The sequence below is a fragment of the Genypterus blacodes genome, unplaced genomic scaffold, assembly GCF_046128005.1.
Source record: "Genypterus blacodes isolate CSIRO-AG114 ecotype Tasmania unplaced genomic scaffold, CSIRO-AGI_Gbla_v1 ptg000037l_1, whole genome shotgun sequence".
Taxonomy (NCBI): domain Eukaryota; kingdom Metazoa; phylum Chordata; class Actinopteri; order Ophidiiformes; family Ophidiidae; genus Genypterus; species Genypterus blacodes.
The window spans coordinates 1,412,375-1,556,553 of NW_027466850.1; the positions used below are offsets into that span (position 1 = coordinate 1,412,375).

General features: G+C 42.1%; 1 protein-coding gene across 1 annotated transcript; it reads right to left on the reverse strand.

Annotated features, from left to right (window-relative positions):
* Positions 1 to 27,255: 27,255 nt before the first annotated feature.
* On the reverse strand, positions 27,256 to 69,656 carry dag1 (dystroglycan 1). The gene is made up of 5 exons (XM_076147225.1): positions 69,491 to 69,656; positions 69,056 to 69,285; positions 46,346 to 47,155; positions 32,656 to 33,117; positions 27,256 to 32,544 (listed from the first exon to the last, which is right to left on the reverse strand). Exons 3-5 carry the CDS (start codon positions 46,775 to 46,777, stop codon positions 30,718 to 30,720), a joined length of 2,721 nt encoding a protein of 906 aa, XP_076003340.1. The 5' UTR covers positions 46,778 to 47,155; positions 69,056 to 69,285; positions 69,491 to 69,656; the 3' UTR covers positions 27,256 to 30,717.
* Between the last annotated feature and the right edge of the window lie 74,523 nt (positions 69,657 to 144,179).

Below are 144,179 nucleotides of genomic sequence, written 5' to 3' on the forward strand. Positions count from 1 at the left end.
ACAATTCAAGCAAACAACCTCAAACTTGCTCTTTTGATGTCATCACTTTTCAATGCTTATGAGACTGTTTTCATGCGAGCCACCACAATCTGCACTCGGCAGCAATAAAAACGGGTTATATTTTCATGGCTGCATTGTGTTTATGTAATGCTTTCTTGCACTGACTTAACGGTTATGGAGCTCTAAATGATACACACAACAGTGTTGCAGTAGGAAACCACACACAAAAATCTTAAATATACACTAAGCCTCATCCAACCCCGTCAAGCCAATTATTGGCGTTCTTTATGGGCAGCTTTAAGAAGACAGCACGAGAGGCAGCATCATAAAGAGATAAAGGGAAACAAATACACAGAGCAGACATGGAGAGGGAGAATAAGAGGCCTGCAGAGAGATTAGGGGGAGAACAAGAGAGACAGACTGATAGAGAAAGAGAGAGAGAGAGAGAGGGGTGATCAAAAGAGCAAAGCACACAGGAAAGAGGGGATGTTCCACAGAGAAGTACACTGAACAAATGATTCATGACAAGTTAGCTCAGTGCACAGACCTCTGGGGTCACCCGGGAAGATAATGGGATGGAGAGGAGGGGGGGAGGTGAGATGACGAGATGGAGAAATGAGACGAGGCAAAATAAAAAGAATCAAAGGATTGAGGCAAGCAGAGGAAGAGAAAAGTAAAAGATAAATCAGCTGAGGTGAAATCTTGTTGCTGCAGGTTTTGTGTACAGCCTACTAGAAGACTCACATCCTAGTGATTCTTTATTTATCGATACAACCTCAGCCATAAAGATATTTCTAAGCTTATTTGATTGCATCACAGCAAATAAAACTGTTAATATCAAGCATTAATGCCTGACATCAAGTATTAGCTGCCAGTTTGTGGAGGGAAGTGAATAAAATGCATCAGTTTTGCCAAAGATCTGTTCAGAAACTCTAACAAAGCATTAAACATAGAATATTATATCCAGAGAGAGACGGAGATCTGGTAAAGAAACCTTAAGAACCAACCAGGAACATTGCAATATGTCTGTCTGTAAGCAATGGAAAACAGACCAACATACCTTGTTAGACATTACATCGCAATTAGTGAAGTGATAATTGACAGTAATGTATCATTATCCCATCTGCTGCAGTGTTAAAACCAGTTTAAGAGCCCACATCATGTGTCGAGCTACTACACATAGTTACTGTGACTTCCCAGTACTGGAAGAGCAAAGAGAGACTTTCAGAACTCGCTCACTTTCCCTGTCTACAAAGCCACCATGGTCTGCTAGGGTCTGTGATTTAAATTCTGTCACATGGTTTTGTCAATCCATGTCCGCACACCAGTCAACTGAACACACACAAGACTGTGGGATGGAAATGCATGCCGGCAGCAGAGGTGGAGAAAACAGGTTAAAACTAACTCTCTGTCAGCTGTTTCCACACTGATTAAACACTGGGACACATTTTGTTTCCTCCCTGTGCTCCAGAGGATTCGATAATGGTGGAATCTACTCCCAGTGGGACAGGAAGCGCCGCACAGGCTCCCTCAGTCTCCCTCAGTCTCCCACAGTCTAAACATATGCAGGTTTTGTCAACTGGAAAATCTGAATTATCTAAATATTTGAATGAGTTTATGTGTGTGTGTGATTCCCCTGTTATCGATGGAATAAATGTTAGGCTCCAGCTTTCAACAACCCAGAGCTATGTGGGTGCGTGTGTGGTGGGTAGGTGGGTTGCGAGGACCAGGATTGATGATCTAAGCTCTAAAAGGCGAAGCGAGAAGGCTAGAAGCTTAGGTATCATTGCTGCATCGTTCTGGTGACCCTAATGGTGCCAAGGAGGTGCTCCACGTTCAAGGTGGAAGAAATTACTCTCGCACAAAACGGCAGAGGCTAAAAGCAGACAGAGCAGGAAGGCAGAAGGCCACCTGCTGATGATGCCATTAGGAGAAAGCAATGGTGTATGTGTTAAGGTGGTGAGGAAAGGAGACAGAGAAATTACCTCTGAAGCCTGATGTATCAGTTGGTAAAAGGTACAGACTCTGCTTGGTTGACCAGCTAGCATGTGTTAATGTCACTCAGATATTCTATAAAGGGCGATGGTAAAGTTAATACAGAATGTTGCCTGTCTGTGTGCCCAATCATGCTATTAAGTACAGCTGGACACTACCTACTTCACACCTACATGAGTTTGTCTTAGCTATTTCTATTTTAACAATGTGTGGTGGTGGAGCCAGAAAGAAAACAACAAACCCCGCATGGAAACAGGAAATTGCCAACTACGGCCATTTAGAGCTTGTCTGCAGTATTTAGGTTTTACAATCTACATCTCATCTACATTTAGTCCATACACATTGTCCACTTGTTTTTTCCTCAATTATCAAATGAACAGTAAACACAATTGTATTATATTTTATTGCCCCATATAAGTCTGTCAGTCTTTATTGTTGACACAATAAAGCCAAATAGGCTTATATAATAGATTTGGCAGTTATGGGCTTAAAGATAAAACGCAATGTGGTAAACAAAGTTTTCATTGTTTCCTATTTAACCTGGCATTGGTATGAAACGCTTACAGATTTTTGTCACACACATTTCTGTGGTCTCTGTGTGAACTGCTGTAACCATGGGAGGAGATTCTTCAAAACTTATGACAGATTTGAGGATGTTTTGAAAGCGCAAGCAATTTAGCAACATTTTGGCTTTGTTGCTTTTGGAAGAAGCAGGTTGATGATGAGTGATACGCAGTCTCAAACTCATTTCCGCCATACAATGCTCACTAGTAAATCAAAGTACATCAGCTTTGATTTGTTTCTGTGCTGTTGTTAAATCGCACTGATTACATTTAAATGGTAAGAGGAAAGCGTTTCTGAGACCCAGCAGCACAGTTATGAGACTTCTACTTGTTGATGACATGCGTGTGCACACCTTTCTGCCCCACCTCCCCCTCCCCTGGCCTGTGGATGTGTTGACATTAAAATGAATCATCCACCCTGTAAAAGACTTTCCACTCCATGTCTTTGGATCAACAGGTGTGTCGACAGACACAGATGGTGTAAAGGAAGCGATGGGGCAGAACAAAAAAGAACAATACAAGGAAGGAAATCGAGGACATAAGAAATGGGAAGAAAACATTTAGTAAGAAGGAAACCATGAAGGCAAGATGGATGACAGGAAAGAAGAAACAACATGGGCATAAAGGAAAGAAAGAGGGGAAAAGCTCCTCCTTACACAGGCTGGGCTCCCTATCATACAACTGTAATGCCTTGGAAAGTGCTTGAAGTGAAGAAATGTAGTTAGAATGTACCTGCACCTCTCCATCCACTCTGGTGAAATCAGGACAGGTGTGCTTAAATTACTGAAATTCAATACTTTGAGTACCTGGACGCAAGAGCATGCACACAGGATCCACTCAGTGGAAAGTAAAGCCAGCAACGGCTAAATTAAAAATACTTCATGCAAATCTGAACGAAATTTGAAGAAGTGTGAGTGGATGCAGCACAGCAGTGACACTGAGGGCAGATGATCTGACAGGCAGGAGCAGCAGAGGCCAGCGTTTAATCAGTACCAACCCTCGCAAAAACTCATCTCTGGACTTAAGTGCAGTATTTAGTGATTTATGTAGAGATTTGGAGGGCAGTGCTTAAAGATTTACAACGCAGTATTTAAGATATAAATTTAACATTCAGGATTTTAAAATAAGCTCCAATATAAATGTACCATTCAGGAATTAAATTTACGATTTAAGATTTAATTTAACTTTTTTATGCATGAACAGAAAAAGAAGCTGGATGTCTGCTTTGAACAAAAACAGACCTGCAAGCACAAAACAACAAAAGCTATACGGTGCCTTTATTTAGTGTGTTATGATACAAATACATGTGGGTTTCTTTGGTGTCAGTTTTGTTTTCAGTCCCAGTTGTTGCCTCCTAATTCGAGACCAACTGAACAAGCGCCACTGTGAGTGTTTCAGGTTTATTACTGCAGGCCTGCAAGATGAAGCATCTGAACAAAGAAAATGAAGATATTATGTCTCCAATCTTTCATGGGCTCTCCTCTGAATCAATGCATTTAGATTCATACATTAAGTTCACTCTTCCTGTAGATCAACATTGCAGTAGCGCACCTTCCGTCGCTTGCTATAAAACATTAGTAGGGATGGTAGTAATAGTAGTTTGTGGTTATTGCTACTGTTAGTAGTATTACACAATTTCAGAGGGATGCAAGTTAAATGCTGTAAAGCTCACCGATTAGGAGTAGTTTAAGGAAGAAACAGCTGCTGTGAGTGATTACAGGGAGATAGATGCAGGATATAAGCATGGTCCAATGGTCTGCAGATACAATGAAGTAACCCTGTAAGATTTCATGCTCGCTGGTTTTACTTTGCACCGCATCATTTGACTGGAGTGCAATAACGAGAAACATGTTGAAACTTATTTTCCAAATTGCCTTTTTCACTCTTGACTACTCAAGTGAATAGGAACTCATGTAGGCCAACATATGGAGCTGAGTTTTACAGTCTCATAGTTTCTAAAACATTGGTTAAATATAAACTCAGCCTGGGAAAGAGATCCAGCTGCAAAGATGCCCTTATAAAATCCCTCACCACTCTTGGTTCACCATTAAATATCACATCAGCGGCCTGCCACACAGACACATAAACAAACTGTCTTTTGCCATCTTTGCTCTGCCAGCACACACACACACACACACACATTCCTACAGTAATTCCTTGGTACATGTACAGTAATCAGTTGGGCTAACTAGAATAGATGGCAAACCATAATTATAAGACAGTATTTAATGTGCAAGTAGTGTAATCTCTAGTTGGTCTTCCTGCAAAAAATAATTACTGCCTATAACTACATTTTATGTTGATTTAAATTCAACATTGCACCGATAAACTGAAGGCACTGCAATTAATGTAAAATAAATGATTAATTTCTCACTAAAGCACACTGGGACAATAGTTTAATTCCTTCCAGCTTTGTTGGAATGAATACTTCTTGTATTAACTCTTCACTTGTCCAGGAGCCTGAACACAGTTTTAATCACGACTGACGTCACTTTGACGTTCACGCGGGATTTCATTTCATGTAAGCCTTTTCTGTTGTGGTGATTCAAAGAAGGCCAATGAAGAAACTGACAGCCTTGTTAGCGGAAATGAGAAACTGTCTGTGTGTGTGTGAGACTAGCTGGGTATATGGGTTATCAAATGGGCACCTCCCACGACAGAGCCAGAAGGCTCAGCGGTAAATTCTGGCATCCTGTGGCCTCAGCACTGCACTTTCACTGTACCAACACTTTGACTTACTTACTTAGTGAGCTGTTGTATATTTCAAATACGGCAATACCTTATTTTAGAACAATAAGTAATCAAATTGCGCCCTTTAAAGTGAAGGAAACTGTCTTTAGATTGTTTGGTTGGTGAGCACCTTAAATATGTTCTTATTATCCTCTGTTTAGTTTGGGTATGCAGCAGTTTGTTGCCTTAACTTCTTGTATAAGTATGTGTTGTGTTTAATTCTCAGTGCAGAGCCTCATGCTGGTGAACGTTTCTGTCCAACGCCTCTACAAACACCAGACAGTCAAATCAATAAAGCAATCTGAGCACTCACACAGCCAAACTCAAACTGACCGGCTTCGTGCAATAAACACACGACAAAAGCCACAAAATTGCCTCTGCGTAAGCATGTACGAACTCGGAGCAGACCAAGTTTTCATTTCTGCTATTTCATTCTCTGCTATTTGTTGGGATCTTTACATATTTCCAGCACTTCTGCCTCAATAAAGGTATTAAATCAAGATGTAAATGAGTGCTAACTAATTTCAGGCAATATCTAGAAGTTATTTGGGCTCAATCATGGTAAGTTGTACTGCATAAGAACATCAGCTAAATGCTTTAGATGTAAGTATTTCTGACAACTTAGTGGGTTGTGGCTGCAAGAGAAGACGTTTAGAAAATAAGATGTAATCATTATTAGCAGCAGTCTCTTAGGGTGACTTTCAGTACGTTTACCAGTGTGTGTGTGTGTGAATGTCCTGTGAATGACTTTCACACGCCGGTAACAGGCAGGTGTCAGTGGGAGACTTGTGTGAGGCTCAGACAGACAGATGTACGTTAAAGCCGGTGTGAGGACCTCATGAGGCAACGCCACAAAACCCTATCAATATTTCAAAAACAGTTTGCAATACTGGCCAGAAAAAATCACAATTCCATGTTTCTCCCAAATCGTTTCCGCTCTGCTCGGGAAATATAAGTCTGCTTTTTTTTGAGGATGATCACATTTGCTAAATGTTTCTCTGATAACACAACACCATCATTTTATTTACTTTATTTCAGTGCATTATACAGTTAAAATGATTTCATGATCATTTCAAGAGTCCACTCAATCTTCTCTTCAATCTTTAATAACATTTCTAGCTGCTCATATTATCGTGTGATTTATTTCATTTATTGATTAGTTCCACCATAAATGGATTTTAATTGTCTTTTGATGTGATTTTTATTCATACGGGGAAAATATCTGTATGTCAAGGCTGTGTAGTGTAATCAGTCACTGTATCAGGCAGGCGACTGTTTGCTACAGGGATTACATTTTAATTATACAGAATATAATTATATTGTCATCAGCTGCTATGGAAAGATTAATTTACATATAAAAATAAAGAATGAACAAACCCTATTATAAATTGCAGGCACCTTTACCTGTTGAACTGGGCTTAGTCTGTGCTGTGTGATATTAATTTACTGTATGTACAGCATCACTCTTCAATGATGAAATATAACAGTCTATAACGGTTTGAATGATCTTTATTACATAAAGAAGTTGTATTTGCTTCTGCAGCTCTCTGAACCGCATGTTAAACATTTCAATTACAAATGACAACATTCAGATTATTTTGTAGTATATGAAGCATCATTTATCCCGCATTTCATTCAAATTCCAGGGATTGTTACCAAGGGCAGCAATATATGCAACTGAAGTGACAGGGAGTATAAATCAACAGTGAATATGTTGAGGGGGTTCAGAGGGACAGGCAGGATGACAGAGAGACAGACGTTGAAAGACAAAAGTCAAAGGTGTTAAGGGGCTGACCAAGCAAAAAAGATCAATCTCTCTGCTCTAGAACAGCTGTTAAACATCTGCCATGCGCCACTCACAGCTCTGAGAACACGAGTGCTATAGAGCAAACATGCAGAAAGTGGGTTAAGAGAGGGAGAGGAATGCTTGAAGTCGTCTGATGGGAATGTGAGTGGAGTAGAGAGTTGTAAGGAGATGAGAAGAAGAGAGGGAGGGATTGAGAGATTAGGAGAAGGAGGGAAGGAAGAGTGGAGAGGAAGAGGATCTGAAAGAAGTGTGACTGTGAATAAGATGAGAGAAGAGTAAAGAGACAAAAACATTTATTGAAAGAGAGAGCCACCAAGGGAGAGAGAGGACTGAGAAGAGAGATGAGAGAGAGAAGGAGGTAGAGGGATGGAGAGAGAGAGAGAGAGAGAGGGAGAGAAAAGAGACAGAGAGAGATGAGAGAGGATAAGTCTCTAGAGCAGTAAACTTAATTAAAGATTTTTTTCAACCAACTGACAACGAACACTTTGTTGGATGAGAAGAGGAGTGAAGTGAGGGGTAATGGGCAGGAGGCCCAGAAAGATAAAAAGTAAGAAAAAAAAAAGACAGAAAGAGCCCAAAAAATAACCAAACTTTAAAATGCTACCAAAAGTGTGAACAATGAAAAGCCTGAGTTACTCTGTAGATTAATAAACCAGAACAGACCAGTGATGCATGACTGGCAAAAATGATTGAAATAGGAAATCAGTGCAATAAAAGAATAAACAGTATTATTTTATTGGGGTTGCTTGAGGTTGCTATGGCAGCATTGAATACCTGAACTCATGTCCAACTTGCTTTTGCAAATTCATTCATCTTGGTTTATCCTAACCTAAACCCTTAGTTTAGACTATTTTCTTCTACACCTTGATGGTAGAACTGTGTTGTTATCCCGGATACAACAGTTTAATGTAAATGGTAACATAATGCCGTGGAACAAAATCAATGAAAACTCCTGTACAATGTTACGCAATAGGTGTCCACAGTGTTTCTATGGTATCTCAATGGGCAAGAACACCTTTGCATCATACTGTAAACAAAGTAGTGATTCCTTGTCTAATTAGCCAAGCAAAATATGTTGAACTGCCTCCGACAATGAAAGAGTAAACAGTATGTAAATAAGGGTTATGATCTCTGTGGGTGGTGCATAAAGCAATGCACAGTAACAAACCCTCTGCCACCACAAACACAACACCTCACACTGCCTGTTGATGAACAAACAGTCAGATTTGGGCTTTGTGTTTTGTAATGCATATTGAAAGTGCTAATCAGTTTAACTGCAAGAACTGTGCAGGAGTTTTACTTTTATTTGACATCTTAGCGTTACAAATGATACAAAAGCAATAGAAGGACAGTATAGGCGAGCTGGTATTAGCATTGTTTCAATTGTTTTCCTTATCTCAGGGTAGCAGCCCACATGGAGATAACAGTGAGTCCTGTTTTAGGACTAAAAAGGAGGAAATAAGAAAAAAAGAAAGAAAAGGAAAAAGAATACTTTGTGCCAGTGATAGCACTGTCACTTCCTTTGCTAACGTGCTGCAATTGTGGTGCTACTTGCATGAAATTCCTCAAAGGTGGTGGATTTACAAGAGCGCCATGACGAGAATAGTAACACACTGACCAGCACTGTAGTTATTCAGTTAAGTGTTATTCGTGTAACTAATGTTTTTATTAGATTTAGCATTCTTGATATTAAAGTTTGAAAAGAAAACGTGAAGAGCGGCATCTAATTATTTATTGAAACTGACGTAAAAACAAGAACAACATTCAAATGTACCGTACGAATGACCTGAAAAATCCATTATCACAGCAGGTGTGTCCTTTGAGTCACTTCCTCCCAGCAGGCCAGTTTTCTACGTGTGCACCACTGAAAAGAGAATAACAAAAATGCATTTATTGTACAGTGTAGGTTTTTAACATGATTGACAGATTGCCAAACAGATGCTGCTGCAACAAAGAAGATCTGCACCTTGATCCAGCTGAGCAGTGGGCAATCTAGAAGACGGTCTACACAGCTGGTTCTCAAGCTGTGTGTAACATTTAATTTACGAGCGGCAGAATGTTTTTGGTATTTCCTCCTTAAAATGAATCTCTAAGTTACTTTTATAGACATAGATTAGTAAGAACTTTGGAATCTCAGTACCATCTGGTGCGTCATCTTACTGCAATACTGAAAGATGAAATATGTGGAAATCACTCCAACCAGTACGACGTCTGAACTGAAGCTTGAACTCTTCTGTGAGTTATGTTGTGGGGAGACACCTAAACGCTGCAATGGAGCAGTGGGAGCTGTGTCATTACTGCAGCGGGTGTGCTGAGTTGAAATTATAGGAGAAAAACCTTCAAAATGTAATAACCCTAAATGAAGCCATAAATCTGAGGAAGTGTTCTGGTGACTTGTGGGAGGGGACATGGAGTTGCAAGATTGGCATATTGTTCCTTAATTGGGGCATTTCCAGATTTAATTAGCCAAAGGTTTGCTGAGTTTGCACAATGGCTTCATACCTGCGAGTCTAATTATATGAAATCTTGCTCCTGGCAGTATTTCACTTAAATACAGTTCACAAGGGGTATATTAACAAATGGAATTAAGATCACGCCATTTAAACATAATGATGTACTGTACATGGAGAAGTTGTTGGGGTAACTCGCTTTGGTCTCTTTTGTTGCCTCTCAGACTTTTCTCAGTAATCCCGTATATAAACAAAACAAACCAGAAGGCAGCAGTACCAGCACCAAACAATACACAGGCAAAGTTAATGGAAGGAATATCATGGATTGATCAGGTGAAGAGAAACTTTACAACAGCTTTCATTGATCTACAGGTGTGTTGTGTGGATAGAAGAGGATTTTTACCAGACAATACCTGTACACCTGTGTTGCATTGTTTTCTCAGCTGGGTCAGGTACATAAATAAATAGCAGTAATGATGTTGGCTTGCTTTCCACTGTTTATATATGATGAATAGCAGTGACAACATACTGCCACAAACATAGATGCTGAAATTGACAGTGTGCTGATAGATTTCCCTCCATTTCCGTGCTGTAACCAACGTGGTTTTAGTTCTGCCGTGACTTATTCAATTTGAGCTGAATTAACTGGAGCATTGAAATCCATATTTACACCTCTGCTTTCATTTCATACACGTACAGATTCTGACAGCAGAACAGACAACTGTAAAAGTAAATGTGACGAGTCATCTGGGGAAAATCGGTTTGTTTCACGATTTTGAGCTGTAGCGCGGACACGCCAGTATCCACACACACAAGACTAATCTGATCTCAAAAAGCACATCTTTAGTCGACTCGGTTTGAAATTATGCAGCTGATATGGCTTGTGTGCTACAGACTGATAACCTTTGCATTTGTAAGCAGCCTCTTTCAAAATGAATGCTGTGTGTATGACTTTCCCTGGGACATCCTGAGAGAAGATGCACACCGGCAAACTTCTCATTTCCATCAAGGTCACAAAAGGGGAGAAACTTGCAGCCAAAGGGCTGGAGGCCATTGAGAATGTTTGCAGTGACACATGCCAGCATCTCTTGTTGTCACGCCAGTATAGCTTTGCCTCAGCTGGAGCGTGTGCTTTAGCAGCCCTCCTGGTGCAGTAAGACTTAGGGTGAGATTTTCAAGTATTTCTTGAAGCTCTGATGAGCAAAATTAAGGCTAATTAGTCACCAGGCTGCCACGGTTTATTAGGAGTGACAATGGCACATCTATAGCTGCGAGCACATTCTATCCAACTCTCTGTCTCTGTGTGCTGCTGCAACTCAGCCACGACATTCCAAAATTGAAATAAATAATTAACCAACGCATCTGTTATCTATTCACAGTAAACATTTCTCTCAGCAGCATCAAGATGTGTATAACTCATCTGTCAGCACGTTTGGCAGTCATTCTGTGCCGAGTGCGCACCAGCAGCCAATCAGATGTTCATGCTTCCTGTACCTTTACAACTCCTCAAACCCTTTTAGCATGCTGTGTGTGCAGGTTGGCCTACATGCTGCTTGGCCTACATTTGGACGAGTGCAGACTGCAGACAAGAATCCCACTTTAGAACCAAGAAGAGAAAGATTCGCTGTCGCAGGATTATAGCGTCCAACTAAAGTCAAAGACAAGACTCATCATCACACTTGGTTCAACCTCACAATGGATTAAGACGACAGCAAATCGAATGCGAAACGATTTTGTCAACACAACATAATGTCTGCTCTAAATGTAGCTTCAACGCTGGATCTTTTTAGTTTGAAGGTTGAACTGCAGCAACACACTCACTTTTACATTTTACACTGAGTTACAGCAGAATTGTCTAATTAGCAGAACTACGATACTACCAGCGGTTTAACCTCCAGTTACCTTGGCAGCGAAAATTTGTGTTCTCTCCTAAAACGAAGTTAAATATGACAAAAATATATTATAAATAGCACAATGCTAAGCTGAACATGTCAGCCTTTACTCTTAAACCCTGTGTGTGTGTGCCAAAAAAGTGTCAAGAAGAATAATGAAGTGAAATAGATAATTAATGTTTCACTAAAACAAGCACACTGGGAAAGTATTAAGTCTCATTGTTATTCTGTCAACACTAGATTAATTCATCTCTTTGTTTACTTACAGTCCAGTACACCAGAATGAGTTTGAAATGATATCTGTTACACTTTGTCAAAATATTTCGTTAACTTATTTATCTGCAGTGTATCGCTCTGTATATGCACTCATCTGTTTGCTGATACACTGCACACACACACATCTCTCTACCCAATCTACTATTTATACCCATGGAGCCAACTTTTCAAATTTAAAAATGATCTGTGCCCATTGGAATATGTGCTCCCTATGTCTCTGCCCCCTGTCTGTCTGTCTGTCTCCCTGTCTGTCCCTCAGCCTCTGTTTCCTCCTTTAGGCCTTTATAAAACCCACATTAGCTGGATGAGAGCCGCAGCTTCAGCCTTTGGCGACATGTGTGAGGCTGTGGGGCCTTCATTAAGAGACCCATTTATAGTTCCTCATGCTGGAATGACAAAGCTGAAGTTCTCAGTTTTGACATAGCTCTGTCTGTCTATTTGAGTCTCTGTCTTTCTGTCTCCATATTGTTCTGGGGGGCTTGACTGACCTTATGAGCAGCAGATTTAATGAGGAGAGGAGCTGGAACTGGACCGTATGACAAACTTCAGCTAAATAAGGGAACCATTTTATTTCAAAAAAGCTCATTTGGAAACTTCTTGGAGGTTTTCAAATAGTGTGTTAAGTTTAACAAGATCTATTTGAAGGACATTTCAAATCAAAGCTTAATGCAGTAACTACAAAATACATCAATGTCGGTGGTCCATGACTGTTAAACGACTTCTTACTTCGTGCAAAACATCACCAGTGAACAGAAGCCGAGAAAATAAGATAACTTCATACTTTTTACGATGTGGAGTGAAGCCTTGGTTGGATTTTATCACTGCTATTAAGATCATTGTTTGTACTTTATTCATTCACTCTTATTACTTGATCCTTGTTGTTGCGTCATACAGCTGATCCCAGCATGCATTGTGCAAAAGGCATGATGACACCTCTGACAGGTTGTCATGTAATCACATTCAGAAAGATACATTATTATTATCCAACTGATGTATTATTTAGAGTCTGCAATCAGTCTGGCTTCCATGACTCGGGGATGCGGGGAGTTGGGACACATGGAAAGAATTGGGAATGAAAACTCCACATCTGTTCCACCGAGGCAAGAGTGTGATCACTGCAAGTTAGAAAGTACAGAGCTAAAGAAAGGAAGAGGAAGAAGAAAGTTTTATTTCTTTGCGTTCACACATTCTGTCTGAGCAGGACAAATATTAAACACATATCACATTTTGGAATGCTAAGTTAGATTGACCTGCACATTGTGAGCTTCACCAGTTCAGTTTGTCTGTCTGCATTTATCCAGGCGCGATGCCAAGACCCAGAGATGCTTGAACTCCTCCCATTCTTGAAGGGGCAATTCACCATTTTTGGGTGAGTTCCACACACCTCAGATTTGGAGGTTCTGATCCTCACCCCAGCCACTTCACACTTATTTGCAAATTGCCCCCAATGTTGGAGGTCGCAGTCTGATGAAGCAAACAGAACTCCATCTTCTGCAATAAGCAGAGATTTAATCATAAGACACTCACTATGAGATTCTGTCTATGAAAATCACAAACAGAATCCTAGAGAAGAGGGAATATGCCCATTCATGGCTTTATTTTAGTTACACAGACACTGGGACAGTTCAGCAAGATTTCAGAAATGTTAGTCATTAATTGTGAGCAAACACAGCATGAAATATAATTAGAATCTGAGAAATATTGTCCATATTTATGCAATTCATCTCACAATGTGTGGTGGTTACTGGGGTTTCAGAAGTGTATATTGATAGGATGGTCCTATAGGATAACAGTCCTTGTATGTTGTGTTAACATATACTGTATGATGGTGTGGTATATCTCTACAGTGTGTTGTTCCTCAGACACTTTTATGAATGAGTATGTCTCCCCTTATATAACCAGGAATGCCTTCCCTGCTCCTGCAATTGGCACTGACAAAACACACATGTTTTTATTACATCTTGTGTTCATATGATCTATATATTATTCAACACACCCCAGGTAGTTACATTTATATCAATAAACACCCACAGCTGTAATTCAAAGTGAGAAACAAGAAAAGGCGAGGGAGGCGTTTTATGATAACAAATTAATATGGAATTACAAATATACTTAAAGGGGACTTGCACCGAATTTCAACATCCGCATGTTTTATTCAGGAACCCCCCAGGGTGGCTCAGCTTGTTTATGTGAGTGTGCATTATTGATTCCCATAGGAGCAGAAAATGATAAGAGAAGCAGAGGCTACGGAAGCACCACAGATGGAAAATACAAATGAAGTTTAATTATTTGGCTGCCAATTCACCAGTTGGAGGAGAAACATGTTTACATTCAGTTTATCACTCTGACGGAACAACCTGGGATGATATTACATGTTTGTTTGAGAGAGTAATTAACACAAGTCCTTCATTTAAACACCATTTTGGAATAACAAAACTTGACACAATTTAAAATTCCCATCTTGTCTAGTATAGTGGTAGTGCTATAGTAGTACAGTAAGTATAAGACATGTTACAATTACGGTAACAAAACAACTACAATATAGAGTCTGAAAGAGTAAACTAATTGTGTGAGTGGATGTGTGGATGTGCGTATGTGCGTTCATGTGAGCGAGAGAGAGAGAGAGAGCCAGAAGAAAGTGTGAAGGATAGCCCATGAGCACACACGCTGGCTCCACACCTTGAGGTTTCAGACACTCATCAATAAGCCATTTTTCTCACCTTTTCAATGTCATTTGTCTGGCCAACAAAATCAATTGGACTCCACTACACTGAGCACTATCTTGATTATAATTGGACACTCGTGCTCACACTGGCCTGAAAGTGACTATTTGAACATTAAGATACAGCGTCTGCCGGCCAATACAGTTCAAGGAGAATAGGTTGTAATTGATATTTTTAATTGCTAGCAGATTCCTGCTCCCTCCACAATTCATTCTTTCCTGTACCCACCTAATTGTTTGATCATTATAGGCTAGTATGGATAAGAATGGTCACCAACAGCCACTGCAGCTTTTTGTGTTGACATTACTCAAAGCTCTCATCAATACAAAAACATATTGGAAAGGTATTACACATCAATGAAATGGGATTTTATTTTTTTATTTTTGGGGAGATAATTGGACCACAATGCAGCAATAATGAGCACAAGAGGTTTTCGCAGCTTTTGTGACAAAAATGGCAAACTGTGTGATTAAACACATGAATAGGTAGAGGTCAAAGGTTAATCATCTGACTGAGCGAGGGAGTAATACCAAGGTGCAAGAAATGTTATATAACACCTCTCCTGCCTTTCATTGTGAGGAAATGTGTCTTTTTAGTCGCCTTCACCTTGGTAACCGCAAGGCATATTTGCTGAGTCAGCTGCAGATTGAGCTGCAGTCCTAGATTCAGTGTCTTGAACCAGGGCACCTACCTACTGCTGAAATATGCAGCTTCCTGTCACACTGAAGCAACATTAAATTATAATTTCCTGTTCCAAGTCTTGTCACTCACAAGATTCCAGGAAAATCGTCTTAATTTATACATGAACCATGAATCCTCGTGCTGCATACAGAAGAAGATTACCACCTAATCATAACAGGAAGAAGAAATTGCTCTCTCCCTCTATATTTCAACATTTTGCATAGGTGGAGGGATGTTACTGCGATGGCTTCATGCAAAGTGAACGTGCTGCCAGCGAGGATTCATTAATGATACGTTTTCTCTCAGTCCGCCTGTTCACAGCATGTTAGGAACTGATGTCCTCCTCTGCCAGCACTCTGGAACCATTTGTTCAGCAGAGACCAGACTAAATATTCATATCTGGTCTGCGTCTGACCCCCATCCTATATGCTTTAATATCCTTTCATTTCCCAATATATTCTGTGAATGTTTTAGATTTATGCAGGTTTCCACAATTGAACAAGAAATACGTGGTTGGTGTAAAAGTGGTATTTATGCATCGGACGTATTTGAAAAAGCAATGAACCACATCACTGCTTTTCTCTTAACTGCTGAGAGCTTCTACTGTGATTGCGATGACGTACAGATGCAGCTTTCTTCCGGCTTTTGCAGAAGACGGTGCTGAATGACAAATACTCCACCGAGTGAGGGAGAGCAGTGCAGGACTAACAAAAGTGTTCACTGCCTAAAGGTACAGCTCAAACACCGCGCTGTAGCTGTAGCAGGGTGGTTTGAGAGAACTTAACTCAGACGTCAGACCAGGAGATGCTCCAGCACATCTTCATTTCTTCAGTCTCATAGTAAAAAAACTGAACCCGGGAATGGACTGATTTATGTCCAACGTGCTGTTCAGATCTCCTGCTGCAGCGCTTTATAACTAATGAGTCCAGTCAGGCCCAGTGGAGCCTGGGAGCTCTCTGGAGGCTTCAGTGCTGCTATATAATTTGCGCCGTACACATCCCCACATTGCTCCTGACCTTTAACTCCTCAGCTCGTCTAAATACATTAATGTCATGCAAAAACCAACAGTCCAGCATGAACAACCTTTCATATCTAATGAAATTCTGAAAAACTCTCATTTGATTTTGTCGGTGCTGAGCGCTAAGTGAGGTCTTGACTTTGTTAGGTAATACACATGTTTTCATTAAATGTATTCCTCCTTTAAGAGAGAATTAAATCGGCTGTTTTGATTTGTGACTGTGTGGGCTTGTCGGTGCATTTCTGACAATATGAAAACAATAAAAATATAACATCATAGTGAAATATGCAGTGGCTCTCAGTGCCTTAGGATTCACCCCATTTGTTTATTGGTTACGTATATATAATCGGGCTTTGTGTGTCTCTGTATGTGTGATGAGAACAGTGATAAGGAATGAGCTCATATTCCTGCTGAGCACCATAAGCTGAGCTGAACATCTGCTCCCTAAACTGTAGTGATTCTCTTACACTTGTACTTTCTACCTGCAGTGTAACCTTCTTTGTTACTTTACCTGCTGGAATAAGACAAACAAACTGTTGGATACACTGAATAGTATTTGATCTATTCCTCCACCTGCCTGAGTTTTGTGTTGTAGGTCAGATCGGACTTCTGTGGTATTAGATGTTTCAGTTTGATGCTCATTTTTTGGCTTAACTTCTTTTTAACGTCTTCAGGTGTTTTATTCTTGTAGTTTCTTTCTTTTGATTGCCGTCCCGTCCTTCTCTCCTTTCCTGCCACCTCTTCAACCCCAAAGTGGAAGGACAAATGAAAAACCTTGGCGAGGCTGAAGCTCAACTTTCTTCATTCTTGGCTGGGATCCACTCTGGGTGTTGCTTCTCCCTCTCTGCTGTGCGGTACATCTATCTTCCACCATCGTCTCCTCTCCGCTCCCTGCTTGCTTCTTCTTCCCTCTCCTGCCACATCCTCTTCCCTGCTGCCTTCTGCTCACCTCCCCCCCTCTCTCCCCCTTCCTCCTCCCCTTTCATCTGTCCTACTGCAATATGGCAAATATGTCCCCCAAAATAACTTCCCCTCTCCGCTTTCCTCCTCTCTTCCCCTTCCGCCTCCATTCCTCTTTTCCCTCTTCCTGGCTCGACCCCTCTGATCCCAAACCCGTGGGGTGCTAACACAACCTTTGATATCAGCTCCTCTCTGTTTGACACGACTCCTTGGGGGAATGAATAAACCCGGTTAGAGGGAGGGAGCGACTGAAGAAGAGAGTAGGATACTAAAGTCTGGGGTCTTTGAGACAGATGACTTCATCTCATGTTTCTCAGCGCCTGGGGGGAGAAATGTAGTGACATGATATGACACACAGGTCACATCCCTTTAAGTGGAAATATGTGTTGAGGGCAGATGAACAGAACCTAGACTGAACTTTACCATTGGAGAGCAAAGGGATGTATAATACATGGAACCATCACTTTCTAAACAAGCGGCGGATCAGAGGTTCTGTCGTCTGTGCAGTCGGGCCCAGTTGGTTCTCATCCTTGCATTTTTAAATTCAGGTCATTTAGGTTCACATACATACCAGCAGAGCAGCACTTTCAAATAGAAACCACATTTCCTTACAAGCAGCTAAGTTAAGGCGGTTTGCCTTCAAAGTGTTTCAGTTATTGCTTATTTAAACTTTTTTTTGTAGTTTCTCAGTGCTCATCATGGGGTGAAACTGCCACAGCTGCAGATTCTGACCGCAAACAAGTTATTACACCAAGAAGGAAAAAAGTGAAAGTAGATTATCAAACATAAGACATATTTGCAATTTTTAGATGGTAAACAAATAACAACCCAAACCACAACTACTGCATAAACATGAGACAGGATTTAAATGCCTGAAACATCCCACATCTGTAAACGTCAGCCTCAATGCAAACTTAATTTACCTTCAATCACCGAATTTAATTAAATTAATTCACCACATTAGGGGACAGGCTGCTCTTTGAATGAATACAGAGGATCATGAATGTGAGAGCTTTGGTCTTTAATGGATAAAAATCCAGTGATATCTACCTTTAAGATGTATTTAATATATGTGTGCTTGAATATGAAAGCTTTACATAGCTTTTATACGAACAAATAAGGTTCTTTGGTAAAGGGCTTTTGTTCAGATGACAGATTTCGGGTGCCATAGGAGTCAAAGTGAAAAGATTCCAGCATCTGTAATTTCAGCTCAGCCTCACAGGCTTTGTACTCTGTGCTGTAATTTACCTCATGCGGTGTTCATTCTCGCCAAGTGAGAGCCCATGAAGTAAAGAGCCGAAAACAAGCTTCACTCCTGGCTGCAGTTTGCTTTCAATTTGTTTTTATTGTTCCAAGATTTCCAGGCATGAGGACCTGTTAGCTGTCAGGTGTGAACCCATTTCCTTATACGCACAAAGCCACATGTCGGGGGTCGTTTGCTGCAGCCGCTTCACGCTGTGTTGTCACTGCTGACAAACTATTCAGTTCACTTGGTGAAGGATGAGCCACACAGAGCTGCAAAAGAGAAATAGGAATCCTGGGACTCGGTATAAATTGAAGCCCACCAGGATCCTGCCAGTACAGAGAAAGAGAGAGCCGGTGATTCACCAAATACTGCAAAGGTATGACAGCTACCCAGATATTAATAGACAGATCAACGTAAATCTGTATTCGTCATCAATCCTACAACGGGGGGCCCGGGATGTGCAGAGCCAACAAGAAAACAGAGTCACACACTCCGCAGTAATTAGACATCTGGTAGCATATCTGAGCTCCAAAGTGGACTCCATAATAGGCAGTGATAACATTGTTTCTTTCATTAAAGGTACTCTATGGCTCTCATGTTACAGCTCCGTGAGATCACTCCTTCACTCAGCTGGATTTAGTGGTTTTAGTGCCTACATGCACTGTAAATGAGTGTTTAGTGTGGAGTTGGCACACGTGAACACGCTGTCCCTTTACAGAACACGCCAAAGTGCTGAGGCCCAAAGGAGTGACCTGCTTACTGTACCTTGACTTCTTCTCTGGTCAAGTTAGAGTAATGTCTTCCTCCGTGATCTTGTAACTGTCATAGTGGCTGAGATAGAGGAAGAAAAATACCCAGACTTTTATGACCTACAGTCCTGGCATTGTAAAGATAATATTAAGAAAGACAATGTCTGGCAGGTTAGAGCTGGAGAGATCTGCCTTATAGCTCTGAAGCTATAAGGCAGAATGTGGGATCACACGCAATACAGTCTTCAATCCAGGGAACTCAAACTAATGGAATTTGTATCCATACTTAATATGCTGTGGATCCTGTCGACCACCTCTACAAAACGTTGGACAGTGACTAAGTTGACCCACACATGCTTTGTAGAACTATACAATGCTTTAACGTTATATAACACATTGACCCATTTGTACTGTGCAAGTGAGTGAAAACGTTTTCAAAGTTGCAAAATGTGACATTTGCATCCAGTGAAGCAAACCTATGAACCTGAAGCCCTGAAGTTTGAGTTCCTTTGTTTAACTCAATATGTACGACATGTGATTTAACACACCTACACTGCTTGGAGCTGTACTACCAAGCGAGATTAAAGGGTTAACATAATTGTCAGTTCCTGCTACGAGAAGCATTTAATGAGAGGCAGTGGTGGAATGTATTTGCCGTGTGGTGCAGCTGTAATTGCTCGGTGAGAGGAAGTGATTGCCAGTTGAAGCCAGAGACTCAGTCTGAAACTCTGAATCACAGTGAGTCTTACTTCACAGAAGAGCTACACAATGACTGCAGTGGTGTGACTGTCGTTTTCCATGTTGAGAGACGGGAAATCCATCTTGTATTTAAGTTTGAAAGAATTCAATTCATGATTTTAGTTCCTAAGTTGGTATAAGTGTGATGGTATGAAGGCTCAGGAGAGCTCAGTTGGTCAAAAGTGAAGCTGCACTCTGCTTCTATCATTCCAAAATATTCATGTTTGATGCCCAAAATGGAGTCCCAGCAGGTTTACCAGGTTCCTCTGCCCTGCTTCACCTTAGTTGTGGTTTTAAAGATTGACAAATCAAACCTTTTCTGTGTGTTCTCTGATAAGGAGGCAGTGTGTGTGCTTACTCTGCTCGGTGAAAACCTGACGTCATTCCAATGAATCACACACAGGACTCTTTTCAAAAGGTCACTGTTACCTGATAACACAATTACTTTCATGACGCAAGTGAGCAGCATGACATGTCAATGTCAAACACACAGCAGTGCCGCTATCTTTGACACGCAAGAGGGTTTACACAACAAGATGGTTTCTAACTCTCCGGAGCACAGACCAGACATTCTCATTGCTTTCAAACTGCGCAACTGTAATGAAATCAGATCACATAAAATCTGAGATGATCTGTTGTGGCAATGAAAATGTAGCGAGACGCCACCTTCATTCTATAACTGCATTACCAGGTTGTGTCAGTGATTTGATTCCAGCCGTGCATATTAGTCATTTTCAGTCAGCCATCTGGAGAGTCGATTCACGGAGGGACGTCAGTAATCCGGAGAAAACCAACCTAACATCATCCACACACCAATACAGGACAAACACACACTGTGAGGCACAATTGTTTCACTTTTTCTAAATGATTTCTTATCTCAAAGCCCTGTCAGTGTGCAGTGTACCGAATCCGTGTGGAATTGCTGCATTCTGCATTATGTAAACATATCCAGTTCTAATGGGCAGCACTGTGGTTTGATGATTTGCACTGTCACAACCAACTTCCAACCTTTGTTTTTGCATGTCCTGCGTTTCTGAGAGGTTTTCTTCCCAACTCTAAAGACGTACGGCTTAGGGGGACTGTAGGTGTGATTGGGAGCATGACTGAGTTCTTTGTTTCCGTGTGTTAGACCTGCTACAGACCGGCAACCTAGGCTGCACCGAGCCGATGACTACTGAGCCAGAATGAGACAAAGTCCTTCTGTCATAATATGGGCTGATCAGCTGAAATTTAAAGGATTTCTTTCTCAGCTCTAGAAAGTTTTAGAGGTTGGTAGGTAGAAGTGGCTGGCACACACACACACACACACACACACTCACACAGTAAGTAGGGCTGCATAGAAAGTAGGCAGAAGCTAATAGAAACCATGAACATAACACTGAGACTGGCACTCGCAGCAGTCAATGAAACTCTCAATGTCACACAAACTCGGCCAGAAACACACACACATATACATATACATGTAGAATCTGGCTGGCAGAGCACTGTGTTGCTTGGCATTCTGCAAATGTCAGGAGGATAGTGTTCGCAAATACAGCCAGGCACCTGGGAGATTACATTTTATCAACATACAAATGAGCACGGCTTCATACTACACTGGGCACTGTGACAGACTACTAACCATGGCAGGGGTGATAGGAAAATGGCTGTGACATTGAATTGTGGCGCCTATAGTGTGTGTGTGTGTGTGTGGGTGGGGGTCTTTGTGTGTGTTCTTTTGTGCACCTCTCTGTGTATGTTTGCTTACTCACTTGCCTGTCTATATACATTTTTGCGTGTGTGTGTGTGTGTGTGTGTGTGTGTGTGTGTGTGTGTGTGTGTGTGTTGGTGCACACTGTGTATGCCTGCTGTGTGTGAGTGCTACTGAACAAGCAGAGGTGGATTTCTGTCGCCTGCAGTGTCAATGAAGCTGAATATGAAAAGAGAAAAATCAAATAGGGAGACTGTGGCGCTCACTGACATTTATTTTATCTGCAGCCCAGAGACTTGAGATTATGAACAAATAGCTTGTGGGGCAGCAGATATTATTAACCTGATCTTCACACTGAAATACAATAGCCTGCAAGACTACAGTAGCTGCCCTTAACAAAGGTAATTTATTGTGTAAAACCTTTGGAATAGTTGATAAGAGTATCGATGAACAACAGAAACAACAGGGACACAGCGGCTTAGTGGTAAATGAAATGAACGCCTCAGACGGAAGGGAACTGTAATGGATCAGCATTTTCATTCACATCCACATAAAACTATAGGAAAATTACGAAATCCCTTTGTCTTTCATCTCTTTTTTTTTTATTGGTAAACAATAAAAATATGCTTAAGGCACCGTGAATGTTTTGAAAAGCGTGAATCTGCACAGAATATATTGCAATTGGAATGCAATCATGATCATAAGAATCACAATCAAACTTTATTACAAAAAGCACAAGAGCATTCTGTCTACATAAAAACAAAAGACACTGCAAAGTGGAACAAACAGGGGATGAAAGGGTAAAAAGGTAAATACTACATAGAAAATGTAATGCAAAGTCAATAATCAGTACAATGTTTCCGTAAACATGGATGGAGGAGGAGCGGTGACGTCGCAGGTTAGATGTTGTGAGGTCACGGTGCTTCTCTTCCTGTATCCTCTGTATTTCTGGATAGTTTGAAGTAATGAGGGATGTGCCTGCCAAACGCCTATAGTAGATACACCATAAATGCTGGTTTCATGTGGGTAGAAGGTCAAAGGTTGGATCATCTGGATACGCAAGAAGTGTGAGTCACATGCATTAGTGCTGATAAAATGTGTTTTGAAGGTTTTCAGCTGCAAAATAACAGAGAATCAACTTGCAGGGATAGAAAACAATACAAGAAACAAAGGGATCGATGGGGAAGTGACAAAGTACGAAGGGTGGGATGAGGTATCAGAGAAAGAATGTTATCAAATTTACTCTGGAGGCGGGTGTGTATGTTAATCAGTTACTGTCAGTGAGAAAGTGATTCACAGATGCGTTTTCTGAGAGCCAAAGCATCACGGCTGAATCCAGAGTGGCAGCTGATGATGCAGATGGGATATGGATGCTCGAGTTCTTCAGTAGATGATCAACATGCGATTAATTCTCTTATCATACACATCAATGTATCATTATGGAGTGTGAGTATGTGTGTGTGTTTGTGTGAACTGTTGGTAGCATTTTCTCGTCAATATGTGAAGCCTGTGTGCAGTCTGTGTCTGTGATGCTGTGTGTGTGTGTGTGTGTGTGTGTGTGTGTGTGTGTGTGTGTGTGTGTGTGTGTCAGAACTGTATGGTCTTCTTTAAAGCAAATTTGAATGAGAGTTGACAACCTTGAAGCAAAATAGAGAAAGGAAATGAGATGGAAAGATGACAAGACAGCATGCAAGTCTAAATCCACATAAACCGCCGACAGAATGAAGGGAACCAGTTTGGAACCAATTGCTTTGGATAAACACAATATGTTGTACGTATTTTACATTTTGACCAATTCTGGCCGCAGCAGTGGGGTGCACTCTGAGTGAAAACAGACATTGACTTCCTCCCTGTAAGCCCACTCTGATCAGATTGAATGCTGTGTTGGGCCTGAGCAGTGACACCTTTGGATGCTTCTACACAATGTTTAACTACATAGGTGTGGAGGGGATATAATTGATGGATTTATGAAAATATAAGCATCATGTTTAGTCAATCTTGAACAAATACTCTGTATTCTAGTCAAAATGCATGAAAGTAACCTAAGAGCATTATACAGTATGTCCTCTTTAATGTGTCCTGATGATTCAAAGTCCATATGGTTTGTTTCTCGTTGCCGCTTCACTTTGTGCTGTTGCAGTAGGACGGATGTTTTAAAATGCTCAGGCTGTATCTCACATCATCTCACTTCGATTCATTAAAAATGATGGGTTTGACAAAAAAGAACAGGTAGAAACTCGTCAAGCATTTAGGTGGAAAAAGCAGAAAGGAAAAGAGGCATCTCAGTAAAGCCAGACGGGAACTCGTTATGTAGTTTACAAAAGTGACAGAGAAGTGGGTGGAAAGAAGAGCAGGAAGAGGAGTTAGAGAGAGAGACAAAGAGTGATGCAGAGAGGAGAGGCACTGTGCTCACCTCGCTATTGGAAAAGACAAGGTCAAGAACACTCACTGTGACAAGATGAGTGATTTGAGGCTCAAGCTGACTCTGTTCCATTAAAATTGCTGGGAATCAGACAAGTACGCTGCCTTGGAGTTTCCCTGTCCACACCTGAAAGGAAGATGGACTGCAAGACCCCAATGTCCATCTGACTGCAGCGGTCAACTTCTATTCAAAAGTTGTCTGTCTTGTTTTTTTCGCCGCAAGCTTGGAGTAGGCAACATCGTTAAAAATCCCATCTTCAAAGATGTACCTCATCTCCAAATAACAGCCCTGGTAGATTTCATTTTAGTTTTTTTGGCAAACATGAACATTCAAATTCAATACAAGTGAGGTTTCAAGTGTTAAAGCACATTAATAAAAAATCCTGGCAGAGCTTTTATTGGCTTGTTAAACAGAAATCTGGACACTGATGAGTCACTGGTTTTGTCTTTAATGTGTTTTGGAAGGAAATCTCTGGTCAGCAGCAGTTTGAGCTACAAAGGCTGAAAGTCTCCTGCTCGAATTTCACAAAGACACAAAATCCTGGTGGACATCTGCACTCCTCTCATAATCTGGAAACATGATCCAGATACGGAGCTCCAACAGCAGGACTTGCATACACACATTGCATCAACTTGTGTCCTGGTTATCTGCTTGCTGTCTGCATGGTGGTGGGATCTCAGTCGGTGACCTCTCAGGCTGTGTAGGCTCAGCCTTTCTCATTGCTCCGAGGAAAATCATTATCCATTCATTCAATAAGAAATAACGACTGTGCTCAGGCTGTCACTGTCAGCATTCCAGCTTTACGAATGAGATGAACCGGAGCTGAGAAGAGCAGATAACTCCGGGGTGGATTTATGAACCTGGATAGATCAGAATGTGAAGCTGACCGCACACACGTGTTCAGCCAGATCTGAGAGCAAAACGACAAATACGTCATTGGCATTGACATGTGACCTCATTATCTGGAAAACATCTGGATAATGGAGAAGGATATCAATAAAAGGTGTGAATAGGATCATCGACATGTGGATGCGGCTCCACACAAATAGTATAATTTGTGCTTGAGAAGGACTTTTTTTTATGAAACAAGCTGTGACTTTAGTTTATTTCATTGACTGGGTTGATGACAAAGAGACTAAATGGTTGCTTTGTCTGATTTCATTTTTTACCTATTTAAAATCATCCACTTCGGCGTACAGATGTTCTCGTGTCAAGCCTGGCAAAGGAAGAAAGCAGAACTATCAGCCGTACAAACAGAGAAATACAGGACAAAGTGAGACTTAAGAAGTGAAATGATTTCATCAAATTGTTTTCTTTCATGTTTCCAAGGTAGTATCTTTGCACTTTCAGCTCTGCCGTGCTACTGTTATGCGATCACAGTGCTGTTTTGAAATGACCACCATGATTCAGGGTTATAGAAATGTGTCATGTTGTGTTGGTTGTGGTTTGTGCTTAAAAATCTGAAAAATATGTCTAAGCTGAATGATGCCGATCAAAAGCAAAGCATTTAGTTGAACATGTTGTTTGTTGAGCAGTAGCCATCACACTCCCCCGCCCCTCGCTTTCAAGTAAAAGCTAAGGATATCAGACGTTTGTCCATACAACACAGAGTAAAACTCGGCAGTACACAAGGCTCCTTTAGAACACTGACTCTGACACTCAGGCCTTTTATTCCAGCCTCTCACACTTAAGGTCTTTCTGATGATATCAATGGAGACTGCAGCAAATTCAATTACAGTTCAAGTTCAATTTAAAGCTGCAGTCTGTAATTTGGCAAACAGACTTTCTACCTAACAGTCAGAATACACAGGGTCCACATTTTATTGTGACACTGGTGGAAACGGTGCAGGAGTACGGCTTTAATCATCTTTCACTTTTGCAGAGCTGCAGCAAACTGTAATGTTGGATCTTTTGTGACCGGTACTTTAATATTCCATCAAACAATGCACAGCACAGTTGTCAAAAAGTTCAATCTTGTACATTTCATGAGATTGTTCAGTAACTGAAAAGAGATTCAATCGGCTGAATTTACAACTGGTAAAGTCTGTCACAGCTCCAGTCAGAACTAATCATCCATTAGAGAGCTGACTAAAGGAAATTCTGTCATTTTATCTCATTGTTGCAGCTATTCTCCATCCACCCCCCTGATTTGTGGTGTTCCCGACTGTGTGTGATGATGAATGACAGACCCGAGCTGGAGCATTTCACTTTTCCTCATTACTCCATCCAGAATTAAGTACTTTGTCAACCAGTCTTGGTTCAAATCCCCAAATTCCATGGCATCATTCAAAGTGTACAACGTAAAATCATTACATCTCTCTTTTACAGAAGTCAAGAAATTAAGCACAATATCAGATTTATTTTATTAATTCTTTTCATGAGCTAAAATCATTTCCCCTTTGCCTTTAGGCGATGGTGTCCTTTGACTCGGTGCTGCTAAGCTTCAATCATTTCTTGCACTTTGGATTTTGATAAATTACACTCGTCAGTCGGTTCAGACCTGTTGTTCTCCTCCATGTTCTCCTCTTGGTTGTGCCTCTAGAGAAAGTTGTGATTCATTTCTTTACTATGGGGTCAATTTGCTGTAAACTGGAAAGTGACTACTATACTACTCTTGCGTATCTGCAGGAACATATAGTGTGTGTTTGTGTGTGAATGCGTGTGCGTGTGTGTATGTCATGGATGTGATGTCACAGCAACGGGTATGAAACCAAGTTGATTTTAGTTTTGTCAAGATAATGACAAAATTATGTCAAGACAAAGGCTTGCGAAATTACCTAAAACAATAATACATTATATTGCTTGTCTTCTGTCGCCGACCATCTTTCATAATGCTTAGGCCTTTCAACAACAAAAAATGTTTAACAATTTGTGAGGATGGAGAATGTCTGCTGGGATGAGTTTCCATAGAAAACAACATTGCCTAGGGGCAATATTCATCCTGTATCTAAGAATAGTAGCAATGACGACTCGGTATCCAGGGAACCTGTGATGGTTTTACCTCTGAAATCATAGGTAAGAGTACCGCCGTATAGTCTGATAATTGATCCCACTCTTGGGCTTCTATTCTGAGAAGTACTTCTATTTTTAGATGTATCCAGTATGTTACTACTATTCTAAGAGGCTTTATAAAGTTCAAACCCTGGACTCTAATTTACAAATGTCCCTCTGAAACCTTCCCTTTGTAAATGATATCAGACAGCTGTCATCAATGCTTGTCTGCAATGAACATGACAGGATCGTGATCTGAGCCAAACTGCTTCTATTGAATTTACCTCAAATTCTGAAAATGAGTTGACTTCTTCGGGATGCAAGGTTCTTGCAGGACGCTGATAAAATGATGCCACAAATCATCCAAGAAACTTTGCCGTGATTGATTCAGCTTGTCTGCTACTTTGAAGCCGATTGATTAAGCCCTGCAAAATGCAAGCTCTGCACATCTATAATCTTCCAGACTGGCCTGAGCATATGTTCAGCAGTTCAGTTTTGAGATGAAAATACCAATATGCAAGCCTAAAAATCTGTCTATTGTAAGTGGTTGCTATCTAACAATACAATCTATTGATTTTCTGCTCCACAGTCGTATCATGAACACCTGTGCAAGCAAATGTGCTTCAATACAACAGCCCTGCAATAAATACATTTCTAAAACAAAGCTAGAGAGGTGTGGATTCATGCACAACATGTTATGTATCATAGGTATTGCTAGGCAGAGGTCAAAGTGTCATATTTGTGTCTATTTGTCTGAATTACACTCGTATTGTATAATTTTATCAATTAAGTTTGGATTCTGTAATCTTTTCACTCTATCGGCATGAGCACCCTCCGTACTCAAATCCCATTTCACATTAAGAGGTAGCATCGAACTGGGTCACATCCCATAACTTTGCAGTGACTTATCTCACACGGGGTCATTCAAACTCCAATCAATCCTCCATTTATCTCCGTCATCCCCATGATCCATTTATCCACTTTTGCAACTTGGGATGCCTTGGCAACACATTCATCAACCCCTCCAAATTAAACTCTGTCATGAGTTATCACATACCTCGCAAATTGTGTACATCTAATCAATATTCCAAGTAATCAATGCAAATGATCTGTATGTAATGTGTGGAAAGACAGATGGAGCTGAGAGAGAGTGTTTTTACAGCGTAGCCTTTTTAATGGGCAGAGCTTTCAAATTGAATTGTCCAACTAGTCAGTCAATAGCAGAATAATTTAGTACAAAAGGGACATCAGTATGACTGTTCCAATGAGTCTGAAGACTTGAGATGGTTGCCAGGTGGCAAAGCCTTCTAAGGAGATAAAACCTCCTGTGGACTTCAGACAGATTTGTCAATACAAGGCTAAGTGGACAGTAGAAAAGTGACAGTCACCAAAAATCTCATCCATAAAGAGCAGTCAGGTTTGGATTGGGAGGTATGAACACTCTCTCTTGAAAGGAGAGTGTCCAACAGTATGGACTCGGGCAGCGGTTCTCAATCCTGTCCTCGTGCGCCACTGTACTGCATAATTTCCGTCTTTCTCTGCGTTTAACCAATCGAGACCCGGGAGACGCCAGCTTTTGATCAAGTAAGACATCTGATGTTGCTATGGCGATCCTCAGGAGGATCAGGATTGAGAACCGCTGGACACGGAAAGTTAAATTACATAAATGAAGGAGGGTTGATTTTGTACTTTTTTTTTTATAATCGTACCAGTTGGTTTTATTATGACAATGCACACTTATAAACAAAAAAGCCTTGGCATCCTGCAAAAACCAACATTATGATAATATGAATCACACGCTCGAGCCTGTACTGAGCAGTCACCAAGGGGACTGCACCTTACATTATTATTGCAAAGGGTCACTTTCATTTGAAACTCATCAGCAAACACAAGGACATAAAAATAAAATTTGTAATTACATAAAATACGGGTCATTCCAACTTTGTATAGTGGGAGATACATTTTGATATGCAAACACACACAGTAAAATAAAACACTTAAAAATATGTGACCCATGACAAAAAAAAAAAGAATGTGTACATAATTGAATCATAATTGGATTTCTAAGCTAAGATTTTACAAATCACAGAAGACTAATCATTAATCATGTTTTATTTTAATAGTCAAACAATTTGAGGCTGTATCAAAAACTTGTAAAAATATTAGGAGATTTTTGTAGACGGTTTCAGTGTTTTCCCTCAAATGAGCTGATTACTGGAGACTGAGGGCTTTCTTCCCTCTAAGTCTCAGCCACAATTGTCTCCTCTGTTACCTCTGTAAGGTGAATATCTGTACAATCCCAGCAGGGGACTCTCCATGGCACACGCTGTTTCTCCTCCAACCGGAGAAAAGAAATGCCTCATTACTTAAAAAAATAATTATCCCAGATCTAAAATAATCTGTAGTGCTCTTCTTTCCATTTATGTACTTGTATGCGTGTTCAAAAAAGGCAGAAATGGCTTCACACTCTTACTGCAGTGTTTAAAATCTCTAGCAAAATGAAGATGTCATTTTGAGGTCCCAATTATTTAATTCAGATCCACATAAAACTATGCATCTAACACTGAAATCCAATTTTGTTCGTCGTTTATCTCTTAATATAAGCAGTAGTTAATATCCCCACTAACTGTGAGTGAGTGTGCCATTATATTTCTTTCCAAAGAAACATTATACACGCTCCTCCACAGATCTGACAACCCAGTTTCCTTCATTACACCTGGTCTGGTGCAATCAAGGTCTCTTAGATCTGATGGAGCCTTAAGAGCTTCTGGAAGGAGTGCTGGATTCTCATGGAATAGAAATGATCCAGACTTATCTGTAATCAGACCTGTTAACGTTATACAAAAAAGGAAGAAAAAGCTCCTGCAGGTTATTTTAGCGAGGCATTCCCTTTCATCCCTCTCACTTCCACAACCAACAAAAATATAAAACAATCTATCAGAACATCTTCCAGATATACAATGAATTTTTAAACCCAATGGAACAAACAAATTTATTATTCATCTCTAGATCTTTTTAGGCTAGCTGGTTATTCTCATTTTTACAAGACGTTGTGAATAAGGATAGAAACAGACAGCTAGTGTTAAAAGGCAAACCGTATTGAGTCTGGATAAACACACAGACACACACACGCACACACACACACACCTCAGCCTCCCATTCTCCTGTGTCGTCTGCAGGGGCGGTTAGAGATCCTTTTGATAGCTTTTTTGAAATCATATTCAGAGAATCTCACTCTCCTTATTAAAAACAAGAGTTGTTGTTGCCTGCAGTGGTCTGATGGCAGTTCATTGTCTTCTTGTATCATTTAAAAGCAAGACAAAATACGAGTTGTTAGGCAAATTATTTTGAATTGAACTCAGTCCAGAAAAAAAAGAGCAGTAACCTCGGAATAAAGATGCAAAAAAGAAAGAAAGCCAGTATCCAAAATAACGGAGAGAAAAAAACACAGGGCAGGGAGAGCACATCTCCAGACTGTTGCTTCTGACCAACTGGCCAATCTGAAAGCTGATGTGACGGGAAGTTGTTTGTCTTAAGCCACTGTAGAAGCTGGGCTACCACTAAAACAGTAGTCTCTCCCAGCTGATTCAACCAATCATCTTATCTCGCCACAGTTAAACCCCTCCCTCTTTACTTCCCCAAACCAAGTCCCTGTTACTTGTTTTGTAATTTAGCATCTCTTTTTTCCCCTCACTGTAAATGTCCAGACAGACACCAGAATGAAAACCCTCACAGTCCCTCAGGCATCCTATTCCTCCTCCCTTTGAGGGGAGGTTTAAATAAGTCTTAGGGTGGAACGTAGGGAGGTGGGGATCTGTAGGGTGTCATGTTCTTGGGACGGGATCCCTTGCCCTCCATGGGAGTGGTGAAGGGAGGTGGTGGCTGGTAGGGAGGTGCATTAGGGTCCTCATCTCGAAGAGCTGTGTACTCCCCTAGCATCTCCTGGTTGAGGGGAGTGGTCTCTGGTGTGGCCATATTGGGGTACTCGGGGGGTGGAAGTGGGGGTTTCTCTTCCTGAAGAATCAAGGGCATACTGGAGGATGGGGGTGGTTTAGAGTCATCCAACTCATCTGCAAAGATAATTGGCACACCTTTTTTGATGAAGGTGGCCTGGTCCTCGATGGTCAACTTGCCCTTTCGTTTTTTCCTGTAGCAGATCATCGCAATGATTCCTGCAATCAACAAGATTGCTGCCACCACCACAGCGGGAATGACTGTGTGGAGGTAGACATCATCAGTGCTCTGCCGCCCTGTTCCCAGTGCTGGTGTGACTGCTGGAGGTTCTTGTATATCAATCTCTCCTGGTGGAACGAAGGAGTACATTCTGCAGCTTGACTTTCCTTTGACCATAACATCCAGTGGTCTGAATTCTGGCTCCATAGCGTACCTGAAGGTCTGCGAGGGCCTTCCATCAGCACTGGCAAGCGTCCGACTCATAATTGCAATCTGTTCCTTTGGACATGGGTGCTGTGGGAGGCTGGTGTTTGTCCACTCCACCACAATGGAACCTTTGGTGATGTTTCTTAGACTCACTGTGCTGCTGTTGCGGTCTCCCAATGCATATGCTAACCTCTTCACTAGCAGGATCTTTTTGTGGATGTCATTGGTTACTGAACGTGGTTCACCGTCAAATCGGGCTATGAATGTCACAGGGGATTTGTCATTGATTGGCCAACGGTTCACACGGACCTCAAAAGCATCAATGGCATTTAGTCCACCTTTGTCAGTTGCCTGCATGAAGTATTCATGTTTTCCCACATGCTGGACATCAGGGAGACCATAGAGCAGTTGGCTGGTTGTGTTGAACTGCATCCAGGAGCTCTCGCCGACCACTTCATTGTGGTTCTGTCTCAAGGTTAGACGAAGCTTGTCTGTTGTACCGTCTTCTTTATCAAAGAATGTATCAGAGGGGATCTTCACCTCAAAATACGTGCCAACCAATGCATTCACCTGGTCAATGGGGTTACGCAGGGCAGGTTTCTCATTGAAGGGGTCAGGGATGATGACAGCAGACTGTGTGGTGCGCCTGGATGGCTTGACTGTGGTGGTCTTTGGCTCTTTGGGCACAGGTGTGGTTTTGGGCCTTTTAGGTTTCCTAGTAGGTCTTCTAGTAGGAGCAGGTGGGGTGGCTGTGGCTTCCACATAAATAGGCCTGGTCATGGTAGCTTGAATGGGAATGGTGCTGGTTGTCTCTATCACCCTTGTTGGTAGAGGAGGTCCCAATGTCGGGGTGTGGGAAATGGAGTCACGGATTCTTATTGTAGGCTTTCCTGGCAGGGGAACAGGGCCTCGCACAGGGGGAGCAGAGCTTTCCGTTGGTGCAGCGATGGAAGGAGAGGAAAGAGTAGGGACAATCCTTACCGGAGGAATCACTTGAGTCGTGGGAGGAAGGACGGCCAGAACAGGTGTTGGTGTGTTGTTTAATGCACGCCTCACACGTTTAGGGATGTGAGGCTTCTTGTTGGCAATATGCCAGCCAACCACAGGGTAGCCCAACTTGGCTGACATAGTGCCTTCCTTAGCAGGGCCCTGGACACTGATGATATTTGGGACTGTGGTTTGGTCCAGAGAGCAGCCAAGCTTCCAGGAGAGAAGAGCTCCATTCTCCACCACCTACACAGACAAGAGAATCCACACTGTAAACATTTATCATGAATCTATGATCAATGAACTAGCTAGCTGCATAATGTTTTAACACACTCACTCACTCACTCACTCACTCACCTTTTTAGCATTCCCTGGCCCAGCCATGAATGCAGACATGTCAAACAGCCTGTTGTTGACCACAGGGAGGATCTTCATGTGCTGGAGGTCGACACCAGAGAAGCTCCTCATGTTGTTCAAGAGATCTACTCTCTGTTCTGAGCTCATCTTGGTCAAATCCGCATCCAGGATCACTGTCAGCACTGTGACTGGTTCCTCGTTGCCACACATTAATGGCTGGATGTCACTTTCAGTGGTGGCTTGGTTGAGAGCCAGTTGGGCTGGATCTGTATCCAAATGGTCCTCAGGGTGCACCTCGATGGAAAAGACCTCTGAAGAAGAGGAGGACTTGGTGTGGTTGGAGATGGAGACAGAGATGTAATGAACACCCTTGTCCTCCTCCAAAGGCAGACCCTGTAGTGTTCTGCTGTTGGCATCCCAGTGTAGCCAGGCAGGGAGGGAATCCTTACCCATCTCTGTGATCTGTGATTTAAAAGTGACAGAAATAAAGTTTTAACATATGAAACATTCTCAAGATTATAATGTCTGAAACATGTCTTGATCCAAAAAAAATTCAGCAAAATCAATTCAAGAGATTAAAGAAAAAGACTGAAGCGTTTACTGACAAACTACAAGGTGACAGGATTTAATTAAGTAACTCTAACCATTTGTAACATTTAAAATGCGGTTCATTTGCTATTGATTTCAAGTAAGTAGAAAGGCTAAAGGACAAACAAGGGATACTTTATAGTGTATAGATAGCTTATAAATCCTTTTTAGTTTAACTGAGAATTTCATCAATCTTCAAGTTCATCCAGTCACCTCACTTCCCATTCCAGGAGTCCACAATATTTAATAAATTAGGACAAACATTCCAGAGTTGAACCCTTGCTAAATAAATACTAATCGCTACATTTATCTTTATCAAGGTAAATAGGCCAATTTATCGTATGAATGATTTTAGGTCATATCGACCGGCTCTACTGTGGTTCGCATCAATGCAAGTTTTTATCAGGGGCACAAAAGCAATGTTTAATATCTATTTACAGAGCATTATTCATTGCATTTAGTCAAATCAGCTTCATAAGCACCTTCATGTTTATAGGTCTCACTTTCATTATTAATTTGTCGTATTTGTTCCATTTACAGTTACTTGTGTTGGTTTGTACTCTTTGGCGTTGTATTGTTAAACTGCCGTGTGTGGATTTTGCATATCAGGAATTTTTGGATTAAGACTTGAAAATGAATTGAATTTTATTTCACAACATAAAAACAGAAAGTGAGAGGGAAGACAAACAAAAGCAGCGAAGTTATTCAGAGATGAGGGCATAGTTGTATGTTACAATAAACATGAGTAGTTTTTGTATCCACAACGCTTCAGGTAGGAGACATCCGCTAACCCTTACTGCTTACACACAAACACTGCTCTGAATTGTAATTGAAACACAACTAAAATTAAAATAACTTGGCCAATTATACAGCTGGGGATGTCCCCATGGCAGGAGGCTGATGAAGAGTAATGGATCACATGGGAGTGACAATGCATCCACACGAATAAATCTAAAAACAAGAACAAATGCATCCTCTGTTCCCCAGCCCCTACAAGTTAATTCTGCGGCTAATAAATCCTGGTTGATAAATTATGTAGAGGCAGTGCTCCCAAGACACATCATTAATGCTCTAACCAGCACAGAGGCAGCACCAGGGGACAACACACACATTAACACATACAGGCAATTGAGCACCATCACACACACAGTCGTGCAGACATACATAAAAATTGACATTTTAAATCCACTGTGTATCCATCTACTTTGTTTTCCTCATATATATATATATATATATATATATATATAAATATACTGTAAACTTATTATGTGACCACCAAGACAAAGCAAATATGGGTTAGTGTGTACACGTGAACCCATAAACACACATATAGCCACCTTGCCAGCAGCTGGACTTTTAACAATTATGTTCCTTGGACTGCAATTTCTTCAAAACCCTCTCTACTTCTCCTCAAGCTGCTTGTTTCCGAAAACAATCTCCTCCTCTCCCATTTTCCTCTGCTAAGTATGGGGATGTGAAATGGACCTGAATGGAAGAAGTGCCTCACAGTATTTATTGTTTTCTTATGCGAGTTTGCAAAATCAACAGTAGTTTGTAAGCTTAAGCCTTTTATTAGCTTCAAGCTGAAAGGCCATGCATCTGTGTGATGAGCAAACAAAAAGTGTGTAGTCATGTCCGTGTCACAGCCAGCAAGGTCAACACTTTGATATTATATTACAAGCCAGGTATGGAGTTGTGTTTTTATGTTAGCATGTTTCTAGTAACAAGCAAAATTCAACATTTCATGATCAAAATTTGTAAAGAGGATGTAGAGGAATTTGCGAATGATAATCTTCCTACTGACTAAATCTACTTGTGATATATTCAAGTAATTAAACTGTATTTTTTTTACCAAATAAAACAAGAAAACTTAACTTAAACTGATCATTAAAATATGACAAACTAAATTATATTATAGAAAATAGAATTTCAAAAAGAACAGATTCTTCTTTATGTGCTGCTAACTAAAATGAATAAATGGAAACTAAAAATTGGAAACATTGCAGTCAGAAGAGGTAAAAAAAATATTCACTACAGATTCTATTTTCCTTGTGGCCTAAAAGGCATGAGACATGAAAACATTTATCCCCGAAATGTCAAGCAAAATATTTCATATCTTTTCCTGGCACAAGGCTTCGATGTGAAAGAGCTTGATGTTTGGCCCTAAAGGTTATCGTGTGCTCTCACAGATCCCTCTAACCTCCATATCCGTCCACACAAAACATACCATTGGCAAGGTTATGCCTAAGCCTTTGTGTAAACGCCAAGAAAAATCCTATATTTAGAAAGATTTATTTGAGGAGCAGAGAAATCCAGGCGGCAAGTATGAAAGAGACCAAAACATTTCCGTGGAAGCTGTCAAGGTGATGGCAAAGTCAACTCCGGACCAAGACGTTTCACACAGTCTTGGTGGCACCAAATGCCTTGCTCAAGAATTTTTCAACATGGCAAATCCTTTGTTGTTCATCTCCGATCCGCCTGTTGAGGGGAGGACTCAATCTCAGAACATGCCCTAAAGAATGAGTGGCAACTATGGTCACATCTCAGAAGTGTAACTCAACCACTGAGCAATCAATAAAGGCCCCAGTATACTTCATAACAAGAAAACAAAGGCTTTTGATGTTCTTTGTACAGAGCCCTCAAGGTGAACATTTGTCTTCTCCCCTTCTGATACTTCACCCTCACTGTAATTGGTCCAACTATCTCTTGGCCGATGGTGTCACAGGTCAAACCTTGGACCCCTCGTCCATGACACAACCAGACTAGATTTTTAAATGAATCATGGCCAAAGGGAAGTATTAGAGACACAAAAGGACAGTTCTTAACAGTGATGTACAGGATGTGCTCACCAAACTGTTCTTATTTAATTCACCATACTTCTTTTGCAGTATACTGCATTTTTGAGTGACTACATTTGAAGGCTTGTGTCTTTTGTTAGACATAATTAATATTAATGTTCTTGGCATTTACGCCCAAGCTACTAAAAGATGGAAAACCTTTGGGTGCTACAGAAAGGAATGATAAAAACATTGTCAAACATTGATGCATAGCCGTCACCTCCGATGTGAGTGCAGCAGCAAGCCACATCTGTTTTGCTCCCTCAACCCCTGACTTAAAAGACTGTTAATTTAAAAAGAAATTAATGATAATCTTATCAAAGCTGGGACCTGTTTGATCTTCTCTTTCTCCCTGACACATACAGCCATGCCAGTCAAAAAGCCACCGTGACTATCGGTGCTTTAAGCTAGTGTGACCGTACTGTGGCACAACAACTAGGCTGAAACGATATTTGAAGTGTGTGTGAGCGACAGGCGAGAAAAACCATAGGACATTATCACAAATCATTGCCTTCATCCTTATTTTACTTTGTTCACTGGTCTCCCTCCATCTGCCTTCTAAGCTTTTTGTTTAGAGTTACAATCCCTGATCGCTGAGAGTAACTGCCGTTTGTAGATAGTATAACAGCTCAGACAAAAAGAGACTGTGAAACAGCCTCGGTGCTGATGGTTAATGGTACAGATTGTGAGCCCTGTATCAATGCAATATCACCGCCTCTCTGCTTCTCTCTCTTTTGTCTTGTTCCCTTGAGGTGGTGAAATAGCTTTGCAGTTGCAACCTCTCTCCTATCTCAATCTATTCTGTTTGCCTTGGCTCTCTCGATCGCTTTCTACCTCTCGGTCTCACACTCCTACCACACAGTAATATGGTCTCCATCTCCCCATCTCCTTGTGTTATAATGTTAGCTCTATCATGGACCCTCACCACCACACACAGGCACGCACACCTTTATTATCTAGTGAGAGATATACCGTGCAGATACGGTATATTACAAATATAATGTATCTTTTGACATAACAAGACGGGGCCAAAGCCAAATGAGGGGAGACAGAGAAAGAACAAAGATAGTGAGAGAGACAATGTGTCACTGGGATATTAAGAGAGACAGATAGGCAGAGGCAGAGAGAAAGTGAAACATGAAGCAAATCATGAGTAAATAGGAGGAAAGAGAGCGTGATTCCCTGAACATAGAGATATTACGAAGAGGCGTCAAGTCCCTTGGCATTAGGAGGAAGAAAGAAACTCATTGTTGCGGCAAGAGGAGAACATGTAGAAAGGAAGCCATTGTTACTGGGGACCTGCTTGACAGCTCGACAGATAAGCCTCATATTTTGGAGAAAGAGGAGGTGAAGCCTGGGCATGCCTTTGTGATGTGATGATTCTAAGTGAAATTCAGATGGGGGGGGGTGCGAAGTGGAGTGGGACAAAGAGAAACCAATGCAAGGTGAGTGAGAAAGAGCAGAGAGAGGGAGAGAGAGAGAGAAGGAAAGCCCTGCAGAGCTTAGAGGGAGTGCTGGCATAGTAGTTTCCACAATGGAAAATGTGAGGTGAAGGTGGATTGATGGATGGATGGATGGATGAACAAATGGGGGGGAGAGATGGGGGAGTAAAGAGTGATCGAATGAAGGGGTGGAGGGCCTTTGGGTGGGCAACAAGCAGGCTAATGTTTACGAGGGGAAATCCATCTCACTGCCCATTTTCTGCCGTTAAATATTCATTCGAGGCCCTGGACCACAGCAGGCACATTCAAACACTTTAACAGTGCAATCTAGGAATGGGAAATATACGGCCTGTGAGGGACGGAAACCCTGCAAGCCTAAAATGGAACTTTATTCAGACAAAACAACCTTGTTCTCAAATTGAAAAATAAATTGGAGGTTTCACAATGAGTTCCAGATGGCATTTGATTTGATTCGTATAGATGCCTTTTAAACTAAAAACATACTGAGATAATATTTATGGTTTTAGAAAGCCACTGATAGTGCGACCAGACGCTGTGGTGCCTGGATCTTGGAGGTGAACTTGTGTGTATTGGTTTTGAAGTTTTCCTTGGTTCCTTTTCCACCATTGAAGCTATCCTGCTGTTCTTTCTGGGGTCAACTTTCCTCTCTCACCCTAACGCTCGACCATAAAGCCTACAATGCCTATCAAAAATCACAGATACTTCAAATGCAGGTGAAAAACAAACCTGTCAGTGCAGCTACAGTGAAACAATGAGATTTTATTAGATAGCAACTAATAGGGACTGCATATTCCCTGGGACGCAGTGAGTTCCAGGAAGTATACCGTCTATTAATAGATCCCATTGTAGGATGTGAGAAGTTGGACATCTACAGGCCTCAGCTGCTTAAGGAAGACATCGTGGACTGGGACTGGGACAGGACCTTTGCAGGCAAATGGTTGTGCTTATACATCCATGTGTGCGCACATACTCATACTAACCACAATATGCCACTGTTATACGATTCAGTATAATGATTAGGAGAGCGCAAAGCTAATAAAATCCGCTTTTAAGTGCTCTCCTGCGCTCTCTCACGCTCAAAATGCTAAAATGGGTTGCCAAGTCCTGCAGTAAAACTCACAGCCCCCCCCCCACTCTTCATTCCATTGCTATCTCTCTCTACCCCCTCTCTCCTTTTCCCTGAAGAAACCCTGTGCGCTAGCAGTTTACAACAAGGAACTGCTGCTCGGAAACCAACAGAAGCTGCCCATTGTTTGGTTCCAGCTGTGTGGGTGAGAGGAGAGTGAGAAAGCGTCTCTGTGTGACTGTGTGAGGGCAGAGACACCGAGAGGCTGACCATGCAAGTGCAGCAGCAAGAGAGAAAGAATGTGTAGATGTGTGAAGGAAAAACACGTGGAGGCTGCATGTGTGGGAGAAGGACAATTGTGTGTGTCTGTGTGTGTGTGTGTGTGTTTAGTAATGTGAGAGACTGTAGAGAAGCCAGAGAGGAGCTAAGGACACAGAGGCTAACCTCCCTGTTCCCTGCAGGCGTTATCAGAGGAGCGGCCTTTGCTTACACAACATTGCTTTACCACTCACTGTGCTACACTGGACGCTGGGAATTAGAGAAACAGCACAATGTAAACATGCTGTGAGTGAGTATGAAAGAGAGAGAGAGAGCGAGCGAGAGTGTGAAAAGAAGAGACGTTTACAGGGCTTCGCACATACGTTCACAATGTGTTTGTTTGTGTGACCCCTGCTAGGAACAGTAGCATTGTGTGTGTGCGTGTGTGTGTGTGTGTGTGTGTGTGTGTGTGTGTGTGTGTGTGTGTGTGTGTGTGTGTGTGTGTGTGTGTGTGTGTGTGTGTGTGTGTGTGTGTGTGTGTGTGTGTGTGTGTGTTATCTCTTTCTCAGCATGCCTTGTTTTCCTCAGGCTCTCAGCTTCAGCTCTGACTAACGGTGCAGCTCCACCAAAATTACTCACTACTATCAGCAGCACAAACTCACACTCGGTACAAAGACACCAAATATCCTTATAAGCAAAAATTCTGAAATACACACTGTATCTGTAATATATTCTTGACTGGCACCCAAGCCTATACCAAGGAGAAACATCGCACACACACCCACACACACACCCACAATCCCAGCCCTTTGCTGTTTGTCGTTCTAGCATATTCACAAACACGTTCGTCTCTATGAATACAAATGGTGTGACAACTAAAATACTGAGGCTGGTCAATCTATTGTTTACCCTAATGATGATTAATGATTTGTTTCTTTGCATGCCCTGGAAAACTGGCATCTGCTAGTGATTGTTGACACTTTTGATTTGCATGTTTAATCAGAAGCGCAAATTTGTTTTTTGGAAACTTTGCAGAGGTTTGGAGGACGGACGGAGGAAAGACGGAGGAAAGACGGAGGATAGACGGAGGATAGACAGAGGATAGACGGGGGGGATAGACGGAAGATAGACGGAAGATAGACGGAGGAAAGACGGAGGACAGACAGAGGACAGACGGAGGACAGACGGAGGATAGACTAAAGATAGACGGAAGATAGACGGAAGATAGACGGAAGATAGACCGAGGAAAGACGGAGGACAGATGGAGGACAGACGGAGGACAGACGGAGGACAGACGGAGGACAGACAGAGGACACTTAAGGTACTGTATCTGCATCTGGTCTGAGCTGGCCTAAACTTGCTTCCTAGCCTTGTACTTGAAGGTTGTTCAGGATCTACTGCTTGGTCTGGATGCATTTCTATCGAATTGCTCATGAATGTATTGAACACTGCAGGTATTGAGCGTTCATTGTCCACGCAGTACTTTGAAAGCTTTATGTACATTCACCCTATACAGAGGCATAGATATTGTAAACTGTCTGTTGAACACTAAAGAAGGATCTCTGGGCTAATTCCAAACATTAAAATGCATTGTAAAGTGATGGCGCTGTAAAAAGCATCAATGGAGGAAAACAACAACAACAACAAATTTCTCATTATCTCTGCTGGAATAAACGAAACGCTCGACTGCAATTCCATTCACGTCGCTTACAACCAGACGTCTGATGACTCACTTCACCTTTTTCTATAGCTTCTTCGTCACTATAGTCTTCATCACTGAACCTGACCGGCATTCTTAAACAAACGTTTCTCCTCTGAGACGCCTGACGAGCAGCTCAGCCGAGGCCCTGCTTGTCCCTGGATCAGCAGTTATCCTTTTTCTTTCATGCGGTGTGAATAAAACATTAGCTATCTTTATCCAGCTAACGAGCCATAGGGCCGACACATACCATTAAATCTTAAACGCGTTGCTCAGGGATAATAAGAGACATGATATAGTGGTGCAGACGCAGGGTGCTACTGACTGAAGACGACGCGGATGTTGGGACAAAATCAATGCGGGAGTATCAAACTTTGAAACAACGCGTCGGGCTCGGCTGCATCGTTCCCAAAGTCTGACATTTGGCTGTGATGCTGATGCACTCTTTGGCAACACATCGCCGTGACGATCAACAAATTGCTCCGGGTATAACTACCTTAACGGGACAATATGTAATCATAGCATCCACCATCTAAATATAAGCTGCTACTGTAACAGCCAGACACCAAATATGGTTGGGCTCACTTAGCCTGGACAGCCAATGAGAGCAGCCGCTCACACTGCAACTCAGCTTCCCCCTTGGGCCAAAACCAAGCATGCTAGAGAATACAGACTGTCGGCTGGTCCAGGACTTGTCGTTGCTAGGCTACAGTAGGACACACGGTAACAACATCAGTGTCAGGCTGGCATCTAAACTGTCCTCTTTTACCCTAAACTGCAAAGCTTATCGGGCCTTTGTCTTTTTAAATATTGCGTTTTTAATTGTTTCTCTAAACGGGAGTCAAACTGTGGCTGTTTGGCAGTAATAATGTGTGCTAAAGGTCAAATGGAACATATGTCCTGAAATCCAACACTGACACGAGGGCATTAATAAGACTAACAGGGAAATAGCCTCCGTCTCTGGATAGAAGAGAGCAAAATGTGTAAGTACAGTACGTCGCATGTACAAGCCGCAGCTGAGACGAAGCCACGGAATTCTGAATGAATTAGCGGGAACCTATAATTTGGAACATATGAATCAAACACTCGCCTCTGTATGTTTAGCTAAATAGCAACATGGACACCAGCGCTTTTGGTGCCAGTGAGCCGTTCGTGGCATACAAGCTAACAGCTCTGGTGACTCATATGTTCTGGCGCGTGTGTGTTTTTATCTTTGGGTTGCGCCTCCTCCCTCTCTCCTCCCCCCCCCCCCTCCTCCTTCTCTGTAATACCAGTTTTCCACTGTGATCCCGCCAGCTAACAACTATGGAATTACAGGAGCTTTTTGGGAGTCTCTCTGTAAAAACAAATGGGAAGTTGGAAAGAGAGACGGAGGACAAAAGACAGAAGGACTATTTGATACTGATTACTCAAGTGGAAGAGGAGGGATCATCTAAAACGATAGATGCTAAAATGGAAAAGATGTCTGTGAAAGGGAGAGATGGATAGAGAAGGGAGAGAAAAACAGTGATGTGTGTGTGTGTGTGTGATCAGTCCATCATATATTATAGGCAGAGAGCAGGGAGGAAGAGAACAGTGGAAATGTGAAAATGACGCCAAGACACAGAGGAGGAACAGACAATAAAAGACAGAAAAATGGAGGAGGAGGCAATCATGAAGAAGAAAAAGAATGGAAGAGGAGAGGAGAGGAGAAAGTCAGTTTTCCCACAAAAATGCCCCCAAGAGGAACAGCAAGCTACTGTCTCCATTCATCAAGAGGGGGGAGAGTAAAACAAGCAGCCAATGTGTTCCCACAAACACACACACACACGTACACACACTTTCTCATACACGCATAACGATTTGCCGCACGGATGCATCGACTGTATGTACACACGTTTACACTAGAGAGAGAGACAGAGAGAGACAGAGAGAGTGAGAGAGAGACAGGGAGAGTGAGAGAGACATAGTTGTAGGGTGGTAATTTTGAAGTACGTGTCTCTTCTTCATCTGCTTTCAAAGGACATGCAGTATATCCACACACTCACACAGGAATACACACTAGTTAACATATGCAAACACAATCTGTTTCTGCCTACAGACACATTTGTGCTTTACAGTTTGCACACATACACACATATTCCCACACTGCTGGCCTCGGAATTCACTTTTTCCTCAAAGTAAAGTTCAAAAGAATTTTCAGCAAGCGTCAGTTATTGCCCGGAATGAAAGAGGAAAAAGAAACAAAGGGCGGGGTGGGGGTGGGGGGGGTGAGCTCGCCTGCCAGCCCCCCCGTCAGCCAATCGGCTAATTATGCTGGTAATTGTGCTAATGAGGCTATGGAGAGTACTCATCTGTTGGCCAGGAACCCCATTCTGCCGGCCACTTCCATTAATTCCAGCAGCCGACGCAGCCTCAGCGGGGCGGGCTAATCCCTGCAGCACCTGCATACAGATGCTGCAGCCACAGAGGTCCCACCTTTTCAACTGCAGTCTTTTCAAGCCACGGTGAATTATCGCTGCGCTGCTGTTGGACGTGTTTAGAAGAATCCTAATCTGCTTTGCTTTCCAGATGCTCAGCTTGGCCTTTTATTTTTGGATAAAGCTTCTGACCTTTTGGCTTAAAGCGACGCTGAGATGCTAAACTTTAAACTCAGGAAACTAAAGTCATTTCTGCTTTGGTTCTATTCATTGAGTTTGCTTTCTTTTACCACAGAGATAAGGCGCTAGAAAGACAAAAAGATTTCTGATAAGCCTGTAAAGTACTCAGTCAGGGTTTTTTAGTATTTATTTATTTATATACTTATCTTTTTAATATGTATTCATTATACTTAATTCTGAACAAACTTCCCTCTTCCATTTTTACTCAAAAGAATGGAGAACCTTGGCAGAAGTAATGTCAGTTTATTTGTCATGTTGTCTGGTAAAGGGATAAGGTTTTTTATTTATTTTTTCAGAAAGCAGCTTTAATGATGGTAAATTAAATCCAAATTAAATCAAATGATACATTGCCAAAACTACTTTAGACTCCAGAGTGTTAAAATGCTTAGACAAAGTACTGGAGCCCATATCTCATCCAATAAACTGCAGATGTACAGAACCTTGTATTTAAGAAAGCAAAACACGACATTGCGTAAACACAATATGTATTTGTCAGATTATACAGTATAATTAATGTAGTTTCATCTAATCTTTTAGTTAGGCATCTTGAACAGCCAGTGTGGAGTCCTCAGCCCTACGTGGTGTGACTCCTTATAAAGGCTGTTGTATCCATTGACAGGCAGAGAGTGCAGAGGAAAAGGTGAATGTGTGTGGAGCCACAGAGACGCCTCAAACTCTGGCAGATTTTCATAAGAAAAGGCCATCAGTGTGAGTGCAACGCCCAGCACAGGAATTGATTTGGCCTTTTGCTCTGCAACCTTGAGTACTGACCTTCCAAATATCTGTGTGTGTGTGTGTGTGTGTGTGTGTGTGTGGGGAGGGATTGGTGCAAGGCAAACAGAGTGGAGGCTGAATGCAATAAAAAAAAAGTGTTGAGATTTGTAATGGAGGGTAAGGGAGAAGGTGAAGGTAAGAGAATGTTGAGATTAGAGATGGAGGAAGAAAACAAAGTTACTTGAAGTTCACATTTGGCCGACACTCAAAAAATGAGAGACAAGGACGCGTTGACATAACGGGGCTGCTTTTATTGGGACCAATAGCCCTTCAGTTAAGTCACCTTCTATTTCTGACTAACACTGACACTGGCCACAAAGATACAGAGCTCAGAGTGTGTATGATTATGTTTATTTTGTGGCCATATTGTTTAGAATATAACAAAGCTGCATTGGGGATCATTAATAGGCAAAACCCTGCTACTGTCGAGTGACTGAAAGACTTTAATGTCCACTGATAATAAAACAAAATACTCAATTATAGCTAATGATTTTGTTTGCTTTAGCTTGATTTTGTTTGTGTGATAAAGAAGTGAATCATAGGTCAGTCATAACAAGTGTGTTTTTCTTCTGATAGGCGGTGACAGATGTTTACAGCAGCTTGGCGTGTTTAGTGCAGACTGAGATGCAAGAAATGCAAGAATTTATCAAGAGTTGCATGTCGGCCTGTACGTCTCAAGGCCAAACTTTACTGTCTTTGTCCCCGCGACTGAGAGGGTCTGCATGACATCTGGTGACATTAGTTCATATCTGCACGCAAAGCAATCAAGCCTGTCCACACAGACTGTCCTCAAATGCTGAGGACGGAACACTGAGTGAAGAGAACTGTGGAGCAAAACCTTTGTGACCAGATGAATGAATTATTGGGAGAACGTCCTGTAGCTCCTTCACTCAGCTCTGTTATCAACAATGGCCATTTCTCTCATTATAACCTGTGAAACATCTGCTCCATGTTTACTTCACGTCTTAATATTGTACGATTTCTTTTAATCACACATTGCCTAAACATGATTAGATACATCATGCAGCGTCAACTTGACATCACAGGATTGCAGATCTTCCCATGATCTTCCCTTCCTGTGCTGCTCCTGAAGTTATGATCCATCTCTTCCTGCATCTCACTGCTTCCCCCTACATTGATTCTCTTTCTCTACACAGTTTTTGCTCTTCTTTATCCCTCCTTCCCCCCGCTCTGCCCTATCTCTCCTTTACTGTCTTCATTGCTCCCTCTCTCCTCCCATTTTTTGGCTTCCTTGACCATGCTGTCAACTCCTATTGGCTCTAATAGGTGCCCCCCAGCGTACAGTGTGACAGATATAATCAGGTTTGAAAGAGCGACTGTAGCCAATGGAAGAAATATTTTAGGGCCAGAAAGGAAGAGAGAGGTGGAGACAGGTGTAGGAATGGAGTGTGTAAAATGACTAGAAAGGTTATAGAGGAGGGGAAGAGGATGGCGGACAGAATGAGAATGAGTGGAACTATATGAAGCCAAAATGGGATGGATGGAGGTGAAGAGGAGAGGAAAGAAGAAAGCTTGGGGGGGTGAAGGGTCAGAGGACGAGTGATGAATTATAGCATGAATACAGACGAGAAGGGCGAGTGACAAGAGACAAAAATGCTTCACGCACGTATACAAAGGAGGAAGTCTGCCTGGGATAATTAGAGAAGGATAGAGGGAAGACGAATAGGAGAGATGAGGCAAATGCCTCACAGGTGGACGTAAAGTAATGAAAGAGGAGATAGATTGGGTAGAGGCGAGGAAGGGAAGGCAAAAGCTGATGAATGATGAAGAAAGGGAAGGATGAATGGATGGGATTAGGCCGAGGAAAGGGCAGAAAGACAGGAACAGGAAGGAAGAGAAAGACGGGGACAATGGAATGAGAGGAAGAGAGAGAGAGGCTACCACTCAGATATGAGGATACAGACTGTATATTATATGAAATTGGCCATGGTGGAAGATGCAGTGTAATTAAACAGCTCATATTGCTGTGGATGACTCTAATGTGTGCTGCCTTGGGACAGAGTTTGAGCTACGGCAGACGCTCGCATCGTTTCAGCCACATATTTTATCGGAAGTGGCTCATTTCTGATTGTTGTTGGAGTTCACCTGAAGTCAACCCCCCTCGTTTAGGCTGCGGCACTTCTACCCTGACACCAACAGCCCCAATATTCTTTAATCTCTTCATAACTGATTCTTTATTACGCCTTTGACTGCACGTACATGTTTATAACCTTGCGCGATGCTGCCAGAGTGGAGCCATTAGTGATAGAAAATGTGGAGAGTCAATTAAACTGCTGTAAATAAAGAGGGGGAAGAAAATATGCCTTTAGAGAGAGAGATGAGGAAGTGCCCATGCTGTGACTCACCTTGACAATGTCACCAAGGTAAACGTCCTCCATCTTGTTTGGCACCTTCATCTTGAAGATTCGACCCACCACCGCCGAGGAGTCCGTGAAGGCGGCAGGTGCTGCCGCGTTCTGCTGTGTCGCTGTTACCGCCATCTCACTGGTCTCTATGGCAACAGCCTCCATCGCCCGGATACCTGCTGTCACCTCCTGGAAGTCCTGGAGGATTGAAGAGTGCATGGAGGCCTCCAGCTCTCCGCCGCCTACTCGCTCGCCTCCCTCCATTATCACCGTCTCACCCAGCGCATTGATCTCCACGTCTGCCCAGGCCGGCAAAGGGATCAAGGCTGCCATGGCCAGGAGCAAGCCCACAACCAAGGCTCTAGTCCTGGGTAGTCTTGAATCAAACCCCATGTTTGCCCCAAGGCATCCGAAACTTACTTTACTGCGCATTCTTTTCCTTTTGTCAGTCTGTCAGTGGCACAGACAAAAAAAGGCGGATGTGCAAGTGGGAGGGGGGAGTTGAGAGGGTAGCATGCACCCCCAACAGATAGAGTAAATCCCTCCTTTCAAATCTCCCTCCTGCCCGCCTTCTCCTTCTCCGCCCACTCTTCTGCCTTTCTTCCCGTCAAAAAGCTCTCCTGCTTGCCTGGCGCCCTGCAACAACCTCCCTTCTTTCTTCTCCTCCACCACCTCCTCCTCCTTTTGTCCTTTTCTCTTTGCTTCTTTCCTTTTTCCCTCCCTTTGGAATTATTCTTCCTCTTCCACTTGGTCCTTTGTGCTCGCTCCTCAGAGGTTTAGGAGTCCCATTGTGCTGAGCGCCGTTGAGATCTGCGAGGAGAAAAGACAGAGGCACGGTTAGGGAGACGGGAAAACATACACGTCCTAAACATTCAATACCAAGTCCCATCAAGAGCTAAACACTCAACTTAAACCTGCTTTGCACAGAATCAAAAGTCAATCCTCTTGAGAAGCTCAACCCCTTAAATTGATTCACACCACACAAATCTCATTTTTGATAGAAACCCATCATGAGAGGGATACAAGGGGATAACATGATCGATGCTGTGAAGTAATCTGCTTAGTTTCCACATAATTCCAACTCTTGAGCCTACTTTCATCCAAACACAGTTCTCGTTTCACACACACACACACACACACACGTCCCACATCTTTTCAGTTGGTAGGTTTTTCAATGACTCCAGGCCTGAGAAAGAGACGTGCAGAGCCAGAGAGAAACGGGGAGGCAGACAGACTGAAAGAGAGTCATTGAGAAGGAGACAAATGGAAAGCGATGTGATGGAGAGAGAGACCAAGACAGACAGACAGAGGGGAGAGACGGTGGGAGAGCGAGACAGAGTGAAGGTGATATATGGTGGGACCTTGGATTAGCCAACAATGCCAAACCAGCCAGAGCTTTATTGGAAGCATTAATGAATGCATGCCTTCTCCATTGTGAGTGGGGTCAAACTGGGTGTGTGTGTAGGTGTGTGTGTGTGAGTGTGTGTTGGGGGGGGGTGCTCAGATGTGAGCTAATGCGTGTGTGTGTGTACGTGTGTGTTTGTGTCCATTGTTGGTGTCTAGGGTTGAACTCTGGGGTTTGTTATTCATTCAGCTCTTTCATGGAGAGAGGATCCCCTCCTGAGCAAGTGTGTGTGTGCGTGGGTGTGCGTGCGTGCATGTGCGTGCGCGTCACAACACAAATGATTTCCCCTGAGACCAGAACTTCAGTTTCAGTGGAAGAGATTGAGAACGACAGAATGAGAGAGAGAGCTAGCGAGGGAGAGATTCCAGCTGAGTCTCCATTTCGGCCCATAGCTGTTGCCCAGTGAAGGAAGTGAAATCACTGCAGGAATTCCGTGGCACCAACAACCCAAAAGCCTCCCAGGTAGTTATTGACTGACAGAAAAGAGTCTTTGTTGCTGCTACGTACTAACCTTTCGACTAAACTTTACCTTTAATCACCAGCACCACCGAGTCGTTTCCCTGCTGTCAAACCTTTCATACTAAAAATCTACTTCTGTTCTACTTTTCCGCTGTACAGAAAAATAACCTTGGCTAAAAGCTTCTGAAAGTTTAGAATTTTTCCTTTCATTTCTGTGCATGTGAGGGTTTTCACTCAAAGTTTTGCAAATTCTCCTTCAAACAGTTGAGCGTGTTCCGACTTCTCAGAACAGACTAGGACGGCTCACGTAGATTTCCTTCAACTGTAGCGCTGGGAGCAACATCCCTCCCATTCCGTCTCCTTTCCTTAAAGCTTTCCGTCTTTCCTTTATTGCTTTTCATTGACTATTTGACTGTCTCTTCCTCTCCGTCCTCTGTTCCCCAGCGCTCCTGAGGCTTAATGTACGCCACACCTTCTCTCAAATCTCCCAGACCGCCAAGGCATTTTCCCTCTCCCCCAGCACACACTCACCTATCAAAAACACCGCCTGTCTATTCATGGCGTGACAATAGACCCGACGATAGCAGAGGGGGTCGCTGTGAAAAGACCCACAGAGGAGTCTATGCTGTTAGATAAAGGAGTGCTGTCAACACAGAAAGACAGCAGTGCCCAAACAGAGGGAGTCAAAAAAAACAACTTGGTGGAGTGGGACATAAAAGAAACACACCTTAGCCCCACACCCAACATTGATCACGCTAACACGCAAGGAGAGTTCACAGGAAGAGATTGAAGGAACACGTGACACAGGAGGACAGGAAAGATGGAGAGAAAGAGACGAGACTGCAGAAAGCTGTGGGCAGAGATCAGATCAGATCATGATGAAACGCTTACAAGAAAAAAAGGGAGAACAAAGACTGAAAGAGAGGAAGGAAGGCGAAGTAGAGGAAAAAGATCTCTGCCCCCCAGTCAGTCAAACGTAGCCCAAGGCGCCACAAAATGTCTCAGATAGGTTAGAAAATTCAAACAAGTACCAATAATAGACACCGGTACAGATGCTCAACATGGTTAAGATACAGAGAGGGTCATTGTCTCTCTGTGCGTGTGTGTGTGTTAGTCCACTACAGTGCCCACGGCTACGAGATTATTTAGCCTAAGGAAACTGGGGCCAATGCAGGGGGGCTTGGACTGGGTTGTGTGAGTTTGTGTGCTGGTGTGTGTGTGTGTGTCAGCTGGGCACCATGGTGACACCTTCGTTCCATGCAGGAACTTTTTTCTGATTGGTCAGAGCTTTACAACGCGCAGTTATTTAAGCTGGAGGTGCCGAGATTAATGGTTTTCAGTGAATGAATGTATGGTTTTCCCATTTGGGCTGTGTAGGGGGATGGAAATGTAAATTAACAGCTTAGGTCAATATTTGGTGTGTATGAATGTTGGATTACTGAACTGGTGTACAAACACAGCTGGATCTTTTCTTGGTAATGTGACTACAAAAAGTTTATTCTTTATGATCCTGATCGAGTTCAACCAGTGGATATTTGTTTTATCTTCTACATAATAATTTAGCCTGTCATTCTGTATCTGGAGTACATTTCCTTCAGGTCGTAGTTGAAATGCCACATTCCTGAAATTAGGTGTGTAAAAATACAATATGCAGCGAACACACACTCTAAGAATTATTGTTTATTATCCCCTGTGGTGTCCTTCTCCATCTACAGCTATCTCCTGCTACGCAACAGGCGTTAATATCAGACATGGCACTTCGGTCCAGGCTCTGCTCTCAGGTTGCGAGGACATCTTTATAAATAAACAGCTAACCGGACACTTGCAGCAGTTTCCCCTCTGGCTTCCTCTGTGGGGGATTGAATGGATTGGAGGGGGGAGATGGGGGTAGGCAGCAGAGGGGAGAGGCGATAGCTGGCAGGGCAGGAACATAAAAGGAGCAGAGGGTTTGGGAGGTTTAAAGGGTTGGGAAGCTGGAGATTTGATCATTTATGTGTCCAAGAAGGGAATGTGGAAAGTGCTCAGTAAAATGAGCAGGTTGCACTTGATATTTAGTTTAATTAACGGGGCAGACGCTTTTATCCTGTCGTCATGTTTTTCATATTCAAAGAACTATAATTGCTTTTATGCTTTAATTGTGACTTTCCAACACTCACACAGCTCACAAAATGTGATTTTTGATCATTTGCTATTCAATGATTTAGCAGAAAGTTACTAATTACAACATTTGAAGCACCGGCACAAAGTACATTTCAGAGGGGAAAGTTAATACTTCCTTAACTTTGAAATGCCACTAATATCTTTTTTCTTTGATTTCTTTTTTTTACTTATCTCCTTCTTCCCAAACAGTTTTCTTCTCTCCTTCCAATCATTCTTTCTTAAACTGAAAATCCCTAAAGGCACAAGAAAACTTTACTTAACTTGTACACTTACTGTGAATTCTGTGTGTTTCGTGAGTAAAGTGGGTATAAGACACTTCTGCAAGCTTTTACTCAAAGGGCAGACGCTCCTCATACTCTTACAGTGGCAAAATCCAACTACTTCCATCCATGTATACATCTTGATGTATGTATGATTTGTTTACATGAATCACAGCACAGACAAATAATCAGTGTTGAAAGCAAGTAAACTTAGTGTAAGGCTTGTGTAAGACGAAAAAAGGAGGCGACGGACTGAATGTAGGGCAGCAACAGACAGAGGGAGGGTTGGAACAGGAGGGTTACAGGGGATTTACGCATTGTGGTTTCTTCTCTACCGTGGGAAGCCATCCAACACTTATGCTTACATTTTCTGACTGAATCAGGTGAGATGTTGTTAGAATTATGCATTTACGGAACAGAATGCAGACACGGCAGGACGTCCAACACCCGAGACCAACAGTAAAACCTTAGCACAGTAACCAGAGAGGCAAGAGCTACTGAGGGCTGAAGATAGCCCAGGACAGAGACTGAGGAATATTACTCACAGCCACCCAGAATAACTGTGTACACGCAACAGTTTCCATACTTAAATACATCATTTAGTGCAGTGGAACAGCGCGTGTGTAGAACTACAATCTACAATTTGAGTTCTTCTATCAAAGGACGAAGCAGTATAGACAGAGACCACAGAGTGACGTCATGTCCCTAATTTGGACTGTTAACAGGTAGCTTAGATGCCAAAAAAAGGGACACATGTGGCCACAACATGAGTCATAACCTAGTGAGACCTGGAGGTCAAGTGTCGCCCTTTAGTGGGGCTGAAATGGGATACAGGAGAAGTATTCCAGCAGTGGGGCTAGTTTGAGACAGTCTACTATATTCTAATAGTGATCTTAATCAATGCAGAATCTTTCTAGTATGATGGTAAAATTGTGAATATGTTGCTTTTTAAATTGTACTTCACTTCACTTCTTTACACATTACTTTGATCCTTTGATGGAATTCCCCCAGTAGCAATTAAGGTCAGAGGAATTCTCCTCCCAAATTCCACTGCCAATTGAAGTAAAGCGAATCCCTCAGGATAGCCAATCAGAGAGATTGTCATCTTGTCAAACTGTTTGCCCACTCTTCCCCTCTTTCATTTCTCTTTCACTGAGCGTCCTCCCTCACCTTTCAATCCCCAAAGTCGGACATGATTCCGCTATTATTGGCACAGACAGGATGAGAGTGGCCTGAGAATGGGGGAGGTGGTGTGACAGGGAGAACGATAGGGAGAGAGAGAGAGAGAGGGAGAGACACAGAGAGAGAGAGTGGGAGGTAGAGAGACAGATTGAGAGAGAGAGTGGGAGGGAGAGAGACAGATTGAGAGAGAGAGAGAGGGAGAGACAGAGAGAGAGAGAGAGAGAGAGAGAGAGAGGGAGAGATTCTCTAAATTCTCTAAGGGAGACAGTCCAGTCTGAACTCCCTCACTGAAAGGTGACACTGATGCCAAACAGGACACACATCCATGACACGTGACAACATGCACAAGCTCTCCTACAACTCGCCACCTATCGGTCTTCTTGACTACGTCTCTACATTACAACACAAAAATGCTCTTTATTCTAGTCAAGCAGTCAAGATGTGATGTCTCTGGACCATTTCACTCACAGTGAGACTGCAAGTACATTGTTGCTGTTGGGCAAGATTTAGGATTGCAACGCTGTTCAGCTACACAGTAAGATTTAGAGAGTTAGGAAGGAGATTAGAGCAATTTTAGGTGTAATCATTTAAGGCTGGCATGTTAAGCTTTTTTGTTATTCTCCATCATATTTTTAGTTTAATACTATAGGGAGCATCTGATTAATATTGTCAACATTGCCAAACTTGAGGTTGATGACTGTAGAAATTCATACAGTGAGACAAACCAATAGGCTAGACTGCTCCTAAGTCTTCGGAGAGTAGATATTGATGTTTTACCAGCAAACTGAAGCATTGCAAACGTTTCAAAATAGTCTCATTATAAATTACCTGGGGATGCCTTTTGAAATCACATCAGTCAAACTCTGATCTCAGTGACAAAACAAACAAAATTACATCCAATTTTATTACAGCACATCCAGGAACATGCTGTCAATCACAATGGAAATGCTGCCTGTGGCTTGTACACTGTTACTTGTTGCTAAGGCAAGCAAACGGGCCATATGTGAGAACATAAGGCTGTATGTTATGCCAATACTCCTAACCAGCACAACTCAACCACCCAGTGAATGATGAAGCATATTCGGACGAGAGATGAGCAATCAGGACTGAAGGACAGATAAGAGCAAAATCCACTCAATACTCCGCTTTATAAATATATATATATTTGTAAACTGATAAAAATAAACTCCTCTCAAAAATCCATTCGCTGATCCAAATAGTTCTTCCCTACATCACAAATTAAAACAAATAAAATGAACTCTCCAGTCATGACACAAGGTAGAGAGGGCACATCGGAGCAACAAAACAGTGGGAGTCGGAACTCCATTAGGGGAACAACAAACATGGACGTTACACAGGAAGAGGAAAAAACAAAATTCTAAGAACTTATGAGAAAAACAACTATAAATCCAGCTGGCAGAAATAACAACTCCTAGTGGAAAGTTCCGGCCACTCCTCAATCGTATAAGCTTTGATATAGGAGTCTCTCAACCTGTGTGTGACAGACAGTTGGAAGCAGATGTGAACCTGCCTCATAAAACACAGAGACTTCTGGGAAAGCCACTGAGGCAGAAAAGCAGACAGAAGGACAAGAAAACACCAAACATCAGCTCACACAGCTTCAAAGGTGGAGCTGCTCCCATGTAAATACAATCTCGCCTGAAACTAATACTGCACATCAGGGTAGAACAATTTAGGAGCAGATGTCCATTTAAGGGGCCGTTTTGGGACACAGATGTATATGCATATGTATAGGAAAGCAGATCCTATAAATGGGATGGTGAGGCAATTCATAGGGCGTAATTGAATTAAAGACCCAACGCTTGATTACTTTAATACTCCATTAAAGGCGCAGTTGCCGCTTTCTCAAATGTAAATTTGAGCTAAATTAACTGACGACTGAGAATGTTGTTTTCCAAAAATGATTAATGTAGCTTCAGAAACTATCTACATCTCCATGATCTTACTCTAAATGAGGGCTCTATTTCAGAGTCTTTGCAATGCTCTAATATGGAAAGAAATGTTCCACATTAGCTCTCCCTTGTTGCAGTACTGCTGTGCACATGGAGTGTAAACAGCCAATATTAGCTACTGCCTTTTAAGTCCAGTTGTGTCGGGCCTTAAGTGGCAACACCCACAGACTGACACACCAATAGTAGCAAGATATCTGCAGGTTAGCCTCAGACTCATGGGTGTGTGTGTGTGTGTGTGTGTGTGTGTGTGTGTGTGTGTGTGTGTGTGTGTGTGTGTGTGTGTCCAGATGTTTAGGACAAATCAAAACTTACACATCAACAATTGCCACTAATATATTACACCTGAAAAATGAAGCATCATACTTTAATTACTCATTTAGTGCCAATCAGTTTGAGAGCTTAAACAGGGTTCCTGTGAGGGGAGATGCCTGATAATATTTGTCAAAAATATATAATTGTATATCCGTCAAAATCGTAGTGGAGTTAGAGAAATTGAAGATCATAAATTCCTTTAGGAGCCAGATGCTGTGCACGGTGCAGGTGTGGCAGCTGTTTGTGCTCCAGATGTACAAAGACACAACAGAGAAAGTGTGACCTGACATAAGGGTGCGGTGGCTTTTCCGGACCCCCCATTTTTCCAAAAACACTATGGGAGGCTTTCTATTCTGGACGGCAGATAGAGTTACACAGGCAACCTGCGGCGACTGGGGCGGCATTTATTATCTCCACAAACATGATCCTTATCTGCAAAATAATCCTTTCTTCAAAAACAAGATCATGTTACCACAAAGGCTGATCCACCACCGAGCAAGTGTGACACCCAACGAGTACAAACTGAGCTGTGATATTAAAAAAGAGGCAACAATCCCAAATGTGAATTTTACTGTATTAAGATGAAAGAAACGGACCAACACCCAGACGTTTGAAAATATTGTTCACATTGGTGTGTATGTTTTAGTTTCCTACACTGTCAAACTGTGTGTTCTTTTAGCGCGATACATTAGCGAAGCCATTTCAAGGCCCCGCAGGACTCTGTGTGATTTAACGTCCTGAAAATGAGGATTTAATTTAAGGAGAGGCGAGTATGAAAATGAACGCAGCGGGGCAGAATCATGGGAGATGTGGTTCTTTTGCGAACGCAGCCAAACACACGTCCACTTTGATTAGAGTTGTGTTTTGGAGGCAGACGCATCAGCGCTTTCCCTCACACACAATAAGGCTCCTAGGCTTTCAAGAGAGAGAGAGAGAGAGAGAGGAGTGTGAGTGTGTGTGTGTGTGTGTGTGTGTGTGCGTAGACTAACAGCTCGTGAGGGAAAGTGCCACGATGCTTTGCACATCTCGGCTGGCTAATTATAACACTGCAACCACTGCAGAAATGAAACATGAAATAATCGACAGTGAGAGAGGGCGAGAGAGAGAGAGAGAGAGAGAGAGAGAGATGAGAGCGAATACAATTATTGTTGAATGTGTAGGTAGCAGGAGTAATTACATTTTACTCCAATTAGATGGTAAAGTGTATCCTCTTCCTTTCTCAGCCTATCTTGTTGGGTCAACAATTTTCTTCTTATGTGAAGTGTGTGTGCAAGCGCGGGTGTGTGTGTGTGTGACCCTCGTCCTACTGGGACCACCAGCTAATACTTGAGACACACTGACAGCTGGGGGCAGTTGGTAAATGCTGTGTGTGTGTGTTGTGGGTGAGAGAGGGAGGGAGAGAGAGACAGAGAGAGCCTGGGACAGTTGCTGACAAAAAATGACAGCTGGGCAATACAAACCCCTTCTATGTGTGCTCAAGACACACACACACACACACACACACACACACACACACACACACACACACACACACACACACACACACACACACACACACACACACACACACACACCCCTCATCAACCCTTTCAGACAGCATTGCAGACTGGTGGTTCTGTGCCCTTTAATCTGAAGGTCTGCTTCAATCTGTGAACTTCCCCTCCCAGGTGAAATCGAATTCCCTCCAAACGTGCCCTGCTTTCCTCCCCTCTGACAGCTCTGATCGGGTGAATAACTTAATGGCACCTATTTTTAGAGAGTGACTTAAATACAGTGGCCGGTTAAAGTGATGGATGGTGACATACGACATCTCCCCCCTCTTCATCAACATTCACCCTGGTTTTCTTATTAAAATGTCAAATTCAGTTGAGAATGGTCATTTCTAAATAACAGCAAAGCCAAATCCTCAAAAGAAGTCAATACAATAGAGTGTGAAGGTAGCAGACATTCACTCGATGTTGTGAACCTTTTTAAGACAACAACAGCAACATTGGTGCATCGACAGTGAAGGAACGAAACCTCAACACCAAAATTCAAGCTTTTCTTGCCAATTTCCTGAGTTTGTCCATTCCATATGTCCACCCATCCATCCATTCCCTATACCCACTAATCCTGTGCAGGGTCGCATGGGGTTGGAGCCTTTCCCAGCATTCCCTGGCGGAGAGTAAGGGCACACCCTGGAGAGGCTGCCAGTCTGTTGTTCACTCTCAGCTGTGCCATAGTGCTGATGAAGCTCCATCAGCTTCCACCTGTATTCCAAAAGCAGCTTGCTAGATCAGTCAAACTAACATGTCACAGCCCTCACACCTGTCACTCTTTCCCTTACAATCCTGCTAATTTTCACAAACTGCTCACTTGGGGTGATAAATTGAAAATGTGTTGATTTGACATGTTGGGTTCACAGATTTGTGCTGAGTTGTGACGACCGGGGCTGAAGTTAGACAAAAATAAGCAAAGGATTATTCATAAAGTTTGAAACCACACACACCAAAGCACTATTGAAATGTATTCCATGGGCTTTCAGGTGTTGTGGGTTTGATTAACGTGCCTGCTGGCCTTGGCAGGCTCCATTTAGTCCAGCAATGCAAACACGTCTCGTCCCCTCCTCCAAGATAAACAGGAGGAATGTGGCTGGGCTGTATGCAGGTACAGTTACGATAACGTGGCTCACTTCTACATGTTCTGCAGTGACCTAGATACTACAATGACCTGAAAAGCAGCGTTCATATTGCAGCCTTCCATGGGTTTCAATTTGTGTTAGGTGTGTCAGCATTTATGTAATATGTAATGGTATATGTGTGTATGTGTGTGTACGTTTGTGTGATGAGTTTGCACCGATAGCCATCTCCTACCATAACCTGGTGATACAAGTCATCAAGTCTCATCTCTCTCTCTATTTCCCATCTGGCCTAAATCTCACTGTCAGGTAGAGTCATGAAGAAGAGGAAGAGAGAGATGAAGAACTAAACACACAACCCTGATAGAAGTGTTTGTTGCCACATGCTTTTAGTTCCATTTGATTGAGTTTGATTAAGTGACAGCATCATCAAAGCAACTGGGAAATGTGGGAAATTTTAATTTGTCATCGTCTCTTAATTACCACTTTTGGCCGCAGTTCAGTAAGTTACATTAGCTTATTTTAAGAGGGACATTCTACTTGCAGGTCTATTTTGAAATGGATCATTCAGTCAATGAGCATATAAGCCACTTGTTTACCGTGAAAGTACATTATTCAGTCTAGCAGTTAGTCAGTCAGCGCCTTCATCTCTCCCCACATCCATCCTGTCCCTACACGGTTACTGCAGATGTCTCAGCTCTGAGGCTCCATTCTTTATCTCTATGATAATAGAGAGCAATGGCTGATAGCCTAACGGACTGAGCAATGTGACCTCCAACTCACTGGCAGGATTTTAAAGGTACCGCCGCTCGGATGTTTCACCGGGCTAAAGATAACCCACCTGCTAAATTTATCACAGTCAAATAGACAGAGACAGTAACGGCGGGGCTGCATTCAGCAGCAGCTTACGTGAGCTGATATTTATCAGCAGATTTTATTTGTTCACCTCTATGCTGTTTATGTTCTTTTATGTTCCACTGGGAAGGTATTTAGGGAAATGCCACAAGATATCAAACAACAAATTCCTCTAAACTGAAACACAAACAACACAAAAGCGAACCTTTCTTGCGGCTTCTCTGTCAACCGTTTTTCCTTTGGTATAAACACAAATGCACCATCAGCAATGACATGACAACACTCCAGCTCTGATCTTATTGCTTAAGAGGATCAATCCACCAGGTCAGAGGAAAGACAAACACACTATGAGTGTTACTGCATTACTGACTCTAAACTTAACTTATATATAAGAGAAGGTTCGTACTACAAAAGAGACCATCAGGGTAAAAGAGATCCAGTGTGGACACTGTGTTTCCTTTGCAATCACATCACAGCAAATCAAAAGCTGGTTATTTCATTTGTATAGCTGAAAATAACAAAGGGAGCGAGGACTCAAGGGTTCTTACTTCTACCACCTTGAGACTTGGACTACAAACAATGTTTTACATATAAAAGTTTTCATTGCAAAATCTGTTCTTGAAATGAGATTCGTCATAATTCAGACTTTTCTACTATTGGACTGCAATTTGGCTTTAACTTAAAAATGACTTAGAACTTCAGCAGGTCCGACTTGATCAAACCTTCAGAACCAAGTCAAAATGAAACTGAAACTATGTCGCAGCATGTGAGGGAGTCACCCAAAGCTAAATTCTTTTATTCTCTGCTCGTGCATTATCTGTATTTATGTTTGATACTTTCTCGTACTTGGTCGATTAAAACATGATATTCTTTGCAGACACACAATGTGCCCTGATTTCTGCTTGCACTGCCAATCAGAAGGTAGAGGGTTAAGTCAAGGCAACGCTGTAATTGCTGTTATCTAAAAATGCACATATGTGCATGCACAAACATGCACAGCAGCTGATAACCTGAAAATAAGAAGGCAAGCAAGGAGGGAGAAAGAGAGGGAGTCAGTGTTTGAAAGGTTGGACGCTTGAGCCTGACTGTCTGGCATTGCAGATGTTCATCAGGAACAGAGCGATGCAGAGAGAGAGAGAGGGAGAGAGAGAGACGGAGTGAGAGAGAGGATGTGTGAGGGCAGAGAGACAGAGTGAGAGAGGAATGTACCAGGCATGGAAGTTGCTGACAGCCTGTCTATCTTTCAGCCAACACCACTATTGGATGGGCAGATAAAGTCATGGATAGGCGAGAGGAGGGGAGCAGGGAGACGTGGCAGAGAGATGCCAGTGATAAAGGACGGACGGCAAAAACAGAATCAAGGCAGATGAAAAGGAGAGGAGGAGGAAAAAGGGAGGAGAGTTTGATTTGGGGCCAGGAACCTACCAGACGATAAGACAGGTGGGGTTTGGTCATGAGCTGAGATGGACCTCAACAACACCAACATTCAGATCCCAGAGTAGAGAAACATCCAATCTCTCTCTCTCTCTACTGCTGCTGTCCATGTGAAAGACTTTATCAGCTCTTGTTGGGGTCAGGCAGTTAAACGGGCAGTCATCACAAAAAACAATTAACAGAACCCACGCACACACACCTTAGAAGGATCAGGAGCCCATCTCCAAAAGATGAAAGATATTTTGACAGGATATTTAACCGTGAGGTTGTGAGGGTTGGATCTTTGCCCCGAACGTTCAAACAGAATTCACCTCATTCCAGACGAGCTGGGCTGATTACAGGGCCAGGAGCTGCACCGGCTGAACACCTGGTTTGAGGTTAACTTCAAGCGAGGCTTAGGGTTCTGCGGCAAATCCACCTGATGTCTCCAGACTTAGACACAGAGCAGATGATGGCACGGCGCCTTCGGGTGTTTTAGTAAACCTGTTATTCTCGCACAAGAGTCGAGTCATTTTGCTGCATAATACTACGCAAAAAAACCTTTCCTAGTTGAACTTTAGTAGTGAGCGTAGTGTGATTAATAGTTTGATATGCGGCTCATACAGCTGCAGACGGTGAGATACGAGACTTGGACGGGCCTGTGTGCTGCTGGATTGTGAACAGCAGGGATGTGGGTGCGCTCGGTCTGCATCACAGTCCATTTGCCCTTGAAGATTATTGCCTTATTAAATTGTAATGCTCTTTGAAGCGGCAACAATGTAAACAATGCCCCCCCCCACTATGGTCCAGGGCTGCAAATGGAGGTCAAAGTGAACATTTCAAGGACAAACGGAAAGAGTAAATGGCTCTATCACATGTTTTTCCTTCCCTTTACTTGCCTGCCGCTCTGTCCCTATCCCCTCGCCGTCTTTTCCCCTCCTCTCACTCTGCTTATTTTCTCTGTTGGTCTCACTCCCTCGCTTCCTATTAACCCCGTTTCTCTCCATCTCGCTCTCCTCCCCTCTTTCTCCCCGTCTCTGTATTTCTGCAGTCTCCCGTCCTATCAATCAAGACATCCCATTACTACACCCGCTGTCACTCCCAAATCCCCTGCTCTGTCCCCCCAGCCTGCTCTCTCTCTCACACACACACACACACACACACACACAGATAGATATAGAGCCCCTCCTCTGTTGCTTCGGCGCATTCACACACTCATACAAACGCACACTACCTCAGAGCTATGGTTTCTCCAGGACGTGAATCATCTAAGCGCATTGGCAGACGACAGCTCTCGGCCCTTTGAATGACTGCCCATCATAAAAGATAGATTGACGGATGAATGGGTGGGGTGAATAGATGACTTGATGCGTGGATGAGTGTGTGGATGGATGGTTGGCTGGATGAATAGATGGATAAACGCGTGGGTGAATAACTGAATGAATGGATGAGTCATGACATCCTGATCCGTTAAACAAATCAGCAAATAGGCTTGGAAATGAGCTTTCATGCCTTGACACATTTGCCTCTGTGTTTACTTCCTGGTGGATCTACTGTAGTGCATGTGTGTGAGTACAAAGCTACACAGAAACGTGCTGCTGAAAAGTTTGAGAAGGTTTTTCAATAGGAGCAAGTTCTTCCATATACTGTTCAATGTCATGTCACTTAGCAAATGGAGAAACTCGGGATAAGAGAATAAATATACCGCACATGTACTCGGTCTAATGATAATAGCTTCATAAAGTTCTATTGATCGATAATTTTGATATCTTCATCCATCGTAGTTTGGGATTTTCTTTTAAAGATTTCTACTGAAAAATGAAAAGTGCTGCAAAAAAACATTTCCTCCCAGATTTCATTTATCCTCACAATATTCAAAATTAAAGAAATTAAATTAGAAATAAAAATGGAAACTATAATCCCTCGCTCACAATAAAGTGCAGCCACGCTTTTGAAGAGACTGCAACATTTAAATAGAAGATAACAAAGTCTTTAAATGTGTACATGTGTCCTCATTCTATCGTGTGGCACTTTTTCTGGAATGTTTCCCCTTTTGCCCAACCTGTTGGCTTGTCCAAACTTGCCGAATGTGTGTAACTTGAAGCCCTGGCCTCCGTTTGCCTCAGCTTATTTAGTGTAGGTGTGAGTGTGTGTGTGTGTGTGTGTTTAGACATACACATTCTGATGTTCGTATGTGCTCATGCTTGCGTATGTGTGTTACTATGTGTGTGTGTCTGAAGCCACACCAGGAACAGCGTCGTCCATTGAGAATCAATCAACGCACACAAACACACACACACACACACGGCCTGGTAGTGTTTGACTGTCAGATTTAGCATGTCAGGTCCTGTCAAGTCTCATTTCCTTGGTGGCTGAGTTTGTCTCTCACCAACACTCCAAAACACACACACACACACACACACACACACACACACACACACACACACACACACACACACACACACACACACACACACACACACACACACACACACACACACACACACACACACACCCTTCTAGGCATTTTCATAAATGTGTGTCTTGGTTCTTCAGTCTCTCCTGCTTCTTTGACTTTTGTTGAGTTGCTCTTAAGAAACAGTTAATTATTAATCACAAACAGCCCAAAGCCAGTGACATCACATGCCACACAAGCTAAATATAGACTGTCTGTATTTTATTTAAATGACTCACTAAAACATCATTAAAGTCAATACAGTTTAAACCAACTTCTTGTTTCAAATACAAGTTAAAGATGCAGCATTAGACAGCCTACAGGGGCTTCCTTGGTTATTGCACCCGCATCTTTTACCATTTAATGGTTGTTTGGCTGTGGAAAGCAGAATTGTTTCATGGTTGACCAGGCAACAGGCTGCTATATTTGTGCTTATTTCAAACAAGATTAACCAACCATGACACAATACAGTGTTTTTAAAGTGTCTGTAATGGTTCAAGGTGGCATTTTATTACAAAATGGAGAATAGAAAATAGAAATGAAACAAGCTAGCAGCTTGTGCGGTTACACATTCACCAAACTACAATTAGCAACATCAGGTGGGACTGTTTGCTTTCCTGTAATTTGCAGTAGGTGCAAACAATCATTTTCTGCTTATTCAAAACACATTGTTGCTGCCATGACTGTAAAACAAAGCATGATTTCACATACTACAAATGGAAATACTAGTAAATTCAAAGTTTATTGTTAAAAGATAGTATGGTTTGCCATTTGGGGCCAAAAAGACACACTTCTGGTGATAGAAGTCCTTATCTTATAATCTTATAAAAAGGCACTTGCAATTTGGTAACATAAAGCTACACGTTAACAGCAAGATTGAATGTTACACAGTTCACATGTGGCTGTGGTGTTGGTGGCAAAGTGGAATCACAATTAGGTCTTCTCACAACATGAAGGGTCCCCTGCGTAGATGTGGGATTCCTCCATGGTTGACCAGGCGACTCAGAGCGCCATTTGGCTTCATGTCCAGGAGGGTAACCAGCCAAAACAAGGGGGCTAATAAAACTGTCCACTGATAAGCAGTTAATGCCCCAGAACTAATTACTGCACTGCCACTCCTTTTGCTCTCTCCCAAATCAGGGGCATGAGACACACACACAAACACAAACACACAAACACACACACACACACACACACACACACACACACACACACCCACACACACACACACAGTTGTGATGTCGACTGCTTATAGTCCTGAAGGCTGTGTTTGCACAACAGAGGCAAACCTTTAGGTAATGAGGGGTAAAGAGACCACACCTATGATGGCTACGCATGCAGAAATCTTTGTTGGGAATCTGTACAATCAACTGGAAAATCACAGAAATACAGAGCTGGAATGGGAATTATGTGAAGTCATTAGGTTAAAAAAAAAAAGGAAATGTAAAAAATAGAATTGATGGTGATTATATATGGTTAAAGATGGTGACTATATAGATATGTTAATTCACAACAGTACAAAATGCGGAGAGCTGCAAGTCTTGTCTAGTCTGTGACTATCAGGCCCAGAACAGTTCCCTCATACCGCCGAGCCCTGGCACTAAAATGGCCTCTATATCAGTGACATACAGGCCTGAGCAGTTAGCTACACTGATCGCTCATAATGGCTCGGTCAGCTTCGTCAGCTGCAATTATACAGGAAAGTGTCACTGGGAGCACCGGCCTAATAGTTGCAGAGCCATAGAAACAAGGCAGGAACGTTGAAGCTGTCCCTGGTGATCACAGCTCCAGTCTAGAAATTGTTTGCCACATTGTTGGAGCCTGGACATTAAGACTGCACAGATGAAAATTTGACGACATATTTACAATACAGCACATTAGCCCGTGCTTTACTGTTAGCCAGAGCAGACTGTTCAATTCTGAGCCTGACACACAAGCAAACAAGGGCTGGCTTCAATATTTCTGTGGAAATAATGACATTTCTTAGGGTGCTTTTCACATCAACCACAATATATCATGAAAAATCCAAATAAAGTGTGCAGTGATTGTATACTTGCAGTGTACGAGGGGGGGGGGCTTTTGTTGGACAGCCAGGAAAAAGGACTTCTATGAAACTGAGATAAAAGTGTCCAATGTGTGGGCAGAAATGTGTTAAGATTAAAGATGTCTGAGGGAGAGATTTCTCTTCTCGGCTTTGAACTTATCAATCAATGATGATGTCACTGGCGGATGAGAAGATTAAACGTGATATTGGGTGGCATATTGGGTCAATACAAGAAAACAATCTGCCAGCCAGGGAGCCAAAATCAAGCACATTGTCAAAGTAAGCGAGGGAGCACACTTTCCCATCAGGTGTAATTTATTGGGTATTTTGCTTAATCATTCCTGACCATTGATTTTGTTTTGTCTGTGTGACTGTGATGCTTTTCTGTCCCTCTGAACAAATGACACATGGTTCAGTATTGAGAAAAAGGGACAATTATTTAGAGTTGACAGGTTATGATTGGAGTTGTTGTTTTAATCATAGAAATGGCTTCAGGGACGGTGTTTAAGTGTTGCATTAACTCAGACGGGAGTGAACTTCAATTAACACTGACATCAATTCTTTTCTGCTAAACTAATTAGTTAAAATTTTGATTTTGCTGAGAACAAGCACCAGTCAAGTGATTTCATTTGTATGCGGAAAGGAAAAGTTATGCATGAGCGTTGCTACAACAAGTAAATGATGGATGCAATGGGGAAAGCCTATGATGTGATTCTGTTGCTCGGTTGGTTTTCAATAGAATAACAGGCAATCATGTCTGTTTTCTTTATTCTAATCGGTCAAAAGAGGGGCTGACAGACACCAAATACTGAAATACTGACTGGGTCTGATTGAGTTGAGGGAAAATGGACCTCTCAGGTTGGTATGAAGGTTTTCAACCCTGATACTGGCCTGACAGGGGGCCATTTTACTTTAATACCATTCACTCGTCAAACCCTCTCCCCTAAAGGTGAAAACAGCAGCTGGAGATTCTTGTGCTGAACAAAAAACACAAACTCTCTGACAGCCTGACAGAAGCTTGACTGAATACTCCAAGCGGAACCGTTCATGGCATTGTCAAGGCTGTAATCACGCCGGAAGCTATTGTAGATGATTATCAGAATAAACCAGCACAGCCAAAGTCTTTATCACCAAGTGGAACTGAAGGTATTTGACGCACTGAGCTGTTTTAGGCTGTTGACTCATCTACGGTCCAACATGGATGAACTCTCTAAAGAGCACAGCAAGGCAAAGCAGCTGACCAAATGGAATGGGTCCAAGGTTTTACTGGCCTCTATTTTTAACCACATCAAAACCAACCACAACAGCAAAACGCCTAACTTCCCAAATGCACTTCTAACTGTATTAACACATTCAATCTGACATTACCCACCATCATCATCAATCAAAGGCAATTTTTCCCCGTGATCTCACACACTAAAAAACAGAGGCGGCTAAAGCTCAGCCTCACACCCCCTAAAGCCTGGGAGGCTTCCTTCACATCCTATGGGCGTTTATTTTAGAGTTCTGACAAACCTATGCATTGACAAGTGGTGTTTCCGCCGTGGCAAGAGCATGACTCACAGCGACAGAATAGCAGCCAACTGTAGGCCGAGAGACGCTGTAGATGCCTCATCCCCTATTTTAGCCCAGATGGGCAGAGGGAGGAAGAGAGGGAAGGAGCCAAAGACACCGCCTAAAGGATCTAAATCTCATCTCCCAAAGTGATAAAGTAGGCTTATTCCACAACATACACACACTTTTACCATCTTCCCTAAGCTTTCGAAATAGGAAAGAATAAATAACCATCATTCTTCTTTCCACTTGTGTGTCGGGTTTGAAAAGCAGGGAGCCAAAGATTAGACTTATCATTTAGAGGATACACAAGGCTTTTCATAACACAAGAACTCAATCCCACTTGGATGGATATTGATTTCTGAAATGGGAAGTATCACACACACGTAGACAGAAGAAACGAAGTTGTGTGTGGGGAGACACCTTGGGAATATGTTCAACTCCGATCTGCCCAGTGCCTTTCCTGAATGTCTCCTTTAGCTAAGAAGGAAATAGGACAAAGGGACTCTGCTAGTAGACTTAAGAACATGTACTTCCAAGAAAAGAAGTCCTATTATCAGAGCGAGTTTCAGCATGTTTTGACTTTTAGAAATGAGTGTATGAGAATACGAGAGATGGATTTGAAGATTTTCATTCCAGGCACATATAAACTTTTCTCCTAACCACCAAATATTAAATCAGTGATAAAACGACGCTCAAGCTGTTCTTCTAAACCCCGCAGTAAGTTGGTATCAGGCTTCACTGGGGCCATTTCAGGTCAGGCACAACTCAGGACATGAAAGATGAAGAAAAAACTTAAAGTGAGGGGGAAAAGGATGAAAACCAAAATGGAGCTACAGGGTTTCCTTTGCAAAACCACAAAATAGACCCAAAGACACATCGGCCTGGGTGCTGAGCTCCACCTCATGATGCGAGCGCTGGTTCACTTCCCACAACGCTGATCATCACCTTCCTCAGCAGCTTGCTTATAGGTGTAATTTAAATCTCTTCAGCCTCGCAGAACATCTTTTTACTCAGGACTGAGGCTTCTTTCAGAGGTAAACTCTGCTGGTGTTGACTCTTTGATACATAAATATACACTCTCTCGAACATACACACACACACACACACGCAGGCATGCAAACGCGGTACACAGGCGCGGCACACACTCTCGCAAACACACAGTTTACTCAACCCTGGGAGGTGAGCATAGAGATCTCTTCAGTCGAGGCGTCATGGTGATCAGACGTTATGATGATAGAAAATATTCAAACCAAGACGCTCCGTCGCACAAGCAAGCACACAAAAATACAAAGTGACTTTCTCAGTGTCGCAAAGCCGATACAACAACTGCTCTGTGTGACAAGGGGAGAGAGCGGCTGCATGTCTCTGCTTTTGCTCTGTAACTACAGTAGAAGGTGATGGTAGCGTGTGTGTGTGTGTGTTGTGTGTGTGTGTGTATGTAGAGCAGTGGGTGTCCTCTGCTGCAAAGAAAAGGCAAGATGTGGGTATTTACTGCTGCTGCCTGGACACTAATCTGTTTTTAATCCTTTTTTCATCCAGGAAAGTCGACTGGCTGCTCCACACTCACAGAGGCGCATTCAGCTCTCTGCCCAGGACCACCACGGCCTTCTACTGGTGGCCACTCAACACTGAACTGGACTTGTTGGAGATTATGTGCCTTGCTCCAGGGAACTGTGAGAGCAGTAAGCAGTAAGTAAGTTAAGACAGGAGAGAGCATTGCTTGTTCAATTTCCCCCACACACATTTTCTAAACTAGCCTGGGGTTTCAAACTGGCTGATGAGGGCACTGACACTACAATAGCCCTTACACACAGAACACACACACACACACGCACACACAAACACACAAAGCACATCCATACCCACCTACACACAATTTTGTTTGGTAGAAACAAAGCTAAGATATGTGAACAAACTAACACTCCAGTGTGCAAAGTAACACACACACACACACACACACACACACACACACACACACACACACACACAGAGCATCAGTATAGTTTCGTCCCTGCTGCTGCTGAGGAAACAAACAGTGCTTGGTGTTGGGGATTAAAGGCAGCTCGTCTTCAGAGCATACCGGCCCTATCGACACGACGCCTGTTTACACACCGCCGAAACACACACCACACACAGTCACAGACGTGTGCAAGTGTACTCAGCTGTAGGTCTGGACTGATTTACGTCAGAGAGAATAGAACAGAATAGAATAGAATAGAATAGGACAGATGGTGTGTGTGAGACAGTACAGTGCATATTGATTGGCCTCCCATGGGTGTGATGGGAATATATATATGGAACTCTAAGCCTTCTCAATATACCTCAGACAAAGAATAATGACGCCCATGGGACCATTCAAAACCCTCCAAATTGCCCATTACTGCAAAGGCGAGATCCTTTAGTTATTTAGTGCAGGACAGAGCAGCCGGGAGCTCTGGAATAGAACAAGTAAAACATGTCTTTGGGAGAGATGTTTTTAAAATGCATGGAAATCCACGCCGCTCAACAAATCACACACACAGGAGAGCGGCACAGGCAGGAGCTAAATAGCCACCAGAGCTCAGAGGTCACGTTACAAAACCCACGCACACACACCTTTGTAGTCCAGCCAGATTATTACTCTCACCTCCCTGATGGAAAACACGCAGGGAGATGTTTCAAAAGATGAGTACTACAGGCATGTTTAAGAGCGGGGATCTTAAGAAAGTACTTTGAGGAGCTCTAGAGGGTCATATGAGTGTAAACATCACTGATCATAGTGGCTGCTCTTGTGCTGAGCATCTTCCTGTAGGTACTTTTGTTTCCCAGGCTTTATTCCCGTTCATTTGTGTCTTGTACTCGGTCAAAGGAGACGCACCCAGACCACAGCAGGCTGTCAAACGTCTCCATGGCAAAGCAGACGTGAGGGGAATGACGACGACTACGACGACGCGAGTCAGAGAGAGAGAGAGAGAGAGAGAGAGAGAGAGAGACCGCGTTAACCGGTGCGCCCCTCACTCACCTCTATGAGGAGGTGACCCGTTATTCTGCTCTGGTTGCTCTAATCACAGCCACATATGCGCCAACAGCGATGGGGGGGCGCGTGTTTCTGTAATAATATTGGGGTGTTTTGGGGTTTTTTACGTTAATAATACGGTTTGTGTTCATGTTACCCCCCCCGTGTTTCCTGTGTTGCGAGTTCGAATCCCCAGTGGCGCAGAAAAACAAGCCCCGCTGACAGAATAAAGCACAATAAGGTCACTAACTCGCTATACAGGCAGCGGAAGTTACTAAAGGAGCGTTGCAGGGAATTCTCTGTATTGATTTTACCATCAGGACTCTCACGGGACGTCCCCCCCCACCCCCACCCCCCTTTCCACTCCGCCAAAAATAACCCCACAAATCATAAATACAGTCCGAATAAATGAAGAGGCCCCTCGGCCCGCCGCCCGCCATGGCCCCCGGGCTTTACAGTGCACCTGTTCAGGGTCTACAGCCAGGGGAACGAGCCTTGTGTGGACTCCAGCCACCTTCAGCTGTCCAAGCGCCGGGCACAGGAGGGCGGGCGGGACGGGAGGAGGTGAGGGAGGAAGGAGGGAGGGAGGGAGGGCGGCGGTAAGTAGAGCAGAGAGCCAGCTAATAACACGGACACCGGACTAAAAATACCCGCGACCACAGAGCTACAAACGGCCGCCGCTGCTGCTGCTGTAAACCGCGGCGTCTCTCTCTCTCTGTGTGTATGTGTGTGTGTGCAGACCCCGCGGTGGTGCGAACCCGGATGCATTATCAAGCGTACCTCATTTCTCGCTTAACTCCCGAGTGTGTACGGTCATATTATCAACACCGAACCTGTAAGAAGATAAACGGGTAGTTCGGCTGTAGTTCCCGCTCTGCCCGTTTCTTCCAACAACCACACAACAACCCCCGAGAGAAGCGCGGTGTTCAGCCCGCAACCGTGCCACATCTTCGGGGGCTGCTGGCACAAGCGAGCGGGGGACGGAGAACACAGGAAAGAGCTGTGATTTAAAGAGAAACTGACCGTCAAATATCGCCCCCCGTTACACCGGTCGAGTCCTCTTTTCCCCGGCTTCTTCGTCCGATAAAAGGGTAGCCTGGTGGCGGTCGTGTCGACGGGTAGAGCTCCGGTTTCCTCCTCCAGTCCAGCGGGCAAACGCAGCCTCGGCCGCCCGGTGTCAGACACTCTTTTCTGGCGTCAGTTTGTCTCCTTCGCCGCTCCAAAGTTAGTTGTCGCAGCGGAAGGTTGAAAGCCTAATTCACAACAAAACGAAAACACCAACATGGAATATATAGTGTCCGGAAATTCAACCACCAGCAATTATAAAATCCTGCAGGGTTACGGAGGAAAATTAGTATATAAAAAATAACCGAAAGGCAACGCTGAGGTGAGTGGTGAGATTTTGAAAAAGAAGAAGAAAATCACATCGTTTCGTGTAGTGGCAGAATAACCACTTACATTGTGTCTTGGATGGTCGTTATAGTATTAAACCCATTAAACCGGCTGGGGAGGTTCAGCTGCTGGCGGACCCCAAAAGCCCCCGAATAATGCGTCCTGTACTCCCGAGGACCTCCACACAAATGTCCGCTACCGAGGCTGAAGGATGAATTTCCACCCGGAGGAGGAGGAGAGAGAGAGTGAGAGAGAGAGAGTTAGAGGGAGAGAGAGAGAGAGAGAGAGAGAGGGCAGAGCCTCACATTCTCTGAATTACTCCACCCCCCAGCCCTCTTCCTCCTCCTCCTCTCTCTCTCTCTTTCATTCAGTGCATTTGCTGTCTGCTCTCACATCTTCTCCCCTTTCTCCCTCTTTCATTCACCCCTTCTTCTAAACACACACACACACACACACAGGCACACCTCTCTCCTTTACAGTGTAACCAGGAATCGACCTGCTGCGTTCTGTCAGCAAATTGATCAGCAGTAGATATGATGATAAGGTGTTATTGATCTGAGCTCAACTTTGTATGATCATCAACATGGCCATGGGACTTGTGTGTGTAGTGAAGTGGTATAGGGGGTCTTACTCATGACTACACTAAAGTCAATGTTACACACATCAGTGCAAACAATAATAACTAAGGGTTCAGTGTCTTGCTCAACAGCACTTCGACATCCCTCGAGGGGAAGCCCGGAATTGAACCCATGACCACTCTGCTATCACTGCCGCACCGCCTGTGACCTGAAGCATGTGTGTGTTGCCCCCTCAGCTGGAGAGAAAGTACTTTGAAACAAAAACTGCATGGCTCTCTTCCTCTTCTTTATCTGCCTGACAACAGGGCTCAGATTAACTTCATGCACCACAAGTGTTTTATATATAAACTCACACACCCTCACTGTGTGAATAAGGCTTGATTGAGTCTGAAAGCTCAAACAGGTTTTTGATTTCATAAAGTCATTCTCTGTAAGTGGTAAAAACTTCCTGCTTTGTATCTGTGGGCGAAGCATTCATGTTCTCCTATCAAAGCTGAACTCTCCTAACACACACGGCATCACACACAAATCATTTAGATCCAAATCCACAAATATTGCCGAGATTTTATGGCCATGAATACGTTTCTTTTACGGCGTTCTTTGCTATGCTTCTATGCACCACAGTGGAGGGGTTTGTTGTCACTGTACGGTAAATGAGCATGGACAGTGAATAAGGAACATTAGACGCCTTTGAGCAAGGCACTTCCCAGATAAATACCCTGGTGTAGATTGTCAAACATGTAAGTCTCAGTAGGAAGTGGAGCGATGCTGAATTAAATCACATCTCTGCCTGCTGGAGTTCTCCAAATATGTTTGAGTGTGTTTTAAAATCCTTCAGTAATCAGATTCACGTGTAAACAGCAGGTGGAGTGAAACAAGCAGCCGCTTTTCACTGCATCGCTTTCTCAGCTATAGTCGGTGAAACATATCCTTGTCAACTCCAGACGTATGGCTGTGTGCCCTTTAAAAAGGGCTAAAGTACGATGCATTTCCATTCTGTCACATCATTGGTAAGAGAAGCGTGTGGCCGTTACTCCTCTCAGTCTGTTTGCTGGACGGGTGAATTGATTCTGCTCATTAAATTGATTTCATTTCATTCACATTAAATTGGGGCTTTTTAACAGCACAATGAAAGAACTGGCTTTGAAAGGGGAAGGATGAGAAGACTCAAAGTCTTCCAAAATGATTTTGTGACTTTCCAATTATCATTTATAAGAAAGAGCTGCCTGGGTGAATTTATGTGGAGTTATTTTTTGGTTGCTTTAAATTTGAGCGCATGGAGATAGGTATTGAATAGGAAGATAAAGCTCTGGCATCGTATAGATTCTCCCTAAGAAGCCATTCAGCTGCACAGAAGTGAACTGGTGTGATAGGAGGAGTATGATTGAGGTGAGAAAGGGCTGAAATGTATCTTGAAAGCTTTCGTTCCTGAACTAGGCCAGCAGTAACTGACAGAGACTTTGTCCCTATTGTGTAGAACAATGTCCCACCACTGTGTAACCAAGTCGGATAATTGAAATTGTTAAATGCCACAAACCAAAAGGGACTAAAAGGGACAATCGACCACTTTATCTTCAATCCAATTTTTTTTTGCTGGTATAAGACATTTACAGGCCTTAAGTGACAGTTTGGTCGCTGCACTGCACACTGCTTATATAAACGTCCCATCCCAAAACAAATATGAAATGTTAGTGTAAGTAGCTTTGACCTTATAGAAAGAAGCACTACAAGGAGCAAAGAAAATTTAAGAAAATGAATTTCCCTGACAGCAGCAGCACAGATTATTGAGAATAACTGCGGGAAAAAAGTCTAATTAGTTACTATTAAGAATGACAGCAACAAAGAAAGCAAAGACACAAAGTATTTATCACCAGAAAATATGAGTCTGAGGGGAATCTTAGAGAAAATGCAATCTTTTTTTATGGGCCACAAACTGAAGAAATACAGTATATTAATATAAGATTTCACAAAGCGTCATAATGAGTTTCAAGAAAGCAAAATATATATTGTTAATTGCTTAACAGTGTATCCAACATAGAATATAGAACTGCAAACAGAGGTCAGTGGACTGTCCATAAACTGTAGCAAACATAATGGATTAGCAGCCTGTTCCTGCTGAGTGCAGCATCCCACTGTAGAAACATCTGACCGACTGCTGGAGGAGCTATTCATTGTTTTTAACATCTTCAGACAGGCCAGGCTTTGCACGGGGGGGAGGATTTCAATATTCATGAAGTTACATGACAGAAGCATCAATGAGAGGCGAAGTAGGGGGTAAAGCACCAACATGCAAAGAGACAGGAGAGCGAGAGGGAGGAAGAGGAGAGCCGGGCGGGGGGGGGGGGGAGGAGAGGAAGAGGTAGAGACCATATCAAGGCTGACAAGGAGAACGCGTGCGAAGATATGATACTATTACAATGTGTCAGAATGTAAAGAAGCCGATGATAAAAAGAACATAGACGGTGCTGTATGTAGTGTAGGCACCAGACACAACAGACAGGATGACAGATGGAGGAAAGGCAGATGAGACTAAACAGTAAAGAGACGAGCTGAAATAAAAACATATAAATACACTCAGAGGTGTACAAAGGTAAGAGATGCAACATGGAAGTGACAGATGCTTACAAACAAACCGATGGGTCCACACACACACACACACACAGGGAGGGAAAAGGTAGATCTTTCCGGCATAGCTTTCAGTCTCCCAGTATGAATGCAGGAAAAGCGCCTGGCGTGCCGAGTCCCGTCCGTGTGACTGGATCTAATGAAAAGTGACAACTCCCTTCTCCCGGAGAGCCGTCCTGTTTTGCTAGGCTTCAAATCCTATTTGCTTGCCCCCCGCCACCGCCCCACCAGCACCCCTTACTGCCTCGACTGAGCCCTTGCCTCTCATCGCTCTCACTATTCTGATTTTAATGAGCAGGAGAAGATGGGGGAAAAAAACAACTGTTCTCCACTTTCTGGAGGACATGTTGCCAATTTTGAAATAATATACTATAGTAAACATCGCAGTCGCTTCCAGGGAGTGAGAGAGAGAGAGAGAGGATGTGTAAATGTGTGATAATCTGCGAAATTGTAGGTGAGGGGAAATATTCAGAGGCACTGATAAACATTATGTCACAGCTTCTGAGTGTGATGGCCCATAAAAGAGAGAAATTGGCGGTGACTAGTTACTGAATGGCAGATGTTTAGGAAGAGAGAGCAGCGGAGCCGTGACAGTGTCATTTGAAAGATAGCAGGTAAATTGATTATTGAATGGCAGGTGAATTCAGATTGTGTCAGGTTATCTGATGAGCATGTGATGGGAAAACCTCCCACTGTACTCAATCAATCTAAACGCCTCTGATACCAAGTCTCTCTATCTCCAGCACACGTTTAGAAGCAGATAACCCAACATAGCCTTCATGTTAGACGGGTGGAGTTATCGTGCAGCATACGCAGCCACTTGGTGTGTGTGTGTTTGAATGTGACTGTGTGATTGTGCACTCACTGTGGTGATGTATACTTAGGAGTAGTAAAATGTGTTTTTATGTTGGCTCGGAGTGTATATGCGTCATTTCCATCTGTATTTATACTCATGATTACCATCTGTGCATCCCCAGCATGCGTGCGTGTGTTTGTGTGCGCGCGTGTGTGTGTGCTTGTAAATTTTTCAGCATCTTCAAGGCAGGTGCGAGTACGTTTGTATTTACTCTGTGTGTGTGTGTGTGTGTGTGTGTGTGTGTGTGTGTGTGTGTGTGTGTGTGTGTGTGTGTGTGTGTGTGTGTGTGTGTGTGTGTGTGTGTGCGTGCGTGTGCAGTATGTGGGTTAGGATGCTGGCCTCCTTGTTAATATTTCATGTCAGTGCTGGCAGAGAGAAATGGGACAGAGAAACACAGAAGGCCTAATGTGACGCTAAAGATGGGGGTTGTGTGTGTGTGTGTGTGTGTGTGTGTGTGTGTGTGTCTACACTTATTATATTGCTTTGTGAATGGATTGTGTTTTTGTGGTTCTCATTGAATTTTTTCTCAACCCCTGCATGCTGAATCTGTGCTTTTGTTAACTTTCAGTACATCCGTGTCTATCATTGTGATGGAGATTGTGTGTGTCACTTTACTCAACCACACACACACAATCTTAACACGAGTATGGCAAATGTATCCTTTGTGTTTTCTCACGTGTTCTGTTCTGTGTGCTTGTCATGTAAAGCTGTCACTGTGACTGGAATAAATGCAACCCAACACTTCCACCAAGATGCTGTCGTAGGCCTTATAGCTGCACTGAACATGTAGTCGACCGTAAGGCTCTGAACATGAGGATTATAAAGCCATAATCCCTCTGCATTAGCAAGAATTTAAATAAACATGGCATGGGGAAAGCATGGGGTTATTCCTGGTACATTCAGGTTTTAAAAGTTGTATGTGACCCACCTAGATTGTGTCACAGACCATGAAATATTTAACATAATTCCTTACAAATTAATTTTCAAAATGTTCTTACATTCAAACCTTAAATGTCATAGCTTAGTGATTAAGCAAAACACACAAATCAACAGAAACAGGTAATGATTTCATCTAGTTGAGAATGGCATTAATGTTGCCATCATTGAACTCTTAGCTGGCAGGAATGTCCGCATATATTAATCATTAGCAGAAACATGATGAAGGTTGATGGAGAAGTGTTGTCCACACGGGCATCAGAGGTGGACTTTACCATCAGGAAACATTCTTTGGTCCTGCCAATGGTTTTCATATGAAGTGTTGTTTTCTCTTCAAGTTGGTATGACCCATTCCCAATGCTCTTGTCCTTGTCCCAGCCACGTGAAACCTCCAGGACATGACGTTGCCATCAACCTCTTTTCACCTTCAGTCAGGCGTAATGTGAAGGAGGTTCACGCTACACCCCCATGCATTTGCACTGATTGCCTAGGAGGAGTCGCCTGTGCCAGAACAAGGACTAGATCCCTCTACCTCTGCTGTGGCGTCGTTGCCGTGGGAGCAAACCTACTTATTTATATTCAACTTTACTCGGTCTTGGTTCCCCTGGTGTGTGGTTAAACGTGGAAAGACTAACTTGGACCACTGACTACAACGTACAGAGGTGGAGTTACATATTGGGGTCAGAGTCATGTGTGTACCTCAGCCATTACCCAAACCTCAACAGACCCATATACAATACAACCCCCCTACCCCCCACCCCAGGTCCAAGACCAAAACAGGACCAGAAAGTCAAACTAGTATGGTTGGTGCTCTGTCATAGTTTGATTAGATTTGTTATTTTGATTTTCTACTGATAAGGTCGAAGAGTGTAAAAGAATTGATGGTTTTGCCGTCTGGAACACAGAATTGTCTGTCCATTAGATTATTTTTCTTCGTTCACCACATCCTGGGTACAGCTAATTTAAAGCTTAATGGACAGCCTTTAGTTTACTGCTTGATAAATTGCATGAACAGGGGAAAAGAACATTTATTTTAGATAGAAAGTCTCTTCTTGTTATTGGTCAGAAATGCTGTTTAGTGCTGTTTGGAAAGTATGATGGCGCAAAGGAAAAAAGTTACAGAATTCGAATGTTAGTGCTGAAACCATGAATCTAAGGCTGAATAACTACATTGAGTTAAGGAAATACAAAAAAAATATTTGCTCTGTGCCTGTATGTGATATTGGGCTTTACAAATACATTTGAATTGATTAGATTTTCCTCTAAATCGCTTGAGAAATTTTAAATGTGTCCTCAAAATATTACAGTGACCTCAGAAATATCATGTAGGAGAAAACTGCTTGAAAGTAAAATAAGGAAAACGAGAGGCGAGCACAGAGGCAGAAAGGATTGTGTTAAGTTCAAGATAAGAGGATATTATAGCAAGTAGAGGAGTGAGATACGGCAGAGGGGATGTGATTCAGTGGGGACAAGGAGACGTGACACACTTCTTGAAGAGATGAGTTTTCAGCCTGTGGTGGAAGATGAGGAGTAATGCTGCTGTTCTGATTGGTGAAGAGAATCCAGCAACATGACCTGTAGAAGTCAGTTGTACAACAAAAACAAGGCTGTATTTTTCCCTTTCAAAACATAAAATCCTTACTTGAGAACAGCAATATCACATTTTTATGGCCGAGTTCTTTTTAACGTTCGGGATCATCCAAAATCATAGTTGTTGTAACATAGTCGGAGCCAGAAGAAAGTCTCTCAGGAGTTGTAGAGAATTTCTTCTCTCCACTGTCTTCGTGCTGCTAAGATGATTTCAAACAAGCAAAATCCTTCAACATCCAGACGAATTAGATCTCCCACTCAGGTGTTGGCTAAGTGGGCTAATCCACATATCTGGCTGGTAGAATATGAACTCCTCATCCTTTCCTGTGTCTGTGGAGCTGTGCTGTATTCACAACCTCTGATATTCTCATGAGAGTAAACTCAGGACTAAACGAAACCACCTTGGCAGTTGTCCTAACTGAACCGCTGTGTGTACCAGTATGACTATACTCGTGCTACAAGTGTCCTTGCACTAATGTCAACAACACAAATGCCTGTGTGTCCTGTTCCTGGCAAATAAACTGCCAGTGATTGTCACAATGTCTTGAGACTTTTATGGTTTTAGTTGTTAAAATGTTTCTCTGCCACTGTCACCACAGCAGAGTCTTGTTAACTAAGTGCCTCTATGCCACTAGACTTTAAATATCTTCGCTCAGACCTGTTAAAAAATGCCAGGGTGTCCCCAGGCAAAAAAGGGTTAAGGCTCACTAGGACGTATCAGCTCCCACCCTGATAGGGAATTATCTTGTAAAACAGATAAGTATCTCGACAGTGGTCTGCTGAAACAAACACTGGTCCTGCAGTCTAATTAGCAAATTAAAGAGCCGAAGAGCAAGTGAGGATTGACAGACGAGACAATAGCTATAAATGTCATTGATTAATCTCCCCCATGCTATTCCCCATCTCTGAGCACACACACATACACTCATACACACAGACACTCACTCACTGAGGCAACTCACAGACGGACTCAAACACACTGAGATATGAATGTACTAGGAGCTGTGCCAGTGTGTTTATGCAGATTCCAACACACAGGAATGTGTGTATACATAGAGGTATACACTTCCGCTGTGCTTTTACAAAACCTGTTGGATGATCAATAACCATTTGTAGATGCAATAGGCTCCCATTTCCCAAACCTAATTACAGACTATATAGAGACTATTGGAGAGCTGTCCTCATGCTAATGTATGCATTTCAGTATGCATGTGTGTTAACGTCTTTCTCTGTCCCTCTCAAATATAACAAGTACACTTATACTGTGTCATCCTACTATGTATGTATACATGTCTTTCTGGGTGTGTTTTGGGTTCCTGCTCTTGCCCATCCCTCTGTCTCTATCCATCTCTGCGTCCCCGGGCAACGTAGGCCAGGTCACTAAACGTATTCAGTGAATTACAGAGAAACATGCAAAGTCACGCCATTGATCTATTGTCCCTAGTGAGGTGGGGACCTATCTAACATCACCCCCTCAGGTTGTATAGGTGGAAAGAATGTGTAAACATAAGACGTCTGCTTTGGTACTTAAGGGCACACATTGATCACCTAGACAAAGACAGACAATTCAGTTGAAAAATAATGGTAGCACAGGTGACATAATTGATCTTAACTCAGGTCTGTCATTAAGTGCTAAAGGTAATGAGGTGATATTCTTGACAGTGTGGGTGTGGTGTCAAGCAGATGCAGACACACATGAAAGGTTTCTGAACCAGCATGTTTGGTCACAAAACTGACAAATCAATTTGCTTTACTTTTCCTCTCACCCAAAAGATAAGTATATAGAGAAAATGGAAAGTGAGAGCAAGCTAAACCAAATGAATCCCAAAAATCTGACAAAATTACTCTTTTTTTTTACTTCTTACATCTTTGGGCTTTGGTAACAAAACACCTACAATGATCAATCAAAGCAGAAAGATTCTGCAATAAAGCTGAATGCTTGTGATAGAATTTATTGCGCTTGTCGTCCTTCAGCAAGTGGCATTTAAAGTTAATTATGTGAAACTCTTCTGATGGTGTGTTCACAGTTGTTGATAGAGGAGGGTTTTTTTTCCTTATCAGCTGCAGAAACCCTGTGCGTATGAAGTGACGTTTGCGTCTCTGTGTTTGCTGAGTGGAATTCCTACTTTTTAGCTGAAAAATTAATACCTGTTATACTGTGTAGACCTGAAACAACCTCCACATGCAAACAAGTGTTTAATTTCCACTACAGAGATAAACAGATGGCACAATGGGCACAAATGAGTCATCAATAAATCTACAAGCGATTGCTTTCTGAAGTGTCACAAAAGGTCAACAATGACTTTGATATGATTCATGTGGAGCAGGATTTGCACATTTGTTGCAGCTTGCGTGCCACGTCACTCACATGGGGACAAAGTTCACTTCATGTCACTTTGGATATGTGAGTTTAGATGTGTGTTTAGTCATATTGGCATACATACCTGATTTGTTTCCATTCCAAAACAGATGTGAGAAAATTGGATTTTTCTTTTTTTCACTCTTTACATATTCACAACACATATCTGAAATGAACAGTATATGAGCAAAATATCATAACTTGGCCACATGTACCTGGTGGTAAATGTTAATGATGTAAATGCAGCATAACCATTGTAGCGACTGGCTCCTTAAAATGCAGCTCAGATTCACTGCGTCCTGTATAAATAATAAATCTCAGATGTTCACAATTAGAAACAAATGAGGCTAAACAGGAGGGACTCATGGAGGGGAAAAACATGCCCTTCCTTCATGGGCTCAGCGAGCCCAAACCTCAGAGTTCATCGAAAATTCAACATTCATTCCAATTACACTGAAGACAGACAATAATAAAGTCTAGTCTGAAACACTTTGCCCCAGGCATGAAACACTGATAGTATTTTTAGATAAGAATATCCAAAGACAGAGAAGACAAAACCCCCAAGCAAGGAAACATATTCTACTTAAATTTTTGGGTCATTTGTTCATTCATTTATTCATGACTTTTATTCATTTTCATTCTGTTCATCGAGGTCACTTTATCATAATGTCTTTAATTCATGATTCCATGTAGTAACTAATCAGAGGTTTTAGCATAATAAGCATATATCTGTGTACATAGCGGTAAACATGTGCTCGCTGTGACTACTTCTGTGATTTCATTAAGAAGTTCAATGTTTCCTCCTCATTTTCATCTGAAAGGTCTCTGTGGGACGTTCAAAGGTCAAGTGTGGTTCAGTGGGATCTGCGTGGTTGTTGGATTTATATGTATTAGAGCCAACAAGAGTTATTCAGCAAAAGTCATTTGTAACAAAGTAGTAGGGGTTCGGTTTGGCTCAGTTGGTATGTTTGTTGCATTCTTGCATTCTGCTTCTATACGAACACTCGCTCTCCTCCTTGATCTGTAGAGTTTGAGAGCAGGAGCAAGAGACGGTTAGGTTATGCTACAGAGGGATCTTTTCCGATCTGCATCCAACTCTGAAATGTTGAACTTCTTCCTCAGGTTTGTAGGAATGTTGCTGTAGCTAAACTCTAACCCTAATTCAGGGAACATGTCCCTACCACTAACCTCAACACTTCTCCTAAAAATGAGTTAACTTGTTGAGAATGCAGGTTAAAAAAGTTATTTGAGATTCTCCTGTGCTGTCGCAGCTTTGCAGGAAGAAATTAATAATACTTGCATTTTGTTGTAGTCATCACTTGGGCCTTTTACCAGCGACCATGCCAACAGAATACCAAATATTAAAACCTCTTAAAGCGACAAATGATGTTGAATAGATGCTTCCTTCAGTCCATTGCGAGCACTTCCATCAATCTTTCACATGTTAATCCACAGACGTGTGAGGAAGTTTGAGTTGAGATGTTGAATTGTAGTTGGTTCACAATGTTCATGTGACGGAGCGGCACTGTGCCAGCGCGGCCCCGTCAATGACTCTGGTCAGCGCACACACGCACACATGCACACACGCCCTTTCGCCCTCCCTCCTATCCGTTCTCCCTCAGTTTGAATAACCTCGTTACAATTTCACCGCAACCAAAGCGGCACACTGGTGATCTCAACTTACATTTACGTGGGTTGGCCAACCAGAGGCGTCACATTTGCTTTGTTAAAATGGAATGGTTTTGCGCCCTTGCACGGTGACGTGAAAGGGAATAATTTGTTTTCGTTTGCAGAATCCATTCTTTGAGTAACAAATGACCTCCTTTTCATTTCTGTAGAATGAGATATAGTAGGGATAATTTGTGTAATTTATATTTGAGGTTAAGGTAACTGTGACTGCTGTTTTTGTAGAAATTGGGTTAATTGATTTATGAAATTGTTTAAAGCCTAGTGGGAGGGGCTATGGAAATAAAAGGAGACTGCCTCAGCCTGGGAGCCAGCAGTCGTGGTAGGGTTACACTGAAGGTAACAGTGATGTGCTTTGTATTGAGTCGAGTTTAGTTTTGGGAAACATTGGAAACCTGTTAGAGTTATTGAGGAACTCCTTTTTCTTTTCCTTAGAGTGTGAAACCTGTTTTGTAAGGTAATTTTTGTTTGGCTGTCCTTTGCATTTTTCATTTGTATCTTTTGCACCTTGGAGGCTGGAAATAAAAGAACAACAACGCTATCTTCCGACTACGCCTGGCGTTAGAGGTAGAACCCCGCGACAGTTCATGCCACAAACAATCATTAGTCTGTGACCCGACCATGAGCATGACTGTAAAGGGTCTCTGGTCAGGTGCTATAGTCGGTTCACACATGCTCATATTTTTCGAAACAAGAAAGGAAGATGCAGCCGAGACTGATCCAACTGGACTCACACTTTAAGTGTGAACAGCAATGTCCTGAGCTGCTGAGCTATATCCTGTGTCATAACAAAAGTAGAATAACAAGTTGCTGAGTGGTCAGAGCCTTAATTTAAGTCTTTTTGCTTTAATGCATCAGCAAAGGCACTGAATTAAAGTATTTAAATAAAAGTGTTTTGTGTGATTTCATGCTCCAGGGAATAAAATGAATAAAACCATTATTTGCATATAAGCAAAACATTGAGTGAGCTAAATGGCCCATACTAACCCACAATAAAATGGCTCAAGTGGCTCCGTAAGAGCCTTCATGATACAAAATGCCCTTCTGGATGAGTTTGTCTTTACTCCGTGAGACTATAGAAAGAGCTTGGAACACTGGCTTTCTGTACTATAATCTTTCACAAACTTTCAAAGGTGTGAGAAATTAGATTTTAACGATTTGATTTGATTCTGAAAACACAATGTAACACATCTGTCTACTCTACTGAGGACAGATGTTTCCCAAATGTCACACTGAATTCCAATATGTATGAATAGCAAGTGGCTTTATTCGAGGGGACATATTATGTTGTATTGTTGTTGTATTCCCTCATTTTATAGGGTTTCACCGGAAGGACAAAGAGTTGAACATGATCAAAGTTACCAAACCTGAGGCTGATTGAAATGCACTCAGCAAGGAGCAAACGATGTGTTGATGACCTGAGCTGCCTTTTAAAGGGGGATTAAAGCAACATTTGTTTGGAAGTTTCAATTTCAATTAACGCTGATATTGTCTTTGTATCGTCTTTGTATTTAACCTAAACACACCCAGTGCACCGGGCTGTGTCCTGGGCACTGGCATGCTTGACTGCGTTTCGGGGGCAGCGTACAAAATCTGCGATAATCGAGCCACATGACTGAGGCGGTCGATCAAAGCACAGTATCATGGGAGCCAAACAGAAATCAAGATGGTATGATGACATCTATACACCCTTCATATGTTCTGATCAGTTACCCATTTGGTTATGTTACTACATACTAGCAACAGGAATACACTCATTTGTAATCACTTTATCAACACTAATACCATACTAATACTAAACATTAATTATATGGAGTGACAGCAAATTTTAAGTCTATCTATGAATTACTGTATATTGTTTTTCAGGGAGCTTTGAGTGCAGTTTATATTTGATATCTGCGCGTCTACTTGGCAAATCTACTGCATCCGTCTTCTGTTGTGCTTGAACAACCTGAGCACTCCTACGTCTGAAGGACACATCTCAGGTTTTTATACTTCAGCTACAATGGCACAATAGATTGTCTCATACTCTCATACTCTCTTTACTCTCATTGAAACTGCAGCTCTGATTCAAGATTCTGAAATCAAGTCAAAACAACAAGAACGTTAACTATTAATATTTTGAGGAAATCTAATGATATTTTAGAGATAAACACGGTGAGCTACAAGTGATCACTCCCTGTGATTTGTTGACCTTCGTTGTTTGTTTGGTGTGTTTGTCAGCAGGATTACCCCCAAAAGCCCTAAATCAATGTTGATAAGTCTTGGTGTGAGGGAAGGACATGAACATGAACCCTTTCCATGTTGATCTGGTTCCAGGACTGGATGCAGGAATGAGTTTATATTCTTAAATGAAAATTTGGTTTCTATCCGAAGTAAAACACCACACTCAGTGCTAATATCAGGCCTCTTATAGTAAAATGGCCACGGCTGCAGGGCGACTGCTGTTTAATAAGTGGGATAATGTGCAAAGAGTCATTACATTACATAAGCACCTTCAGGGTGATCGTGACCTTGGTTCACCCTGGTCCACACACACACACACACACACACACACACACACACACACACCGCCATTAGGCCTTAGGAAGTAAAGCTCAGCCTAATGATGAATGGTGCTCTGCACACCTAAAGATAGAGCTGACATTATACTGAAGCTCTGTGCGGACATATTGAAAGGAGAGAGCTGCTGATGACCACAAACCACGAAGACAAACACACACACAGATGAAGTGAGAGGGATAGAGAGAGAGCTGTGTGTGTGTGTTTACCTAGATTCTGAACAATGGTGTAGTCACAGGAGTATCACTCACTATGAGAAAATATAACACACACACACACACACACCATCAATAGACTTGTGGACTGACAGATGACATGTTTAAGTATCTGATGTAGATTTATTTGCTCACAAAAAGTACAATATTCACACTTGATTCAAACATTTCATGACTAATCTTGACTTTAACTAATATCTCCTTCTCTGCATCCTGCCATCTCTCTGCCCCCCTTCTTTGTCTATATATTTGGTATCTCTATTGTATCTTTTCTCTCTTTCTGCCACACACTATCTCCCCCCTCGGCTGGTCGAGTGGATCAATGCTGCTCTGTGTGCGTGTATGTGTATGTGTGTGTGTGTGTGTGTGTGTGTGTGTGTGTGTGTGTGTACACATGCTCTGATCAATGGTGATTACCTGCAGCCCTCTGCTCTTTATAATTGCGAAGTGAAGAGTGATTGGCACCATTCCACGGGCCACTACCAACAGGAATCCTCTCTCTCACTCTGTCTCTTACTTGAAGCTCTTTTTCAGGCCATTTAATTCTTTTCATTCTGTGTCTCCTATTTAACATCTAACATCCTTTCTTTTTGCGCTCTGTCATTATGCCATAATTTCCAACTTTCTACCTCCCAGTCTGTCTCTCTTTATCCCTCCCTCTCATTATCAACTCAGTCCTGCTCTCTGTGTATTCTGCACCCCCCTCCCCATCACAGAGCACCAGCGGCGTGTAGGTCACTTGCAGCCAATCCTCTTACACTTCCCCCTCAATCTCTGTTTAGCAGATTGACTGCATAAGCTTGGCCAGTGTGCGTGAGCATTCCCTGGCAGCAAACAGTGCCACCATCACTGTTTCTCCTCAGACATTTCTTATTTTTGGTGAGCAAGGGCTAATTATGGCTTTTGGTTTCAATTCCATCTTTCAGTTCCTGCTTTGATTTCACTTCTAGTTGGAACATGGATTCCAGAGCTACAACAGTTCATGTCTGGCAATTGTGGTTGTGAAAATATAGTGGCTTAGGGAGGAAATTAAATGAATTAACTGTTTTTGTACAAATTCAGTTTGACTCAAGCTTGGCGCCTTGGCTCGGCTGCTCTTGTTTTGAGGAGAAACACAGCAGGAGAGCATTTCTCCTCAGTTTGCAGCTCTGGTTTCACTTTGCTCATAAAACTGATTTTTACTTCAACTTTCCTTAATCATCCCCTCACAACCTGCGATTGCTTCGTACTTTACTGTAACACATTATTACACCTCATGTCTGTGTTCTTGATCCAAGAGGCCAATATTTACACCTACAGACTCACACAACTATTATAATCAACACAAAGAGATGTACAAAACTAATCTTTTATGTTGAGACTGTGGTGATGTTTATCTTTCCGGTAAATGACATTGAAATAACTTGTCTGCAAACCAACAATTGCCAATAAATGTAACAACAGACAAAACAGAGAACGATAAATAAATTGAATAAAAAATTGAGAAAGCAAAAGTGACAAAGTGGAGAGATAAAGAAGAAGTAAAGAAAGAGTGGTAAACGACTGGGCAGACAGATTATTTGTTGAGTGAGAGAGAGAATGACTACAGCAGACTAAGCTAATCTGGATCCAATCCCATTTAAATCCTCTTGTTGACAGGAGAGAGGAGTCACAGCTCCTATAGGCTGCAGCGCTGCCAAGGTTACGCTCAGGATGTAATCTGGCATAGACAAGTGTTTATCTGCCTCAAACTGCAGTCAGAAATGTGATCTGTTGGATTATTCTGTGCAAACTCAGGGATGAAATCAGACCTCGCTCTCCCTCTCTGTTCCAAGAATACTGGAGATGTAGATAATAAACAGTACAGTATTGAAATGCTTCTTCGTATAATGTATTCAAATGTACATATCACAACTAACTACAGGATTAGATCATCCAAAAGGCTTCTTGGGTTCTAATTAGTGTGGGAAAGGTTGCAGTGCAGATATCAGACGTGGGTCCATCTGTGGGACAGTTCAACCTTCTTAGGGACGCTGACGTAGCTGAGCACCCACCTCTGCATCAGGTGGGAGGTTTGTTCCTGGTGACTGAGATTTTGTGATAGGTGTTAACTGGCAATTGGAAGTGCAATAGAGTATCAATAACACAGTGGATTAAAGTTGGTTGATCTCAAATTAACTTTTAAACATCAGAGCTTCCACCTTAGCTCAACTGCACGGTACCACCTGATTAAAATGTTATGTGAAACAAATCCAATTCTACAACTCAATCTCAATGTAATAGGTTCTTCTGGAGGTAAAGCAAAATCCATGAAGTCGTTCAAACACACAATTTTGTCAGAACTCAAAAGTACAAATCTGAAATATATTTGTTTTGTGATATTTGTTAAATGTCAACCAACAACTCAACTGTTTAGACGATGAAAAGAAAGGAAGCATACATGCAGATACATTTGTAAAGGCATTTGAATTATATTCTTAGAGTTTGTGTTACTATAAATGCACATCATTATGACAGCAAAGAACACCTTCAAGAACAAACACAACTGTATTGATGAGTTGGTGGGAGAAACATCAAACAAATGAGTTAAAGGCCAAAAGTCATGTTCTTTCATTACAAAGCGTGGAGAGATTTAATTAAATCTAAGATTGATGTATTGATATATCAATAAAAGAAATGACATATTTGAGTGGGAAGGAACTCTGTATTTGTGATCAACTAATGGCTGAATCAATGCTTGTCATGTGGCCTCAGTATGTGTGTGTGTGTGTGTGTGTGTGATGAAGAGATGGTGATGTTGCATCCCATGATGAATAGCACAGAGACATACACTTAATCATCAATCAATGATCATTAACTTCTACATGTTCAAGAGGCGATCCTGTCTGTTTGTTATGTACCCCACTCCCCCTCCACACACACGCACACACACAGTCAATTGGCGGATGTGATGAGGAAGACATGCAAATTTGCGGCATGTCTAGGATGTCGTGACATTCAAATATACTGGTGTCATTATTCATATCATTACAGTATGATCATTTAAATCAGCAATACTATAACTCAAATTATGAATGGGAGAGTTTAAGAGTAAATTCATCTCACTCTTTTTGTCTGGTCAGGGTCATTATGGTGTCTTACAGAGCAGAGCTTATTTTGTAGAGGTGAAATGTTCAAGTTGTTGCACATAATAAAGCTAATAATGCTCATAAAGGCCACAGACCAGCTAATCAATGTCATTTCCATTCCTCACCCAAGTGGAAACAGAGCGATTGGTGACCAACGAAAGGTAATAATCGACAACTTAACATCTAGATCTGAAAATAATGAAAAATAATTCACATAATATATATAAAACACTGAATGAGTAGCTAGATATGTTTTTTGTTGTGTTATGAAGAAGCAACAGACGTGATCTTGTGCAGAACCTGAGGCAGAGCATGGTAGAGGTTAAAAGGGGATGCAAGGGTTGTCAAGGGAGCAAAGTTTGCGGTGGGGAGCAGATTGCAGATTGCAGTCATTTCTTCATACAGTCATTATATGAAGAAAGCGAATGGGGAGAATAATATGCTGGGAGTTGTGAAACCATAACTGCCAGAGAATAATGGGCTTTAGCTGGCAAGCTAGGTGAGTCGCCATGGTAACATATGCATATATCTTGGCTGGTACAGAGCAGATTGTTTTTGAGTTTAGTTCTGTTGAAATAAAAAGATATTTAGATACATAAGTACTTCCATGTCAACAAAACGGTTGGATATATGTTTATATAAAAGTAATGTGGCAAGGATGACGTGATACAATGCCATAGACTACAAAACTCTTGAGGATACGATGAGATAACTTAAGCCATCCACCTGTTGCCTTGATGCTCTGTCTACCAGTTTATTTAAAGACGTAGTTGACTGCCTGGCGACAGACATACTGCAAATAGTTAACTCCTCTCATCAGGCAACTTTCCAAAGGTCTTGAAAACTGCAGTTATTAAATCTCTATAAAAAAAATGGGGCCTGGGTGCTTCTATCATTAATAACATAGGCCAATATCAAATCTACCCCTCATAAGTAAAAACATTGAGAAAGTTGTCTTCTAGCAACGTTTTAGTCTCAACTAGTTGCTATGACAACTTCCAGTCAGGATTTCGACCCCTTCACAGCTCTGAAACTGCTCTTATTAAAGCTCTAAATAATATCTTTCTTACCACTGACTTATGCAAAAATGTCAATACTGGTGTTATTGGATCTTAGTGCTGCATTCGACACTGTTGACCACTCAATAATTTGGGACAGGTCAGAAAATGGGTTAAGGCTTTCTGGTTTTAAGTTTGCTCAAGTCATATCTACAAGACAGGAACTATTTGTTTCCATTGGTAACTATGCAGTTAACTAATGTGATGTGTGGAGTCCCCCAGGGTTCATCCCTAGGGCCGTCTCCATTCAGCATCTGCATGCTGCTGCTCCGCCAAACTATGCAAAACAACAATATTTAGCTGACAACACTTAAATATATATAGTTCTGTCACCAAATAACTATCTTCCTACAAATTTGATGTGCCAGAAAATTGAGCAAGTGAGTGACTGGATGTGCCAGAGTTTTCTTCAAGCAAATATGGACAAAACTGAGACAATTATCTTCGGTGCCAAAGAAGAAAGGCTTATGGTTAGGTTTATGTTTTGAGGTTTGGGCTAGGTTGGGGACAGTTGATGTGTGGTCCTGTAAAGCCCTTGAAACACTGTAAAACATTCTTAGCGCGGAAAAGATCTCAATCTGAGGTGTTGCAATTATTCATATTTCAACATGATCTCATTCTAACTCTACACACTTTTGCCAGTCATGCTGGAGCGACTTCATCCCTGTTTAATAGAAGTCCTCATTGGTATCTGTACAGCTGATATGCTGCCATTATTATTGAGGTGAAAGTGTGAAGGAGCCAAATCAGGTAAGTAAAGTGGCTGCTGAACTACTGCAAAACCAGTATGATGAACAGCAGCAAGCAAGCACATAATCATTGCACGCCCACGTAATTTATCCATCTTGTAAAACTCCCTAGCCCTTGGGTACCTCTGGAACCAAAAAGTAATTTATAATCATAGACCTCAAATGAATGAGGCTGATGTGCAAAAACATCTTGGATGGTGTGCAATTACTAGCACATATATATATCATTGGCCTTGCTCAGTTTTTTGTGTGTGTGGCTCAGAACTTATCAATCACATAATAACTGCAACACCTCTTGATCAGGGCCTTCTATAACAGGCTCAGAACTTTTCAATCCATCCTTGCATGTTGATGAGCTACAAGAATCTGTGATCTGCTACAGCCAAAGTCAGGACACACTAATGTTTTTCCATTACCCCAGTGAATAAAGAAGGAGGCGAGCAGTATAGCAGTAATAAAAAAGTCCTTTCAAGCTGTGTGCTAAATTGAACCAGTTGTGACGCTGTGTTCGTAGAACTCAGTGGTCAATAACAAAGCGCGCATGATCTTAAAATCCACATCACAACCTGGAGGAATATGCAGGAGTTGGAGGGATGTGGCCCCTTGGACAGATTGTCAAAGTTGGGTTGTGAAATCAGTGGTACAGGAGTTCATAGTGACAGGTATGAAGCCATATAACATTAAAACCCCATACAGAAACATACAGAGATGCAGAAACCATGTTTTATGATGGAGATACTTCATATTGCATTTCAAACAGACTCAGATGTATTCTCTATGATTTTGTTCTTCTATATTATCTTAAATAATACAGTTACATGTCCTTACTACTCCTGAATTCATGTATTATATATTGAGACAGGGTTTTTTTCTGTGATTTGAAAAATCAGCAATCTCTTACATCTGCAAAGATGTTTTTGGTTGTGTGTGAGTCTCTTTGTTAGTTAAAAGGATGTTAAAAAGATGTTAATGTTTTTTACTTGAATGTGGTTGACAGGTTGGACGTGATCCAGGGATCCCATTAAATATTGTTACCAGTTAGCCTGATGGTGGTGCTGGAAGAATCACTTTTAATGTTTGATCCCATAACATTGACACGTTACAGAATATACAATTTCCTGAATTACCAGGGTCTGTACACATCCATTCATATAGGCCACGCCCCTCATAGTCTTGTCATTGACCTGTTTGATCAATCATCAATGAGAGACAGTTATAACTGGAGGACTACTTGGCCTTGGAGGAGGTATGTGCTCTCTAAGTGCCATCAGTGTTTTTGTGTTTTATCTCTTGTTGTTGATTCTTTATCATGAAACTAATAGTTCAAAATACTTTTCAGGCAACTAAAGCATTTTTAAGTTTCTGAAAGCGATTATACCCTTGAGCACGTGCTTTGCAGTGAGACATGGCTGGGTGTGTGGCACAGCCTAATCACAGTGATGAACACCCTCCTGGGTGTTATTGCTGTACATGAGCCCATGCCTCTCCAATCACCTGCACGCTCATTAACAAGCCATTGTGCAGCACGGGTTCAGGAGGTGGTTTGATAATTGACAACAGTTCAGTCTCGATTAACTAACAAGAAAATAGAGCTTGATTACCTCAGCCACCTCCCCATCCCGCAATCTGCACCACCATTAATTCTCTACTCATGTCACAACCTCTATGTGTCACCCTCAGCTATGATTTCTAAACTAATGAGCTAATTTACAGCGTGTGACTGTGTGTGGAGTGACGTGTACCTACATATGTGAGATCATTTGTGTATAAGCATGTTCCTGCATATGTGATGTGTGTGAGAGAGAGTTACAGAGGCATTTTTTTTTATTCTTTCAGTCATATGATGTACCTCCATGTTTGTGAGTTTCTTCCTCCCTCTGGCATTGTGATGCAATGGTGATAGTGGCCATTTTGTGCCCACCTCTCCTGTTACCCGTGAAGAGACAGAAAGGCATCATAGAGTCTCTGACCTTCGACCTGTAGCCTGGAAAAATTACAACAGACAGATGGATAAAAACTTGCATCACCTTTCCTTCAACTGTGTGAATTTTCATTCAGTTATATCAAATATTGTGTGTTTGAGGCTTAACAGACGTGGTGGCAGAAATGACAGGGAGCTTGTTGCTTAGTTCATTGCATGTAATTTCATCTATCATAGATCCTTCACGAGGGTAAATTTCAGCAACAAAGAGAAGAGGCTCTGGTTTTGTAGTAGAGGAAAGGGAAGAATGCAGATGGTCCAATTTTCAAAAATGTACCATGCCACTATGTTTCTACTTGCATCTGTTTGAAAGACTTCTTTTGACTGGAACTTTGATGTACTAGTAATACATAAAGCATTAAATACACTAGAATACAGGTACTTAAACGTACTGATGCAGAACCATTTTAAAAGTGCACATAAGAGCACATACCCAGAGTGTTTACAGCACCAATAAGGACGAGCTCCTGCACCTGGTTGGGCTGAGGATGTTTACACAGGATCAGAAGTAAAACTGTGCTGGAGTTGAGTGGCTGAGCAGTGCCAGTCATCCCCACAGCGATACAGCCTCTGTAGCAGCATGCACTGCTCGTATTCTTCCCTTCGCTGCCGCACTCAAAGTTCAACCACATTAAGCTTTGACCTGCCTGCCAATGAGAGAGTAGCTGGATGTGACACGAGCTGACAAAACAATGCAGGGTGCTTCTTGATGACATGCGGAGCTCTTAGTGATGCACCTGCACCTGTTTTCTTGTGTTGACTGAAGAGATAATTGACTATTACACATGTTACAGCTGATCATATGGAAGTGGTCTGTTGTTCATTTAAGACAACCATCTTCTACCCAAATGCTGCTAACTGTTTGTTTAAATGGCAAATCACATAGAGAGACAAGAAACAGTAAAGTAAATGAACTCAAACCTGACATGTTTAGACTTCAGTCAGAAATTCAAAACGTGGTTGATTTCATTTCCTTCCTAACCAGCCCAGCAAAACAGACTGACAAACTGGAATCATTGAGCTGCAGCAACTGTGATCAGGGAACAAACTACATGCTCTCAGTTTAATTCACCTTATTGCATATTGAGTGTTTACATGTACAACACAGGTTACTCCAATGGGAATCACACCTCTAACCCTGACTGCATTAGTGCCTTGCTCTACCTACAGAACGGCAGCAAAAGCCAAAGCATTTCACAAACGTTCATGTGACTAAGAACAATGACTTCCCTCCCACACCCTCTACAGCACAAAGCACAACAGCAAGCACATAACATACTGTAAAGGCAACTAGTAAATTAGATGTTTATTGAAATGTAAAGGTCATATTGTTTGTGTTGGCTGGTGTTGTTTAGTGGCAGCCTTGCATTGGAGGAGCCATCAGTGTGAAGCTAATAAAGCGTCCCCACACAATTATCTGTCTCCTGATTATCAATGCCATGCAGGAAGGCCAAATAAAGCTATCTGTGTGTGTAAGTAGCTACTCCAGGGTCCAAGAGAGTTATCAGTGAGGGTATGTTTGTGTGTGTGCATGACCAGTAGCCAGCTCAGAGTCTAATAATGCCATTGTGGAGATAACTTTTAGCTAGAAGCAGGAAGGAGCCTGAAGATAGACTATCACTATCAGGAGGTTGTAGTTAATGGGTCACAAAGCAATGTGATATAAGCTCCTAAGGCACCTTCAGACTATACGGCTTCAGAAACACCCAGATCATTGAACTGACTTAAATGAAGACATATACACACCGTCTGATAACAATGTTTTTAATGTTCTGTGATGGGATATGTCAGATTGACAAACACACTCTCTACATACACAAGAAACAGATAGTTGCCTTGCATATTGCAACATCTGAAGCTGAGTAATATCAACACGTAGCTGCACTTCACCCTGTATTTCATTTGGTTGGTTTATAGATGTGGTTTAAAGCAGCTCTGTGAGATTTTGGTTCTAAATGTCTCTCTGAACCTCTGGCTAAACAGTTCATGCACAACACGTAGGGATAAACCTACACACACACACACACACGCGCACACACACACACACACACACAATCACACACACACACACACACACACAAACAAACACACACACACAAGCAGCACCATGTTTGCATTTTTAGTGAGTACTGGGACCTCCTCCAAGCACATTGTGCCATCACTTCCCTCAGTGCAGTGGAGCGAGTCTTTCTAAAATTACCTGATCGAGATTATCTAGACGAGCTGATTATCTTTCTTAAGTCGCCAAGGTTTTCTGGCAAACCCCAACAAACAACAACTCCCTCATTTAAAAGTCAAACAGCTACCTATGCTGGCTGCATCTACAGGATAATGGCTACCAGGAGAGATTTGTTAGAGTCCTATTGACAGCATTAAGTTTCAGTTGAACATGTGAGCTGGTTCATGTGTGCACCTGCTTGTGTTTTGCTCCAGTTGTCTTCATATTTCCATGTTCTTTTCATTGTCATACATGCTTTTCATTCTGCTGTACAGCAGGTATAGACTGACTGACATCCACGTGAAACTGTACAAGCTCGAACGTCACTGACTGATCGAACGCAAGCTTCTCGAGCCACTGTGAAATAGCAATAGCAAGTTTTCAAAACTTTGAACTTGGCAAATGTCTTCCCTACATCTCCTTGTCTCTTTTCCAACATTGGCATATTCATGAAGCCACAAAGCAGAACAAAGAAAACAATCCTCCATTGTTCCTGTTCTAGTGTGGCAGAATTGTGCTGCTTGTGAAAGTGTCATGGCTGTGACACAGCAGACGTCACTCTCTCTAATTTCCATTATCTTCACACAACTTGAAGCACTGTGGGGATCTGTGGTGAGCAGAGGAGCCCCTGAATAAATCACGTAGTTCTTACTTCAGACAGTTTTGGGTAAAGTAGTTTCTTGTAAACTTCTGAACGTTTGGCCTGAAAGCCTCCAGGCCTCCAGTCTGGAGGCTGTATTGGAGCTTATCAGCAGATAACACCCTCGGCTCCATGCTTTCACTGTGCCAACATCTGTTAGGACATTTGATAATGTTTCTCAACTTGTGTACTTCTAGAATTAAAGTTTTCATTTGTGGATGAATCCATAATCCCCATCTGCTGCAGGGGAATTATTAACATCTCATCTTGTTTTATCTGTTCTCATGCTAGATTTGTTTTTATACATATTACAGATGCTCCTTCAAACCAGGAAACATGCAGAATCTTAAATTATGTAATTCAGGAGCTCATAGTGCTTAAGTACAAGGAAGAGAAATCACACACAGAAAACCAAAAGAAAAATTGAAAGAGAAGTCGAGGATGCCCAAACGAAAATCTAACGTCACCAAGCGGAAGAAAAACTAAAGTGGAGGCACTGGTGCAGGAAGTGAACGGCAAACGAGCTGTCATATTTAGTAACGCCAGTAGCGAATATAAAATAATAAAAAAAAAGATGCATGGGATGGGTTTACTCGGGCGCATGACTCATGAAGTAAAACAAAAATGGTTTGATCTCAAATCTGAGGCCAAAAAAGATACAACCAGACACAGAAGAGAGACGCTGACCACTGGAGTGGGAAATGCTTGCCCAGAGTTATCTGAGCTGGACCAACGCATCGGGGCCATTATTGGAAAGACAGCACTCTCGGCTGTGCCATCAGCGGAGCATTTGGACACAGACCTGAGCCCCGTGTCAGCGCTTTCATCGCTGAGGCCATCTACTATCCCAGAATCAGATGGTAAGATGGTTTTTCAGAAGTACTTCAATTTGACGGTACATTTGATCTAAGGGCTGTAGCTGTTAAACCATGGCACACATTTATCACATTGTGACCCATTTAACATGTAAATAGTCACCAGTGATACAAACCTAAAGGCAGGTGATTCTTTTGGTGAATGAGTGTTCTCTTCTTCAACAGGTCCGCGTGTTTGACAAATGTTACCAAAGTGTTGAGTTTAAGTTTAAGTGAATCATTTCTTTCTTGAGATTAATTACAAACTTTAAATAATCACAATATAAAAGTCAAATGAATGTTAAAATCTTTATTTACAAACGAGCAATTCATTTCTGTCGAACTTGGGCATCAAGTCTCCTGTTCTGTCTCAGGAGTGGGATAAAGACTTAATGACATAAGCGATAAGGTTTCAGTGATTGATTGAAGCAATATGGCAGTGGAAAGTTTTGAAGCTCTGCTATTGGATGAAACTGACGTCGATCAAGTCAGTGTGGGCGGGACAGTAGTAGTAGTTGTATTGGTAGTCGCAGTATTCACGCGACGTGATTGGTCAGTTTTCCTCTCAGAGCAACACCTGTATGTGTTCGGTTAGGCTCCATCCATCCGCAATTGCTCGGATGTTACCGTGGTTTGGATTATAGCTGAACAACACCCCAAAGCTTCATAAAGGTGAGTGCAGATTTATGTCATATTGTGGCAGTGTTATGGCTGAAAGAATGCTGTAACTTCATGACAAAGTCTAAATGGCTGCTGTGTTGGTTTGGTTTTGGACTCTTAGCTATGTTCTGTCGGCTCGGCTAGGATGCTACCGAGACTGCTGTGCTCAAATATTCCGTTCAAACCCCTTTTATGACGTATGAAATGGCTTTTGTCTGGAGCTTGGGGTGTGTGTCGTCACAACATGTGTACACAGAGCGCTTACACACGTTTATTTATAACTATAGAACCATGTACCAAGATTTGTTGTGGATCATGTGTTGTTGGAATGTCCCGTTTATAGGCGGGAATATTGGATTGATTGGATGAATTGTGCGCGAGGCAATGTCTGGACACCTGCGTCCGGGGGGCGGGGCCTCGTCGCCTTCAGGATAGTGTGGTGTATTTTCAAAGAACATAATGGCTTGTAAAGTAATGAAAATACAAAATATTGTATGTTGTTATTTCAATCCTATAATATCAGACAACTGTACAATTGAAGAAAACACAATTGAAAGTATTTTGCTGAAACATGTCAGCACTCAAATGTGTGTCAGTGTGCTCTTGTGTATAGATTCTGTTGTAACCTAACAACAAATCCCACCAAAAACCATGATGAATGGCGAATATTTTTTTAGAATCTTTGAAAACTGCCGAAGTGGGTTTTTAGATGAAATTTCGTCTTAAAAATGGTTGCTGAATAAGGCCCAATGTGTGAAGACATTGACCAGTAGTGGCATTTAGTGGAACAAGGCTGCACTTTCATTTGTGTATTTTGTTGACATTGTTATTTTGCAGGGAAATGTGACTCAACATGAGTGATGTTTTTCAGAGCCATTTCACATCTGCTGCCCAGCGTGAGCAGTACAGTCAAATACTGTCAGCCACTGAGCAGCAGCACTGAAGCAAATTGGGACTGGAGCCTTTATCAAACACAACTTGACAGTGATTGCTGACAGAGTCAAGTGTGTTTTCTCCTTTTTAATCCACATTTTCCAGCTAGTCCAATGTTACAACTCAGTGAGTCAAAACTTTTATTCTCTGAGTGACGACTAGAAGGAACTGTGCTCTTTACTTAACACAAGCAATGTGACAAAGCTGCTCCAATCTGTAATGAGTTTAATTCAAATTAAAGTAAATTTGCACCTAAATATATAAAGTTGTGACAAAGCAGCAACCTTAAAGCAAGGTAGTGATTAAATGTTGTAAGGACAAAGGGAAGTGATGCTCATGTCAGTTATATACATTATCCCTCTATGTAGATGCAGATGCTACTGATCTCTGCCTCAGTTCTTTTCTTACTCTAATCAGTCCAGAGAATTCTGAGGGCAATATTTAGGCATTTGTTGATGAATGCTTGTCTGTTGCGTGCTTTGTGGTTTTCCATGTTTATGCTTCGTAGAAACGTACTGTCTTGACGTTCCTGTTAAAGATGCACAGTTTGGTCTTTTGTGAGATGTCTTTGTGCTACCAGATGGTGTAAGCATCAGAAATACTGATCTTGCTTTATGGATTTGTTCTTAAATGTGCTCCATACTACCCAAATAGCTTAATGAAGTTTCATACAGTAGAATTGCTCCACCTAATGCAGTGCTGTCATCCTTGGAGATACTGGTGTATATAACCTTGGTTTTGTCTTGACTGACTGACGGTTCTGCCTCGGATGCAGCCTTTGCCGATCAGGAGGTCTTGGTGCTGCATCTGTTGGTGAGTGTGTGAAACCAAGGCTATATTGTCTCTGAAATGCATGCCTTCCAGGGTGTCTATTGTAACCTCAAATGGTCTGCTGTCATTCTACGCATTGTCTTTGTTAGTTTTTCAACAATTCTATAACCCAATACACTAACACTATCTCATAGGGCCTTACAGATCCACAGAACCCACACAAGCTCTCTAACAAGACAAGATGAAACCTTAGCATTTCAAGAAATGGAGGAAACACTTGAGGAAAAATCCCAATCCCTGCTGAGCTCCTCAGAATGCCAACAGTGGAACAGTCTTGTGCCCCCTCAATCTGACTTTGTTTGGAAAGTTTGACAATTGTCTTTCCTTGTTTAAATGCTCATTACAAACTGCAAAAATTGTGTTTCACTTGGAACTTTTATGATGAAGAATCCCTGCACTATTCAACGTTACACAGGTCTGTGGCGTGCCATTCTCTCAAATATAATTAGCTAAATAATGACCTGTCAATCATCCATCAAGGGGGTAGCAGCATTACATATTTAGAAACTGTACTGAAGCAATTCACAGCTGTTCAGAACCAAGGAGGGGAGAGAAAAGACAGAATGAGAGACAAGGACAGAAGGGACAAGCAGAGAGTAAAAGAGTGGAAAGAAAAAAGAGAAAGAGAGACGTGTAGAGCATGTGTGGACAAGGGAACAGCGTCAGAGTGTGTCTGACTCTGGTCAGGAGATCAGAGTGGGTTTGTACCACTTCTCTTAGCAAATAGTGAGGATTATTATTCCGAACTGAGGATGGATACACATAAACATGTTTACTTTTTATGTATGCCATATGAGCATATAAAATATAGAAGGCTTGACCTTCTTGACCTGTGTGTGTGTGTGTTTGTGTGTGTGTCAGGTGTAGATGCCACAGTCCTAGAGGGTGGAATACTAGCTGTCACCAAGAGAGCCCAGTAGCAGCTGTTCTAAATTAGAGTCAAATCAGGTCTTCTAATTGATATTCCCAGGATCCCTGGCGCCCTCTAATTGGTGTACCTGTGCCCTGATTGGTTACTTGATTATAATTGATTAGTTGGCTCAGCTGGCTTGGGACATAGAGACAATGGATAAATTTGCAATCGGCCATTGGGGATGTGGCTATGGAAGAACAGAAGACAAGATGTCTGCACCAAGCCGTGCCGACATTTAAATGCCAGGTAATAGATCACCTTAACCTGTTCTTGACCCCGACGATATCTGGGCATAAAACACACATTTTCAAAATGATTAGCAGCACCCATGGAGTTAGGACCATGAGAAGATGAAGATGAAAATGTACACCAAGCCATGCTGGCATTTAAACAGGAGATGAGCGCCTCTATTAACCCTCGGGAAAAGAATAGATTCACATTTGATGGGGGATAAGAGGTGGGAGGGGGGTTTCTGAGTGAATGTTCTAGCCTCCTGGGGAAGCACCTGAAATGAAGCGGCTGGTGCCTCCATGTGTACCAAAAGGAAGCAGGTGGTTGTCTAAGTTCTCCCCCAGGGCCAATAGAGGAAGTTAACAGTGACGGGAATTGGGCATCCAAATTGAGAGGAAAAGTGAAATAAATAGTCAGTCACCCACAGGAAAAGGAGTATTATGTTGGAAAGGGCATCATAAAGGTGCATATGGCCCCAGTGGAAAAGCCTTGGCCACCAATTAAAACACTGTAGGCACCTCTTGAATTGTCATGTGCAACAAAAAGGTTGTAGTCTAAAGGTCCAGTCTGTGTTCCCTTAACGAACTAAAAATCTGTATCCATGTGAATATTTAGTGGCAATCCTCAGAATTTGATTGTTAAATTGCAGTGTAATTCAGATTTTGATTATTATACCATATTATTGACAGTCCTCAAAGTACCACGTAATATTAGTCTGGGGAGTATAGTACTACTACTAAAGGAGAGAAAGAGACTATGATGGAGATGGGGCAGAGAAGGCCAAATAGGGGAAACGACGAGGTCAGAAAGAGCTGGTGACAGAAGGACACAAAGTCAGAGAAGAGAGCATGGAGTCCTCACAACGCTCCATGAAACCGTCTCATCACTATGTTACACATTCCTCGCACATTCGCCTGACTCGGCCATATTATCAAGCCCGGTTTGAAGATTTACAAGGTCTTGATCTCATTTTGATCGAATTCAACATGTTCTCCCATCCAATTTCCAAACATAATTCCTCCTTTGAAGTGTGACTAATTGTGACTTGCAGCGTGTATTTAGTGAAAAGTAATGTTTTTTTATCATAACACCCCCCCCCTCTCTCTACCCAGTATTGTCCTTGTTTTACCGTCTGTCATCTTCTCCCTACTTTTTAGTTTTCTTCCTTGCTTGTTTTTTTACTTCTGAATGTATTTAGGTCCACATTTGTCATGTCTGTCCTGCTATATTATGTTTGTCCTGCTATGATAATTCACAACTCTGTTTCCAATTTTCCTGTCATAATCTGAAAGATGGGGAGAGCAAGCAAAAGAAGACAAAGACAGGAGTCATGAGGAAAAATAGAGAGCAAAAGCCTGTCAGAGTAAACAAAAGGAAACAACCCGAGAGAGAAGACGTGATGATGACGGAGAGAACCAGATAGTGTTAGAAAATGTGACCATATTAACACGTGAACATATTGAATGAAAGGTTGTTATGCTCACGTGGAGCATATTGGAACTAATCACAGTGCAGAAACAATATCAATCGATGCATGAATGGGAACATATGTATCACACATTTATCTTTATTACACATTACTTACTGTCATTGGTCGCAATATTTTCCTCCTTCAGATGAAAGCATTTCCTATAACAAGCAATGATTAATATAAATAGCCATGTCACCCTACATGAAAAAGACAGATGATCCTGATGGCGTACAGATATGATACTTATATGAAGAGTATATTAATTATAAACACAACAGATAAGAGACTGATACCGATAAGAATGAGATTGATAAGTAATTGTTTTTGCTAATGAATACATTTTTAGAAATGTTGAATTGGAGGTAAATTTCAATTTCAACATTGTCCCTCAGCTCTGAAACAAAAGCATCCAACTGATGGGATTGGTCACAGGTGAGACTTCATTCTCTCACACTTTAGGGCAAATTGAATAAAAGGAGAGCTCACACCTCCTCAAATCAGTGTCAAGTCCATCCAACTTTTATGGAAACTCTCTCTCTGGACTATACAGGTAACCCCCCCTCCCAATAGTGTGATTTCATTGGACAAGCACCTCCGCCCCAGGCTTGCTGCATTCCCAAAATGCTTTTCATACCTCTTGTATCATTTAAGCACTGCGGGGGAGTTTGTTTGGCTTTGCTGTTGTAATCCGCTTTGTGGTGTGACGAGATACAAGGGCGAAGGAGCCTCCCAACCTGTGGGCCGCAGAGTGACTCCAGAGGGGTCTGTGGAGTAGGTAGTTCATAGAAATGAAAAGAAAGCCAGGATCCTGCTCTGCTTCTCTCTTTCACCCCTTACACACTGTTTCTCCTGCTTGCCATCAGACCTGTTTCAGTCTCTGATGATGTCTTCTCTGTCTCTTCCTCGCTAGAATCCTCTGTCTGTTGCTCCACTCCAATTAGTTTTCTACCTCTTTTCCCTGATCTGTCATTTTCCCTTGCCCCCTCCTCTCTCTCCCCCTCTTTTTCACCTGTACATAAGGTGCTTCAGGTGAGATTATGGCTTCTCCCCACGGCCTCAAGGCTCATTAATGAGAGATGTTCACAGACTCTCAACAGAGTCGAGGCTGACCTGCGGCCACTTCACTACAGGTTTTAACATAGAATGCACACGCTCAATGGGGAGAGGTGTGTGTGTGTGTGTGTGTGTGTGTGTGTGTGTGTGTGTGTGTGTGTGTGTGTGTGTGTGTGTGTGTGTGTGTGTGTGTGTGTGTGTGCGTGTGCGTGTGCGTGTGCGCGTGTGTGTGTGTGTTTTTGAGCGGCAGAAGAATGTAACAAAAACGAGTTGAAAAATATTAGGTACATTGTGTATGAAAGAGACTTATTGAAACAGTTCTCTGTGGTTCAGACAGTAGATGGATGTAGTACAAATGTGCAATTTATCACGAGTGTTACGTCAAACTTCTCTGGGCTGTGCTTGGCAGGAATAATCCCTGACCAGAGGAAAGATATTTCCACTATCCAGGGACATTAAAATAAAAATCCTTTCTAGTCGAAATCAGGTTACTGTCAGGTTGTCAGGGAGAGACAGCAACATTATAGTCATATCTAATCTTCTATCTATCTTAACAGTATTTGAGCAAACCAATAACAATAAATATAACCCAAACCAAACAGTCCTGCTACTGAACTGACCAGTGTGCCTGACATGCAACTAGTTTCAGACCTTCAGCTGTGACATTTAATGGTTGATGGCGGCCAGGGCCATAAATAAATAAATGCCCCCCCCTCCCTCCTGATGGACAACTAGCCACTGGTCTTCACACCTCAGCATATGGGAGGCGGAGGAGAAAGCGCAGAGAGGGACAGGACGGCTGATTGGCCGGTAAGACTGTCCTGCTGCACTAATGCGTTTCCTGGTGTTTTCAGAATTAGCTTGTCCTTTGCAATAATCCCCTGCTAATATTTGCATTTAGATGTCAGTTTTTGCTGTGTCACAAGCAAGCAGGAGCTCAGTGTCTTGCTGAAGGACATGCTGATACAAAACAAGTTGGTGTTACAATACTAACTCCTTTGTCCAGTAAGGCAAATGCATATTTGTTTCCACCTATAATCTGGCAAGAAGTTGAGCAAGTCCAGATTTATGTAGCCAATATGGAAGAACATGAAAGAACCACATTTCTCTACATGGTGGAAAAAGTGAATAAATCAAAGGGCTTCTAAAGCCTGAGTTCACAATTATACCACCCGATTCGTTGAAAGCCAATAGAGTCGATCCACCGATCACACCCTTTTTAACGGAATATGGGTGGAAGAAAATACGATGAAAAAACAACTCCTGAACCTCAAATGGTTCGATATGGACTTCTTTTACTTCTCTTGTAGGTTTGTTTGTTTGTTTGTTTGTTTGTTCATCAGCAAAACTAATCAGTACATTTACATCAAAGGTACAATTCCACTCTGATTGAGGTGATAAGTGGCATGTAAACACCACAATCAGATTGATATCAGCATACATCAGTGTTGGTGTACTGCAAGTAACAGACGTACTCCAGCAAGTGAGGGAGGCACTGGTGTATTGTCTGTGTAAGCAATCTCCTCATACACTGTCCATGTAATGAGTCAAACAGAATCATATTAATTCCGTTCATGTCTTTGTCGTGCATTGTATTATTGCCTTAATTAACTTTTACTTACTGCAGGACCATTACTTGTTCTGCCATATTTTCCAGCGAATAAAGGATTTCAATATCTCTCACAGCAGTGAAAATAGAGAAACAATAAACTGCTTGGTTCGGCTTCTTTCTCCCACCCTCATCTGTCTTTATCTCAGTCTGTTCACCAGCCTCATTATCTGAACTCTTCCTCGCGCTACCTTTCTTCTTCTCTGGCTTTCAGTCCCACTCTCAATCTGTCAGCTCCCGTCTTTATTGCCCCCCCCCTCCTACTCCTCCCCCCATCCTCCAGCACCGGGCCGATCCTGTAAAACATCTGTTTCTAAAAAAGCTGGCACCATAAACGGCCCCCGGCCTCTCGCTCTCTTTACGAGGGCACTCAGTCTGAACTAACAGTGGTGGAACTGCACTCTGAGGTGTTGTCCTCACGCCCGTCCTCCTGTCTCACCTCTCACACACACCGCACACTCAGTGGACACAGAGAGATGGCACTTTTAAGGCATCAATGTCTTTCCCTCACTCCCTCTCACTTCTTTTTGATTTTTTTATTACCACTGTTGTGTTGCTGCATTGTTGCCCTGTCATTATTTGTTCCTCCATTGTGCTTTAGACTCTCTTCTCCAGCTCTCTTCCTGATGTTCCCTCCTCCCTCTGCCTTCCTTTACACTTACTTATTGTTTTACAGCTGCTGTATTTGGACAAGGGCCAGACTTTTGCGCCTCCAGGGCAGCAGATGACCAGCTGTCTGTGCCACAGTTTCCTTTTCCCTTTCAACTGTCAGTCCCACGTCCATTTCTATGACCATCTTCATTTCGCACTGCATGGTCTTCTTTCATCTGTGATTGAGTCTTTTTCCTCACCTCATCAGCGCTCATAGCGGTTCACAATGCATGCCTGTGCTAACTAGGGACTGAGCCCGGACCATTCTATTTGGTTTCATGACATTTTGTATTGAGAAATGAATCAGGAATATGTTTGACATGAATGCAGTGTGAAGATATTTTTGCTTTATGCAGCCTCCAAAGCCATAGTGAAGTTTGAGCTGTGGCCATGTGTGCCGGCTGGGTACCTTTTAGGATGAACAGATATTGTCAATGTCAGCACAGCTTTCATTCTCAGCTAATTGTCTTTTTTAACCATCTCAAATCTGAAATACTTCTTGCAGTTTGAATGTTAACTCTTGAATCAAGGGGAGATAAGGGAGGTATTCTAGAAACTAATTTTGGGGCGGGGGGAGTATGGATTTTCCTTTATGTCGTCAGATCCAAGTCAGACTTCCTCATCCTGCCTGGTAAAGCGTTTTAAGTGCTAGATATATTATACTGTTTACCTTTATCCCTGATTGGCAATTTGACTTGTATGCCTAATCATATGATTGAATGACAATGTTGTGTCCATTGTCGAGATAATACAACAAAATCCTTTGGTGCATTATGCATGTAGTCCTTACATTGTTTGCATCCACATTTGTTTTGTCTTGTCTTTATCTGTCACTTGAAGGGAAGTGAAGGGAGTTATCGTGTCTCATTATTCAGTCTGTTGTGTCCATTCTGTCCGGTTTTCTTTCCTTTTCTGTCCACATGATGGTCTCCATGTATCTAGAATCACTCTATTGTAGACAGTGTCTTTTAATTTTTCTTTCATGACAGCGTCCTTATCAGCCGTCTCAATGGATACGGCACAGATGGAAAGTAAGCAGTGACAGGAGCTGAATTTAACCTCTCATCACACAGTCCCGTTGTGGCTTTTGTGCCAGTCCACTCAACCAACAGAGGAACATGTCTGCACTTATTTAACTAAATGAAACTGGAAAAAAGCTAGAAAGAAATGCAAACACAGTGCATTTGTCCAAGTAATCACATTAATGCATTTTTACCCATTGTAAATTCAGTTATTCAGGTGGAGACCCATGAATGTTTCTTTCTTCGTTTTGTTTCTCTGCAGCTCATAAATCAGGATGGGAATTAAAGTGCAGACACTGAGAGTGCTGTCAGGAAACACCATTGTATTATCTGACAATTATTTCTCCATTTAAATGGGGATGAATTAGAGGGTTGGATGGCTGCTGGTGTTTTAAATTCAGGCACAGAGGGCAGAACAGTCTGTCCACTCAAACTACAACTTTGGTCCAAAACATCTTTGCATTATTGCCATTGTTTAAAGTCACAGTATGAGTAATGAACACATGGATTATGATTATTTCCAATTAAATTAAGAAGGTGCTTTGTCACTTACATTAATGTAAGTAATGTCGAGACTTCATGTTTGGTTAACATCTATAAAAAAGCAACAATGAAAATTAGTTTTGACCCAAACAGCTAAATCAGCTACTGCAACACTGAAAAATAACAATAAGAAGACCTTTGTCTCCCCTTTTGTGGATTAACTTAACATACCAGCCTGCTTTCACTAAAAGTGCAGACAAATATCTGCTCTGTGTCTGGAAGCAAATCAATACCCAGTCTATCTGCAATTAGTTACAGCAGCAGTAGAGAGTCTTTTGCACTGGACTTTCAGAACATCTATACCAAGAGTATGGAAACAGAGATAAGGAGATAAATTAGTGCCGTTTGCATTTCAGGAACTTTTTCAGATACATTTCTGATGCTCTGATCCAATGAACCTGCACTCAGTGGTAACAGCAGGTGGAACCCTGCAATATTACAGCAAAATCGTAACTTCAAGACTTTTGATCAGGCCAAGCCCATGTAGATGAGGACAACCAGACTTTGATTAATTTATTTGAACTGAAAAGTTGTGGAGCATCGTGGCTGACTTCACATGCTACTATTCCACTTTATCCCAAAATTTGAGGACCACATCACTGCCTTTTGTGTTTGTAAATTGCAGCATTCTGGAGATATTTCACATTCCAGGTCTGCAGGGCTTTGAAAGGACCATAATGGATCCACAGAATACAAGGGAAATCCTCTCAAACCTTCTGTACATGAAGTTTAATTAGGTAAAATATGTTCACCATTGCTTCTAAATATGTCCTATGACAGTGTACCCTGAAAATTCTGTATTTTTAACCTGAAGTAGCCGCGAGAAAGTTGCAGAGATTTACATGCAGACTGTTACGAGGCAAATTAGTTCTCAAACAGGCTTTATAGTCCTTATAGAATAACACAGTTCTATTATTAGCTTTAGCTATTACCTTTAATTGTGCAGTGCATAATCCATAGTTGCCAACTTGTTCCTAGTGGAGATGGTTTCAAAGTTCCTCCTAAATTAGTTCCAAACTTTTTCCAAACTGCCTTTGAGCAATATGCAGCTCTGAGTTTTGGGTGGATGAAGAGAGAGTCACAAAGAGAGAAAGACAATTACATTCTGAGTGTTCAAGGAGAAAATGTGTTTGTCTCATTTTCTTGAAGACTGTTGAAAGGGATGTATTTGTTTATGATCGTCCCTCTATTCTTGGCCTGGTTTGGCTGCAGCTGTGTGCCAGAGCTTGTAGAGGAGGTGCACAGGCAGAGGGCAGACAGAGGTGTTTCACTATTTTTAGCAGTGAAACAGCGTAAACTGCCAGGGAAAACAAAGGTAAATCGGGGACAATACAGTATGTCAACAAGGAAAAGATGGTATGAGCAAATTGGTCCGTCTCATGCGGATTTAAATACTGTAAAAAGAGAGCAGATAAAGACACTGAAAAATAAATTCAGATATACATCGATTCCACCTGGTGCCTTGTGTCTCTCTTTGTTTTCATTCTCCCAGACAGTATTTCAATGTTTAGTCCACTCAACTCCTACATTCTACAGATATGATAAATGAGAGACGTGGACCCTCTGGAGTGTGCACGTAGACTGTAAATCACCACAACAACTGATTCAGCACTTGGAAAACACGAGTGTGTATGTGGCTCTTTCCCTGTCAGATGGCAGCAGACAACAGTACACACATGGTACACCCCAACATGTCACACACACACACACACACACACGCACACACGGGCACTCAGACATACCAACAGGTGCCCAGAAGCACATATGCAGATGCAACAACTCGCACACAGTTGCACGACGAGCCCATCAAAGCAAACATTCCCCCTGAGCCCCAGGAAGATAACTAACAAGTTAAACGGACTAAGAGGAATAACATCAATATCTGCAGCCATGTGTAACGAACTGAAATTGGCCCTTTCTCCCAAAAAGTATTACATAGCAACATAACAAATAAGTTAGCAGGAATGTTTGAATGAACGCAATTTGAACTTTTCTGAAAAGTGTTCCCTTGTCTACACTTCATTGTGTGTGTGTGTGTGTGTGTGTGTGTGTGTGTGTGTGTGTGTGTGTGTGTGTGTGTGAGAGAGAGAGAGAGAGAGATCTAAAAATGAACATAATCCTTAAGACACAATGTTGGAACACACACACACACTTTAATTCATACTGAGTCAGCATGTAGGTGGAGGGGCAGGAGGTCAGCAGAGGCACGATCAGATCTTACCTGTCCACCCGTCTGCCCAGGGCCAAAAGTTCAGCTCTCTGTTGGCTGAGAACCCACTGCCGGCCCTCGCGCCGCCATGATTAGCCCCTCAGGCTCATCAGCCATGCATATTTAAATGTGAGCATATGCTGCTCCTGTTGTATTTGCATGCTTGAGCCTCAGCAGGGAGGGCGAGGGAGCATTAGCATACGTACAGCAGCCCACCAGAGATGGAAATAGCTGCGGACCCTTTTTTTGAGTTGTGTAATCGACAACAACAATGGCTGGCGTCGCGTTCATCATGTATTCACACCCTCCCTTCCCAATCTCTACACCCCTGCCATTTACTTCTCTTCTTCCACCCATCTGCCCACTCAGGCCTCAATTATGTGGTACTTTATATTTTTGTTCAGCAAAAAAATGAAAGACTAACACAAGTGGTGAGAGCGCTCATATTGTTTTTGAGTAGACATGATGAATTTGGGTTGAAAAGTTTGTTTAGACATTTCAACCTCAGCTTGTGCGTTTCCCCTTTTTTAGAGTTTGTCTCTGCAATCAGTAACATTACCTCACAGAGTTAAGGAAAGGTGGGGAATTTGCTGCTCTGGGAATAGAGGAATAGAGCGCTACTCAGTAATTTCCTTAGATGAGCCGTTTTTGAGCAGGACCATTACTCAGAGACACAGAGATTGTAAATATAATGAACACTTCCATGGTTATATGTGGAGTACATTTATCATTACAGGTGTTAAACCTTACACCTTCCCTCTGCCACTATGTCCCTCTGGTCTCCTACAGAGCTGTTTTAGCTGCACTTCACCTCACAAAACTTGTAATTCAGTGATTGCAGTTCTTGTGAAACTATCCAGATGAACGTCTTTCAGCCCGTTTCTGTCTTCTTTTGACAATGTTCACTGTGGGAAATCATGCGTTGCTGTGTTTACTATAGGGGTGGTGTTGTCGGCGTAAAACGACTACCCGCCTACGTAAATACGTCGGTTTGCATAACCGTGCGCCAACATGTCATAATGACGTAAGATGGCTGCGCCAGGTGGAAGCATGCACGCAACCCGAGAACAAGCTGTGGCGAAAAAAAGACGCCCACGGTCTAAAGTGAAAGCGTCATTGTGCGCATTGTTAAGGCGGCACTGTGTCCCCGCCCACCAAGCATGATACACTAGGATAGGGGTGGCGAACACGCGGCTCGCGGGCCGCATGTGGCTCTTTGACGGCTGACGTGCAGCTCGCGAGGCGCATACGACTCTTTGCGGAAGCGCAAACTGACTTGCGTCTCTCCCCCACCCTGTCAGACCGTCTGATCGCAGCGAAAAACTGACCTGCGACCAGACAAAAACAGCTCAATGCAACACACTCGTGATGACTTCAGGTAGAAGAATGCACAATGCACACACGACACTGCGAGAACATTAAGTTTTTTAGTTCTTTGAGTTTTTGTTGACAGATTGTTGTTTAATCTAGAAATCAGAACTTGATTTTCCATGTTGAAAAGGTAAAAAAGTAGAACCTGTTTAATTTAAAGGTTTTAGTCCTCCTCAGTTTTCACAGCGTAGGCTCCTCAGCCAGCTGTCACAGGAACTACTTCATGCACATACTGCACACAGAAATACACTGATCCAAGTACTGATGTAGACAGAGACGTAAAAGCATGCAAAGTGAAGTACAGAGAGTGAGAGAGACGATTTATACTAAACCTCCATCTCTCTCTTTTTATGCTCCTCTCTGTCTGCTCAAGGAAACACTTCGGCGCTCTGACAAGTCTTCTTTGAAATACACGATAAAAACACATGGTCATCCTCAATATACAGTATGTATGTGAACTGACACATACAACAATATCATGCAGAGTCAAAGAAAGGCAGACACTCGCTGTGACGGTAATAGGCCCCCGGGCAGAATGTCAGACGGGTAGTTGAATACACGCTCAAGTAAATCAATACAGGTACAAAACAGGCCGGGAAATAAACAGTAGACAGGTCATGACATCACTGTGTGTGTGTGTTGGAGTTGAATTAAATTTTTTATTTGCTCAGTAGCAGCCAAGTTCAGTTTTAGATTAAAATATATGCAATCCATTAAAGAATATGCTTCAATGTTGTGATAAAAAAAAAATTATTTTGGTTTTGGCTTAGACTTTTTCAGAATGTGTGATACAGCTATAGAATATAAACAGCGCTGCTCCTAATCGTCTGCAGTTACAAACTCCAATGCATGCATACATGCATGCATTGTACCACACATGGTGGGAATGGTGACATCAGGGTGGCAGTAGCTCAGTCCGCTGGGCCGGCAGCTGGCAACCGGAGGGTCCCTGGTTCAAGTCCCCCGTGTGGACCAAGTAAGCAGACCGGTAGCTGGTGAGTTGCCAGTCTGCCTCCAGAGCACTGCCGACGTGCACGTGAGCAAGGCACCCTGCACCCCCTCTGTAGTGCATGTGTTTGTGTGTGTGAAATGTAGGGGGTGCAAGACAAATTTCAATTTTGTGTGATTGCTGTCAATTGCATGCAAAATGACTTGAATATACTATCTTAAATCTTAAATCAGGTGCCACCTAGGCTAGCCTCAAGGCTGCATGTGTGGTCTAGAATGGAGAGTGTGTGTGTGTGTGTTGTCTGTTCATCTCTGTATCTCTCCATCTGCTTCCCTGTGGGTTGGTTTGGTGGCACCTGAACGTGCTCGTCCTGTGCAGATCAGTTTGCAGCCAACATACACTGCGACACGTTTTTAAGAAGAATCGTCGTGGTGAAATTAAGAAGCACAGTGAGTTTAGGTGTGGTGCTTTCGCACTCTCTTTCACTTTCACAGCCAAAACAGGCAAAACAGGCCAGAAACATAAATGTGTACAACACACGGTAATCAAGGAATTTCTTTTTTGAAACTATGATTAAGGCATAGATTGTTCTATTTGCATAGAACAATTGCATATATTTGCACTTTGCAAAGATTGTTTTCTTTGCTTGATCAACCCATTTCCTTGCCTAGGAAATGCATGGGTAGAATGCTTATGCCAACTGTAAGCAGATGGTACATTTCAACAGACTTACAGTTGCAGTGGCCTGTTGCTGTGTACACCAACATCCTCTGTCAGAGGGACAGATATGAGAGAGACATTGTTTCTGTCCTCCACGTCTCTAGACTGTTTTGGTTTTGGTTAACAGCTCGACAAAATGTGTTTCTCATGATCGCTTGCTGCTGTGGTTAAATCTCCTCAGATGTGAAGTAATTGCTCGCTTGTAAAACTACTTTAAATCCTTCAGATAATTGCCAGGCTCTAACTAGACACTTAAAAGGGGTTTCCACCAAATAATCTGATTAGCTTTAAGCCCCAGAAACTATCTCAAAACTTGAAGTGCCTTCAGTACATTAGTTCAAGCTTTTCCACTGCATCTGCATTACCTTAATTTGACTGATAATGGATTAAACAGTGACAGCTTGGTTTGAGATTGGTTTCTGCATATGACGAGACAAAAAGCAGAGCAGATATGGAAACATGGAAAATTAAGGGGTTGAATGGACTACAGGCCCCATTATACTTTACACAGGAAGTAGAACATTTAGCGTAAAAAGATACACTGAATGGGTCGAGCTGCTCCTGGTGTTCTTTGTGATGGCAAACTTTTCAGCTCTTTTCGTGGGTCTTAACAACTTCTGATACCACATCTTCCTTAGAAGCAACTTCACCGATATCTATGCCTCTGTCGTCTTTGTACTGCTAAAAACTATAATAAATGGCAACGCTTCTCTCCATGAAATGTAAGCCTTTTTCACTGCTGTGTCTAATAACTAGATAGCTGGAGACCATTCTGTGCCCTCTACTAGCATGGAGTCGCACAAGAAGAAAAGGCTTTGTATTGTAGGATATGCTCACTGTGCTTGTCTTTCATTTTTTGGAGCATACTGCTGCCTTAGAAACACCAGAAAGCCTACATTTGATTTGATGGATTGTCACATATGTATTCATTTGCTTTTTGCGCTATTTCTCTTTCACTCTCTCGTTAACTCTATCTTTTACATTAAAAGCAATAACCATCCTTAATTCCAGTATTATAGGTCCAGTATAGCAGGATGGACTCCTAATGGTGTGAATGAACGCTATCACATATGGTGGCCTTGTAATGATATATTGGATGCAGACACCACCCTTGTAATTCCTAAGCTATTAGAAAGCTCCTCACTGGGGAAGAAATGCAGGTAAAGTACCTGAGGACCTGAAAAGGTTCCTCGGTACAATACAATAAAGTATAGGAAATTGGATGACATGTAGGTGGACAGAAAGATTGGAGGACATGTAGGTGGACAGACAAGGAGACAAACAGGAAGGTAGACATCATGGCACCCAAGTGGAGATGGCTAAGGGTGATTTGAGATAAACAGATGGATAAATAGTCAGACAGGCAATTAGGCTGAGACGAGGACAGTCACACATTCTGGCAGGCAGACTTGTAGGTGGACAGAGGGACACAGAACCAGACAGGTAGGCAGTCAAAGAGCAACCGTAAGCACTTTTGCAAAACTCTGATGAGTCTCGGGGCCATTGTGGTCTCGTGAAGGGCCTTCAGTCTACTGGCTTGTGGATAAGAGAGACAGAGAGCTTCTGCTGACTACAGAGTTACTGTGATGTGTCGGTGAGGGAATAAGACAGTGACACACCACAGAGAGGGAACAATGCAAGTTATAAGAAAGAGACACTGCCACATCTGTCATGTTCCCACAGACTGTGAAGTGCTGGATAAACAGCCAAATGAGGCCCTACCCACGATTCAGTCTAAGGTTTAGCTGCCCACTCATTTCAATCACATTTTGTTGAGTAGTTGTTTTTTAGCTATCGCAATAAATCAGTTCTGAAGATAAGTTGGTTACTTTAACATGCTTACATCAATGTCTAACATGTTCAGTTTACCCTCTCGCACGCCTGATTTTGTCCCCTCTACACTAAACCAATTTCAGTCGTCCGATATCTGTACAATTCTACATGAGCTCTCTCCAGGTGAAAGCCCACTCGAGTCTCGATTCGGGCTGTGTTTTCACTCAGTGGATCAGTTTGATTTTGCTTTGTAAAAACTCCCCTATGCATCTTAGTTATTATCATTAGTTTTAAGTTATGAAAGTCATTATGCTGTCTCGGCACATTTATTCTTTTCAGAAGAATATGCTGAAATGTCATTAGTAAAATAAAATAAAATGTAAATGCCAGTTTGTATTATTGCATAGGAGGAAAAATAGTTTGCATCTAAGCAAACAAACCACATTCAAGCAAATGTGATGGTGAATATACAGTATATGTATGTAAAATGGTAAGATATGCCTGCTGTCATTGGGATCTGAGGTGATTTTATTTTCGTCCACTCGTCCTCTTTCGTATTTACTGGTGTATGTACTGTATGTATTCACATATCCAGTGGTGTTGTTTCCATGTATAACTTCCACCCAAAATAAAGGTAAAGTAAGTAAAGTAAACTGTTCTCTGCCACTAAGTCGCTAAATCATTATGAGGTGAAATATTGAGTGTTTTAACTGTTGAACTATTACCACTGCAGACGTAAAGAACGATGCTGAGACGTCATGTGGTTTTGTGCTGAGAAATGGACCCCTGAAGGGTGCACTTGTGAGGCTGGATCCCTGATGAGGGGAAAAGGGAAAAGATCCAGAAGGTCTTTCAGAATAAGAGGCAGTTCATGGGCTCAAGTGGCTCACACATTCAGCACTCCCTAGTTTTCATCAACACTGCTAGAAAGTACCAGCCTCTCTCCCTACTCCTCCTCTCTCATTCGCCATTTCAATTCTATCCTGAATCACTGCTTTCCCCTTTCCCTGCTCTCTAACACACTCGTGCGCTCTTGTTACTCTTCCCTTCTTTCTTTCAATTCGCTTTGTGTTGAGACTCTCCCTCTCTTGCTAACCCCTTACTTTCTCTCTTTTCATCTCAACCTCTCACTCTCTCTGTCTCCCTTTATCTGTGTCTGTCTCTGTGCCTCCCCATTTCGTCGTCTCTCCAATTATCCGGCTTTCCTACCACTTTCCCCTCGTCCAATCTGGCAGCACAGAATGAAGCAGCAGTAAGAAACAGACAGCACGGACTGCCCACAACTTCACCTTCTTTGATTCAGATTGATGCCGAGTGCCTTTGGGTCAAAATCATCGCCCACTCCTCCTCTGCGGTACTTTTCAAATGGAATGAGGCAGAAAATGATTATTCTTGTTTTGGGAATTGCTGTCCATTTCAAGGTTTTGAGTTCATTTTCCTCATGGCGATGGAAGGATGAAGAAACAGGATGGAAAAATAACATTGCAAATGTTATGCGCCTCGGTGACATCAAAGTCTTTTGATCTGCTTTTCTCTGTGCTCCTTTATCCTTTTCTTTTTTTTCTCTCCCTCCCTCTTTCAATTTCCATTTTAATTTGAGCACCATGACATCTATCAAGAGAACTCACTAATTTTTATCCCATTGCCCCATTTCTCTCTCTCTCTCTCTCTCTCTCTCTCTCTCTCTCTCTCTCTCACTCTCTCAAGAAATGCACCATTCAACCAGAAAAATGTTGAAATTACAATTGTTCTTGCCCTCAATTCAAACATTGGTTTAGATCTGCAAATGACCAATTGTTTATGAGCGTAGAGTGAAAACAAGTTGTCTGTTACAGTTATAAAAGTAACTGAGACAGGAAAATAGAATCAAATCTGAAGACTCAACTCCTATAATGAAGAAGGCTTCCATAAGACGCTGAATGTATTATGTGGTGACGCCTTTGCGTTTTTGCGCTTGGCCCAATGAAAATGTTGCCTTCAGACTACAGTGAGACTCACAGTTGGGGAAAATGTAAGTACTTAGGAGGGGCCCAAAGTGAATTAATCAAAAAAGCAGGAAAAGGTGAGGTTTGTATTAACTTTACAGTGTATTCATGTACCAGATCATGCATCATGACAATTGCTCCTAGAAGTACTGCATAGGTCTTAAATGGTGGTTTAAAATATTAAATTAAGGGGAAAATAGGCTACAGTAACAGTAAATGTACTCGTCCTCTGTGATATAATTGCTCAATCAAGGAGGAGCTACGCAATTGTGATTTTCACATATCGTTCTGAGGAACATCTACTATCCTAATAGGGGAATCATAAAGAACCCAGGAAGAGCCCAGTTCTTAGAGCGGAACACTTACATGCCTAATTGGAGTACGACAGACTTAATGCGGACAGGCCACAGTTGTCAAAGGAGAATGTTCTTTGGCTAGAACAAACAAAAACACCATGTCAGTGTCAAGCTTCACGCAGGTTAACAGAAAAGGTGCCTCTTAACAATCAAGTTACTGAGCATAGTTAGATAATGAATGATCAGATTTTTGTGTGAAGATCCTTCAGCACTTGATTCTCATGTTTCAGAGGCAAAAGCTTTCTATTTTTAGAGTACATAGGATTATGCTATTTTCTAATTAAATTCCATTTTCCCCTTGTGTGGTTCTCTGCATGTGTGTAGCAGAAAACACTGCAGCACACAGGAGAGTTTAAAAATATGAGCTGTTTCCCTAAATTGCTACAAGCAGTGGCATATCTATATAAACATTCCCAGCGTACCGATCAGTGTTGACACAACCCACACACGCACACACCTAGAGTTGATACACACACAGACACGAACACACACACAGAGACTGCATTATGTCTTTCTATGCCTGCAGGGTCCACATATCTCAGCAATTAGCAATTAAAGGTACTTCATGAGGAGAGAGATTGAAACAACTGTAAACCAGGAGGGGATTCATAACTTACAAAAGAATGCATTTCTTTGAGGATAATGAACTGAAGTATCCCACTCAAAATGTTTTTAACATCTTTTAGGGGCAAAGCTGCCGCATGAAAGTACTTTCATTGATATTCACCCAATGATTTTACAGTAGCCTAATAAATTATTACAATATTCAGTGAATTAATCCCTGTTGGGGAAGATACAGGTGTAATCACAAATTTTGAGTGTGATTTGGAGATATTGGGCACTCACTCCTCACCTTCAGCACCACATAAACCTAGCTTTGGGCAGGCTTTCTCTGATAGTTCATAATGTTGACCAGGCACTGTCACAGCCCTGAATCAGTGGGTTGGACAAAGTGATTCCAGTAATGTTTGGGACAATGACTTGTCCTGAAGTGTTGTGTGAAGTGATTTATACTGTAACCCAAACCTCCACGACTTCAGGTTTGGATGCATCTTGCTGACATGGGATGATGGCATGAAAATGGCTTGAAAGGAGGGTCTTGCTAACAGATTCTGTGGGATTAGTAATAATGAGCATTTCAGTGTGTTTGTGTGTGTGTAAGAGAGGCACGCAAGACACATTTCAGATTGCTGTGTTTGCATGGTGACGTGTTTGCATGTGTGATTTGACCATATAAAAAGTTTCTATTCTATTTCTATTGTATTCTATTTCTACCTGCATGGAAACCTGGATTTGAAAGTGACTACTTATGAACACAGCTCATGTAAACATAATGGTTGACCTCAGCTGGACTACAGTGCGCATTAAACGTAGCTATTTTTCTCTGTCAGTGTCTCTTTTGTTCCTGCAAGATCCTTCAAGCCTCAGTTTGTCTCGCCCCTTTATTAGCTCCCTTCACCAAACTCAAACTCTCTCTCTGTCACTCACTTTGTGACTTTCTCTTTCTCTCTCTTTCTCTTCCACTGTGTGTATTTTTAAATCGCTGAAGTCCTTTGGCTCATCCGTAACCTGAACTCTGCAGTCAGCAGCTGTCTATCTGCCTGTCAGAAGCGACTGGGCCCTGCCCTTATATGTCGCCCGGCTGGCTGCTTAAGCAACACCAGGCAGAGTTCACACTAGTATAATTAGAACAGCTTACTGGGTTACAGGATTTGAGGCAATAAAATAGACTTTTTGGTATAAACACTACAGACCCACACAAAGACACCTTGGAACACACGCACAGTATTGGCAAGTACACATTGTACCACATTGATTTAAAGAAGAGGAACAGCATTTGTACATTGTTTAGACATATAAGCACACTTAATGTATTTTTATGTACACCGCTGTCTCAGTAACAAATACATGAACTTGCACAAGTAGGGATTGGATACACCTGAATGCCTCTGTAAACCTGAATCAAATGCTGATTAAATGAGGATGTAGTCGGTGGAGGAGACTGAAGCGGTATTAAGCCAACAAAGGGGACCTGATGGAGATAAATAGCAGCGACTGAGGACATTTAAGGTTATGAGGAGAAGGCCACCAATGGGACTCACCCAGTACAACATAAAGAGCACATTCTGATTGGTCAGTTCACTTAATGGCCCCTAAGGCTCCACAGTGAACAAGCTTGAAAGTCACCAGACAACAGACAAAGTCAAAAGATGCGCTAAACTAAGAAAGAAGTTGTCAAGGAATTAGCATATGATGTCATTCGGAACACTCAGATACAGATTGTGATTTAGATTTAGGCCTAAAATCGATCACAGATGGCCAATGGTCCAAATTTACACATTAAATTTCACTATATTCAAACCCGATGATTTGCATACATTTACATGGCCTTCACAAACAAATCCTCTGATTGTAGTGATTGAAAAGAAATTAATTACATTTGGAGCAACATTTCACAGTTACTGTAGCCTTCTCTGATATCAGTGATGATTAAAGAACTCACTTTGATGCCGAAATGGAGGTGGAGGGAAGAATGTGGCTATAGAAAAGATATGGATGTATACGGGTTTGGAGGAGGGGAACCAAGGAAGTGAATGCTGAACTCTGTGGAATCTGTCTCCTCCCCTCCTCAAACACACACGCACACGCACACACACACACACACACACACACACACACACACACACACACACACACACACACACACACACACACACACACACCATCCGAGACCACACATGCAGCCTTGAGGCTAGCCTTGGTGGCACCTGGTGTCACCTTTCCCACCATGTCTGGTACAAGGCATACATGTATTTTAACACCATATCGCCAACACCTCAGCCACACACACACACACGTACACAGAGAGAGGGAGAGAGAGGGAGAGAAGCAGATGCAGCAGCAATCTGAAGTGGCCAGAGCAAAGAGGCTCTGCAGTGGACTTTAATGAGCACCGCAGTCAGACAGCAGTTAATAGTCATGCTAATCTCTAAGCTGCTGCCTCCATTCCTCCATTCATTCTCTTCATCTTTTATGTTCTCTCTCTCCCGGCCCTCTTTCACTCTATTTTTTCTACTACTCCCATGCTCTCTCCATCCTGTGTGCCATCCTGCTGTCTTATTTTTCTTCCTCACCTGTTAGTGCTCCTGCTTCGCCCTCTCTCCATCTCTTCCCCAGCTCCTTGTCTTGCTCTCCCTCTCTCTTTCCATCCCACTCATCCAGTCTTCTCCTCGACGCCTCTCTCCCATTTTTTCCTGTCGCCTTCTTCCCCTCCTCTTCTCACTCCTTATCTTTCCCCTTTTCTCATCTTCTCTCTTCCCTTCATTTAAAAGCACTAAGTCCTCTCTGAAACACTGTGTCAGCTCTTGAGGACAGACTGTGTGTGTGTGTGTGTCTGTGTGTGTTTTAATTGTCTGTAGTACACATACTAACCCACATGCTGACTTAATCGACAGAAAGTCAGGGGAGAAAAAGAAGGTGATTAGGGCATGAAACAGAGACATTTAGACAAAGAGGACGTAGCTGAACAGGTGGACGGAGAAACACACAAGCAAGGCAGGAGGGGGTAAATGAGGAAGGAGAAAGGAGAGTGAAGCGCATTACAGAGATGGGAGCTGTGTGAAAGGGAGAGGGGGTTTCATTGTAATACAGGCTAACAGGGACTCCATACATATCAAAAGTCCACATTGACAAAGGCCTCATATGTAGAGCCATTGTTATTCAACCACTGTCTTATAAGATGTAAAATACAGACGCTAAAGCAAACTGAGACCGGTAAAGACAAATACACCAAAACAGGCTTTCATTTGTGTTAAATTCAAATTTGCACTCAGTCATAGGAAGTCGAGCAAGACCTCCTCCTGATCAGGGAGGACTTTCCTCTGACATTCACTTTTTTACCTACGAGAGATGAGGAATATAAATTCACCGTTATTCAAATGACATTTATATACACACAGATTTCAAACTAGTCTAAAACCAGTGAGAGAAAGAGAAGCAGAGTCAGAGTGCATGAGTGGGCGAGCCAGAGGAACAGAACTGAAAATTAAACTTAACCTCATTATTATTTATGGCTCAGTTTATTCAGTTAGTTTATCCTTTTGCCCTTTTTGATTGTTAGATATCTCAAATGCTGCTAAACACGTGTCAGATTGTTTGGTGCTTATTTTCCAGCTTTGACCCCAAAGTTATTAACTTATTTTTTGCGATTCCATACCATTATTCTAACTAGTTGTGCCTTTAAATGTGAAATGTTGACTCATGTAGATAGGAATTCTTAGCAGTCCCGCCAAATTTGATGGTACACACAATGCCAGAATATGAAATGAAAGATTACACGGTTATTCCTTGTGCAATAGCTGACTGTACAGGTTCAAACTTTGATCCAAAACCGACCCGTGCAAAACCTCCTCGAACCCGACATGCAAAAATACATTTTCTAAAACAGTGACCTGACCTAAGTGGGACTGGAGGAGAATCCACCCCTTTAGGGACCCACTGTTAATTAGACCCAATGTTAATCAGACTGGATGTTAATTAGACCCAATCCAAATGTGTTCAAGCCGAACACAAACCCTGACATCAGCATGATGCTCCACCAATTAATAATTCATCTTCTCTGTCAAGTTGTTTCCTGCACCATAGTTAATGCTTCTCCTGTGGCCAGACCCGGGGTGGACAAAGGTGACCCGTGAAGTGGTCGAATACAGACGTATAATATTCAGACAGGATTCAGGTTAAACTCTTCATTTCAACACCATTACTAAAGGCCAATCCACTCCAACTCCTACAAAGGTTGTGCCAATAACTGTAAGCATATCTGTGGTTGTAATCAGATTGCACCTAATCTATTATTCACCTCCTTTGACAATAGTTTTGGGAAACTGTCCCAGCACACTGATGTATCTCCAGTCTACACATACAGTAGGTCAGCCTCTCTCTGTCCTCCCCTCAGCCTCCTGTTCCCTCTGTAAGTTGCCTCTTATCCCTTTTCGTGGTAATAGAAGTCATATAAACTGATATATAACTGAGTCGGCACAGAAATGTCACTTTCTTCGTAAGCTCACAGAAGTAAAAAAGACAAGTCAGAGAGAGAATGTCATGACACAGTTATGACATTCATTTGTTGGAGGCTTTAATCCAGAGCTCATAACAACAGCAGTGTTGTCAGTGCATACACCTACGTTTGGGTCCCCTGGGCGGCCAGGCTCTGTCTGATGAGCTCAACCAGGCCATGCAGATCTTATTTGTCCTGCTCTAAAAACAGCAGGTTCCAAACATTGTTTTTTTGAAGAATAGAGCAGCCTAATTACCTGCCTGTGTTTGCTCACTCTGCCTCATCCCTTTGGCACAGAGTCAAAATTCAAATCCAATCTTCCCTAAAATCAGTGCCAATAGTGGTGACTGAAGCTCTTTAAAACCTATAGCCCTCAGTGTAACCTCGGCTTTAATAGGTAGTGAGTGTTGACAGCTGGATAGATTTGGTGCTTTGTCTGAATGGTTATAGTCTAGGGAGAGATCCATCTCTGTGATGAAGTTCAACATGGTCCCTGTTACGATAAAACATGGTAAGTAGTGCTGACGACTAAATAAACGGAGCCTTATGGATTGATTTCAGTCGTATCATGTCGAAGCCTTAGATGAGTTTAAGAGGCCACAAAATGACCTTTTGATGGGATCTGTGATATAAACCTCTTTCACTTAGAAGAAATGACTTGAGAACCTCCTCTGCTTTTCATTGGTGTGAGCAAGGACAAAAGATCTGTTGTGCAAGTGTGAGCGCGTTCTGCATGTTCCACCCAGCCCAGATATATCCTGTGCAGGGTTCTGTGGAGCCAGAGTGTATTGTTGCTTTGATTGACAGTCTATCACACGGCTAAGAAAGACACGTGTATTCATATCTATGGGCAATTTAGAGTTTACAGGTCACCTAAACCTGCATGTGTTTGGACTGTGGTTGGAAATCGGAGCAAACGGAGAAAACAATGCCACATGTTTTTCTCAAAGCCTTACCTGCAGGAAAAAGCGGACTTTATGAGTCTGTTACCTTTACTTATTAGGGTTTAAGCAGAGGACATCCACTCTTTTAAGTGACATTTTACCAGAACTGAGCCCTCTATCAAGGGAAATGGAGGAGCTTTTTGGTGTAAATCTGAAAAATTACTATTTGCTTGGAACATTTTGACATTTCTTCACAATATAAGAAACCTGTAATAATGTTCTGCAGATGTTCAGACCTGTTTTGGACCCTAGTAAACCTGTTGGTTCACACCTTGGTTTTGGCGACCCAGTAAATACCAATGACATTATGTGGGTTCATTATCACGCTGGTGTAAGGTAGACTGTCCTGCAGCTGAACAGTGACAGGTTGAAAGCCTTACTGTTGGAACTACCCTTGAGCAACATCAAGCATCTCTCTGATCTCTGTGAAGAGCAGTGTAATAATACACCAGACAATGACTTCTAAATATTAAAGATGGCTTTGTAATTAATAGAGGATGCTACTCAGGCCCATTACAGCTACACAACTATAAACTTTTTCTTTCTTTGGACAGAAAATTCCAGTGTTCCTCTGGGCAAAAACATCTAATTTCCGATTCTCTCGCTCCCGTATTCTGCTGTCGCTCTCAATATCCATTTTCAAATCAAGATGAAACACTAAATGTCTTCCCTCTCTGTCTGTCTCCCGTTCTCATTTACACTCTTAATTATCAGTGCTGTCTGCGGGTGCTTGTTCCCTGCAGTGTGCTGAGAAGTTGGGCCATTACATAGAGAAAGACAGAGAGAGAGAGAGAAAGAGAAGAGAGAGAGAGAGAGAGAGAGAGAGAGGGAGAGAGAGAGAGAGAGAGAGAGAGGTGATGCAGAGTGCAAAAGGAAGAAAAATGAAAAGATGGTTAGAGAAAGAGTGGGAGGGAATGAGAGGATGGGTGCGTTGAGATGTGCTTTACAGGATGGATATGACACGCACACACAGTGAGGAGGAAATGCACTTAGCTGGCTGTAAACCACTTCCTACTGCGATTATTAATTACGCTCTCCTTCCCTTGTCACCTGTGTGTGTGTGTGAGTGTAAGAGAGAGAGGCTATAGGTGTTTCAGTTTGGCATTTTGTGTCAATGTATCAATACAAGTGTGTTCAAAGTTAATTCAGGCAAATGGCAGATCGTGTGTCATATTTGTAAACCCAAAGCATTCAGCAGTAAAGAAACCTATGCTGTGTGTGCGTGTGCGTGTGCGTGTGTATGTGTGTGTGTGTGGGGGGAATATATCACGACTTTTTGAATATTCTCTAGCTATCCATGGTGCTAAGAGGCATAAACAGTGCCCACAAAACATCTGAGTCAGCACAGTAAAGTCCCCTCCAGTCTACAGTCTCTTTACAAGGACAAACTCAGGTCACCCTGCTCACCCATGGTCACATCTGCAGTCATAGATTACTATTTAATAAGTGCATAAAAACACATTTATAGTATAGTACAGTATTTATATTTGTGTGATTATACTAAAACAGGTCCGTATGTTCTTTTGGATTTGTCCCTGGCACGGGGCACTTTTAAGCAGGGGGGGCAGGGGTGAGGAAGGAGGGTCAGGGGACGCTGGGGTCAGGGTCTGACTGCAGAATAACACACTCACACACCCATACTGCCACTGGAAACACAGTTAAGTGTTCACCAATGGAGATTTATTCTTTATTGATCATCAGTGATCATATATTGTCATGAAGCAAGAGCAGCCTCATCTCTGTGGCACAGGGAACATTTGTATGAGAGATGGAGGAATGTGACTCTGCATATTAGGACTATTGTTCTCACTGGTGGGAGCATCAAATGATATGATTAACTGAAACATTTCCAAAGGGAAAACACCTGCCATCTCTTCCTCCAACTGTGTGTGTCTGTGTGCCTGCCAGTCCTCTATGTCTCTCTCTCCATTCACACACTGAAAGAGAGAACAGAGAACAATAGAACTCAGTGCCCACTTACTCACAGGTCTTTGTCTAAGGTCTAAGTTATAATTATAAGTTACAATCACAGAGCTAAATTGATGAACCGATGTTCAAAAACACCTGCATATCACAAAGATATTACAGCGTTTCCTCTGCTCAATATCTAATGTATGGGATTCAGAAGTTATCAGTCAACCACAGTGTGTAGTGGGACTTATTTGATTGATAAATGTGTCCACATTCTCAGCACACATTGTTGTTTATAGGGTCTTTCAATTTGGAACGTTGTTGTGTGCTGCAGTCGCCCTGTGCGGCGCCTTTTTGTAGCTGCTGCTTCCATCAATCCACCCACTGACTATCGCTTCAAGAGAGGTGATGGCAATTTGGGAAAAAAAACACACTCGGTTTAAAGCTCTCACACACACACACACACACACACACACACACACACACACACACACACACACACACACACACGCGTTGAGGCACGTGGATGAGTTGCTGATGCGATGTCAGTGGGTGATGGCTGCTGACCAAGTAGCAACATTATGCAGAACACAATATAGCCACCAAAGTGCTGCTGCTTACATACTGGCCACTACAGAGATGTACAGACTTGTTTACTTACATTACAAAGAAAAATCCATGACATGAGACGTGAGGCCATGCTTGTGTTTGAACTGGTGACATGACGGAGGTTACTGCCTCCTCAGTGGAACCAATCAGAGCAAAACTAAATTTAACAAAAGTTCTATGTACAAGTACCAAAGCTATATTTATTTTTCTTCAATTTTTGGGTTTGTTACTGCAGTTATTGTATTACATTTTGACCTTTTGAGAGACAAACTTACTGGCAGGTTGCTTACAAATTCAGCAAAATGAGGTCAAATTGCCCCCTAGTGTAACATGTCTGCAAAACTTTTAGACCTTCACTTTACTAAAAAGCATCACTTGGCACTTTTTTTTATGATCCTAGCCAATAGTGAGGCGGCGTGCCTGTGTGTGTGTGTGTGTGTGTGTGTGTGTGTGTGTGTGTTTGTGTGTGTGTGGGTGGGTGGGTGAGAGCGGCATAGAGTTCTGAAGGTAGTAAGTACAAGTCTTACATGTGTGCAAGGATGGTGAGTGTGTTTATATGTGTGCGTGCGTGCGTAAGTAACAATGTGACAGAGAATGAGCGAGAGAGTGTGTGTACTGGTAGTTTTGTACTGCTGTGTGTGTGTGTGAGAAAGAGAGCGTTGCAAAGTTCTCTATCTGGAGGCAGACTGTCTGAACGATGAATATCTCACAAGGCATATAGAGTTTTCTCTACTCTCTCTCTCTCCACACACACACATACACACTTAAGAGAATTACTTGTCAAGCGAACCATTAATGCACCCTTGAGCAGGCACCAAAAAGAAACACAATACACACCCACACGCACGCACAAGGACGCAGGTTGAACACACAGTTGAGTGTAGACACCTCACACTCTCATGCGCATACAAGCAACAGAACCACCTGCTAATGTTCTCTCTCTGTGCCACATCTGTACGACTCACACATTACTCCTCTCTGCCTATCCTTGCTGTGCTACAACTGCCACACACACACACACACACACACACACACACACACACACACACACACACACACACGCACACAACCGCATTGCCGAAATATGGCGGCAGCCTGAAATAGTGAGGAGGAGGAGGAGGAGCGTGGCTGAAATAGACCTGGATCGAAACACACACGAGTGGAGAGTTGGGAAGGCTTTATTACCTCTGGACAGGATATCAGGTACATTGAGGCGTGAGGTCCAAACACTTACACAGGAAACCAGGACACCTGAGCTCCAAACAGCTTTATACCTACAGAGTTTGATTTAGTTACTCAAACATTTCTCAGAGGAAGGTTTAGTCCAGCTCATTTTAGAAGTTATAAATCATTGTAAACAGATAAAATGTTCAGTTATTGTATTTTTACTCTACTTTCAGCTTTTGTTTGGATCCGTCTGCTGGGTTTTCATATCCTCAGTGACAAACATTTCTTTAGAAATAGTCAGATAACTAAATGCTGTACTTGTGTGTGAGTGTGCCGGCTGTAATAAGAACATGAAGCACATTGTGGGAAGAAAACTACAGTGTTGTAAATATTCATCAGCTTTTCACATCGGTATCAATGATTAATATTTCAAATGATGGTTTGGCTTTCCATCTGAAAGAGACCTGTAACACTGAGCGAGTTAAATCTATCCATACTCTGATAACTAACTTTAGTTTCCTTTTTGTTTAGATGTTGTGACAAATAACAATGATAATTACAGCAACAACAGGTCAAATCAAGGAATCAATAATTCCACTGCGGTGCCCTTGAGCAAAGTGACTATGAGTAGAGGCATGTAATTGCATTACGTGGCTCCTGGGGTGAACATATTCAGTTTAAGTACACAGTGTAATGTAGAGTGTAATATGTGTAAGTAGAGAATGACAAGCAGGAAGGAGGAGAGTAATCCTGAGCCAGCGAGCAGCTGCAGAGTGAGAATGAAGTTATTAAGTGGCCCTGATAGCTTGGTAGGAAAAGGGAAATACAAAAATAAATAAATGAATTTGCATCGTCCTTAACATTCATCTCACTCACACACACACACACACACACACACACACACACACACACACACAGACACACACACACACACACACACAGTGTCTCCCCATGGCTCGGCCTCTCAGCTAATCATCTCCGCTCTAATACACGTGGGGTCATAAAATCTGATTTGCCTCCACTCCTCTACTGAGAGCCACTAATTCCTAATTTTGCTCTTCCTGTCTATGCCAGCATTCCTTTCCCTTAATTGAGGTTCTGTTCACACACACACACACACACACACACACACACGCTTACCTTTTTATTTTTTGCCTGTTGTGGCAGCCTGGATGTGTGTCGTTATCAGAGGAAAGTGAGTGATGAGTGAGGACGAGTGGGTGTGGAATTGAACAGAGAGAGAGGCTCTAATTTAAGACAACAAAGTCATTTAGCACAAATGGTTCCTGCCCAGGCTGGTTTTACAGAGGCACACACACACACACACACATGCGGCTTTACAAGGATCGGACATCTGAGGGTGTGTCATGGAATTATTGCAGGTATTTCAAGTGGCATTTGGAGTTAAAGAGAATAATCCTTAAGCAAATATCCAGCAATAAATACAAGTTATGGTTTATGGTTAAACAGAATTTGGGAGCTGTAACATAACACAACTATATTTCATGATTGACTAAAACGAGGGAACAACGTGCTCAGATCTTGGAGATAAGAGCTGGAGTTTGATCTGATCAGAACATCCTGAGAAGCAGTCGGAGCAAACACTTCATCTGCCTTCATGTTGGTGTGTGTTGTTGTCAAATAGATAAATATTGTTTTCCCTCTCTGCTTTCTCCCCTCCCTCTTTCTCTCCATATGTCTGTGATGTATTTCCCTGTATCCTGGTGCTAATGTGTGTCTGTAGCATAGAGCACATCTTCTCTGTCACCTTCTGTCTCTACAGGTGTGCCAGTTTTGTGGTCAGATAATTGTTACATGCAGCGTAATTGTAGCCGTTCCCTTCCTCTAATTGAGCCGCGACTTTGCTCGTCACTTAATTCTAATCCGCATTGCTCTACCTGTCATTTCAATGTAATTATTAACAATAATGGGATTGTTATAGATTGTTGATTATTGATTATTGTTGTGCGCTGCCTTTTTCAAATGACGCCTCTGTGGGCTTTGGAAGTGGAAATGAGAAATCCTTCCTCCCACCAGCATGACGCACTTGGTAAGAGTGATGAGCAATACTGGGCCCACATCGTCCATGGGAATGACGGGAAACAAACGTACACTCAGTGTGCAGATAAGGACTTCCACCTACCTTCCCACCTCATATTTTCAGGAGACACTTTATTTTCTCATTCCAGCGGCACCTACACTACTATGTATTTCCTGTTTATAATAGGCATCATCCATAGCATACTTGGTTGAAGTAGTTCTCCACCTGTAATCCCATCTACAGCACGAATGATACGAAAAGAGAGACGATTTTGATTTTAACAATATTAATCTCATTTTCTCCACAACCTCTGTGAATCTCTCACCCCCTTAAACCATGACTTTGATGTTTTAGACTGTGTTGGCCACAGACACTCTCAGGTTATGGGAGTGACTGTAAACCATCCATCTGCATATGCATGACTATCAATTCAGATATTTTATGTCAAAAAATAGATTTCTTTTAAAGATATGTGCTGAATAACATGCTAAATAAAAAATATCCACAAGGATTCTCTCTCTCTCTCTCTCTCTGTCTCTCTCTCCCCCCCCCCCCTTTCTCTCTCCCCTCACAGGAGTACCAGCAGGGGGGCTAGTACTCCTGCTGCCAGTGGTACAGTTCTAGACAGGAGAAGTAGGGCAGGCAGCTCCTTAATTACTTCATTAATTTTAATCTGATCCAATTAATTACATTTTTCAAGCTCTCCCTGCTCTCCGTTCTAGTAGGTTGAAAGTTCTCTCGGACGCCCACTGCCACTGTGGGACACCTTGCGTGTCCTCTGGTGCGTGGTGCTGCCACCCCACCTCTCTAAAATCAATTATTTCTCTCTCCTGGCCAAACAAAGACCCCCAATTCCTTGTTATTCCATCATTATTCAGCCTGCTGCTCCGTCCTTATTTTTTTCGCCTTGACAACACTTCAGTAGCTGCATTTATGGCGGGTGAGTTTAACCTCTCAACCCCCAACAACCACCAGCAAGAAGGCGAGTCGGTGCTTCACGGCCCGACCTGGTGTCAGAACACACAGGAGGAAACTGGGTTGTGTGGGCAGAATGATTTAGGATAATCAGCAGGACTGAGTTTAACATTTGTTTTATGAATGTGGGCTGCATCTTCATTCTATTCAATGGCAAAGTTATCTGCCTCAAAATGTATTGATTCAGCGTCTAGGGCTGAATATTGATTATTATTAGTCTTGGTATTTCTTCAGTCCTCAGCTGAACTTTTTGGTAGATGCATTGAGCACAATGATTCTGGCATGATGTGATTTGGATTGTCATAGTTTTGAAGGGTGGAACATGTTGGTCACGGTCAACAAACCACTTGGGCCCATTTCCGACATTGTTTTTGAATATCAAATATGACAACTCAGCTTTGGGTCCAATTTGCATTTGCAAAACGATCCATGTCAAATTTAGCAGAAAATCTCCTATTCATGTTGTCTTTTTGGTACGTGAACAAAAACATATCAGAATTGTCGCAACCGCTCAAACAGATTCTAGCACTTCATTTATCTAGCACAGCACATCAGCTCCATTTCGTGTAACGTAAATGTGAATGTTTTCTTCTTTTCCATGTTAGTTTACATTGTTGACCAAGGTCGTTTCAGTACAATAAAGTAACGTGTCTGCTGTTACAGTGCGCCCTGGTTGTTGCAGTGTTTCATTGACTGCGCAGTTTCAAAAAAAGTTGATGATTCAATATAACTTGATTCAGCACCAGCTTGATTCAATTCAATGTGAATCGATTTAGTTCAGGTTTTCATTTATTGAAATTCAGCCATTTTGTAATGACATATAAATAATTCAAACCTCCCCGAACAGGAATTTTTAGTGAGTGTGAAAAATGTTATGAATAACAAACTATCCATCAAACTCATGTTAAAAGTACAATAATACTGTTGACTTTTGGATAAAAAGCCTCAATGCTGTTTGAAACTATCGGAGCGTATGAGCCGCTTAGCACAACACTGCATCTCTTCATGTTTTGGTGGAAATAACAAGCAACCACAAGGAAGCAAACACACACAGTTGATACATTAACAAAAACAATTCTAATCTGTGTTTGTTTGCACTCCAGGTATTTACTATAAATCATCAAACTTGACATAAATTACACCAGAAAGAATGTGAACAATACAGTTTGTGTAGTAACAGAAATGTAAGCAAAGGGACAATTGAGTGAATTCAAGTCCCTACTTATCACATAATATACTGGAGCAGAGAATAATCACCTTAAATATCAAAGAATAGGTGTTAAACAGCAGCTGGTGGGATAATGCATAATGCATTGATTATCAAAGCCACTTCAGACAACTGTTTTCTTGGTCTGAAACACCTCAGGTAGCTACAGGCCGACAGAAAAACATTAATTATCTCCATGTGACCAATGATTCAAGGAGAGTATTTAGCAGCCATTTACACTTAAGTACGATTCACATGGTGACATTAACAGCTATTTCGCTGTCGAGCAACGTGGGTTTATAGTCACATTTCACATAAACAGCTGAACCTTTTAGAAGAAACGAAAAAAAGGCACACATTTTCAATGATTTTATCCAATGGTGAAGTTGATTCTGAATGAACATTATAATTTGAGCTTCTAACAATATAATAGAATGTTAACATTTAACTTTGTGACATTTAGCTGATAACGAGTTCTTGAAGTCATGAATCACATTCTTTACGTCCTCTGCAATTAGAGAGAGTAGGCTTTGGTGTTTAAACAAAATGCCAGATTGAGAAAGTACTGATTTATTCTGTTCCACAGATTTGAGAACATTTCTGTCTTTTCTTTTTTTCTTTTTTCTTTCCTTTTCTTGTATTTAAAACAACAGTAACACATACAGACAACAAACCCATGTAAATCCCAATACCTCACACCAACCAAACAGCGCCTCTGTGTAATGACAGGAGAGCTCACAGGTGCCAAATACATTATATTTCAGAGTTAAAGTTCCCATTTGCCAACATTACTTCCAGGTACACTGGCTAATACAAGGCCAGAAGATGCACAGCAGCTCAACATGCACTAACAGGGTTGACAAGCAACACATTTGTGCTAACGACTAAGAGGAGAGGATGTTGAGAGGAAGCCAGTTATGAATATATTTACTCCAGTGAGCTCCTTTAACTAACATTATACTGTGTGACAGAGAGAGGCAGGCCACTATTCTCCTGACCTACTCACAGAGTTTTAATGGAAGCCATCTTATACAAATCCAGTTTTCTTGCAATTAACTCAAAACCACAGACCAGGTGGAGCCAAAACATCAGCTGCAGCCTCCCACTTCATATTTTCACCTGCACTTCCACCGCTGGAGTAATGAGCGGCACACTCCGTGCACATCTGCCCTCGCATGTCTGTCACATTCCATTTGCCATTTTTTTATTCAATCAAATTCTGTTAACCCAGCAGTCAATCAGCTCCTCTGCTACCAAATCACAGATGTAAAAAAAAACGTTAGACTCCACCTTGTCGGACTTGTGCATTCCTTCGTGAACCATTGGCGTGACATTTTTAATTATATTCATGCTGTTATTGGGGGAAATGATTAAATAAACAGAGATGAGGGAACGTGCTGGAGAGGGATTATGCATTTCAAATTGTCCTCGGTGCAACATAATAAGTGTATCCGACATCTTGAGGAGGAAACTGATTGCTTCTGTTCGTGAGGGTAGTATTTTCCATGTCTACAGCACAGGAAAATAATTGCGAAAACTATCTTCTTCCACACCCAATTGCTTCCTCCGTGTTGCCCTTGTTGAACGAATGTGGGAGAGAGAGGGCGTTTCATAATGTATGGATGTATGGATGTATGAATGTATGGATGGATGGCTGGATGGATGTAAGCAAGCAAGCTAGGGGTGTAAAGATGGGTCATGATGCATCAATATTAAACTACATCTAAAAATCTTAAAAAGTAGAACCTAAAATAGAAACAAAAATTAAGAATTAAAATGATTCCCACGTAACCAAAGATAAAAATATGATATTAACATTGTGCATGTCACCCTCTCTGGTCCACCCTCCCTGTCTTTTCTAACATTAACTCTCAAGATGTATGTTTTTAACATGCACAGCTGGCTACGGGAGCTTTGCATAGAGTGCTCACGTCCCCAGCACATATGAGCTTTCCTTTAGGACCTGATAGAGACACTTCCTCAAGGCGATGTCAGTGCGGTTGCTTTGGTGTGATTACCGTGTTCAGACCTGTACAAACAAATCATAGCAAGGGATGACTCATTACAGTGTCTGAGTGTAAGAGACATCTAAGCAAAGTAAATGTACAAACACCGTAGGCACAGGAAGCACGTTCAGTTGGATAATAAATAAGCAATAACATAAGAAATGCACAATAATAATAATAATAATAATAAACGTACATCAATTACATGGGTCATCAGCGACTTTCAATGGAAATAATGGAAGGTAATAATGTACCATAGCTTTTTAGGATAATTTTGTATTTAGTTCTGCTTTATTGCCTCTTGTGTATTAAAGTCATCAATCATGCAGTCCAGGCTTTAGCTCCTTTTGAAGGTTAGCTGTGTGCTACAAATATTGGAACACATCATTGGAATCATCCCTGCCATAGACTGGCAACCCGTACAGGGTAAATCCTGTCTCTGGCCAAATTACCCCTGGGATGGTCCTAAGCCCCACCGCAACACAGAAAAGGTTCTGCAGGTATGGATGGATGGATGTATGGATCATCAGTGACCAGTATTATTAAGCCATCACAATTCAGCTGGAGCAAGAAACAGACAGCCAAGGTAATATATATTTGAAAACATGTAAACCCTGTCAGTGCTAAGTACAAGCCAGGGGATTTTATTGTGGTCACCGTGGGTCATAGTTTTCCTTTTTTTCTTGGTGGCAGTAGAAATAAAGGGCATACCTTTCAAAGTAGATTTGAATATTTCAAAGCCCTGATGGCCACAAGAATTCAGCCAGCAGTCCTTATTGAGGACAACTCTGACGTGCTGCTTTTGTTCCATGTCCTAGGAAGACATTGAAAGAAGAATCATCCACAATGGAGAACTGGAGAAAAAAAATGTTGAAATTCGGCAAACAAAAAAGTTTGAACGGTCTGCCACGTTGACACAATAGGGAAAAGGTGGAGTTGTGCGAGTATCTCTATAGAATACAAAATTGGAATGAGCTGGTTGCTTAATTGTTTGGCTGATACTGGTAGAGGAGTTGGAGGGACGAGAGGAGGAGGAAGAGGGGAGGCTGCTTGATTCATGACAGGGAACTGCAAGTTTGAAGGGTGTCGACAGATAAGACTGCAAGGGTAATTAACAGAAAAAGAGAGGGATGATGAGAGAAAGGAGAGAGATGGGAAAGGGAGGGAGAGAGACCTGCCAAGCTGAATAAATGTCATAAAACTGTCCTAGGATCCTGTAATGACTTCAAAAAGAGAAGAGAAAATGGAGAGCTGGTGTGGAAGGAGAGAGATAAAGACAGAAAGGGGATGAGAGGAAGAGCAAGAGAGGGCAATGATTAAGGGCATAATTCCATTTTATTACACAATGGTGTCTCAGCTTGGGATGCCACCTGGACAGGAGCAGTGCTGCTGAATCCACCTACAATTAACTTTGACAACCCCCCAAAAAATATATACAGGCTTAGATTTCTCTCAAGGTCAACAAACGTGGCGCAGGAGAAGAAGAACATAAACATCCCCATGGCAATGACAACCAGGAGGAAGAGGAGGGCGGTCGGCTCGATAGATGAACAGAACATGAGAGGTCAACAAAGATGGACAAGAGAGCAAATGGAATAGATGAAAGGGACCTGACAAGGACATACAGACACAAACATGGAGACATTGAGTCAAGAAATCTGAAAACAAGGAAGGCAGGAAAACCCTGAGCAGAGCCCTTATCAAACAAGGTCACACACTCACAAAACAACCACTGAAGATCATCCAAATAGACACTTTTCTATCCCATTACACCTTGTCATCCATCCACCTCCGTGTTCCCAGGGGCGGCGCAGTGGAAAGGTGGTGACGCGCATTGATTCGCCAGTTAAACGGGAGAGCGGCTTTTGTCTTTGGGCTGCGTTTTGATCTCTGACCCAGACCTACTTAGTTCACAGAGAGCCATGGATTTGAAGAGTATGGCGTCTGACCCAGCAGACAAAGGAGGGGGCTGCACATTCCACCGCCAAGGTCAAGAGAGCAGCGCTATTTGCTTCATCTTTATCGCTCTGTCTGTTGGCCCGGTCCTTAGGTCTCTCCATCTATAAAGTGGAGCTTTAGACAGCGTGACCCCATAACCTTTCATTACAATAGTTCTGTCTCTATATGGGCATTCACATAACCTGGAACCTTTCATTACAAGAAGCGTTTACTTTATTGCTCTGTATTCTGAATTCTCTTAACTCTGTCTCTCTGTCTTTCTCTGAGGGGATGTGAGACCTCGACATAACCTAAAACCCTCCTACACCAAACGCTCTCCCTCAGTATCATATTACTCAATGAGAATTCTAAATGTTGCCTCTTTTGCTTTTCCGTCTCTCTCACTTGGCTTGAAATCAATAAATTCCTCCTCTTCTCTTCTCTTCAATCACATTTTTTTGTGAGTATCCCACAATGGATTCCCCACGGGACCCAATCATTCTGCCCATGTTTGGGGAGCATTTAGGATTCAGCAGAGCCAGCTCCTCATTGCAAAAACAGAACTGGCTTGGGTTTCAGTCATACACAGACAAAGCTACAGATGGGCACAGCTGGCAATAGGTTCCAACCGCTAACATGAGAACACACATGGGAGTTTGTTTAGAAGGTAGAAGCAAAGGGTGAGAAACACAGGTTGTGTAGACACACACACACACACACACACACACACACACACACACACACACACACAGGAACCCAGTATTGTGTCTGAACATGGCCTTGTGTGACTTTACATTGTTTGGGGAATCATGGATTGCTATTCTCCATGTCCTTGTTCAGCTACACGTGCTACAGACACCTAACAAACACCAATGCAAAATAATGATATTGCCTGGTAATAATTATGGCCTTTGGTTCAGGCAGGTAGCAACAGTTGACTCAGTCAACCAATTGAGCAGGACGTGTCTTACAGAGAGACAGTGGATTCAGCCTTTATTGAATGGCAGCAGGGTGATATAGTTCTTGGAGGAGCTTCTCCAAACTGGAGTCCAAAATGGCTCATGTGCCCTTCAGCAGGCACACAGTATGTCCTGTTGAGATGAGCTCCAGCAAGACCAGCTGATCAAGTGATGGGCTCTGATGCTCACTGATCTCATCAATTGTTATGTGATTTGAAACATAGAGCTCCATGTGCATGTGTTCACTCAAAATGGAATCCAAGCATCTGAACATATAATCCCTGCTGTTTTGAAGATTTTCGTAGATCTGACTGGGATGCAAAACATAATAATTTCATCCATCTAGCTAAAGGGCAACACCAAAGCTTTAAAGAAATGCAAACTAAGACATACAAACATATGTATTTCCGACTGTATCCTTGGACGGTCCTCAATCTATTTTCATTCCACAGTAAAATAGAATGATGTTGAAAAGTTCGACTCAGTGGGCTTCATCCCAGAAGAAGAGGAGGTATAAAATCTTGGGTTCATGTGTGACTCAGAAGTGAATTTCAATTCACTCATTAAGAACATTATTAAAACCAATTTTATCGCTTAAAAACCATAACCAGAGTTGAGCCCTTTCTCTCTTTGCACAACACAGAGAGACTAATGCAGACTTTTATCACCAGCAGACTGGACTGATGCAACGCTCTCCTTCCTGCTCTCCATAATAAAACAATCAATCAACTACAATTAATTCCAAATGCTTCTCAGTGGAACCAGAGGGAGAGCACACGTTAGGCCTATTTTAAAGGTCCTATATTGGCTACCTGTTAAGTCTGAGGCATGTTATTGATTTATGAAGTTTGACGTGGTCGTGGCTCCGAAAAAATCTATCTGGTGATGATAAAGACTTTCTTGTTTGACTGCAAATTTTTAGATCTAGATTTGATGATCTTATTATTTTTGATCATTGTTTTGTGTTGGTAGACTTCTCAATGTTTTAGCTTGCTCTTTGTGCATTAGTGTTATTATTCCTCCTCATAATTGCTGTTGTTATTATTATTAATCCTATATTGTTTTCTAGCAGCTGTTTGCCAATCAACTTTGGTAAGCACTTTGAGCTGCATTTTGTATGAAAAGTCCTGTACGAATAAAGGCTGATTGATTTACCTCATTTTACAGGAAGGGTATAACTTGCCAATATTCGTGTAGTCTTAAGCGATGTCCTGAGAAAACATTGGTTTATTTTAATAAGTGTTGAAGTGGTTACTTCAGTTGAAGAATTGCAAGTGAGACAAAGACAAAATAAAGTGGATTCTGCTGAATATGACCTGTTGGGTAATCGAAGCGGGAGAGACCAACTGTTGAGAGAATTCATGTGGAGGAGGCTCATGCAGACTTTACATGTCTGATTACATTGATTAGAGTAAGCACACTTCAGTGAATGCTAATTTCAATCCTGTTACGGTGTATACGTATATGGTCTATGGAAAGAATCACTTTATCATCCATAGCTGTAACATCTAAACTTCTTTGTCTCACTTATTCTGTAAATACATTCACAAAACGTCTAAACTATGTATACAGAGTTGTAGATGGCAGATGTGATACACAGCCAAAAAAAGTGGAGTGGAGTGAAAAAGTGGAGAGAAAAAGGCAGAGAAGAGAAATCTGTCTTGTAGAGATTGGGGCTTATGTCTGGAGGAAGGTCTGAGTGATGTGAAGTGATTTGGAAAATGTTGCGGCGTGTAAAGCCCTCATCTCCTGGACTTAAATTTATTCTCATCGGGTTCTCCCTCATTGAACACAACATTACAGAGGAGTAATCTTTCCCGCCCGCTATACTGTTGTCTTGCTTCAGTGCCCAGCCTGCTCCTTCCTTCTCTTCCTGCTCTTCCTTCTCCCCTTCTTCCATGTTTTACTGCAACTCTGCTTTCTCTTCTAACCTTTAAACTATATGTATTTTTCTATTCTCCTGGATTTACTTTATTCTCACCACATTGTACTCAATAGCCTAATAAAGTTCTACAGTTGCCCACATTTTCAAAAGAGCACTTTTAATTCCACTAATACAAATACTAGTTTAGTTGGTACTACTAAAATTGCTACCACTAGTACTGTACAATTAACAATAATCTAAGTCCTTAAAAAGCAAACTACTCTGTATTTTAAAGTGGAGAAGCCATATCCAGCTAATCTTCACAAATGGGGAGTTCCATAGCAGGTAGGTCCTTTGCCTAGCGAAGGATCTTCTACAATAGACTGTAGCTTGGTAGAGTGCATTTAATGCTTCAAAAGTCATCAGTAACCCCTGATTTGGTCCACAATTTGACTACATTTGTTACTACTTTGTTAATGGAGCTAACAGCTCTATGCTCACGTCAGACCAAGAGTAACCAAGAAAAGCATTTTTACATGGATTTATGTAATTTCACATATGAGCAGAGACTACACCAGAACACAAGCCCTTTTAGCAGGCATGTGTATATCTAAGTGGCACACAGGCAAGCATCCACTGCCTGAATTAGAAAATGATTATTCCGCTTGTGCATCTTTCATACCAAGAAGTGGGGAAACATGCGTGTGTGTGTGTGTGTGTGATAGGTAGAGCCCTATAATCAAGTCCATTTCTCACTCTCCCCCCTACTCAACAATCTATTCTAATGAAATCCCTTTAATTTGCAGTGTGATGGCATGAGACCTGAGCATGAGCATTCTCAACATATCAACAGAGAACAGGGGGTTGATGTACAATATACATGTTCAGTTGGTACTGTAAGTTAGCTGCTTTCTTTACATGTTGATATTCAAAGTTTTGCACCTTCCTCAGTCAGCAGCAGGAGAAGCGATGTGATTGGCCGGTGTTCTCATTTTGGTGTCAAGACCCAGAACAATAGTGTGCGCCCCTGCCTGTTAGCTCAGTTGACTTCAAGACATTTCCTGGCTGAAAACACCCAAGGGTTAACCCTAACCCTCACCGATCTCACCTTACTGTTATCTGCCCCTTTGGCTCTGCTTTGGCTCCAACATTGAACATTATGATGCTCTTGGCCCTCTGTTGTCTGCTTCCCTCTGCCTCACAAATTTGTGTGGTCCTACATAAATATTCAGTTTTACCACTCTTTGAGCCTGTTCAACAGCACTCACCTCTCTGTGCTCTCATAGCAAAGTAAGAGGTCATGTTTTATACCTTCTTATTGAGGTTCTTGTGATACTGCAGTAATTCACAGCATAATGTCCACCAGTCACCTGAATAATTAATAACAAAGAATAACTGATAAAATCATTCAGTATGACACACAGGGTATAACAGGGCAGCTTCAACCGCACTAACATGGATACTTTAAAAACTTTCTTCAATCCTAGAAATTTGAGCTTTCCTGAAACACTCCCCATAGTGGATACATCTGAAGACATGTTGATGCTGTGGTGATGATGATCAGACTATCATTCATAATCATTAATTCCTCAATAATTAAAGGCTACAAATATGCTGAACTACTCTCTCTGGCTCTCTCTCTCTCTCTCTCTCTCTCTCTATGTCTTTGTCTTTCTCACCCCGCCCCTACCCAACACATTCTTCTCTTTCCTCCCTCAGCCTCCTCATCCCTCTCTTTCTCCAAATCCCTCTATATCCGAGGCAGGTAAGTAGAGCTCTGCTGTGGGCTTAATGGGCTGAAGAAGGGGCCCTGCTGGAGAAGACCAGCGTGATCACTGCTACCTCTGTTCCCATTTAGGGCCAGGTTTCGCATCACAGGACAGAGAGAGAGGGGGACCGAGAGAGGCAGAATGCTATAGAGGGGAAATGGGGGGAGAGGGTGAGAGACAGACATTCTCAAACAAAAGGCAGAGAAAAGAGGAGAGTGTGTGAAGTTAACAATAGCAAAGTAATATCATCCACCTGCTGTGTCGCTCATCTGTTTCTCTTTCCTCTCTCCATTTCCTGTGTCCGCCTTCATCAGACACAACTTCATCATAATTCATCCCCATCTCTCCCTCTCTCTCTCCCTCCCTCTCTCTCCCATCCCCAGGAGCACCTCTGTTTTCTTCTGTGCCTCCTCAGGATTGGACAAGCTTCATTACCTCCTCTTTGATGTTTTTCTTTCTTTCATTCTTTTCAGGTTTAACAGATCCACCCCGTCACCCCTCCATTATCCCCAGATAGTTTCATCTCCCAACTAAAGCTGGAAAACCCTACAGAAAGCCCACATTACTAGGAAAGCTATGTTGCATGTTATCTTATTATATATCGTATTTTCACAATTCTATCCATTCATTCAAATTAAATTATTTGATCTGATCTGTGGCATCTCTCGTCATGTAAGACATGTGATAAAAAAAAACCTGCATGCTCACAAACCAGAGCACTGTAGTCTGACAGTGAGTCTGTAATGTTTCTGGAAGCAACAACAAACTGAAGAAAGCAAAGGAGAAACAAATTAATCTGGAGAGGTACTTTGCCTGTCTGCCTCTCAGTTTTAGTGACGTTTGAAGCCACACTAAGTACTTATCTGTACTTGAAATGTGTTCTGCACATGGGTACAAATGACTTTATTTCTATAGCCCAATACCACATACAATGTCTCAATGGTCTTTATAGGCCCACAACATCAGGATATTCCCCCCCCCCCCCCACACACACACACACACACACACACACACAAGGCTGTGTTTTGTACAAGCAGAGGGCCCTCAATAGATACAAAACTCCATCAACCTTTAGCCAATAACTTAACATAACCCTTGTTGTATTGTTTGGGTGTTTGTATATATAGAGCGGTTTTAAGTTCTGTGTTGACTTTTGTTTTCAAAAATCTTCTTCTAGTCCCTTTGCTCCTTATCACTGCTGTCAGTCAAGACAAGCACATGCTACCTCTGTGACAGATGATGCCATCAACCACTTCTGTTTACCTGCAGGAGTTTGGCTGAACACTCGGTATCACTCACAGAATCCACCCCAAGATCCAAGCTGTTTCCCAGTATACTGACTTTCAGACTGGAGTGCACAGGGGAGGTGCATGCTATGGTAGTCACAAGTCCAATTCAGGGGTCTAGGACTGAGCATTAGTGACTTAAATTCGCAGAAACCCTGTGGCTACCATAGAGGAGGGCCACACTCCGGCAGTACGAAATCCCCACCATCCATTTTGAGAATCTTAACCATTGGTTGCAGTGGCAGATAGGAGCTCAAAGAACAGGGCAATACCAGGATGGTAACATTCTGTGTGGTTTATGTAGTCTGTACATTTGTGCTTGAAAGAATCTATGTGCAAAATATCTGTACAGTCCTGAAAATGAGCCAGTGTAGCTGACAGCATTCATCTGTATGCTGACTTAGCACACAGCGGGGTTCCTAAACCAGAACCTTCAATCAATACTTGAGCTCTTACTTATGCTGGGCATGATAGTATGTGTGTTCTTCGCAAGGAAAAAAGCATTGTGTTGACGGACATTTCTCAAAGGTAAAGCCAAGGACACCTTTCTTCTTGGGGGCCTCTAAGAATGAGATAAGAACTGGTAAACAATCTCTCCAGTGTGATGATTGACAGTGTGCAACGTGTCACTTCTTCACTCACTGTAGAGTCCCTGTTTGTTCAGCTGGAAGGGGCCTTTTCATAATCATAATTGCATTTTTATGTTCGAAAGAGAAGTCTCAACTCTTCACATTAAGAAAGCTGATAAACAATCTGTGAAAGGATGGATGGCCTCTAAGAATCCAGCAATCCCATGGTTATCTGGGCATCTGTAGTTCAGGCCAGTTTTAAGACTCAAGACCTTTACAGCAAATGAGTTTCAATTGTAGACACCACTGGGAAACAAAGAAAAATATGGAGTTTGATCTTAAAGTAGTGCATGACAAAGAGAATGCTTTAAAAAGTCTGACGTTGGGGAAAATGAAAGAAGTTTTTTTGATAATAAATTGTAAGCCTTTTACCAAGACAAGTTCAATGTTGTTTTACAGGTTTTTTAATGTATTAATCAAGAACTTTGGTGACCTTGTCATCTTCAAGCCACAGCGCTGGAGGATCATTATGCTGGACTCATTCATAGACTGTGCATGGTCAAAGGATATTCCATACAAATCCACAATATTCTGCTCAGAGTGTGTAATATAAAAGCTCAGCGGTTTTGTTAAAAGGGTCTTTGTAATTGCAGTATTGTCAGTTCCACATACACTTAATGTGCACCGGATTCAAGATATTGGACTGATAGTACAATTCTGAAGGTAACTGTCTTCATTTGAATAGAGTCTTGGAGAAGCCGTTACAAATATGCCTATGGCTTATATTACATGTAAGCCCATTGGGTATATGGAGATGATGCATGATACATCTGCTCTATAAAGCAGAATCTTAAAATCAATTAATGTCCTAAAAAGTTGGAAATAGGAAAATGTTAATGTGTCATACATTGGTAATATTTTAACATAAGGGGATGAATGGTTTATGTGCTTTATTCTGATAGGTTTGTCTTGTTTTCCTTGTGTTGTAAGTAATCGTTGATCCCTTTGTCTTTCTCAGTTGTAGATTTGTTTGAGTCAACTTATCAATTGCACTGGACACCCCTTTTTCTCATCTTTGCCATGTGTGTGCTGTGTGTGTGTGCATGTGAGGACATGGCAGTGAAATGGTCGGTCCCTTATTGAAGGTACAACCCCCTGCAGTTTCCCATTTCTATAAATGGGCTTTCTGATGGAAAGGGGGGCAATCGGTATGTGAGTACAATCTATAGCTCAGACAGAACCAGAAAGTGTGTGTTAGTTTAAGTCCCTGCATTTTCCACGTTAGAACCTTTGCCTGTATTTTCTCTTAGCCTGCCATTTTGTGGTAGCTTTGATCATCCCTCTTTGATTCCATCCAATGATACTTTAATCCTTAGATTATGTATTTGATGTAGCATTGTGTTGATGATGTGTTGCCAGACAGCAGGATTCTTTGGAAGTCTATCCACTTTCCTTTGCCAATGAATGCATGGAGGGCGTGTCATATAGGCGTGCACGTGTGAATTTGTCATCCTCTGTATATCCATGTTCATGCATTTCTGCGGGCGTGAGTAGATAAGGTAACTTGGTACCCTTCAATACATGCAAACACCTGTCTTCCCACATTTTTAAAGGCCCATTCATGCCTGTGTGCCATATGTGGGTATTCCTTCCTGCTATGACTCACACCCTTGTGCACTGTGTGCCGGTGCAGTGGAAGAATGGGTGAGAGGCAGGATTTGATGGTTTGGAATACCTAACAGAAAGAAAAGCCACTTTGCCTTTTGTTTGCCTTGCATGACAGGAGACAAAGCTAGACACAAGTGGAGCTTAAAATTCCATTTGGCTGAAGGAGGGGGCGGCAGCTGGCATGATGGAAAGACCACACTGTGGATCTGTTGATGGACTGAAAGGGGCATATAGGGTTTCTCCAGCCAGTAGGAATGCTTGGGAACTAGAGTCGGGAGGTGAGTGGGGGGTGTGTGGCGATGTTCTGGAGCTCAGAGTAGGTAAATTGTGTTGGCTAAGGAGATAAGAGGAGAGCAGAAAAGGAGGCAATTTAGATATTTGGACATCTTATATACTTAAGTCAACTTTGGAGTTGTGTAAACAAAACATGAAGACTTCTATTAGAGGATTTATTGATTTATGTCATACTCTCATTGTTGTTCACCCCTGATTTAGTGTATATGTGTGACCATGTTTGGCTGATTTGGAGCCTTGTTTTTCCATGGCGTTGAATTAGATTGCAGTGTTAGCAGGATTGGAAAGACAAAGCATTGCAACATAGACAAAGACAGGCAGACAGGGTAGAGACAGACACTATTGGTGTCGGAGATGTGTGTGTGTGTTGGGTGGGGGTGAGGGGGTAGGGTGGGAGCGAGTGAGAGAGAACACATTCCTCAGCCTTAACACAAAAGACAGAGGTCCATTAATCTGCCTCTCAGACTGTGATGGGAGTCACAGCAAGCAACACTGTCTTTGTATTTACCACTCATCAGACACACACACACACACGCACACGCACACGCACACACACACACACGCACGCACGCACAAACAGACACAAATGCACACCTCCTCTGAAACTCGTTCCAAGTTGACACCTATAATCTAATTGGTCTATTTTCTCAATGACTTTTGGCTGTATGTCTGTCTCTCTCTTACACACTCACACTCATACACACTCACATGCAGAGAGAGAGAGTTACACAGCCAGAAAAAACGCAGGTGTCCTTTCAGCTGAACCCCTTTTGTGAGTAGAGAGAGAGAATGGGTAGGACAGCAAACAAATGACAGCAGACAACATGAGGTACACGGCGAAACAAAGGGCTTGAGAGGGAAATTGAGACAGAGAGAGATGCTTCACACTTGAGTACTGGACATAGGAAACAAAAAAGGAAACGAGGCGAATCAAGAGGGGAAGGAGTACGATAAAGAGAGTCCATGTTAATTAGCCTGAGCCAGCGTGAATACAAATGAAGCATAGATTAGTATTGCACATGTAAAATCTTTCAGAAAAACCCTCAAAACCCCTTTCCTGCCCTTTCTGAGCTACAGGTGGATTATTCAACATGCTGAGACTGCATTCTATACTCCACAACAGGTAAACAATGTCACCTTCATATCCTGTTAAAGACAGAGGACAGTAGGTGTCTGTTGTTGGTGGACTTTGTTCAGCCTCCAGTTTTTACCTCTTTCTTGCAGCACTATTGTTTGTTTGCAGCTAGTCTGGCTCTGGAGAATTGTTTGTTGCAGAATAGAACGTGAGAGGGATGCCCCATATCGATCAGATCAGTCCAACCAGAATACAAAAGAGGAATGCCTTAGCTTAAGCTATATGAATCCCTATGGAACTTTCCCTCCTTGCAGCTACAGCACCATTATTCTAAATGCCAACATGCAGGATGTTCGACAACACTCCAGTGGACAGAGAAAACAAATGTTGGACAGGTTTCCTGCAGAATCCCAAAAAGGCTCTTCACACAACACAAATCCTCATGTTAGCTGTGAAGCAGGATGGAAGGAGCTTGTGATGGATGTTAGGATGTTCAAGGAAGGGGCAGAGCTGGTAGCAGTGAATGTGAAAAGCTACAGTGTTATGAAAATAGTTGAGCTACTCTCAGGCTACCGGAAAAAATCTCCAACATTAGAAACACACTACAATGATAATACAGTTGAACTAAAGCTGCAGCTACGGCACCATTGCTGATTGACGTTTGGATCAACCTATGGACTGCATCAAGTGCATAATTATGTGACTCACATACCACTACATGGCATTTGCCTGCTAAAATTGCAGTCCAGCCGATAGAGTAGCATTCCAATCTAACCCGCTGCAAATAAGGTGGGTGGGGGGAAAGTTGACCATGGGGCTACCTAACTGAATAATGGTGTGTGTCCACGACAACCTCAAGACATGTCAGTGAACAATACCACGCAACTTGACAGGCATTCTTCACACCTACTGAGAGCAGAGGGCGACAGCAGCAAAGTCCAATGTGACTCACAGTAAGAATGATGGTATTTATGCCCCCAATGCAGGGTATTATTAAACTGTCATGGGTTGTGATAAAACAGGGCCCCCATGCCAACCACTCTGAAAGTGCACCACACAGGAGTCACAATACTTTTACATTATTTCAGACTTCTTTAGGTAGTTTTGGAATTGTCTTGTTCAGGTCACACAGCACTGCTACCCAATGCAAATTATGCTTATCGATTCAGCTGCTGTCACCAACACTATGTAGTGATTTGTTCCAAATGCTTCAGCGCTGTAAAATGACCAGTTGCAATTGTCTAAAAATGAAATGAAAATCTTAATAAGATCATTCTCAATCGCTCATATACTGTATCAAGCTGGATCTTGTTGATTACAGAAAAAGCTGAAAATGTGTCAGTCATCATGTCATAGATAAATTAATATTCATGTTTTACTGAACAGGTTTTGTTGTTTCATTTAAGGCAGGAAGAGAAGACAGAGTTATAAACAGATAGACATGAAAAATATTTGAAAAACAGACACAGAGATTCAGAGAATGAATAACAAACATTTACAGGTATAATTAGAGTCCATTGATTGCAGAGCACTCTACCACTCTCCCAAATGGCCCTGACCAGCCACCCATTATTCTGATTCATATGCTGATATATTATAGAGAGCAACACCAGCTTCCTCATATTGCCTGTTTGTGTTCACCGTGCACTATAATTTACATCTTGATTTCTTCAGAGGGAGAGAGAGAGAGCGAGAGAGAGAATTAAACTGTTGCACCCACACACATGCACAATGCACACGGCCTTGGAAGGCACATGCATCCGTACACGTATCAGCTCAGAATAACCACAGCAGTAAGTGAAAGGTTAGAAACACCAAGGGTACAGACACAATATAGGAAGATATTTTTTGCTGAACTATGCAATCATTCAGTTCTTATATGATCAAAACCACTTTGGTTGCAGCTGATCGTCAGTGTGATAGAGATTTCTGAAATCACATTCACGCCATCCTCAGCTGCACCATCTTTACAGTCTGACTGAACTCTGTAGACACTTGAACCATTGCATTTAACATACATCTTGGATCACAAATGCTGTTAATCTAAATGAAAATACAAGTATGAAATGAAATTGTTATAGTTATACATCACTAACCTTCATGGCTAATGGATACCATGACCTGGATGACTGAGAAACTTCATAGACGTCATCATTGATATGGACGTGCTCCCATGACACCAAGCAAAGATATATACGGTACTATTATCAGCTGGGTTGTGGTAATTGGGTTCAAAAAATCACATGCTGCTGCCTTTCTTACAGATAAACCCTCTGGCCCCCGACAACAGAGATAGGAGCTTTGCTGCCATATGATTGAACGTCACCTCATACGCCAGTGGGTTAGAACACCTTATTACACGGGTTAGGAAGAGAAATGAAACATTTCTAGTTAATAGAAATAATGCATGGCTGAAAGCTTAGGTACACACCAGTGCACAGTTGTGATAAACACTAAATCCCTTGAGGTCCGAACCTCAATCTTTATCATTTCACTGTCGCAAATGCATGGTGGCAGTAAGATTGAATTGGAAATGTAAGCAAAGGTTGTGGCGCCATGTTTGTATTTGCTTCAATCTCTGTCAGTCACTCTTTCAGCCTTTCAGTCTACTGTAGTGAACCATAATCAAAAAGACAGTATGATTTATTTCAGTCCTACACAGTGTCAAACCTCACCACATCCTATGTCTCACCACAAGGTCTTTAGTTGAATTCACTGGCAGAAACACTGGACGCAAACAGAATCGTACCAATGAAATATAAACATTAAAAAAATATGGAAATCAAACATTTTCCTCAGGAATTTTGATGACAGTATTTTCAAAAACATACAGTTGCATGAAAAAAAGTAGTGAACCCATTGGCATTCTTGAATCAATAACAATAAATATAAAGTATGGAGTTTTTGATTGTTCAGCACCATGATGCCTCAAGAATGAAGAGATTGTGCGTTGGCATGTAGACTGCAGGAATGTCCTGTAGAGCGTAATGAGTAATTTCTCCACTGTAAGCCACTTTCTGCATCCTTTCAGAGATTTTAGGAGGTCATCCAACACACCACAGACCACATGTAACCACTAGACTGACTTCTTCACCTGGGGGAACGTCTGAGGTCAGCTGATGAAACAGTTGGTTTACACAACTGAAGTATACACTTATATAGTAAGTGTCAGAAATCACCTCATTTGTGTGTGTGTGTGTGTGTGTGTGTGTGTGTGTGTGTGTGTGTGTGTATGTGTGTGTGTGTGTGTGTGTGTGTGTGTATGTATGTTCACTCAGCCAAGGGGTTGTTACCTGCCACGTAAAGAGCAGAGAGTAGTCTTCAGTGTTTCATAAATGTTAGCAAAATAGTTGATGACAAAACACTCATGGCAGCAGTAGATATTTTCATTTTCCATGACTGCCACCCACACACTGTTACGGCCTTAATGAATGAACAAATAAATGAATTAAATTAAAATTGATTTACATTGTGTGTCTCACAGCAGAGCCATCTATAAGACACTTTGCAAACACACAATAAAACAGGCAAGGTTGTTAAAGTAAAAAGCCTGTCATATTTATTTCATAAATAATTTAATTTAAAACCAATGCATTGGCTAGACATGGGATTGTAGGATGCAACCTAAGTAGTCTTCAAAGGCCTCATCCTTCCAACGATGCAGTCCATTAAACCAGAAGATTTTCCATTCCTCCCCATTTTACCAAAACCTGATTAGCTAAATCAGGTGTATGTGTTGCTGCCTCCCAGCCCTTGATTGGCTAAACGCACACACATTAATCGAATCAGTTGTGGACTTAACAAGAGGAGATGAAAAATGTAGAATTCCGTGCTACTTTGGGACCAAGACTGAGACCGACTGGCAGTCAGTTCCTCAGTTTTCTCACAATATCAGATGACCTACATAACATAAGGTTCCATTACAGTGTTTCTTGAATGGCTACACAGACTATTATTCAAACATTCCCTAGCAAGATCCAGTGTCTTAGCAGTGTTAAGCCACAACAGACTCCTTGCACCTGTTTTTATTGAAACACAGCATTGTTACCCCAGCTGTTGCTTCCTCTGCCTTCACTTGGTTATCTATCTGGAGACAAATGCATTCCTCGTTGAGCCACTACAA

What these genes read in the sequence shown, in the direction of transcription:
- dag1 (XM_076147225.1), bottom strand. Translation starts at nt 46,777, where the DNA reads ATGCGCAGTAAAGTAAGTTTCGGATGCCTTGGGGCAAACATGGGGTTT. An exon ending in ACCTTGGTGACATTGTCAAG is followed by an intron (nt 33,118 to 46,345) that starts GTGAGTCACAGC and finishes TTTAAATCACAG; the next exon opens with ATCACAGAGATGGGTAAGGA. An exon ending in GGCCAGGGAATGCTAAAAAG is followed by an intron (nt 32,545 to 32,655) that starts GTGAGTGAGTGA and finishes TTGTCTGTGTAG; the next exon opens with GTGGTGGAGAATGGAGCTCT.